Source organism: Neoarius graeffei, chromosome 26 (genome assembly GCF_027579695.1).
Source record: "Neoarius graeffei isolate fNeoGra1 chromosome 26, fNeoGra1.pri, whole genome shotgun sequence".
NCBI classification, from domain to species: domain Eukaryota; kingdom Metazoa; phylum Chordata; class Actinopteri; order Siluriformes; family Ariidae; genus Neoarius; species Neoarius graeffei.
In genome coordinates, this window is record NC_083594.1 from 14,044,755 (window position 1) to 14,188,933 (window position 144,179).

The following is a 144,179-nucleotide window of genomic DNA, read 5'->3' on the forward strand; positions in this document are numbered from 1 at the left end:
GATGAGATGAGATGAGATGAGATGTTATAATTAGGCCGGCACGGTGGTGTAGTGGTTAGCGCTGTCACCTCACAGCAAGAAGGTCTGGGTTTGAGCCCCATGGCCGGCGAGGGCCTTTCTGTGCGGAGTTTGCATGTTCTCCCCGTGTCCGTGTGGGTTTCCTCCGGGTGCTCCGGTTTCCCCCACAGTCCAAAGACATGCAGGTTAGGTTAACTGGTGACTCTAAATTGACCGTAGGTGTGAATGTGAGTGTGAATGGTTGTCTGTGTCTATGTGTCAGCCCTGTGATGATCTGGCGACTTGTCCAGGGTGTACCCCGCCTTTCGCCCGTAGTCAGCTGGGATAGGCTCCAGCTTGCCTGCGACCCTGTAGAACAGGATAAAGTGGCTAGAGATAATGAGATGAGAAAACAAGTAAAAATTAGATAAAAGTCAGTGAATAGATCTTTGTGGAATCCCATTTCCGATTTCCAAATCGAAAATAGGAAAATGTACACCATATATGTCCAAACGTTTGTTTTTTTTCAGAGATATCGTTTGAGCCATTTCCATTTTTACTGACAAAAGAAAATACAGTGTAGTCTTTCTTGTAGGCCAGTCTTTCTTGTGAGGAGGTTCTGCTTGACTGTGTCAAATGTTTTGGACAGGTCGATGAAAAGAGCAGCAAAATATTGATTTCTCTTATAAGAGTGAACAATATCATTTACTACAAGAGATTCTGCAGTAATGGCACAATGCCCACATCTGATGCCAAACTGAAAAGTGATGCAGGCGTGAAGATCACTGTGTATTTTAGAAATTTTTGAATTACAACAGAGCTAGAGGGCAGTCTATAATGATTCAAATTATTGATACCTCCTATTCTTCTTTTACACACACACACACACACACACACACTTATAAAACACACAGGCACCCTATTTTTTTTCATACAAACTTTTGTTACAGGTTTCTATTTTATGACTTCTACATTATCAAGTCAGTACAAAAACATTTTAGAGACCAAATGTTCGTTTTCCAGCGCAAAATTTAATGTTACAGAAAAAAAAAAAACATGCTTGTATCTGAGCAGCATATTACATAAGAGAGCACTTTTCAGATAAAAAAAAAACATAATGAAGGCTACTGGGTTTTGGTGCAAAATTAAGAAGCAAGTGAGACGGTCAAAGTGTTCAGAAGAACTGTGGCTGGTTCTGCAAAATGCTCAGTAAAACCTACAGCTCATTTCCTTATAAAACTGCACTCATTGTACCTGAGACTACTATATACAGTATGTATATATACACAGTATATATATATATATATATATATATATATATATATATATATATATATATATATATATATATATAAATAACCCCGATTCCAAAAAAGTTGGGACAAAGTACAAATTGTAAATAAAAACGGAATACAATGATGTGGAAGTTTCAAAATTCCATATTTTATTCAGAATAGAACATAGATGACATATCAAATGTTTAAACTGAGAAAATGTATCATTTAAAGAGAAAAATTAGGTGATTTTAAATTTCATGACAACAACACATCTCAAAAAAGTTGGGACAAGGCCATATTTACCACTGTGAGACATCCCCTTTTCTCTTTACAACAGTCTGTAAACGTCTGGGGACTGAGGAGACAAGTTGCTCAAGTTTAGGGATAGGAATGTTAACCCATTCTTGTCTAATGTAGGATTCTAGTTGCTCAACTGTCTTAGGTCTTTTTTGTTGTATCTTCCGTTTTATGATGCGCCAAATGTTTTCTGGGTGAAAGATCTGGACTGCAGGCTGGCCAGTTCAGTACCCGGACCCTTCTTCTACGCAGCCATGATGCTGTAATTGATGCAGTATGTGGTTTGGCATTGTCATGTTGGAAAATGCAAGGTCTTCCCTGAAAGAGACGTCGTCTGGATGGGAGCATATGTTGCTCTAGAACCTGGATATACCTTTCAGCATTGATGGTGTCTTTCCAGATGTGTAAGCTGCCCATGCCACACGCACTAATGCAACCCCATACCATCAGAGATGCAGGCTTCTGAACTGAGCGCTGATAACAACTTGGGTCGTCCTTCTCCTCTTTAGTCCGAATGACACGGCGTCCCTGATTTCCATAAAGAACTTCAAATTTTGATCCGTCTGACCACAGAACAGTTTTCCACTTTGCCACAGTCCATTTTAAATGAGCCTTGGCCCAGAGAAGACATCTGCGCTTCTGGATCATGTTTAGATACGGCTTTTTTCCGGCCTTGACCCTTACGCACAGAGATTCTTCCAGATTCTCTGAATCTTTTGATGATATTATGCACTGTAGATGATGATATGTTCAAACTCTTTGCAATTTTACACTGTCAAACTCCTTTCTGATATTGCTCCACTATTTGTCGGCGCAGAATTAGGGGGATTGGTGATCCTCTTCCCATCTTTACTTCTGAGAGCCGCTGCCACTCCAAGATGCTCTTGTATACCCAGTCATGTTAATGACCTATTGCCAATTGACCTAATGAGTTGCAATTTGGTCCTCCAGCTGTTCCTTTTTTGTACCTTTTAACTTTTCCAGCCTCTTATTGCCCCTGTCCCAACTTTTTTTGAGATGTGTTGCTGTCATGAAATTTCAAATGAGCCAATATTTGGCATGAAATTTCAAAATGTCTCACTTTCAACATTCGATATATTGTCTATGTTCTATTGTGAATACAATATCAGTTTTTGAGATTTGTAAATTATTGCATTCCGTTTTTATTAACAATTTGTACTTTGTCCCAACTTTTTTGGAACCGGGGTTGTGTGTATATATATATATATATATTAGAGCAAAGGGTGTCTCACACCAAATATTGACTTTGTTTCATTTATTGTGGCTCACTGCTGTTTATAGTATTTTTTTTAATGCTCAAACATTTAATTTCATTATTTTTAAGCCATTTTTGGTCTACAGAATTTCTTTACATATGCCTAATACTTTTGCACAGTACTGTGTCGATAAAATGCAGAAATACACCGCTCGTATTTTCCATATGAACTACATCCAGGACATTAAGAACACTTTGCTCACTCTTGATGAACTTAATATCTTCACACAACTGTGTAATATCCTCTCTCTCTCACTCATTTTATAGAAAGCAAAAAATATATATGTTTTCATAAGCATAAACAACATACTATATGTCTGAAGACCAAAAAGTGATTGGGAAAAGCATTCGAACATCACAAATGACCAATATTTATACTTTGTTTCAAAGCCATTGTTGGCGATTACAGCTTTGAGAGGTCTATGGTAAAATGTAAGTAGCTTTTTACAGCATTGTGGTTCACTGTTTAAATTTACAGCATTTGGCTGATGCCCTTATCCAAAGAAATTTACAGCAGTTACAGGGTTTTGGCCCATGCCTCCTGGTAAATCATTTTTAAGTCTTCAAGGGTACCAGGATTCACAATTTCAATTTCAAAATCCTCAATAAATTTTCAATGGGATTCAAGTCAGGAGATTAACGAGACCTTGCAAGGCCACTTTGTGTTATTTTGGCTGCATTATTGTGATCTGTGTCTTACTGAAATTGTTTCGAGGCCAACAAGATTAAATTCTCCTATAATATGTCCCGGGACTATATCTGCGGATTTGTGCATCTTGAAAGTGTATTCTTTTTTTTTTTTCTTTGCTGTGGATATACTCAATATTGCATTTACAGTTTTATATTTTGTTTAGCAGATGTTGTGTTAGCAAGAAGGTCCTGGGTTCGAGCCCAGTGGCCGGCGAGGGCCTTTCTGTGCGGAGTTTGCATGTTCTCCCTGTGTCCGCGTGGGTTTCCTCTGGGTGCTCTGGTTTCCCCCACAGTCCAAAGACATGCAGGTTAGGTTAACTGGTGACTCTAAATTGAGCATAGGTGTGAATGTGAGTGTGAATGGTTGTCTGTGTCTATGTGTCAGCCCTGTGATGACCTGGCGACTTGTCCAGGGTGTACCCCGCCTTTCACCCGTAGTCAGCTGGGATAGGCTCCAGCTTGCCTGCGACCCTGTAGAAGGATAAAGCGGCTAGAGATAATGAGATGAATGAGATGTTGTGTTAAAATATGTCCAGTATTTGTTTGTAAATCTACCTTAAGAATTTCATTGTGTAGTTTTCCATATGTGACTGTGAAAATGACACATAAAAGATTTTGACTTTTCTTCACTGACATGTAATGCCCCTGTAAAGTAGCCCCATATTGTGGTGCTGCCACCCCCATGTTTCACTGTGTGTATGGTGTTCTTGAGATCAAATAAGCAACCATTCTTTCTCCAAACAGAACAAGCTAAATTCTTGTAAAAAAAATCTGTTTTGTTTGGTCTGACTCATTTATATTGTTCCAAAAGAGTTAATATTTGCCTACATGCTTTCAGACCTGCATCCCTGTGCTTCTTTTTTGCATGGGGTGTAGGAATGGAGATGCTTGTGGTACACTTTATTGCTTATTATTCTCTGTACAAGTACTGCTTTCAGGTCGTCCTGCAACTCCTTTTGAGTGACTGCTTCCTTATCGTTATTCTGAGTGTGTGTGTGTGTTTTTTTTTAAACGTATTCTAACAGTTCCCTGACGGGATGGACGCTGAACAGACAGGCAGGTGGGTTCAGATTCACCTTTGGGTTTTATTTACAACAGAAACCAAACAAAAAGACGCTTTCCAGTGGTCTATACTTGGCAGATTTGCCCAACAAACACCCAATGAAGAGGCGAAACTGCAGCCAGGGGAAAAAAACCCACTCTCTCTCCTCCTCTCATCCTTTTATCTGTTCGGTGTCACTGCACACAAACGCAGCACATTAATTAACAACAGGTGCTTCACACTTTGCCACTCACCTTCCTCGGCTTCGCTCTCCATTCACAAATCGGCACTTGACCACGCCCCCGCTGCCACACATCTTCATTTATGCTTATGAATACATACACTACCGTTCAAAAGTTTGGGGTCACTTTGAAATGTCCTTATTTTTGAAAGAAAAGCACTGTTCTTTTCAATGAAGATCACTTTAAACTAATCAGAAATCCACTCTATACATTGCTAATGTGGTAAATGACTATTCTAGCTGCAAATGTCTGGTTTTTGGTGCAATATCTCCATAGGTGTATAGAGGCCCATTTCCAGCAACTATCACTCCAGTGTTCTAATGGTACAATGTGTTTGCTCATTGCCTCAGAAGGCTAATGGATGATTAGAAAACCCTTGTACAATCATGTTAGCACAGCTGAAAACAGTTGAGCTCTTTAGAGAAGCTATAAAACTGACCTTCCTTTGAGCAGATTGAGTTTCTGGAGCATCACATTTGTGGGGTCGATTAAATGCTCAAAATGGCCAGAAAAATGTCTTGCCTATATTTTCTATTCATTTTACAACTTATGGTGGTAAATAAAAGTGTGACTTTTCATGGAAAACACAAAATTGTCTGGGTGACCCCAAACTTTTGAACGGTAGTGTACATATTTGTTCATTTAAGTAAAATAAATAAATAAATAAAATCACAAGATGCTATGTGTAAACCTACACTGTAATTAAAAGCAGGCTAATAATAACACATAGCCATATGTTTCAGTATATGAAACTACTTTTAGCAAACAATTTCTCAAGAAAGGTGAAGATAAAAATACAATGCTGATTAAAAGCAACAAACAAACAAAACCCACATTACGTAAAACTGAGAAAACTGCACTAGGACAAAACTAATTTCAAATCAAATTTCGCCCAGATTTGATCAGATAATACATATAATATTTCTTGCCCTAGGTCAGGACACAAGATTCATGTTTCTACCTTCATTTAAGAAATCATATCATAATCAAAATTAAATAATAAACTCAAGATATCCATAGCCATTGTCGTCTAGAAACAGATTTGGCATGGAATTTTTATTTTTTTGCCATGGAAAGTTATGTTTTTGGCTCTGTTTGCTTGTTTGTTTTTTACTAGAGATGTGTCTGTTTGAGGGCGGCACGGTGGTGTAGTGGTTAGCGCTGTCGCCTCACAGCAAGAAGGTCCTGGGTTCGAGCCCCGGGGCCGGCGAGGGCTTTTCTGTGTGGAGTTTGCATGTTCTCCCCGTGTCCGCGTGGGTTTCCTCCGGGTGCTCCGGTTTCCCCCACAGTCCAAAGACATGCAGGTTAGGTTAACTGGTGACTCTAAATTGACCGTAGGTGTGAATGTGAGTGTGAATGGTTGTCTGTGTCTATGTGTCAGCCCTGTGATGACCTGGCGACTTGTCCAGGGTGTACCCCGCCTTTCGCCCGTAGTCAGCTGGGATAGGCTCCAGCTTGCCTGCGACCCTGTAGAAGGATAAAGCGGCTAGAGATAATGAGATGAGATGTGTCTGTTTGTTTGTTTGTTTGTTTGTTTGTTGGTGCTCTAGCGTCGTCATTGCTTGACTAATCTTCACCAAAATGCACAGGACAACTCACTAGTGTCACACAAAGGCATCATTATTTTTTGGTGGGTCAAGGTCAAAGGTCAAGGTCACCAAGGTCAAATCTTGTAAAAACACCTAATCGGCCATAACTTCCATTTCTTTGTGATTTTCGCAAGTATCGTGTTCTGCACAACTTTTCATTTGCTTGTTTGTTCATTTGTTTGACTGTTCCCAATATAACTCAAAACACATTGAACACATTTTGATGACATTTTGAGGAAAGGTGAGCCATGGGCCAAGGAACAATTGACTAGATTTTAATGCAAATCCAGATATGTATGTGGATCCAGGATTTTTTTTTTTTTTTGTCTGTTCCCAACATAACTCAAAAAGTAATGAACCTATTTGGATGAAATTTGGTGTACAACTTTAGTATTATCCTAGGTTCAAGTGATTTGATTTTGATGTTGATAATATGTGGCTTGGTGGAGGTATGCACTCTATCTATCTATCTATCTATCTATCTATCTATCTATCTATCTATCTATCTATCTATCTATCAAATCCAATTAGACTTCTTAGACTGTCTTGTTGAAATGTTGTTTTGGTTTCCATAAAAAAAAAAGTCTCTGAGGCATTTTGGGATGGCATGTGCAGTTTGTGGCAGCCATTCAAGCCAAGAAAAGCTATACTTAGTATTGAAACAACAATAATATTAAGATCATAAACTGCTCATAAAAGCACAAAAGCACAGACTTAAGATATCCATAATGTCCAGGTGCCAAATGCAGAAACCCAGTAATAATGTTGTAATGTGAAGAATAAAACACAACCGGGAGATGTGATATGTGAAGTGGAGTTACAGTCACCATCCTGAAACTGATCATTTCCTAAAATGGTATTAGTCCATCCTGAAGTGTTTTATTAAATAATAACACCATACATTTTATCCATATTATTTATTTCATGTTGTCTCCAAAAAACAAGTTTGTTCTTGTTACCACTTCACTCAATAGCATGGACAATTCAGACTGTGATGAGGCACCATATCTGCTTTCAGGTGAATGTGATTATCTACAGTCCTATTTATAGCCATCTAACCGTATTGCTATGAAGGCACTGTTAGGCTTTAGTGCCAATTCAGGTTGTTATATCCTCTCTGTGTCCAGCTAAACAACAGATAAAATAAAGAAATATAGTGTAAAGGTGTAGAAGTGTGGGAACATCAACCACCGAGTTGTTAACCGAGTTGTTATTCCTGGAACAACATTTATTTTAACCAATCACCATCTGATATGATCTGTGTTTGGCTACGGATTTTAGCACACTTACAAAAAATTACCATATTTATGTACATTTACTCCTAAATGAGCATTCTTCCTTCATCAATTTTTCTTACAGAAAAATCACATACCAAACACGTGATTATGTGAGTAATATTGTACGTGTGTAAAACTGCTTTTGTAGACACAAGTAAATACACGTGCCATCATTTGAATAACACATAAAACATGCCCTACATGTGAAAAAGTATTATGTGAAAATAAACTGACAAAGTCATATGTAAAAAAAAAAGTGGAAATAAATTACTTGTATAAATATTGCATGAAAAAAAATCATGTAGGGAGAAACTCATATGGATTATGAATTGTGTATGGACATGAATCAAAATATATAGAATTATCTTTTTAAAAAAGATCATGTGCCAGTTAAAAAAAACATAGGGAACTAACTCTAAATTTATTAAAAATCACATTTAAAAAAAGAAATGAATTGTAAAAAAAACCATGTAAAAATAAATGAATTATGAAATATCACTTGAAAATAACTTCATTTTGTAAAAAAAAAGTTACAATAAAAATAGTGTAAAAATCACACGGGAAAAAATAATTAATGTGAAAATAAAGGAATTGTGAGAAATCGTGAAAATAAATTGTGTGAAAAATCACTTGAAAAACTGCAATTAAAAAAGGAAAAGCAGTAAAATAAAGGTATTATGTAAAAAATGCAAAAAAATGAATTTTGCAAATACTACATGAAAATAAATGAATCATGTGAAAAAAAAGAATTTTATACAAATTCACATAAATGATTTTTTTTTACAAATCACATTTGCAGCTAAATGAAAATAAGTGTAAGTAATGTCAGACATTTGAAAATAATATTTTGTAACAAATCACATGAAAAATGAATGTGGTGGGAAAAATCATGTCAAAATAAATAAACCAATTAAAAAAATAATTTGAAAATAAAATAAATGAATTGTGTGGAAATAAATCACATTTGAATACAAAAACTCACACTATGTAAAATAATAATAATACACTGATTCTTGAAACTTTGGCAAAAACGTGTCCCACTAAGAAAAGTGCTAAGTCTGTTGGAAATTAATAACATTTTCATAAATTAAAAAAAGTAAAGTTATAATCAGGGGGTTCTTTGCACATATGTAAGGTTCTTTTATAGGATTATTTTTATTTTTTTATTAATTTAATCATTATATGCTGGCCACTGCCTACAAAATCAGTTGTCCTCGGATAGGAGCTAATCATTTCAACTTGATTAAAAAAACAAAAAGTAATAATTTAATTGAATAATACCTTTACTACATGAAAGAATACATTGTTTTATGTATTTAAAACTGCAAACAGTGAGTTTTGAATGATGTTTACTATTATTTTGTGGTTGCTCAAAATGTGTCCCACATATTCGTCACCACCGTCAGATGTTTACAAAAAGCAATAAAATCAGGCAACTACAAGGTCAACTATATTCCTGAGGACCCTCTTTTCAAATCTTCAGCTCTACTGCATGCTTCCAGATTACTCAAGCTCCTGTAAGTTTGGTATTTTCTCTTAAACTTGTTCATATTTTTGGACACTGCTACAGTCACAACCATAGCATGTCAACACCGTCACTTTTGTATAAAAAATATTAGATTAGATTATGACATAAATGTATACTTTTTAAGAAGAGGTCTGAAGTAGCTCGCAACAGAGGGAAAACAAGATGGCTAATGTGAACAACTCCTGCATATCATGTGAAAGAGTAGGTTTTTGTCACCACCGTCAGATTTTCTGTCTGACGGTGGTGACAAAAACCTCCAAATGGCCTTCAACAGAGGCTAGAACAGTAATTGTGCATGTGGACTTTTCTGAGGCATGGAAATGCAAGTATAGTTCTGAGGTACAGTCATGCCACTTTGGTCAGAACCTCCCACAGCTCAACCTGCACACTGGCATGTACTGTACTACACAAAAGAACAAAAGACAGGCTTTTGCACAGTATCAGAATCCAAGCGACAAGATGCGTCTGCCATTTGGACTCACATGGAAGCCCTAACAGATATTCATTTTGAAGTTTCCAAAAGTTGATACTATTCACTTTTGGTCAGATGGCCCCAGCAAGCAGTACAAGAACAAGAAGAACTTTTCTCTCCTTTGCAGTGTCCCTCCAAGTCTTGGTTTCAAGAGAACAACCTGGAACTTCTTCCCCACCTCACATGGGAAGGGAGCCCCAGACAGCATTGGAGGAACTGTGAAAAGGACTGCAGACAGCCTTATACTGCAGGGAAATGACATTGTAAATGGGAATATCTTCCATGAGATGGTTGGCAGAAGCCTCAGCAGCACTAAGCTCTACATCATTATGGAAGCTGACATGCAGCCATATGATGCACTCCTTTCTCAACCACTAAAACCTGTTCCTGCAACAAGGAAACTCCATCAGGTCATACCGACACACCGAAACGATTCTGAGATCTATTGCAGATCACTGTCCTGTTTCTGCAGTGAGCCACAGATGTGCAAGTGTTTCAGCCCAACGATATTCCAGTTGACTGCCAACACCATCCAAGGTACAGGTTGAGAATGACTGTCCTATACCAATGCAAAAGAGGAAGAGTCCTTTGGCAATGTTGATGGAGGAAATGGAATGGGAGGAAAGTGAGCAGGAGGAAATGGAATGGGAGGAAAGTGAGCATGAGCCAATGGAACAAGAACCACTGACCAAGAGTGGTCCTGACGGGACTGTGACAGATCTATCTGCTGATGTAGTTCATCGTGGAGATTGGCTTGCAGTCATTTATGACCAGAACTGGTGGTTAGCAAAGGCTGTCACTGTGGATGCTGATCATCAGGATGTGGAAGTGGAATTTTTCCACCCTCATGGGCCCAACACACAATTTTATCCAAAGGATATGTGCTTCATACCATTTGACCATATTCTGCTCAAACTTGTGGAACCATCATCACCAGGTCGTGCAAGCAGGACGAGGGAGATGTACAACCTGTCAGCTGAAGTCATGGACTTCATAGAGGAGAGACATATACACCATATGCTTCTTAATAAAGGCAAATGAGTGGTGGAGTGATGTAAAACAGTCAGGGAATACTCAAAGGAGTTCACATATGAATTATTATTTTTATTATTGTGCCAGATGTGTTTTGTGGTATTTACACAGAATTTCTTATTGAATGTTTGCTCACAATAATTTAGTTGTTTTTAGTTAATAACAGATATAGTTTGTTTTGTTCTTGTTTTTGTTGTTTTGTTATCTGTTCACATCCAATACAGTTTACAGTCCAGTTTACAGAAGAATCTAATGTATTATTTTATGAGTAGGCACTAGATGACAGTTTAAGATGTTAATGATGCATTGTACATTATTCCCACTGGTAATAACATTATTTCTTACTATGATGATTTGATATTTGATGATATGGGGATGGAGTACTTTTAAAAATTATATTGCTTAATTGTACCTTAGGCCTATATTCCTTGAAAAAAAATTTATTACATTGCTCAGGATTGTTATTTTTTTGGACCAAATAGTTAAATAAAGCTGTTAAGCAAAAAGCCATTGACTTTGGAATTGAAATTTGGAATTATATGTTGTAATGAGGCCACTGTCACCACCGTCAGTTCTAAAGTAACCACCGTCAGAGGGAGTTTTATTTGTTTTAAATGAATATGCTTACAACATGCTTTTTCAGTGCTGTTGAGTTATGAAAGTAATAGTCTCTTTTAATGCAAAAATAAGTTTGTTAAATAAAAAAAAATACTTTGTCTCATTAGGCTGAAAGTAAATATTGTATAATATTAGATCTTTAAAGGAGTACACGTGAAACTGTATAAAAATTGAATAAAAGTGAATATTCAACTTTTAACAGTGTATATGTGTGCTAAGAATGCCAGATAATGATTTAAAAACTCTAAATACATATTAGACCAAATATATACAAAATAATTTGCTTTTTATTGTGTCTGATGGTGTTGACAAAAACAAAGTAATAGCTGAAAAAATGCCTATTTTATGAAAAAAATACAAAATGAGGAGCTTGCACCGGTACATTGCTGAACAGCCAAGGCCTTGTCCTATAATGATATACCTTTTAGATTTTGTAATTTAAGTAACTTTTTATTTTCAAAATTAAAACCTGTTTTATCCAAAATCCCAAGAATCAGTGTAATAATAATAATAATAATAATAATAATAATAATATGAGGTGTCTAATATCACATAAATCCCACATATATATCAGATGTGCTAACAGCTTTCTGTAAGCGATTTCTTATTTGGAAGAATAGCTCGAGGGCAGAGGCTAAGAGGTTTTGGACATGCTGATGCACACACTGATGTAATATAACTTTACAGTCAGCAGCTTCCTAACTGCATCTTGTAGGGACATTTGTTCTGTGTATATATGAAAGACAGCAAGAGCATTAACTGTTTATGAGTTATACAACTTATAGTGTACATACAGTACGTACATCTTAAAAGCTCCAGGATTATGCATTACCTCCTCAATGCTGAACCGTTTTTGTGCTTGTTGCATGTCAGATATTAATAAGATCGCTATGACAGGGACATGGTATTGCAATCTGTCCTGAAGTGAAAAGGAAGTGAAATTATGATGACCCACTTTTCTTCAAAAATGGTTCCAAAATTTGGCATTTTTTAATGGAAAAGTTTTGATCCTTGTAGCACAGAAAATTCACATGGGGTTAGTTATTGTAGAAAGGGTTCATCTGATACTTCGTATATGATGTTGGAAAACGGTTGTCTTGACTATTTTCTCCATTGTAGAACAATACTGAAGACATCAAAAGTATGAAATAACATCTGGAACATATAAGGAGTTATGTGATTAAAAAAAAACAAAACAAGTTTTATATTTTAAATTCTTCAAAGTATCCAGAATTTACCTTGATGACACTCTACACACTATTGGCATCATCTTAACCAGCTTCATGAGGCATTCACCTGGAATGCTTTTCAATTAACAGATCTGCCTCGTCAGAAGTTAATTAGTGCAATTTCTCGCCTTCTTAATGCATTTGAGACCAAAGAGTAAATAGTAAATAATAAAAATACAGTAGGTAGCCCTATTCAACAACTGTAGTAATCCATATTATATCAAGAACTGCTCAACTATGTAAAGAGAAACAACATCCATCATGACTTTAAGACATGACGTGTCTTTTAATGAATAAAAATGAAGAAAAACTGTTGAATTAGAAGCTGTGTCCAAACCTTTTGACTGTCTCTCTCTTTCTTGCACTCTCTCTCTCTCACCATCAAATAATGTGTTGGCATGGAGACGGCGTCTGATGGTGGTTTTGGAGACTTGGAAACCCTAAGATTTTACTTTTTCTTTTAATTCAACAACAGTGATCCTTTAGGATTTTTCCCCTCTCATCCTCCTCCTCACTGTATATGGAGGCAAAATAAACTTGGTCCTTTTCCAGGCAAGTTTCTAACGGTTTCAGTTGTTTTCTACTTTTTTATTATTGTGCTAACAGTAGAAAGATGTTTTCAGGCAAAAATAATCATTTCTTGATGAGAGATTTGTTTTTCTCTGAAAAATTTATTTCAATTAAAGGTTGGATTTTTCTCATTTTTTCAGTGTGAGATGAAGCAACTTCACCAAAAGCTGGAAATTTTTTTTCTAACCCTTTTTACTATTTTTACTATCTTTACAACACACACACACACACACACACACACACACCAACCACTTTAAAGGAAACTTGTTCTTGATTCTAAGATTCCTGTTCTTGGCTGCAGGAGCGGAACACAATGTGTTCTTCTGCTGTTGGATGCTGAGATGCTTTTCTGCTCACCATGGTTGTAAAGAGTTGCTATGAGTTACTATAGTCTTCCTGGCAGCTCAAACCAATCTGGCCATTTTCCTCCGACCTCTTTTATCAATAAGACATTTTCACCCACAGAACTTAACTGGTGACTCTAAATTGACCGTAGGTGTGAATGTGAGTGTGAATGGTTGTCTGTGTCTATGGCCAAGTTTACATTAGACCGTATCTGTCTCATTTTCTTCGCGGATGCATTGTCCATTTACATTAAAACGCCTGGAAACGCCAGGAAACGGGAATCCGCCAGGGTCCACGTATTCAATCTAGATCTTGTCTGGTCCGGTGCTGTGTAAACATTGAGGATACGGGGATACGCTGTGCTGAGCTCTAGCTGGCGTCGTCATTGGACAACGTCACTGTGACATCCACCTTCCTGATTCGCTGGCGTTGGTCATGTGACGCGACTGCTGAAAAACGGCGCAGACTTCCGCCTTGTATCACCTTTCATTAAAGAGGATAAAAGTATGAAAATACTGCAAATACTGATGCAAATACTGCCCATTGTGTAGTTATGATTGTCTTTAGGCTTGCCATCCTTCCACTTGCAAGTGGTAAGTGATATGCGCTGGGATCACACACACACAGCGGCTCAGTCCCGAATCATTGCTCGTGTGCTTCACTCGTGCGCTCTGTGAGCTGCGCAGGGCCAGAGTGCGCACCCTCCAGAGGGCACTCGCTGTTCAGGGCAGAGTGATTTGGAGCGCAGGATGCCTGCGGAGCCGAGCGTATCCGTGTATTGGTGTTGCTGTGTGCACGCGAATTGTGTATTGGTGTTGCTGTGTGCACACTAATCGTTTTAAAAACGTTAATCTGATGATCCACTGATACGGTCTAATGTAAACCCCACCTATGTGTCAGCCCTGCGATGACCTGGCGATTTGTCCAGGGTGTACCCTGCCTTTCGCCTGCAGTCAGCTGGGATAGGCTCTAGCTTGCCTGCGACCCTGTAGAACAGGATAAAGCGGCTAGAGATAATGAGATGAGATAATGAGAACTGTTGCTCACTCAGTGTTTTTTGTTTTTCGCACCATTCTGTTTCAACTCTAGAAACTGTTGTTTGTATGTGAAAACCCCAGGAGAGCAGTAATTTCTGAGAAACTCAAACCAGTCCATCTGGCTCAAACCAACGCCCACAGTGCCACAGTGAAAGTCACACTTTGAGATCACAATTTTTCCCATTCTGATGTTTGAATGAAGTGAACATTAACTGAAGCTCTTGATTTGTACCTGCATGATTGTATGCACTGTGCTGCTGTCAAGGCATTGGCTGATTAGATAAATGCATAAAACAGCAGGTGGATGGGTATACCTAATACAGTGGCCAGTGTGTGTATATCTCATCTCATCTCATCATCTCTAGCCACTTTATCCTGTTCTACAGGGTCACAGGCAAGCTGGAGCCTATCCCAGCTGACTACGGGCGAAAGGCGGGGTACACCCTGGACAAGTCGCCAGGTCATCACAGGGCTGACACATAGACACAGACAACCATTCACACTCACACCTACGGTCAATTTAGGCCCTGTCCACACAGCAATGGATTCAGGTGAATCTGATAAAATTGTTTATCGTTTCGGCCTGGCGTCCACACAGCACCGGCGTTTTGGGTGCCCCAAAACGAAATCTTTTGAGAACGGGTCCCAGAGTGGAAAAATCTGGCAACGGCGCCGTTGCGAAGTCGTCTGGATGAGTAGAACGGATTTGTTTACGATGACATCACAACCACATGACTGTGAGTGCTTCACGCCAGGTAGAAGTGTAACGAACTCGATGCGAGTTGTCAACAAATCCTATAACTTGGTTCATGAAACGCGCTTACAAAATATTTTCACTGTGAATATTTATTGTGTAATGGTGCAAAGTGAGAGAGAGAGAGAGAGAGAGAGAGAGAGAGTGAAAGAATAGCCCTTAGGGCAGAGTCTTTAGTCCAAACACTCCGGAAGCAGTACCAAACCGCACACCGCCCGTGCGCTTTCCAAAAACAAAAACAATCCCACCAGCAAAAATAGGGAAAAAAAAGGAGCGATCTCACCTCTTCAGATGTTGGTTTAAGTCCGACAATACATTCCTCAAAAAGAGCGTAGAAGAACAAAGTAATCCATCAACGTGTAGCATTCAATTTATTCCGGACCAGAATTCTGGAATTCTGGTCCGGAATAAATTGAATGCTACAAAGAATACAAATGCTACTCCAAAGAATTCTGGAGGATATCCAGGGGCGCAGATAGGATTTTTGAACTGGGGGGGACTGAGCTGTCAGCAAATGATTCCATTTTGTGTAAATGCATATATGTACTGAAGCTTCAATATACATTAGAATTGTGAGTTTTCTAACTGAATGAACATTGGTAGACAAAGGCCTACCTGGTCAACACTAGCCATACATGATCAAATTGTTATTTGTCTGGTATGTTAATCACGCTCCAAAACTTCATGTCTTCGGCATGTTTTATTTAAACATTTGCTGATGTCAGCAGGATGAAGAATCTCATCACAGAAACTTTAACTGTAACTTCTAACAAAAAGGGAAATGTCCAAAAATTAATAACAAAATAAAATTGAAATGATTCACACTCGTGCCTTCATGTAAATGATTAGAAACATAAAATGTGTATGAAAACAGAAGTATAAACACTTGAACAACAGATTCACACAAATAAAAATAAAAAGTATTTTTTCCAATAAACAAAATTGATAGAAAAAATAATTCCCTCTGCAGCCAAACAAATTTACCATCTCGAAGCAGACTCAATAAGTCCCAAAAACATCTCTCTGCTGCTTCCCAGTTTAAAAACTGGGACATCATGGAACATGGAATTCGAAAAAAAATGGACAGTTAATGAAATGAAACGAAAACCCCAACGTTTATGCTGGTAGATGCTAGATTTCAATGCTTTTCCGACTTCAAACTTCCAACTTAGGAGTACAACTAAACGCACCATTAGTCATAGCAGAAACGCCAAATGGATCAGCTGTGCAGTGTTATTAACCGAGAATTACGTGGAAAATTGAACACCTTGCTTTCCCAACTCTGCAAGGATCTGCTGCAGCCTTTCCCCTTCTTGAATCAATGTAATGTGGATTGATCACAGACAAGGCTACTGCTGCTGCCATTTCAACATTGTGCTGCAATGTAAGTTAGTCTAACTAACAGAACATTAATCCTCACTCTTTCTACCTATGTTTGGCGCCTTACGTAGGGATGGTGGGGGGGACAGATAGGGGTCACTATAAATCTGGGGGGGACATGTCCCCCCCCGTCCCCAGTGCCATCTGCGCCCTTGAGGATATCAGAATGTTGGCGTACTGGCTTCCATCTACCCCCATTCATTCCTCTCTCTCTCTCCATCTACCCCCATTCATTCCTCTCTCTCTATCTACCCCCATTCATTCCTCTTTCCGCGTCTTTCGTTTTACGCTACTGATTAATAATCAAAACTTTATGTGGCTGATGCTACAGAAGAAGGGGTTTATGCGCATGCGTCCTACTTCTTCTATTGTTCTGGTGTCTCCGATGGGACCGTCTTACAGCACACGTAGAGGTGTGGCATGTGTATTGCATCGTTTTCAGCAAGCGTTGCGTTGCCATATGAACCTGAAATTTTACTGATCCGTTGCCCATGTGGACGCGATATTTAAAAAAAAAAATCTCGTTGCCGTGTGGATGTAGCCTTAGGCCAAGTTTACATTAGACCGTATCTGTCTCGTTTTCTTCACGGATGCACTGTCCATTTACATTAAAACGCCTGGAAACTCCGGGAAACGGGAATCCGCCAGGGTCCACGTTTTCAATCTAGATCGTGTCTGGTCCAGTGCTGTGTAAACATTGAGAATATGCGGATACACGGATACGCTGTGCTGAGCTCTAGCTGGCGTCGTCATTGGACAACGTCACTGTGACATCCACCTTCCTGATTCGCTGGCGTTGGTCATGTGACGCGACTGCTGAAAAACGGTGCGGACTTCCGCCTTGTATCACCTTTCATTAAAGAGTATAAAAGTATGAAAATACTGCAAATACTGATGCAAATACTGCCCATTGTGTAGTTATGATTGTCTTTAGGCTTGCCATCCTTCCACTTGCAAGTGGTAAGTGATGTGCGCTGGGATCACACACACAGCGGATCAGTCCCGAATCACTGCTCATGTGCTTCACTCGCGCGCTCTGTGAGCTGCGCAGGGCCGGAGTGCGCACCCTCCAGAGGGCACTCGCTGTTCAGGGCGGAGTGATTTGGAGCGCAGGATGCCTGCGGAGCCGAGTGTATCCGTGTATTGGTGTTGCTGTGTGCACACTAAAAACGTTAATCTGATGATCCGCTGATACGGTCTAATGTAAACCCCACCTTAGAGTCACCAGTTAACCTAACCTGCATGTCTTTGGACTGTGGGGGAAACCGGAGCACCCAGAGGAAACCCATGCGGACACGGGGAGAACATGCAAACTCCACACAGAAAGGCCCTCGCCGGCCACGGGGCTCGAACCCAGGACCTTCTTGCTGTGAGGCGACAGTGTTAACCACTACACCATCGTATATATATATGTATGAGAGAGAGAGCAGATTATTTTTAGTCTGAAAATATTTCAGCTTAGATGAAACCAGTTCTACAGCCAACTAAACATTGTGTAAGACTACACTGGACATTTTAACGAAATGTTATTAATATAAATTAAACAGAGCATTGGGGTTTCGTTAAGGTGCAGACATGTTAATGTCTGCTGGATTTTACCTGTTTCTGGTTAATTATAATTCACTGCATTTTTGCCTTTTTCCATTAATGTACCTTTGAAACTATTTCCAAGCATTTCAGTTTAACTGTACTATACTTCATTTATAATTTAGCTTATTCTCTGACAATGTCTCCAATACTGATCTCTGCCATTTCCCATCTACTTTTCCAATCAGCATGCTTTGCCAGTTCATTTGAAATCAATTTTTTGGAGTAGAAAACAATGCAGCACATAACTACATCGCCCTCACTGCATTTTGTAAGATTCATACCCATGATTGATGACTTCTATTCATCTGAAATTCCGTAGCCACTACTCATTTCGAACTCCCAGCCCAAATCCTCTGCTTCGGATCCATAATTGCTATGTTGTCATTCAAGCTAAACACGCGGTGAGAGGATGTTACTGCATACCATATCTGCATGAGAGTTGAAGTACCTAATTAGCAGTTTGTTTTCTAAACACTAAAAGCTGACGTGTTCTCCAAGTACTACATCAAGCATTTCAAGCACTTACTAAAATTGCAAAGCACTTGCTGTTTTTTGGGGTTTGATTTAACTGCCTGAAAACTATGAGAGCAATCAGTGCAAATCCAATAATGTTGTACAAGTATAATCTGTTTTGTACCAACTTTGATATATATATATATATATATATATATATATATATATATATATATATATATATATATATATATATATACCAATATTTTACTTGCCTGATATATTACTTGCCCTAACAGTAGAAATGGGCATTTTCAGGTGAGTAGCTCATTTTTATCACCATTCCCTGACTTATGAAGGACAACACACTCCTCCCTCATTTGGTTTGCGTGGTCTAACATTAATGCATTGTATTTAACCAAGAGTGTTTTCTTTGCTGATCCCAAGTTAGACTAACATTACTTCCAGCTAACATACACTCACTAAACACTTTTCGAGAACCACCTGTACACCTACACATTTGTGCAGTTATCTACTCAGCCAAGTACATGTGGCACCAGTGCAATGCATCATGCAGATAAAGAATAAAGAAAAGCATCCAGTGAGCAGCAGAAGGTCTGCTTGAAATGCTTTGTTGATGGCGAGGTCAATGGAGAATGGTCAGACTGGTTTGAGCTGACAGAATAAGGTGACAGTAACTTAGATAACCACTCTGTACAATAGTGGTGAGCAGAAAAGCATCTCAGAAAGCACACATATTGAACCTTAAGGTTGATGGGTTACAGCAGCAGAAGACTACATCAGGTTCGACTTCTGTTGAGAGTTGAGGATACAATTGGCACAGAATCACCAAAACTGGACAGTTGAAGACTGGAAAAACATATTCTGGTCTGATAAATCTCAATGTCTACTGAGGCACACAGATGGAAGGGTCAGCATTTGGTGCTAATGGCTTGAATCCATGGCCCCAACCTGCCTCGTGTCAACAGTCCCAGCTGGTGGAGGTGGTGTAATGGTGTGGGGAATATTTTCTTGGAAAAAACAACAACAACAACACATTAATACCAATAAATTGTCTCTTGAATGCCACAGCTTCTTTGAGTATTATTGCTGATGATGTTTTCAGGAAAAGTACTACAACTGTTACCAGTTAGCAGTTTTAAATAAGTAATCAAAGTTCCTCTTCACATAAAAAACATGACATTTATTTCACTTGAGTACATTTTTCGCTGTCTACCGCCACTCTGTATTTGAGAGAGACTTTGACAAATTATTTATCCTTTCACTTAAGTATCTTTTTTCCCCTCTCCTGACTACAGAACCAAGACGTTTAATATAAAGTGGGACTATCATGAGACCATGCTGTGTGTCATATCTCAGACACATACAGTGTCTTGCAAAAGTATTCATCCCCCTTGGTGTTTGTCCTGTTTTGTTGCATTACAAGCTGGAATTAAAATGGATTTTTTGGGGGGTTAGCAGCATTTGAATATCGCATGGAGCACCATTAAATCCATTACAGCAAAATGGAAAGAATATGGCACCACTATAAACCTGACAAGAGAAGGCCGCCCACCAAAACTCACAGACTGGGCAAGGAGGACATTAATCAGAGATGCAACAAAGACACCAAAGATAACACTGAAGGAGCTGCAAAGATCCACAGTGGAGATGGGAGTATCTGTCCATAGGACCACTTTAAGCTGCACACTCCACAGAGTGGGGCTTTATGGAAGAGTGGCCAGAAAAAAGTCATTGCTTAAAGAAAAAAAAAAACAAGAAAACATGTTTGGAGTTTGCCCAACAGCATGTGGCAGATTCCCCAAACACATGGAAGAAGATTCTCTGGTCAGATGAGACTAAAATTAAACTTTTTGGTCATCATGGGAAACACCATGTGTGGTGCAAACCCAACACCCTGAGAACACTTTTCCTACAGTGAAGCATGGTGGCGGCAGCATCATGCTGTGGGGATATTTTTCATCTGCAGGGACAGGAAAACTGGTCAGGACTGAATGAAAGATGGATGGCATTAAATACTGTACAGGGCAATTCTGGAGGAAAACCTGTTCAAGTTAGCCAGAGGTTTGAGACTGGGACGAAGGTTTACGTTCCAGCAGGATAATGACCCTAAACATACTGCTAAAGCTACACTGGAGTGGTTTAAAGGGAAACATTTAAATGGCTTGAAATGGCCTAGTCAAAGCCCAGACCTCAATCCAGTTGAGAATCTGTGGCATAACTTTTAAGATTGCTGTACACCAACGCAACCCATCTAACTTGAAGGAGTTGGAGCAGTTCTGCCTTGAGGAATGGGCAAAAATCCCAGTGGCTAGATGTGCTAAGCTAATAGAGACATAACCCAAGAGACTTGCAGCTGTAATTGCAGCAAAAGGTGGCTCTACAAAGTATTGCCTTTGGAGGGTGAACACCTATGCACACTCCAGATTTATGTTTTATTTTCATCTTAATTATTGTTTGTCATTAAAAAAATGCACCCTTAACATGGTAGGCATGTTGTGTAAATCAAATACTGATAACCCCCCATAAATCAATTTTAATTCCATCTTGTAATGAGACAAAACAGGACAAACACCAAGGGGGATGAATATTTTTGCAAGACACTGTATGTTACAGTGCATAACTCCTGCTGTCAGACAGTCAGAGGAAAAACAAAAAAAGACTTTAAGAGCTTTTTCATGCTATTCAACTAAAGTTTCCCAACTCCCAGGTGGCTCTCTCTTTGTCTGATTAAGATGCATATTGTACACAGGTCAATGTGCATCTTGTAGTGGTACATCTTGGGTACATCATAATATCTGCAGCTGTAGTGGGAAGTTTTGTATGCATAAATATGTCAGGATAAGAAAAGTTTAATTAAAAAAAAAAAAAAACTCAAGGAGGGATGGCACGGTGGTGTAGTGGTTAGCGCTGTCGCCTCACAGCAAGAAGGTCCAGGTTCAAGCCCCGGGGCCGGCGAGGGCCTTTCTGTGCGGAGTTTGCATGTTCTCCCCGTGTCCGCGTGGGTTTCCTCCGGGTGCTCCGGTTTCCCCCACAGTCCAAAGACATGCAGGTTAGGTTAACTGGTGACTCTAAAGTGAGTGTGAATGGTTGTCTGTGTCTATGTGTCAGCCCTGTGATGACCTGGCGACTTGTCCAGGGTGTACCCCGCCTTTCGCCTGTAGTCAGCTGGGATAGGCTCCAGCTTGCCTGCGACCCTGTAGAACAGGATTGTGGCAGCGGGGGCGTGGTCAAGCGCCGGTCTGTGACAGGAGGGCGGAGTCAGGGAAGGTAAGTGGCAGAATCACGTCACCTGAGAGCAATTAACCTGTTTGTGTGTTTTCCCAGTGACTGCGCCCTATATCAGGAGGGAGAGCGAGAGCAGAAGGAGCTCAGCCCTGAACCAGACGCCGGTTGTGTGTCTGTGAACGTTATTGTTATACTGAAAAGTGTGGCAATAAAGCCATTTATAAAACCTGATCTCTGTCCTGCCGTCCTCTGTGCTCCACCCACACGTAGGGTCTCTTACAGTGGTGCCGAAACCCGGGACAGTGGAGCACCAAACCAGCAGCCCCATGGAATCCTCCCCGTTCGCCGATCTGGTCCACGCCCTCGCCACGGCTCAGCAAAGCCAGCACCAGGCACTCGTCACACTCCGAAAGGAGCAGGAGCAGCGCTTCGAAGCCCTGGTGCTGGCCCAGCAGGAAGGTCGCGAGGCGTTCCGGCATCTCCTCGCGTCGGCGGGGTCCACCAGCGCTCCGGCCGCGGGCCCGTCTCCCCTCATTGTCACCAAGATGGGCCCGCAGGACGACCCCGAGGCGTTCATCACGTTGTTTGAACAGGTCGCCGAAGCCTCGGGGTGGCCGATGGAGCAGCGCGCGGCGCGCCTCCTCCCCCTGCTCACGGGAGAGGCACAGCTGGCCGCGCTACAGCTCCCCGCCGACCGCCGGCTGGCCTTCGCGGACCTCCGCCGGGCCGTCCTCCAGCGCGTGGGGCACACACCGGAGCAACAGCGCCAGCGCTTCCGCGCGCTGCGACTGGAGGAAGTCGGCCGGCCGTTCGCGTTCGGCCAGCAGCTCCGGGACGCCTGCTGGCGGTGGCTGAGGGCCAACGATCGCGACGCCGAGGGAATCGTCGACCAGGTGGTACTGGAACAGTTCATCGCCCGCTTACCAGCCGGAACCGCGGAGTGGGTCCAGTGCCACCGCCCGGCGTCGCTGGATCAGGCAGTCGAGCTGGCGGAGGATCATCTGGCGGCTGTCCCGGCGGCAGGACAGCAGATGGCATCTCTTCTCTCCTCTTCTCTCTCTCTCTCTCCCCCTCCTCCTGTGTCCTGTCCTCGCCCCATTCCCCCTCCGCGGAGGCGGGGGCCGGCACCCCCCCAGCCGGCCCGCCGCACCCGCGGTGCCCTCCCGTTTCTCCCTTCTGTGTCTGTCTCTCCCCCACCTCAGGTGAGTGAGCCCCAGATCACCGGTGCAGAGGGAAAGCCCGGGCCGGTTTGCTGGCGCTGCGGGGAACCGGGCCACCTTCAACAGCAGTGCACGGCAATGGAAGTGGGCGCAGTGGTTCGGATCCCCGACGCGCCAGAGGCCGCCCTCGATCGGGCCGGAGCGTATCGCATACCGGTGAGTATCCAAGGGGCTACATATCAGGCGTTGGTGGATTCTGGTTGTAATCAGACCTCAATTCGCCAAAGCCTGGTTCAAAACGAGGCATTGGGGGGAGCACAAGGGGTGAAGGTGTTGTGTGCACGGGGATGTTCACAGCTACCCTTTGGTGTCGGTCCACATTATTTTCAGAGGGGAAAAATTCATAGTAAAGGCGGCGGTTAATCCTCGCCTTACCCACTCTCTAATTTTGGGGACTGATTGGCCGGGATTTCGGGGTTTAATGACACGCCTAGTCGAGAGTGGGTCCTGCCATTTGACAGGGGGAGGTCCCGGTGTCGCTTTGGCGGGAGCAGCTGTCACAGAGCCGTCTACGTCATCTCCGCGTCAGAGTGAGGAGCCGCCGGCTCCTCCTCTCTCTATTGGGGAATCCCTCGCGGATTTCCCATTAGAGCAGTCGCGAGACGAGACTCTGCGGCATGCGTTTGACCAAGTGAGAGTAATCGATGGTCAAACGCTCCAGCCGAACGCCACCGCGTCCTTCCCCTACTTCGCGATTATGAAGGATAGATTATACCGAGTGACGCAGGACACTCAAACGAAAGAGCGAGTCACGCAGCTTTTAATTCCGAAGAGCCGCCGGGAATTGGTATTCCAGGCGGCTCACTTTAATCCCATGGCTGGACACTTAGGGCAGGATAAAACACTAGCCCGAATAATGGCCCGTTTCTATTGGCCGGGGATTCGCGGCGATGTCCGTAGGTGGTGTACGGCATGCCGCGAATGCCAGTTAGTAAACCCAGCGGCCATTCCAAAAGCGCCTTTGCGCCCTCTACCGTTAATCGAGACCCCGTTTGAGAGAATTGGGATGGATCTCGTCGGGCCATTAGATCGGTCAGCACGAGGGTACCGCTTTATATTAGTTCTGGTGGACTATGCAACGCGATACCCGGAAGCAGTGCCTCTGCGCAATATCTCAGCACGCAGTATTGCAGAGGCACTCTTCCGCGTCATCTCCCGAGTTGGAATCCCGAAAGAGATTCTGACTGATCAAGGCACTACGTTTATGTCACGAACACTGCGCGAACTGTATGGGTTATTGGGGATTAAGCCGATCCGCACCAGCGTGTATCACCCACAAACGGACGGTTTAGTGGAACGATTCAACCGCACCCTCAAAAATATTATTAAAAAATTCGTAAGTGAGGACGCACGTAACTGGGATAAGTGGCTCGAACCCTTGCTGTTCTCAGTGCGAGAGGTCCCCCAAGCCTCCACGGGGTTCTCCCCGTTTGAATTATTATATGGGCGTAAGCCGCGCGGCATCCTGGACGTGCTGCGGGAAAATTGGGAGGAGGGACCTTCACAAAGTAAGAACGAAATTCAGTACGTTATGGACCTGCGCGCAAAACTCCACACGCTCACCCACCTAACTCAGGAGAATTTGCGGCAGGCCCAGGAACGGCAAGCCCGCCTGTACAACAAGGGTACGCGCCTTAGAGAGTTCACTCCGGGAGATAAGGTACTCGTACTGTTGCCCACGTCGAGCTCCAAATTGATCGCCAAGTGGCAAGGACCCTTTGAGGTCACACGGCGAGTCGGGGACGTCGACTATGAGGTGAGGCGAACGGACAGGGGTGGGGCGCTACAGATTTACCACCTCAACCTGCTTAAACTCTGGAACGAGGAGGTCCCCGTGGCGTTGGTGTCGGTAGTTCCAGAGAAGGCGGAGCTGGGGCCGGAGGTTCAAAAAGGGACATTGGCATCACGTACCTCTCCGGTCCCCTGTGGAGACCACCTCTCCCCGACCCAACTCACGGAGGTCGCCCAGTTGCAGACCGAGTTTTCGGATGTGTTCTCGCCCCTGCCCGGTCGCACTAACCTCATAGAGCACCACATAGAGACGCCCCCGGGGGTGGTAGTGCGTAGCCGCCCTTACAGGCTACCTGAACACAAAAAAAAGGTGGTTCGGGAAGAACTTCAGACCATGCTCGAAATGGGCATCGTCGAGGAGTCCTACAGTGACTGGAGCAGCCCGGTGGTCTTGGTACCCAAGGCCGACGGGTCGGTCCGGTTCTGTGTGGACTATAGAAAAGTCAACGCGGTGTCTAAATTCGACGCGTACCCAATGCCTCGTATTGATGAGTTGCTCGATCGACTCGGCACTGCTCGCTTTTATTCGACACTGGATTTAACGAAGGGATATTGGCAGATCCCCTTGACTCCACTATCCCGAGAAAAAACGGCCTTTTCCACACCGTTTGGTTTACACCAATTCGTCACCCTTCCGTTTGGGCTGTTTGGGGCCCCCGCAACGTTTCAGCGGCTGATGGACAGAGTCCTCCGCCCTCACGCCACATATGCGGCAGCATATTTAGATGACATAATCATCTATAGCAATGACTGGCAGCGGCACCTCGAACATCTGAGGGCCGTCCTTAGGTCGCTGAGGCGAGCGGGGCTCACAGCCAACCCAAAGAAGTGTGCGATTAGGCGGGTGGAAGTACGGTATCTGGGCTTCCACTTGGGCAACGGGCAGGTGCGTCCCCAAATTAATAAGACGGCAGCAATTGCGGCCTGCCCGAGGCCCAAGACCAAAAAGGGGGTGAGACAGTTCCTGGGGCTGGCTGGCTATTATCGCAGGTTTATACCTAATTATTCGGACGTCACCAGCCCGCTGACTGATCTCACTAAAAAGGGGGCACCAGATCCGGTCCAGTGGACGGAGCAGTGCCAGCGGGCTTTCTCAGAGGTAAAGGCTGCACTGTGTGGGGGGCCACTTCTACACTCCCCTGACTTTTCTCTCCCTTTTATGTTGCAGACCGATGCGTCGGACAGAGGGCTGGGGGCGGTTTTGTCCCAGGAGGTGGAGGGGGAGGACCGCCCTGTCCTGTATATCAGCAGGAAGCTGTCGGTGCGTGAGGGGCGCTACAGCACCATAGAGAAAGTGTCTGGCCATCAAGTGGGCGGTTCTTGCCCTCCGGTACTACCTGCTGGGGCGCCCTTTCACCCTCTGTTCGGACCACGCGCCCCTCCAGTGGCTCCACCGCATGAAAGATGCCAACGCGCGGATCACCCGTTGGTATCTGGTGCTCCAACCCTTTAATTTCAAGGTGGTCCACAGGCCGGGGGCGCAGATGGTCGTGGCGGACTTCCTCTCCCGTCAAGGGGGGGGGGAGTCGGCTGCAGGCCGGACGGCCGCCCGGCCTGAGTCGGGCGGTGGGGGTATGTGGCAGCGGGGGCGTGGTCAAGCGCCGGTCTGTGACAGGAGGGCGGAGTCAGGGAAGGTAAGTGGCAGAATCACGTCACCTGAGAGCAATTAACCTGTTTGTGTGTTTTCCCAGTGACTGCGCCCTATATCAGGAGGGAGAGCGAGAGCAGAAGGAGCTCAGCCCTGAACCAGACGCCGGTTGTGTGTCTGTGAACGTTATTGTTATACTGAAAAGTGTGGCAATAAAGCCATTTATAAAACCTGATCTCTGTCCTGCCGTCCTCTGTGCTCCACCCACACGTAGGGTCTCTTACAAGGATAAAGCAGCTAGAGATGATGAGATGAGACAAAACTCAAGGCAAGTGTGGTGAAATTGAGAAGGGATGTCAAAGAGGATAAAGGATATAAACTATGGGCAATCATTTATACAGGAAGTTAGTAAGTACTTAGAAATACATCTGGAAAATAACAGAACTTGGAAATTGCCAATTTTAATCTTTTTTGGTGAGGAATTTGAGCCTGAGTTAAATAATTAAGAGGAAATATTCGAGACTATAAGAGCATAAAGGCTTCCATTTAGAAAAGTGACTCATGGCTTTAATAAAAGTTTCCTTTGATTAAAAAAAAAAGTATTATTAATAATGAATTTCACTTTGATTTTTTCAATTACACTCACAGAGTGATGAGATGTCAGATAATTAATATGTGTGCTGTTTGACTTCTGGACCTCATAATTTTGTCATATTAGTCACAGACTGTAGTTAAGAACTGTGTGGGCATCTGTTCGATTTCTTAAATCTATTCCATCTGAACTGACTTTATCAAGATAATAAGGGACACATGACAAAGAAAAGGTAAATGCAACATCTCCTTGAGCAAAATAATAAAAAAATTAATATGTTCTAAAATTTTATTACCCATTACATACATCTTAATATTCTGTGTATATTATCTAAAAAATCTCATTTACTTCCACTAAGATTGCTCAATATATTTTCCTATAAAAGTGCTTGTAGTGGAAAGACATTTCTAGGCAAATGTTTTTACCTCTGTCAACTTTGTTGGAGGAGGTTATGTTTTTGTCTCCATTTGTTTTTGTTCGTTCGTTCCCAACGTAACTCAAAAAGTAGTGAACGGATTTTGCTGAAAGTCTGAAGGAAGGTGGGTCATAGGCCACAGAACAATTGATTAGATTTTGATGCAAATCCGAATATGTGGCTGGCCGGAGGTATTCATTCTACCAAGTGCCGTTCCAGTCTGGTTCTGCAATCACACGAACCCATGTGACTTCTGTCCAGTATAAGGACTAAAAGACTTGGTGGCATGCTGTTATTGGAAACTACTTCAGCAAGTGCAAGTCAAAGTCCCCCTCACGCCAGAATCTGGTCTGCTCAGGCAGTCTCCTGTCCCAGTATTAACTAACTCTTTAAGGCGTATGGGTGCAGCGCCAATCTCCATTTCGATAGCCCTCAGCCTCTCGCCTATACAGCTAGGGTTACAGTGGGGGGCTAGTCCTCTGGTAACCATGGGAGTTTGACTTCCCCACTCACATCTGTATTGCAGCATGCCTTGCCAGATGGTAGTGGGTACCATTTTTATGATGTCTTTGGTATGACCTGACCGTGAGTAGAATTCACGATCTCCCGGTTGAGATGCAGACACGCTAACCACTAGGCCAACTCGCAGTCCCAAGTGCAAGCATTGGACTCAATTTTCCAGAAAGTTCTGTGGCAAAGACTCAGCTCAGCTAGCTAGTAGATGATCCCATTAGGGGTTGCCACAGCAGATCTGGCCTGAGTTTCCCAAAAGCATCACAGCATAAAGATCATTGTTAAATGGTAGCGTGAGCAACACAATGAATGCTCCTTCTCCTAGAGAAGATAGTCTTAGCATTAATAGGCTTTTGTGAAACCCACCACTGTTCTGCATATTTGATTTGGCATACATTGTACACTGGGTGCCCTTTCTGATGCAACCCTCCCCAGTCTATCTGGGCTGGGGACCAGTGCTAAATATGCACTGTCTTGTACAACCCCAGTGGCTAGGTATTTTACCTAATCTGCATGTCTTTTGAACTGTGGGGAGGAAACCCACGCAGACAAAATGCAAACTTCACACAGAAAGGACCCCATCAGCCATGGGATTCAAACTTGGAGCCTTCTTGCTGTGCGGCAATAGGGCTACCCACTACACCACCATGCCATCCTAGCTAGATGACAAGCACCATGGCATTAACGGTGGTATTAGCATGTAAGCTGATGCTTTGGAAGCTGCTCTGTTTGAGATGACGAGGTGACAGAGCTGGATAGACAAAAGCATTAAAGCACTGCTGCATCACTCGCATCAAAGAGAGGGTTAAATTACACTGGTTAATGCAGCCAACTGTTCACCAAATTTAAAATATAGCAGTGTTGAAAAACTAAAAGTCAATTCAAAACTTTATTTTCATTACCAAATCAATCTTGGACACCATCATAGACCACAAGTTAATTATGGAGATGAATATGTAAGTCCTTCAGGTTGGAACTTCCCTTACATTGTCTTAAAGACTTATGCCTGCAGATCATTTGTGATGTGTAAATGAGATGAAAGCGGCTTATTTCTATTATAGAACATCTTTTTTTATATACAGAGGTGTTTTTTTTTTAAATAAACCTCACTTGTCTTCTAAGCACTTGCTTTCTTCAGTGGACTGTGTGAATAAACATCTGATGAAGTCACTTGGAAAAAGAATGATGTTGGAGTAGCTTAGTTCATTTCTGTGCATGCTTCTCCATTTGTGAAGGATTCGATCAACCGTGGCAATAAAGCTTGTGTTTGTATGTATGAGAGTGTGGGTAAATGGGTAAATGTGGATGTGAGATTAATAGAGAGAAAGACAAAGTGAGAAACAGAGAGAGAGAAAGACAGTGCCACCTGCCTGTCCTAGGGGTGAGGCTCAGTGCCAGACTAGCTCTAATCAATCACAATGTGTGCAGCTGGCCTGGGTTTGAGTCAAGATGACTGTGGATATTGGATCTTGTCCATATCGGCTGGGAATTGATGGCCGCCGTTGAGTTCACAGCTGACTCCTTTTTATCAGGTCACAGGTGTTTAAGACTGGGACGGTGAGTGGTCTCAGCCTATGCTCTGTGGATTTCAGTGGGAAAAGTAATTAAAAAGGCTTTATATTGTTCTAAAGAACCTGTGGAATTTGGATTTGGATACTGATCTGGGGTTGGGATTCCCAAAAGCATCGTAGCACAAAGATCATCGTTAAATGGTAGAGCAAGCATCACAATGAACACTCTCTCTCCTAGTTAAGATACTCTTAGCATTAAGAGGCTTTTGGGAAACCCACCCCGTGCAACTATGTTGTGATTTGGGTGTTTCTGGTTGAATGAGGTGAGGTCATACCTCGTATCAAGTAGACAGCTGTCAAACTACCATACTATGAGTGAAAGACTGCATTAATTTCAAATTTTGACCAAAATAGCAGCATTTCTTTAATGCTCCAAGTCTCAGAATCTGTATTTTTATTTAAATCTAAAGTAGTCGAAACCAGAGTGGGACTTTGGCCCCCAAAAACAAAAACTGGGGGTATAAAGGTCAGCATGGTGTGTGAATTCTGACTCTGACCATTCCTCAAATTCAGCTGAGGTTCACCTAGAGATTATTTTTGTTTTTTAATATCTGATGGATTCCATTGGCCTATTTCCCAAAATATAAACAAACTACGTAGTTTCCTAACAGGGGCGCAACAACCCACTTTTTGGGGGGTATACAGCAACAATTTTGGCACCCCCCCCCCCCCCCCCCCCGCACGCGCGTGCACGCGTGCACACACACACACACACACAAAAAAAAAAATTATATATATATATATATATATGCACATTTTACAGTTCACTGAAGTTTATTTAAACATATCTCACTATAACAACTGAGGTACTCATAGCACAAAACATTTACATTTACACAATGTCCAGAACACCAGTCAGGGTGTTAGAAGGAAAAAGTAAGAAAATGGAGTAAAACAAAAAGTAAGGTATTTCATCTTTGACCCAAATGTAGTAGAGTTCAAGTACCAAAATGCAACTACTTCAGTAAAGTACAAATACTTCAAAAAGGTAAGTTAGTACAGCAACTGATTTTACTTTGTACTAAACTAAACAGCAACTAATTGTGCTTTGTACTAAAAGTACTTTGTTACTATCCAGTCCATCACTGGCCAAAGTATAGGAAGGAACTAAATTGTAACATGCTGTGCCTTGGCACTTGCCCATTTGTCAAGTATAGAATCAAAGGAAATAGACCGCGCCAGAGTATTTTCAATCAAGATCACTGACAGTTGTATTAATCTGTTATTACTCATGGTTGACCAAAGGTAGGTCTTAATAAGCTTCAGCTTGCTGAAGGATTTCTCTGCTGAGGCAACGGTCATTGGCATGGTAAGGAAAACTCTGAGGGCTACAGTCAAATTGGGGAAAACCAGGTCGAGATTTTCCTGCAGAAGATAGTTCAATTTGTCTATAGCCATTTTGTATCCCTTGAACAGGCTAGCAGGATATACAGTGGGGCAAAAAAGTATTTAGTCAGCCACCAATTGTGCAAGTTTTCCCACTTAAAAAGATGAGAGAGGCCTGTAATTTTCATCATAGGTACACTTCAACTATAAGAAACAGAATGGGGGGGAAAGAATCCAGGAAATCACATTGTAGGATTTTTAATGAATTAATTGGTAAATTCCTCAGTAAAATAAATATTTGGTCACCTACAAACAAGCAAGATTTCTGGCTCTCACAGGCCTGTAACAACTTCTTTAAGAGGCTCCTCTGTCCTCCACTCATTACGTGTATTAATGACACCTGTTTGAACTCGTTATCAGTATAAAAGACACCTGTCCACAACCTCAAACAGTCACACTCCAACCTCCACTATGGCCAAGACCAAAGAGCTGTCAAAGGACACCAGAAACAAAATTGTAGACCTGCACCAGGCTGGGAAGACTGAATCTGCAATAGGTAAGCAGCTTGGTGTGAAGAAATCAACTGTAGGAGCAATTATTAGAAAATGGAAGACATACAGTACAAGACCATTGATAATCTCCCTCAATCTGGGGCTCCACGCAAGATCTCACCCCGTGGGGTCAAAATGATCACAAGAACGGTGAGCAAAAATCCCAGAACCACGCGGGGGGACCTAGTGAATGACCTGCAGAGAGCTGGGACCAAAGTAACAAAGGCTACCATCAGTAACACACTACGCCGCCAGGGACTCAAATCCTGCAGTGCCAGACGTGTCCCCCAGCTTAAGCCAGTACATGTCCAGGCCCGTCTGAAGTTTGCTAGAGAGCATTTGGATGATCCAGAAGAGGATTGGGAGAATGTCATATGTTCAGATGAAACCAAAATAGAACTTTTTGGTAAAAACTCAACTTGTCATGTTTGGAGGAGAAAGAATGCCGAGTTGTATCCAAAGAACACCATACCTACTGTGAAGCATGGGGGTGGAAACATCATGCTTTGGGGCTGCTTTCTGCAAAGGGACCAGGACGACTGATCTGTGTAAAGGAAAAAATGAATGGGGCCATGTATCATGAGATTTTGAGTGAAAACCTCCTTCCATCAGCAAGGGCATTGAAGATGAAACGTGGCTGGGTCTTTCAGCATGACAATGATCCCAAACACACTGCCCGGGCAATGAAGGAGTGGCTTCGTAAGAAGCATTTCAAAGTCCTGGAGTGGCCTAGCCAGTCTCCAGATCTCAACCCCATAGAAAATCTTTGGAGGGAGTTGAAAGTCCGTGTTGCCCAGTGACAGCCCCAAAACATCACTGCTCTAGAGGAGATCTGCATGGAGGAATGGGCCAAAATACCAGCAACAGTGTGTGAAAACCTTGTGAAGACTTATAGAAAACGTTTGACCTCTGTCATTGCCAACAAAGGGTATATAACAAAGTATTGAGATTAACTTTTGTTCTTGACCAAATACTTATTTCCCACCATAATTTGCAAATAAATTATTTAAAAATCAGACAATGTGATTTTCTGGATTTTTTTCTCATTTTGTCTCTCATAGTTGAGGTATACCTATGATGAAAATTACAGGCCTCTCTCATCTTTTTAAGTGGGAGAACTTGCACAATTGGTGACTGACTAAATAATTTTTTGCCCCACTGTATCTCTTGAATTATGTCTCTAGAGACATCATTGGTTGAGAGAGCATAATGGTTACAGATTCCTCTAATTCCTCTTGTGTCATCTGCTCCATCCTGGCTATGAACTTGAATCTTTCTGACACAAGGAACAGATTTTGGAATCTGTCTGACAGCTCCTGGATGACAGTATCAACAATTACATTGAAAACCATGCATCTGAAGTTCTCCTCTGGTTCCTGGTGCAGATGTTCACTGTTGCTGGTATCATCATGAAACCTTTTTGATTTTCTGATATGCCTCTGTTTGAATACTGGACATCCATCCATTTGAACAGCTAACTTGTGTGCAGTGTCAACTGATTTCTGGAACCCCTCCTCTCTATACTTAAGAATGAATTCCTTTAAGGAATTAATCATTCTGATGGCCATGTCCATTGAGACATCAGCTGCTTGCAGGGCTTTGCTAACAAAGCTGATTTCTGACAATAGGTCACACCAAATAATGAGGCACACAAGAAACTCCATGCTGGTAATTTCCTCAGAGAGGGATTTTGCCTTATTTAGCGTGGACCTAAACTAATAAGCAACACTAAAACGTTTATTAGGCCTACCTGATGTCATCATGGCTCTCCTCCTCTCTACCAGTTGGTATCTCCATGTTCATCTCAGTCTCCTCTGTATCCTCTCTCTCTTCCTCCGCTACTCTGTCTTGTCTCTGTTCTTGTCCCCTAGCCCATGTCAAACAACCAGCCTTAGTTTCCTTGCAGACATATGAATTATACATTTCTGATGCAGTCTTACCATTAGTAGCCTAATCATAAGAAATCTGTTATTTACAAAGAGCCATCTTTTTTAATACAGGCTATATTTGAAAACATATTTGCAATGCAAGCTTCAAGGTTTCTAATGGTGTCAGTTATATGTCTCTAAGATAAAAACTCGCAGAGATTCAGATGTGTGTTTAGAACAGTCCTCAATATCCCTGCAGAGGGAGCACTGACTTCTACAGAAGCCAGGCTATGACCTTACGTGGATACAGAAACGTCCACCGAATTCACAAATGCGTGAAAATAGTATGACTTTGCAACTGTGTCGGACTCGTGAATCCAAGATAGAAATGCTATTTATCATATCTGAATTTATTATGGAAATGAACTAATCTGACTTTCTGTTACACAAGCCAGAGTTCGCTAGCTATCCATGAATGGTGATTGCATAATCAGGTGCTTGTTCGACCGACATTAACGATCGTTGCATTCACGCAGGCACCACATTTCAATCAATTTGACAAATGGGTACTAAATCCTTGCCCATAGCCTGTGTATGCATCAGGCTCAGCTATTCAATATGCTAAATCGCTATACAATTTCAGCTAGCCAGGCCAGCGCAGCACTATCTAGTCTTCTGTGAACTTCATAGCCTAATCCCTGACCCTGAACACAAGATCTGTTTCCATCATAGTCCATACCCGCTACTATCTTTCATCCACGTCAACATTTTTTTTTGCTGCATCCCCTCACATGCCTTCTCCTTTTCTTTCTTTCTCTTCCTAACTTGGGCACCTGATAACTTTTTCGCTTTCTCCACCCTGCCTTAAACAATCATCCGGTCTATGGGTGACAGCTACTGTATGGAGCGCTCAGCAGCACCCCCCCTCCCCCCCCCCTTCTTCCACGGTGAGTAGCCTAAGCTGTGGAAAGTAAAGGAACGTTGGATGTTTCTTTACTATTTTAAGCAGAATATTTTGAGCATAGCCAAGAGTTAAAAGCACAAGAGTAGTTTTAAAACATGCATGATAATTTTTTGTCCCTCCATTGTTTTGGTGCCCCCCCAGCGGAGCGCCCATATGCACCGCATATAGAGCATACCCCGTTTTTGCGCTACTGTTTCCTAATTTGTGAACAGACCAAGAAAATGACTGAGGACATGTATATGTTAATAAATGTGGTCTTTGTTTGTCCTGCAACTTCTATCTCTGAACTCTCACCTACATGAAAATACCCACCAAAATGGAGATCCATCCATCCATCTAATATCCAGTGTAGTAGTCGAGCCACTAAACCTCGAGTCCGAGTCCAGTCTCAAGTCCCCAGTGTCCAAGTCAAGTCCAAGTCATTAGAGAAAATTTTGAGTCCACTATTGATCTGAGTTGAGTCCGAGAACAAGACTCCATCTGCACCATTTGACGGTGGCTGTTGCTACCTTTATGTGAAAGTGTCTCTGCTACTGTGTTGGACTAATGTTACTGCTCAACTGCCCCATTTTAGTTAACAGGCTACAGATAAAAAGCTTGTTCATCACTCAGCAAGCCCCACCCACTATCAACAGGGCAAATAACATGAGAGAGGGTTAACACTAGCTAGTTCATCAGTCAGCAAGCAAGCTCCGCCATCAACAGAGCAATGAACATGTCACTTACAGTACTTCTCTACGTGGAGTCTTGCCAAATGACGATTGAAGTTTGAGGTTGTCTCCTTTATAGTTCTTCTACATATTGAACACGTAGCAGTGCGTTTTTTCCCCACTGCATGAGAAGTCTGTATAACCAAAGCGGACAATCCTAGGGGCGTTCTCTCCAGGCATTTTAGCACCATTAACGTTAGTTTGTTCCTGAGCGTGACGTACAAACAGGTGAATGTGCATTCTCTTACACAAAATTAGTATAAAAATTAATGTAGATATAAATATCTTATGCCAAATTATTATGGCATGTTACAAAAAAATAAAGAAAAAATCCAGGTACTCGTCTCCAATTTGAGTCTGAATGCAGTTAATACACGAGTCCAAGTCTGAGTCATCAGTGCTCAAGTCCAAGTCAAGTCACGAATCCTTAAAATTAAGGCACAAGTTGGACTCGAGTCCTAAAAGCCTGCTAATATCTACCGTATACCACTTATCTATCAAGGTTGGGAGGCTGGAGGCTGTCCCAGTTGACTTCAGGTGAAAGGTGGGGTTCACTCTGGGCAGGTTGCCAATCTATCACAGGACTAACACAGAGATGAACAATCATTCACACTCTCGTTCACACCAGCCAGTTGACCCAATCTGCATGTTTTTGGACTGTGGGAGGAAACCAGAGCACCCAAAGGAAACCCAGATTGGCATGGAGAGAACATGGAAACTCCAAACAGAAAGGCCCCAGTCAACCACAAGGTTCAAAACTTCTTGCTGTGAGATGAGGGTGCTAACCAATGCACCACTGTGCCACCAAAATACCCACATAAAAAGTTCCTGCTTTGTGCCACTTTTTTGGTGTCTGCCACAGGATTCCAGTCCCAGTACACACCTTTACTCTTAACCACATGCCCTGTGAACCTTTCTCATAAGCTTTCTGAAAAAAAAGAAAAAAATACATACATATTTTGTATTCACATATGTTTAAAATACATCTGCTCAGTCTGAATAATGTATTCATAATTGCTTACATCTACAGTATATACTCAAAGTAAGTGCTACTCGTTTATGAGGCTCTTTGAGCACAGTGTTTTTTGGGACATGCCCAAATCCATTTTTACTCTGCATTTAATTCATGTTGTGGATCATGTTTGGAATATTCCCAAAAGCATACTTGCCCTAGATATGCATTTTTATTCCAGTGTGAGATTATTCAAGCAGCTGAACATCTTGCTATCTATAACTGGAAGGCAGAGAATCACAAACAGCATGCACCACTCTGAAGAAAACAAGTCAAGACCTTTTTCGACCAACACACACAGCACTTGATTTGATCAAGTCAAATCAAGTTGGTTTTTATTCATATTCCTGGATGTAGCTGATATACGGTACATTGGAATGAAATGTCATTTTGTTAGGACCATGATGCAACATGTAATACAGTAGCACAATACACTGTGTATACTTGAAGTGCAGATACACACACCTAGTCCAAAGGGGAAGCCATGGCCTAATGGTTACAGGAAGCAGCTTTGGGACCAAAAGGTTACTGGTTCAATTCCCTGGACTGGCAGGAATAGCTGAAGTGTCCTTGAGCAATGTACCTATCCCCAACTGCTCTCCAGGTTGCTCTGGATAAGAGTGTCTGCTAAATGTCATTAATATAATAAATGCACATAATAACTTTTCCCTTCCCTGAGGCCCACGTTTCAGCTTTTTTTTTTTGAGAACTCAAACACATCTGTGCTGGATAAAATGGTCATTAGCACTGACCATGAACATAAACAATCGTGAATTACCATAAGAATTAATTGTAAAGTGTTAGGTTTGACATTTCATTTTCAAATGCCACAGCTTGGGCAGCACGGTGGTGTAGTGGTTAGCGCTGTCGCCTCACAGCAAGAAGGTCCGGGTTCGAGCCCCGTGGCCGGCGAGGGCCTTTCTGTGTGGAGTTTGCATGTTCTCCCCGTGTCCGTGTGGGTTTCCTCCGGGTGCTCCGGTTTCCCCCACAGTCCAAAGACTTGCAGGTTAGGTTAACTGGTGACTCTAAATTGACCGTAGGTGTGAATGTGAGTGTGAATGGCTGTCTGTGTCTATGTGTCAGCCCTGTGATGACCTGGCGACTTGTCCAGGGTGTACCCCGCCTTTCGCCCATAGTCAGCTGGGATGGGCTCCAGCTTGCATTGAGCTCACTATATAGTCCTCAATATACCATAGTAATTATCTCTATAAGGAGTAGGGGGTAGTGAATGAGTGAGCAATTTCAGACACAGGGTAAGGGAATTTGGCCTCTGTGTAACCTTGTATTTGTTCCCTGGTTAATGAGGAAGTCAAGGATTACAGCTTGAAAGTTCCTATACACTCCAATCAACTCAAAAATACTGTACAATTTAAATGGAAAACACGCTTCAGTTACATTGTGTTCACTATCATTTCCAGGGGTGCCAATAATCGTGGCACATGTGTTTTTAATGAAAATAATTATTTCTTGACGAGGGATTTGTTTTTCTCTGAATAAATTTATTTAAATTAAAGGTTGAATTTTTTCTCATTTTATCAGTGTGAGAAGAAGCGACTTCTTCAGCAAAAACTGGAGACTTTTCTCTCACCCTTTTTACTAATCTGGTGGGGGGGGGGGGGGGGGGGGCAATAATTGTTGAAGGCACTGTATGTATGCATTTGTATTTCATGAGTTAAACATAAACCTGCCATTTTTACCAAATACATATTTTATGTAAGTACAAATTCTGCCTTTAATTTAAATACATATGTAAATATAATAAATGTAAAATGACGAGGGCCTTTCTGTGCGGAGTTTGCATGTTCTCCCCGTGTCCGCGTGGGTTTCCTCCGGGTGCTCCGGTTTCCCCCACAGTCCAAAGACATGCAGGTTAGGTTAACTGGTGACTCTAAATTGACCGTAGGTGTGAATGTGAGTGTGAATGGTTGTCTGTGTCTATGTGTCAGCCCTGTGATGACCTGGCGACTTGTCCAGGGTGTACCCCGCCTTTCGCCCGTAGTCAGCTGGGATAGGCTCCAGCTTGCCTGCGACCCTGTAGAACAGGATAAAACGGCTAGAGATCATGAGATGAGAGTAAACACCCCTTATCTATTTAAAAATTGATTGTGTATTTTGTCAGTGTAATGACTGTGACCGTTAAAAATTCACTATCTAATGATTTTAGATCGAAATTGTTCAGAAAAAGTGTCAATATTTAACACATAAAGACCATTATACACATAGTGAGGTTGACGTCTTTAATTTTAGAGAAAAAAAGTGTGTTAAAAACAAATAAAAACATATACTGTAATACTGATAATTTGTAACAGCCAGTAAGGTTTTTTTTTTTTTTTCCAAGGGAAGTATGGATACAAAGGACAGAGAAGTTTGTGCCTTCTGTTTATTTTATTTAAAAAATATATATATTATTCTGTCTTTTTTGTCTTAGTAACATTATCAGAGAGGAAAAAATAGAGTTTAATGAGGGAATCACTGTTTATGATTTCAATATAGTAAGGGAGAACATGAGCTAACTTGCCTCATGTAAGGTTTGTAAAATTAAATGCAACTATAAACTGTTAAATGTGTTGTTTATTGTGGTATAAAAGAAATAGCACACTTTTATAGATGTATTGGAAAATAATTCACCTGGTGTGGATTATTATTGTATAACAGCACGGACTGTCATTTGTTATTCCTTATTTATGCATAGCAACTCTGATACATCAAGCTAAAACATCAGATGTTGTGATATTGTAGTGTAATTCAGCCTAAAATGTGTCATGGAATAAACTGTTATGTATTTTTCTGTAGTTTTATGCAAGTTTTCATAATGGGCTTATGTACGGTACTCTGTGTGTTATTCAGCCCTATGAATGATGCTCTTAAGTAAATTAATGCTGGCAATTCCTTCCACAGTATAAGATTTACTCCGATTTTGTGAGACATGCTTGTAAAAAAAAAAACCTCTGTGTCGTAGTGATAGATGTAGGGCAGATGTGGTGAGAGATTGTATGCTTGCAGTGGCTTGATGAAAATAATGATCACAAGGGTTATGGAAACATAACACATCATGGTCTAGGGACTTGTGAGAAATAAACAAAGGCGAGTAAGCTCTACTCAGCTTTATAAAGGCTCCATTCAGAGGTGAACGTGCAGTACAGGAAAAACAAATCAGAGAACAGGAGTACATAGTGCACTGAGTTGACAAGGAAAATGGAGTGAAACAAGAAAATGAGAAATATAAGACAATTCTCATCTCACCTGGGAGCCCTATTCATGGAGCATGTCCATGCATGAATATGTTCAGCTCCACAGTTGGGGGTTGGAGAGGGTGGGAGTGCAGGCGTTCATTCCCCAGAATTTAGTGGTTTTACAAAAGGAAAACAAAACACGATTCAATCCAAACAGCATGATTCCATTTCCATTTTAATGATGCAAATTAGAAAGCACCATATCATTTCAAAACCTGCAGCTAAGAAATAAATGAACATGTTTTATGTTCATAAGAGCAGTTTAAACACCTCTTTTTCTTTTCTTTTACTGCTTTTACTTCCAAAAGAATTAATTAATTCAGTGAGCAACACTTCTGGGAGCAGAAACACCTTGTTGATGAGAGAGGTCAGTGTAGAATGGCCAGGAGCTGACAGGAAGGCTACAGTAAAGCAAATAAGACTGTCAATGACGGCGTAGCTCATTCCAGCCCCGTCTGGTCCAGCAGGAATTATCGAAAGTGTACAGTTTTACTCTCAACCAGTCCAGCTCAAATATTTGCTGGAAAGAATCCAAAACGGCGAGGAATTGACCAAGAAGAAGCATTTTTCGTTGAACTGTTCATTAAGGTTTAATTAGTCCATAATTTGATTAATAATTGTAATTAAGCAAATCTGGTTAGAAGTTACATGCACCCTAGGTACCCCTACTTTCATACCAGAAAGAATCAAAATCAGTGAAGAACTGAGAGAGAAGAAGCGGTTTGTGTGGAAACTGCTCGTTAGGGATTAATTACTCCATATCTTCATTATTAATTGCAATTATGCAAATTTGGGTAGAAGCCATATGCACCCCAGGCAGACCTACCTTCCTGCCAAAAAGAATAAAGATTGGTGAAGAATTGAGAGAGAAGAAGCAATTTTCATGAAATGTGGATGATGCCGGACAGACGCTGGACAACACATGATGGCATAAACTCATCGCCTGTTAGCCGGCTGAGCTAATAACTACTCTTTAAAACCAAGGTGAGCAGAAAAGCATCTCAGAATGCCAAGAAACAGTCAGGAACAGCTATCTGAGACGACACTAAACACAGCTCTCCTGGAGTGTGTGACACTTGGAAAACATGATAGGGTTTCCAGATTTCCATTATATTTTGCTAATTTTGGAATAAGGTTGCTAATGGAAAGAGAAAGACTGCAGGTAGTGTTGGTGTTGGTTTGTTTGCATTTAGGACTCATTTGGGAAAACAATGCCATCAGTCACTTCCTAAATGAATGTTTGCAATATACAGTGGTGCTTGAAAGTTTGTGAACCCTTTAGAATTTTCTATATTTCTGCATAAATATGACCTAAAGCATCATCAGATATTCACACAAGTCCTAAAAGTAGATAAAGAGAACCCAGTTAAACAAATGAGACAAAAATATTATACTTGGTCATTTATTTATTGAGGAAAATGATCCAATATTACATATCTGTGAGTGGAAAAAGTATGTGAACCTCTAGGATTAGCAGTTAATTTGAAGGTGAAATTAGAGTCAGGTGTTTTCAATCAATGGGATGGCAATCAGGTGTGAGTGGGCACCCTGTTTTATTTAAAGAACAGGGATCTATCAAAGTCTGATCTTCACAACACATGTTTGTGGAAGTGTATCATGGCTCGAACAAAGAAGATTTCTGAGGACCTCAGAAAAAGCGTTGTTGATGCTCATCAGGCTGGAAAAGGTTATAAAACCATCTCTAAAGAGTTTGGACTCCATCAATCCACAGTCAGACAGATTGTGTACAAATGGAGGAAATTCAAGACCATTGTTACCCTCCCCAGGAGTGGTCGACCAACAAAGATCACTCCAAAAACAAGGCATGTAATAGTCGGCGAGGTCACAAAGGACCCTGGGGTAACTTCTAAGCAACTGAAGGCCTCTCTCACATTGGCTAATGTTCATGTTCATGAGTCCACCATCAGGAGAACACTGAACAACAGTGGTATGCATGGCAGGGTTGCAAGGAGAAAGCCACTGCTCTCCAAAACGACATTGCTGCTCATCTTCAGTTTGCTAAAGATCACATGGAGAAGTCAGAAGGCTACTGGAAAATGTTTTGTGGATGGATGAGACCAAAATAGAACTTTTTGGTTTAAATGAGAAGCGTTATGTTTGGAGAAAGGAAAACACTGCATTCCAGCATAAGAACCTTATCCCATCAGTGAAACATGGTGGTGGTAGTATCATGGTTTGGGCCTATTTTGCTGCATCTGGGCCAGGACGGCTTGCCATCATTGATGGAACAATGAATTCTGAATTATACCAATGAATTCTAAAGGAAACGGTCAGGACATCTGTCCATGAAATGAATCTCAAGAGAAGGTGGGTCATGCAGCAAGACAACGACCCTAAGAACACAAGTCATTCTACCAAAGAATGGTTAAAGAAGAATAAAGTTAATGTTTTGGAATGGCCAAGTCAAAGTCCTGACCTTAATCCAGTCGAAATGTTGTGGAAGGACCTGAAGCGAGCAGTTCATGTGAGGAAACCCACCAACATCCCAGAGTTGAAGCTGTTCTGTACGGAGTAATGGGCTAAAATTCCTCCAAGCCGGTGTGCAGGACTGATCAACAGTTACCGGAAACGTTTAGTTGCAGTTATTGCTGCACAAGGGGGTCACACCAGATACTGAAAGCAAAGGTTCACATACTTTTGCCACTCACAGATATGTAATATTGGATCATTTTCCTCAATAAATAAATGACCAAGTAATATTTTTGTCTCATTTGTTTAACTGGGTTCTCTTTATCTACTTTTAGGACTTGTGTGAAAATCTGATGATGTTTTAGGTCATATTTATGCAGAAATATAGAAAATTCTAAGGGGTTCACAAACTTTCAAGCACCGTATCTGAAAACAGAAATGGTTCTGTATATTGTAGATATGCTTGCACTGTCTGCATTTACATTTTCCCTTTGCTATAACACAGCATATATTTGTAGAAGCTGGTTTGATTTCCTTCATATTATTTGATTTAAACCAAGATTATAATTTTTAAATAAGCCCCAAAATGACATCAGTGCACTTGGCTTTTTCAACCTTATTCCAAAACTAGTGCAGTATGGTGTAAAACTAGCATCCCTACTGGCACTATGCTTGCACACTCTGATAAGGCGGGTGTAGTTAAATTAAACATTATACTTTGACATTTAACATATACGGTCAACATTTACAGCCCCATATCAGAAAAAAGTTGGGATAGTATGGAAAGTGCAAATTAAAATAAAAAGAAAGCAATGGTTTCTAAATTTAAATTTACCTTGACTTGTATTTCATTGCAGACAGTATGAACCCAAGATATTTTATGTTTTGTCTGTCTGGTCAACTTCATTTAATTTGTTAATATACAACCATTTCTGCATTTCAGGCCTGCAACACAATTCAAATAAAATGTTGGGATAGGGCCAATTTAGGGCTAGTAATGAAGTAAAACAATTAAATAATGCTGTGGTTTAAAATAGATGATGTCAACAGGTGATTGTAATCATAATTTGGTACACAATCAATATCCAGGAAAGGCCTAGTCTTTGAGGAGCAAAGATGGGCTGAGGATCTCCAGTTTGTCAACAAATGCATGAGAAAATTAGTGAAATGTTTAAAAACAATCTTCCTCAAAGAAAGCTAGGAAAGGATTTGGATATTTCACCCTCTATGGTACATAATATCATTAAACAATTCAAGGAATATGGATGAATTCTGGTGTGTAAAGCAGGCTTTCGTCTAAACGGGGGAACAGGGGCGCTGCGCCCTCTTACTCTCGGCGTGCGCCCCCTTACCGACTCCGTTAAAACATCCCAGCAACACCACGTGACAATGTGTCTGATCATCAAATACGTTATAATTGCTCCAAAAATATTCCAATCATAGTAGATACACCGCCAGACGGTGCAAAAACAATCCGAATTGGCGTTTTCCAGACTGAGGCGCCATGTTGTTTAGTTGTTTACTTGTCACGGCTGCTCTCGTGAGATTTGACATGGGTTACATACAAGGTCAGCTGACTTGTAGAGCGAGATTTCTCGAGACTGAATGACCTTTCACCCACCGGCGCGGGAGCTTTTGACAGAAGTAGTTCGCGAGTTGTGTTTGTTGACACTTGGGCATTTAAAGATGTCATCCCGCGGCACGAAGCGGAAGAAAGCCAAAGACTGTCCGGGGCAGAAGAAGATTACTTCTTTCTTTCTCAATGTTGACAGACAACTTGTTACAATTTCCCTCTCAGATAGCCTCAGAATGTCCCATTGGAGCATTTTTCAAAGGCTTTGCACGGCGGGGGGGGACAACCGGCACCATCTCCCCCCCCCGCTTCGCTCCCTTGCCATGGTGAGCGCCCTCATACTAAATTTTTCTAGAAAAAACCCTGTAAAGGGCAAGGGCCCAAGCCTAAGCTGAACACCCATGGTCGCCGATCCCTCAGACGGCACTGCATCAAAAACCATCATTCATCTACAGCTGATATAAACACAAGGGCTCAGGATTATTTTGGCAAACTTTTGTCAAGCTTTACAATACAGAGTTACATCCACAAATGCCAGTTAAAACTTTACTGTGCAAAAAAGGAAGCCTTATCTTAACTGTGTCCAGAAGCACCATCAGCTTCTCTGGGCTTGGAGGCATCTGCGATGGACCATCACACAGTGGAAATGTGTATTGTTGTCAGATGAATCAATATTCTAGGACTTTTTTTGGAAGAAATGGATGCTGTATGCTCCGGACCAAAGACAAAAAGGAACATCCACACTGTTACCAGGAACAAGTCCAAAAACCAGGGTCTGTCATGGAATGGGGTTGCGTTGGTGGCTTTGGTAAGGATAACTTACACTTCTGTGATGGAGCATTAATGCAGAAAAGTACACTGAGATTTTGGAGCAACATATGCTGCCTTTAAGACGACATCTTTCCCAGAGAGATTTCAACAAGACAGTGCAAAACCACATTCTGCACACATTACAGAAGCGTGACTGTGGAAGAACAGGCTGTGTCGCCTCTGTCCCCCATAGAGAATGCGTGGCGAATTTTGTATTAATTGCAATTTGCAATACTGTTGCACACCGTAAGACCTGTTTGCAGGAAGAATGGGACAAAATAACACCTGAAACACTTCATCACTTGGTGTCTTCAGTCCCTAAACATCTTTTAAGGGTTGTGAGAAGGAATAGAAACATTATAAAGTGGTAAATACTTTACTGTCTCAACTTTTCTCAAATGTGTTGCAAGAATCAAAATTGAAATGTGTTTATTAAAAAAAAAAACCTGAGGTAAAACATCAAATAATGTGCTGTTGTATTGTTTTGAGTGCAATAAAGGTCAAATATTGATTTATAAATAATGTTTTCAGTTTTAATTTCAACATACCATCTCAACTTTTTCTGATTTGGGGTATACTGTATGTTTGAGATTTGCATTTAACACTTACGTTTAACATCAATATTTCACGTTTGCATTTACTGTATATCCCGCAACCCTGCACAGGATAAGCGGTTACAGATAATGGATGGATGGATTGACTGTATATGGTAGAAAGATCAATGAAACTATTTCAAGTCAGGTCCATGCTAACTGAAAAGGAATCAGGTTGTTGGTCAAGGAAGAAAATACTATTGCTTAAATTTATTAAGCAGGACCAGCTGCGAGAAAATATGAACTAATAACAATTACAGTTTATTTATTTATTTATTTATTTATTTTCAACTGACCTGTTATTATGCTAACACTGACATTTTGGCAGCTGGAGTTGTTCATATTTTACTTGGCAGCTATCTGGGTGCATTTTTTTTTCGTAGTTGCTCTTCGCCACCCCACCCACTCTCACGATCAGCACCAACGCAACTTCTACAGATTCCAGCTAACTTTGCTCTTGCAGCAAATCTGAGAACCAACTGGTACTCCCTGGTTTTATGCTCCCAGTGTTGTTTATGCTACTGCTCACCTAACCCTAACCCTACTTAACCCTAAGGGCCTCTGCATGCTCTTGCGACAAGGCTTTCGCAGATAGCTTTTTGCAGACAGTTGTAATTTATCGTTGAGCGGGGAGTAATAGGCGTGCGCGATGTTACTCACCGCCACAACGCAAGGGGGCGCGAAGTCGCGAAATCGCTAGGAGTAGTTGGTGGGTGTGGTTAGTGGAGTGTTTATCCTCCGGTTACTTATAATGACTAGAACTGGAGTCGTATAGATGTACGTACTTCCTCACTTCCTCGATCAACCACTCTTCGTGCTGCTCCATCTTCGCTCGTGTTTTTAAAAATGGCGGTAGTGAAAACAAACCAAACCGGGAAAGTAGGGAAGCGGAAGTGCGTGTACAGCGGATGTAGAGTGGACCAATCGGAGCCCTCTTGTCTGCGACGCTGTCTGCGAGGCTTCTGCAGTGGTCACAATTTTTGGGAGGTGCGCACAGAGCGTCTGCGAAGGGGGGGCTACGCAGACACCATCTGCGACGCCATCTGTGAGGACTGCGTTGTCAGCATAAATTGGCCTTAACCCTACACTGCCTTAAGAAGTTTCTTTCAGAAACCACTGTATTTAACTTAAGCCACTCTAGTTAAGTAAGCTGTAGCTCGACAAACCCTTTATTTATTGGATTTAACCTAAAAATATTAAGGATTTTGCCTAACGTGTACACTTAGTAGATGGTGAATACATTCTTTCATTGGTGAATTATTTCAAATTTGCAAGAGAAAGACCATCTTGTTTGTAGGTGCCTTAGCACTAGCAATATAACATCTAAACTATGGTAATTTCTTAAGTCAACAAGGAATGTTATATCATCAGATTAACATATGTTGGTGCTTAACACGTTTTTAAAAGGAATTAATCCATGAAGGTGTTTATAGAAAGAATCTCATAATTTTGGCTCATTTTAACATTTGACACAATTTGGATAACTAGCTAAATAACTTATCTATTTTAAAAAACCTGATCAATGGTTTTAGCATTTAAATGATTAGCTAGTTTTCTACTTTTGAGTTGAATGTATTGAATATGCTAACCAGCAAATTAGCCAGGCTGGTATTGCTGGCGTGTCAGCAGAAGGCACTGAAATTTTTTTTATAAATGGTTCTCTATTACAAGTCTTAAAACACATCAGCATACTACTATTCTGACTAATGCACACTATACAGCCAAAAGTAAGTGGGCACCTGACTATCATACTCATATGTGCTTGTTAAACATCCCATTCCAGATCTGTTCCCCCTTTTGCTGTTATAATACCCTCCATTCTTCTGGGAAGCCTTTCCACAAGATTTTGGAGCAGAGCTGTAGGGATTTGTTCTCATTCAGCTGCAAGAGCATGAGTGAAGTCAGGCACTGACCTTAGGCGGGGAGGCCTGAGGTGCATTCAGTGTTCTTGTTCATTCCAAAAGTGCTCAGTGGAGTTGAGGTCAAGGCTCTGTGTTGGACACTCGAGTTCTTCCATTCAAACCTTGGTAAACCATGTCTTCATGGACTTATCTTTGTGCACAGGGGCATTGTCATGCTGGAACAGGTTTGGGTCTCTTGGTTCCAGTAAAGAGAATTTGTAATGCTACAGTATATAAAGACATTCTAGACCATTCTGTGCCTCTACCCTTGTTGCAACAGTTAGGGTAGAACCATACCTGTATAGGGATGTCCTGGTCAGATGTCCACATACCTTTTGGCCATATAGTGTACCTCACCCTCATTCATTCATATTCTCCACCTGAGGAACCTGTGTAGAGATCTGTAGAACATTGGAGAATAAATGGTATGCCATTATTAGTTCATCCGGCCGGCCGGCGATGAGCTTATGCCATCATGTGTTGTCTGTCATCCATCCAGCGTCGTCCACATTTCATGAAAATTGCTTCTTCTTTCTCAATTCTTCACTGATTTTTATTATTTTTGGCAGGAAGGTAGGTCTGCCTGGGGTGCATATAGCCTCTACCCAAATTTGCATAATTGCAATTAATAATGAAGATATAGAGTAATTAAGCCCTAACAAGCAGTTTCCACACAAATTGCTTCTTCTCCCTCAATTCTTCACCGATTTTGATTCTTTCTGGTATGAAGGTAGGGGTACCTAGGGTGCATATACCATACCGTAACTTCTACCCAGATTTGCTTAATTACAATTATTAATGAAGTTATGGACTAATTAAGCCTTAATGAGCAGTTCAACAAAAATCACTTCTTCTCGGTCAATTCCTCACCGTTTTGGGTTCTTTCTGGCAAATAAGTAGGTATTCCTAGGGTGGATATAGCTTCTATATATAGCTTGTACGGTATATAGCTTGCAGCATTTATTGTCCAAAGTAGCCCACTTTAGATCGTTCCTTCTGGACTAGACAGAGCTGGAGTGAGCTACGCTGTCAGTGATGATCTTGTTTCACTTGAAATCACAGATTCAAGTTTTTAAATATCTATATTTATCCAGAACACAATATTTATGCATTTTGCATCTGTTTTGAGTTCAGTAAACTGTTCAGTTGATGTCTTCATGCTTTGGCAGGTCTGACATATGGAACTAGCTTTATTTAGTTTGAAGCTAATTTAAATATTATGAACATTCATTAAAGGAAAGTTGACATATACAGTACATCATTGTGCATCAGAAGATGCATGCTTCAACATAATAAAGCCTCTAAGGAATGGCTTAGACAAAAATCAAAACTTTGGCCTCTTTTGTTTTACATACTTTGTCAAATTATTTAAAAATGTACACATCTGACACAGCCCAGTCATTCCACACTGAACATTATTCCTGCACACTGCTATTTCTAAAGAGATCTTGGTTGAGGATCTCGGCCAGAATGCCACAGAGAAGACCAACTTGGGGATCTTTGTGCTCAAAGACACAGCTATCATTGCAGCACATGATGTAGGGATTGTCATCAAGGGAGTGGGGATGGTACAGGATCTTGAGAATATGGCTTTGTTTCATGCTATGTTGTTTGGGCTCATTGATCTTGGATGTGAGTGAACTGTCTTATAAGGCTCAAAGCATAAAAACTAGGCGTCACTAGTGAGAAGTATCCAGGGATGTATGAGATGTGCGCATGATGTACAAGCTGATTCTGTATGTTCCAAAAGCCTTCATTATCAGACAAATAGCAAATACTATGTAGGTAGTATTAATAACCTACATATTAACCTATAAATACATATTAACCTATAAATAGGTTCACAATTAACCTTTGTTGCATAAATCAGGAATCATGGCAATCTGTGGTCATAAACAAAAGCAACACTTCTTCTCTAAAGCAAAATTAAACCAAATGTCAGAAGACAGAAAAAAACAAACAAACACGTAGCCTTTTCCAAAACCTGTGGGGGTTCAATAAACGGTGAAAAAACAAGGCATAACACACACACACACACACATATATATATATATCTCATCTCATTATCTCTAGCCGCTTTATCCTTCTACAGGGTCGCAGGCAAGCTGGAGCCTATCCCAGCTGACTACGGGTGAAAGGCGGGGTACACCCTGGACAAGTCGCCAGGTCATCACAGGGCTGACACATAGACACAGACAACCATTCACACCTACGGTCAATTTAGAGTCACCAGTTAACCTAACCTGCATGTCTTTGGGGGAAACCGGAGCACCCGGAGGAAACCCACGGGGAGAACATGCAAACTCCGCATAGAAAGGCCCTCGCCGGCAACGGGGCTCGAACCCAGACCTTCTTGCTGTGAGGCGACAGCGCTAACCACTACACCACCGTGCCGCTCTCTCTCTCTCTCTCTATATATATATATATATATATATATATATAAAATAAATAATTGGCTGTAATGTCTTTAAAAGATGTATTTTAGAAAGTTAGAATGACACAACTTCTGCAGTCTTGCCCAAAAGAATAAAGTGGCATAACTCAAGAAAGAAAGGTCTAAGATTAGTGAAGGGATTTCCTTCCAGAGGATCAAAGCGTACTGGGATACAGCAACTTCTGGAAATTTTGGAGGAGTAGATATGAGTGCCCATCTTCGCCATCACAAACTTTATCCCCTGTACATCCTTCATGCTTAATTATTAAATTGAATACACTTCTTTCTAATCTGACCGAATAAGCAAGCTAACTATTTCAAAGCAACAATGTCTTCCCAAAGTCAAAAAACTTATCAGTTCCAACAATAGCAACTTATTAATTTTTGATTACCTCCGCCAACTTTGTTAGAGGAGGTTATGTTTTCACCTCCAGTTGTTTGTTTGTTTTTTTCCTAGTGTAACTCAAAAAGTACTGAACAAATTTTGATGAAATTTTGAGGAAAGGTGAGCCATGGGCCAAGAAACGATTAGATTTTGATGCAAGTCCAGATATGTACAGTATGCAGCTCCATGATGACTTGCGAAAATCAGAGTTTTGCAAATAATGTTGATCTATCTGTCTTGTTTGTTTGTTGGTGTTCTAGCATCGTCATTTCTTGACCAATCTTCACCAAAATGCACAGGACAACTCACTAGGGTCACATAAAGGCATCATTAGTTTTTGGTGGGTCAAGGTCAAATCTTGTAAAAAACACCTAATCGTCCATAACTTCTGAACCAGCGTTCGTATTGAGATGGGACTGGCGGCGTTGGAAAACATTTCTGAATCCCTTTCAAGTACACCATCGATGTTTTACCTCTGACATCATCTTGCGGTTGAAAAATGAGTTCAAATTTCATGAGATTTTTGACAAATTTGACCTTGACCTCAAAAATGTGTTTATCAATTTGATATCGAAACTCTGAACCATGGATTAGCATTCTGTGCCTAATTCTAAGGTCATATGCAAAATTTGGGGTCAAAGTACTGGTTTTTAGTGCCAACATTTCAAGTACCTATAACTCAGAAAGTTCATCTCATCTCATTATCTCTAGCCGCTTTATCCTTCTACAGGGTCGCAGGCAAGCTGGAGCCTATCCCAGCTGACTACGGGCGAAAGGCGGGGTACACCCTGGACAAGTCGCCAGGTCATCACAGGGCTGACACATAGACACAGACAACCATTCACACTCACATTCACACCTACGGTCAATTTAGAGTCACCAGTTAACCTAACCTGCATGTCTTTGGACTGTGGGGGAAACCGGAGCACCCGGAGGAAACCCACGCGGACACGGGGAGAACATGCAAACTCCACACAGAAAGGCCCTCGCCGGCCACGGGGCTCGAACCCAGGACCTTCTTGCTGTGAGGCGACAGCGCTAACCACTACACCACCGTGCCGCCACTCAGAAAGTTGAACTCAGAAAGTTGAACTCAGAATTTGATTTTTTGTTTTGCTTTTGTAGGTTCTCCATTAAAACCTGTTTTGATCGATAAAATAAAATCTTGAGCGAATTTGATAGTGACGTCTTAAAAAGAAATCAGACATTTTTGCAAGTATGTTGCTCTGTCCATTTGTGTTCGTTTGTTGGTGCTCTAGCGTCGTCATTTCTTGACCAATCTTCATCAAAATGCACAGGACAACTCACTAGGGTCACACAAAGACATCATTTAGTTTTTGGTGGGTCAATGTCAAAGTCACCAAGGTCAAATCTTGTAAAAACAACTAATTGGCTATAACTTCGATTTCTTTGCGATTTTCGCAAGTATCGTGCTCTGGACGACTTTTTTTGTTTGTCCGTTTGTTCCTAACTCATAACTCAAAAAGTAGTGAACAGATTTTTATGAAATTTTGAGGAAAGGTGGGCCATGGGCTAAGGAACAATTGATTGATTTTGGAAATGATGCTAAATACAGGACATTATTCATCATCTCATCTTGTCTCATTATCTCTAGCTGCTTTATCCTTCTACAGGGTCGCAGGCAAGCTGGAGCCTATCCCAGCTGACTACGGGTGAGAGGCAGGGTACACCCTGGACAAGTTGCCAGGTCATCACAGGGTTGACACAAACAACCATTCACACTCAATTTAGAGCCACCAATTAGCCTAACCTACATGTCTTTAGACTGTGGAGTAAACCCACACAGACAGAGAGAACATGCAAACTCCACACAGAAAGGCCCTCGATAGCCACTGGGCTCGAACCCAGGACCTTCTTGCTGTGAAGCGACAGTGCTAACCACTGCACCACCGTGCCACCCCCAGAATGAGCATACATTTACAAAAAAAAAACAGTAAAGTTGATCAGTTTGAACATTAAATTTCTTGTCCTTGTTTTGTATTCTACCGAATACAAGCTGAAAAGGATTTGCAAACCATTGCATTCTGTTTTTATGTCTTCCCCAGCGTCCCAACTTTTTTGGCTTTGGGGTTGAAAAATATAGCAGCATATTTGCAAACGCGTGGCACAGTGGTGCAGTTGTTTATACTATCACCTCACAGCAAGAAGGTTCTGGGTTCAAACCTCATGGCTGATTGAAATGTTGTGGAAAGGAAATGGAAACTGGTGATCTAAGCCATCCTGAATTCAGTTACTTCCTTGTGGTGCATGCATTTGTAAGTTTCACCTGTAAACAAATAAACTAGCCAACTTGCTGCACTCACTTGTGAAAATGAACTCTAAACTGCACCTTGAGATACACCTGTTATTTATCTATTTTATTTATTTGGTGCTACAATACCAACAGATGATACAGATTTAACAGGTTCAGACTGTTGGCTGGAGTGTATTTGCTTGTGATGAGAAATCAGTGGAATTACTTCTGAACACAATGTTTCAGCTGAAGGAGAATTTCTGCTCCAATGTAATTACTGTGAAACCAGAGAGAAATACTGATAATGTGTGATGAAAAAAGGACACTTGAGACATGAATGTTGAGCAAAAAGATATTTTATTACTTGTAAATAAACTATCATAAAAGATATATTTATTACATATGAATCCATTTTATTTTACAGCAAATTCACAAATCTGATTGGATACATTTTGCATTATTTTAGTAAAATTTATTTTTATTATTATTTTAATTAATTTTGCATTGTTTTAGTATATTTTATTATTTTAATTGATTTTGCATTATTTTAATATGATAAATATATTTATTATAATTTTATTTTAGTGTAATTTGTCATTCCGTCTACAACAAAAGCTTAATATTATCACACTCGCTCTAATGTATTATTATTATTATTATTATTATTATCTCATCTCATTATCTCTAGCTGCTTTATCCTTCTACAGGGTCGCAGGCAAGCTGGAGCCTATCCCAGCTGACTACGGGCGAAAGGCGGGGTACACCCTGGACAAGTCGCCAGGTCATCACAGGGCTGACACATAGACACAGACAACCATTCACACTCACATTCACACCTACGGTCAATTTAGAGTCACCAGTTAACCTAACCTGCATGTCTTTGGACTGTGGGGGAAACCGGAGCACCCGGAGGAAACCCACGCGGACACGGGGAGAACATGCAAACTCCACACAGAAAGGCCCTCGCCGGCCACGGGGCTCGAACCCGGACCTTCTTGCTGTGAGGCGACAGCGCTAACCACTACACCACCGTGCCGCCCGCTATTATTATTATTAACAGCTCCTGCACAGAGCATACATAAACGGTGGACATAATCTGAAATGGATATTTGTTTAATAAGTCATTCTAAGAATCATTGATGTGACTTCTGTTTGAAGATATTTACTTCACATTTACAGACAGAGTTTGTGATCATCTAAGTTTCTCTTACGCTTTCAGAAATCCAAGGATAAATAAAGATCTGGACTGCAGGCTGGCCAGTTCAGTACCCAGACCCCTCTTCTATGCAGCCATGATGCTGTAATTGATGCAGTATGTGGTTTGGCATTGTCATGTTGGAAAATGCAAGGTCTTCCCTGAAAGAGACATCGTCTGGATGGGAGCATATGTTGCTCTAGAACCTGGATATACCTTTCAGCATTGATGGTGTCTTTCCAGATGTGTAAGCTGCCCATGCCACACGCACTAATGCAACCCCATACCATCAGCGATGCAGGTTTCTGAACCGAGCTCTGATAACAACTTGGGTCGTCCTTCGCCTCTTTAGTCCGAATGACATGGCGTCCCTCATCTCGTCTCGTCTTCTTCCGCTTATCCGGGGCTGGGTCGCGGAGGCAGCAGTCTGAGCATGGAAGCCCAAACTTCCCTCTCCCCAGACACCTCGGCCAGCTCCTCAGGAAGAACACCGAGGCGTTCCCAGGCCAGCCGAGAGACATAGTCCCTCCAGCGTGTCCTGGGTATTCCCTGGGGCCTCCTCCTGGGGGGACATGCCTGGAACACCTCCCCAGGGAGGCGTCCAGGAGGCATCCGAAAGAGATGCCCAAGCCACAGCTGATTCCTCTCGATCACGACACGGCATCCCTGATTTCCATAAAGAACTTCAAATTTTGGGCGGCACGGTTGTGTAGTGGTTAGCGCTGTCGCCTCACAGCAAGAAGGTCCGTGTTCGAGCCCCGTGGCCAGCGAGGGCTTTTCTGTGTGGAGTTTGCATGTTCTCCCCGTGTCTGCATGGGTTTCCTCCAGGTGCTCCGGTTTCCCCCACAGTCCAAGGACATGCAGGTTAGGTTAACTGGTGACTCTAAATTGACCGTAGGTGTGAATGTGAGTGTGAATGGTTGTCTGTGTCTATGTGTCAGCCCTGTGATGACCTGGCGACTTGTCCAGGGTGTACCCCGCCTTTCACCCATAGTCAGCTGGGATAGGCTCCAGCTTGCCTGCGACCCTGTAGAACAGGATAAAGCGGCTAGAGATGATGAGATGAGATGAACTTCAAATTTTGATTCGTCTGACCACAGAACAGTTTTCCACTTTGCCACAGTCCATTTTAAATGACCCTTGGCCCAGAGAAGATGTCTGCGCTTCTGGATCATGCTTCTTCTTTGAACTATAGAGTTTTAGCTGGCAACAGCGGATGGCACAGTGAATTGTGTTCACAGATAATGTTCTCTGGAAATATTCCTGAGCCCATTTTGTGATTTCCAATACAGAAGCATGCCTGTATGTGATGCAGTGCCATCTAAGGGCCCAAAGATCACAGGCACCCAGTATGGTTTTCCTGCCTTGACCCTTACGCACATAGATTCTTCCAGATTCTCTGAATCTTTTGATGATATTATGCACTGTAGATGATGATATGTTCAAACTCTTTGCAATTTTACACTGTCGAACTCCTTTCTCATATTGCTCCACTATTTGTCAGTGGAGAATTAGGGGGATTGGTGATCCTCTTCCCATCTTTATTTCCGAGAGCCGCTGCCACTCCAAGATGCTCTTTTTTATACCCAGTCATGTTAATGACCTATTGACAATTGACCTAATGAGTTGCAATTTGGTCCTCCAGCTGTTCCTTTTTTGTACCTTTAACTTTTTCAGCCTCTTATTGCCCCTGTCCCAACTTTTTTGAGATGTGTTGCTGTCATGAAATTTCAAATGAGCCAATATTTGGCATGAAATTTCAAAATGTCTCACTTTCGACATTTGATATGTTGTCTATGCTCTATTCTGAATACAATATCAGTTTTTGAGATTTGTAAATTATTGCATTCCATTTTATTTACAATTTATGCTTTGTCCCAACTTTTTTGGAATTGGGGTTGTAGACTAATTTTTAAAAATCATTTCTATAACTGCTTTATTCTATTATTAAATTCTTTATCAGAATTAAAAACACTGCCTTCTACAAGGAAGGGCTTCTTCATTGTCCACTTCATCCCTCCTCCTCTTCTGCCACTGGTGAGGGACAGGAATATACTCTACGGGGACCATACGGGGTACTCTGAAGGGAACGGGATCCATACAGGGGTTGGGTTCCAGAATGGTGTCGGGATCCTCAAAGGGCTTGGGGTTTAGCAGGGGATCATGGTACAGTAGGGGATCGGGTTCCAGAAGGGTGCCAGGGTACTGCAGGGGGGCTGGATCCTAACAGGTGGGGGTATAGCAAGATGGTGGGTTCTTCAAAGGGGTGGGGATCCTAACAGGGGTGGGGGTATAGCAAGGTGGTGGGTTCCTCGAAGGGGTGGGGATCCAGCAGGGTGGTGAATTCCTCGAAGAGGTGGGGATCCAGCAGGGTGGTGAATTCCTCAAAGGGATCAGGTTCCCAACAAGGGTCGAGATATTGCAGGGGGGCGATATTTTCTGAGATTTTCTTTAAGTAACAGTTAAGAACATCCATCCATTATCTGTAGCCACAGGCAAGCTGGATCCTATCCCAGCTGACTATGGACGAAAGGCAGGGTACACCCTGGACAAGTTGCCAGGTCAATGCAGGGCTAACACAGACACAGACAACCATTCACGCTCACATTCACACCTATGGTCAATTTAGAGCCACCAATCACACCTATGGTCAATTTAGAGCCACCAATTAGCCTAACCTGCATGCCTTTGGACTGTGGGGGAAACCAGAGCGCCCGGAGGAAACCCACGCGGACACAGGGACAGCATGCAAACTCCACACAGAAAGGCCCTTGCTGGCCACTGGGCTCGAACCCAGGACCTTGCTGTGAGGCGGCAGTGTTAACCACTACATCACCGTGCTGCCCCAGTTAAGAACAATAATTTAAAATTTTTGAAAAACACACAACATACAAGTTAAACTTAAAAAAAAAGAATCAAATGATGTGCTGCTTCATGCACAATGGAGCATTTAGATCAGGTTACTAGGGGCAATCACTGACAAAACAATAACAACAACGAGAAGGGCATTCAGTAGAGTACATACCTCCACCAAGCCACATATTATCAACATCAAAATCAAATCACTTGAACCTAGGATAATACTAAAGCTGTCCACCAAATTTCATCCAAATCTGTTCACTACTTTTTGAGTTATGTTGGGAACACACAAACAAACAAATGGAGGTGAAAACATAACCTCCCCAAACAAATTTGGTGGACGTACCACCACCACCACCACCCACAACAGTGCATTTCCAATTAGTAGCATGTAAATGAACTTTTTAAAAAAAAATATTTGTCAAGTTCTGTGTATAATGGCCACATGTTGTAGCTAAGTACTGCAAATCAGAAATGCATGCCACTTGCTGGCTACAAAAAAAAAAAAAAAAAACTATCTAATTTCTTAAATACCTGGGGATATTGTGGCATTTTGTGTCAGTTCTAAGTCTTTTTGTTCATTTTTTGAAACCTGGCAGCCCTTTTAACAAGCTTCCAAGAGCTGTGCTTTAAAGCTTACGGTAACAATAAAGTAAAACCCTGTGCTCACATAACCTTTTTTTTTTTTACTTTAATGATATCTACACTTTCTGGAGGAAAAAAATTAAGAATACCACCTATTGTTCGCATCCGTCTTCATATTTGTTTAGGACAAATAATCTGTTCAACCTGAATAATGTATTCATATTCGGTTGCATCCCTAATAGCCACCAAAAACTGAATTTTCCAGCTCACTCGACAACAATCCATGTCCCATTATGTTCCATGCTGTATCTCTCTTCAGCCCAATTTTGGGGATTTAAGACTGAAATGAGCAAATATGTCTAGAGGGGATACATATGATCACTGTAATTATCCATCATCCTTGTAGTTATGTGTAATCTCAGGCCACTTAGCTACAGTGTCAATAAAGAGCCCTTGCTGGATTTACAATTCGAATGTTCAATGCTGAGAAACAGAAGAACAGGCTTCCACAAGGGAGTGTCCTTGCTCCTCTGTTTAATATCTATATAGATAATATTAATGACCAACCCATCCACCCAAGAACCTGGAGCTTCCTCTATGCTGATGACTTGTGCATTGCAACTCAGAAGCATACCTTTGAAGAAGCAGAAGATTCTCTCAGCAATTCTCTGGGCGGTCTCATCCCTTACTATGCCACAAACCATCTCAGAGCTAACCCAGACAAAACACAAATATGTGCTTTTCATCTGAAGAACAGGAAAGCCAACCGCCAACGTTTCATGTTGAAGGGGCTGTTGTTCAGTGGCTCAACAGAATGTATGAAGCTGTGCCTCGATTTCAGCCTCTTTCTCATTGGCACATGGTTGAAAAGAGGGTGGCAAGGGTCACTTTCCTGTTTCAATTTCTCCAGAAAATGATCCAATATTACATATCTGTGAGTGGCAAAAGTATGTGAACCTTTGCTTTCAGTATCTGGTGTGACCCCCTTGTGCAGTAATAACTGCAACTAAATGTTTCCGGTAAGTGTTGATCAGTCCTGCACACCAGCTTGGAGGAATTTTAGCCCATTCTTCTGTACTTAACAGCTTTGACTCTGGGATGTTGGTGGGTTTCCGCACATGAACTGCTTGCTTCAGGTCCTTCCACAACATTTCGACTGGATTAAGGTCAGGACTTTGACTTGGCCATTCCAAAACATTAACTTTATTCTTCTTTAACCATTCTTTGGTAGAACGACTTGTGTTCTTAGGGTCGTTGTCTTGCTGCATGGCCCACCTTCTCTTGAGATTCAGTTCATGGACAGATGTCCTGACATTTTCCTTTAGAATTCGCTGGTATAATTCAGAATTCATTGTTCCATCAATGATGGCAAGCCGTCCTGGCCCAGATGCAGCAAAACAGGCTCAAACCATGATACTACCACCACCATGTTTCACAGATGGGATAAGGTTCTTATGCTGGAATGCAGTGTTTTCCTTTCTCCAAACATAATGCTTCTCATTTAAACCAAAAAGTTCTATTTTGGTCTCATCTGGCCACAAAAAGTTTTTCCAATAGCCTTCTGGCTTGTTCACATGATTTTTAGCAAGCTGCAGACAAGCAGCAATGTTCTTTTTGGAGAGCAGTGGCTTTCTCCTTGCAACCCTGCCATGCACACCATTTGTTGTTCAGTGTTCTCCTGATGGTGGACTCATGAACATGAACATTAGCCAATGTGAGAGAGGCCTTCAGTTGCTTAGAAGTTACCCCGGGGTCCTTTGTGACCTCGCCGACTATTACATGCCTTGCTTTTGGAGTGATCTTTGTTGGTCGACCACTCCTGGGGAGGGGAACAATGGTCTTGAATTTCCTCCATTTGTACACAATCTGTCTGACTGGATTGGTGGAGTCCAAACTCTTTAGAGATGGTTTTGTAACCTTTTCCAGCGTTGTCCTCAGAAATCTCCTTTGTTCGTGCCATGATACACTTCCACAAACTTGTGTTGTGAAGATCAGACTTTGATAGATCCCTGTTCTTTAAATAAAACAGGGTGCCCACTCACACCTGATTGTCATCCCAATGATTGAAAACACCTGACTCTAATTTCACCTTCAAATTAACTGCTAATCCTAGAGGTTCACATACTTTTGCCACTCACAGATATGTAATATTTGATCATTTTCCTTAATAAGTGACCAAGTATAATATTTTTGTCTCATTTGTTTAACTGGGTTCTCTTTATCTACTTTTAGGACTTGTGTGAGAATCTGATTATGTTTTAGATTATATTTATGCAGAAACACAGAAAATTCTAAAAGGTTCACAAATTTTCAAGCACCACTGTATGTCGTAAACACTTGACCACCGGACAACGAAATTTGTATTTATTTACACAAGATAGATGGGTTTTTAATCCAGTGCTTCTTTTTAATTTCCTTTTGAAAAAAAAACGTGGAATTATTTACTAACATGTTTTATGGAAAATATTGATTAATTTTTTTTTTTCCATTGCAGGCAATGCGAGCTGCTGTACTAAATAATTTACAGCTCTGTGTTGTAATCCTGCCTCTCGTTGGCTGGGTGTGATGATGTGACAGTGTAACTCGGAAAGTTTTAAGAGTATCATTTCTGAATTTCATGGCGGAGCTCCTGTGCGGGCCTTTGGTCCATGCGAGTGGAGCCCCATAGGCATAGAGTGTGGACACATAAAGAAACCCATTGAGTTTTTTTCTGATGGTTTCGGTCCTGTGCATGTCTGCCACCATACCAGTGTTAATAATTACCAGTCATACACACCGCCTAGTGTAGTAGTTAGCGCTGTCGCATCACAGCAAGAAGGTCCGGGTTTGAGCCCCGTGGCTGGCAAGGGCCTTTCTGTGCGGAGTTTGCATGTTCTCCCCGTGTCCGCGTGGGTTTCCTCCGGGTGCTCCGGTTTTCCCCACAGTCCAAAGACATGCAGGTTAGGTTAACTGGTGACTCTAAATTGACCGTAGGTGTGAATGTGAGTGTGAATGGTTGTCTGTGTCTATGTGTCAGCCCTGTGATGACCTGGCAACTTGTCCAGGGTGTACCCCGCCTTTTACCTGTAGTCAGCTAGGATAGGCTCCAGCTTGCCTGCGACCCTGTAGAACAGGATAAAGCAGCTAGAGATAATGAGATGAGATGAGATGAGATGAGATGAGATGAGATGAGACACACTGCCTAGTGGCCAGTGTTAGTAATTACCAGTCCTAAACACTGCCTAGTGGCCAGTGTTAGTAATTACCAGTCCTAAACACTGCCTAGTGGCCAGTGTTAGTAATTACCAGTCATACAGACCGCCTAGTGGCCAGTGTTAGCCGGTAAAGAAATAAAACAAAAGAGGCTGGCGATAAGAAAATTCTACAACTCAGAAACAGATGGGAGCTCTGCTTTTAGGCAGTGCCTAAATCTATATATTAAATTAAATTTGCATTCAAGCCAGTTGAATCTCAAGTCAGTTAATCTCGCAGTGAGGGAGTGTCATTTTATCTGTGACTTTATCTATAGGGAAGAGAGAGAGAGAGAGAGAGAGAGAGAGAGAGAGAGAGACTGCGTGGGCACTGTTTCCTCACAATGACGCATGACTGCCTCCACTTTTATGCCCCCTACCAGACCTATAAAACACACACAATCATTGTCATGGAGGCTGCTGCAGCTCCAATAATCTTTGTTCAGCATTCTGTTTGTCCTATACATTTGTGGTCACTTGTCTGAATTAAAACAACACTGTAGATTTCATTATGGATAACCAAACAGAGAAATAAAACTGTTTCTTTGTGCAAGGTCAGTTTCTTCCATATCCAGTGTAAAACCCTTGAATTTCACTTTAACAATAGCAAGTCTGAATGTGGCTGAAGCACAATTACATACAGTGTTTTTATTAAAAAAAAGCAAACTTTTGTGTCTTTTGAGGCCAAATGCAAACTTTTGAGCCATGTACACCATTTACAATCAATCTAAGGTTTGTTTCTTTCCCGAAGGAGGAACATCTCTCCAGCCTGCCTCCAGCCATCCCGATCGCAGGCCAACCTAGTCCACAGTGGTCCCGGGAGATTGTCCCTCTATCTCGTTTTTGGTCTCCCTCTTGGTCTTATCCACCTCCTTGGTGTCCATTCTGTCACCTGTTTTTCTCTGAAGGTTCTCAGTCACCCAGGTCATAGTAAACCTAAAACCATAGTGCTAAAGAAAGCAACTGGACTTGCTTGAAGTCCTTGAAGGCATGTCACCTCTCATCCGAAAGGCTTCTTTAGTTCTGTCTGACTAGTGGGGAGTTCCAGGTATTTATCCTCTAGTGGATCAAAAGCAACCCTAAGGAGAGTCGTTGAGGTCACCTGGGTCATTGAGTCATCCTGTAGGTGTAGGTCACTGGGGGCCAGGTGTGAACAGTGTTAGCGGCCTAGAGAGTCATTAGGGTGATCTGTGGGCCATTTGACTCTCTCTGCCATCATGTGAGTCATTGAAGTCAGCTGAGTTTTGGTGTGGATGTGTATTCACCTGTTATTTGGCAGTCTGGTTGCGTGTCCTGCCCAGCAATGTAATGATTTTGCGATGACATCGATAATGTCCACCACTTCTGTTTTGTGTCTTATTCATGTGTTGCTTTTTTTGTCTCTTAGCGATATCCCTAGCATAATGCATTCCAATACCATTTACATGCTTATCACAAAAACAGGACTGAATACAAGGAAACACCTCTGACCCTATATTTGAACCCAAAACCTGATTGTCTCTGCCATAGGCACTGTTGTTCAAGTTCACACTTACCAAGAGCCAACTCAAAGTTCAGTTCACACAAATTAAAATGAACTCAGTCACATTCACAGTTCCCATTTTTAAAATTTCCAGCGACCTTCACAATCCTGAAAATGTACTAGCTCACATTATTTTTAAAATTTTCTTTCTGGGGCGGCACGGTGGTGTAGTGGTTAGCGCTGTCGCCTCACAGCAAGAAGGTCTGGGTTCGAGCCCCGTGGCCGACGAGGGCCTTTCTGTGTGGAGTTTGCATGTTCTCCCCGTGTCCGTGTGGGTTTCCTCCGGGTGCTCCGGTTTCCCCCACAGTCCAAAGACACGCAGGTTAGGTTAACTGGTGACTCTAAATTGACTGTAGGTGTGAGTGTGAATGGTTGTCTGTGTCTATGTGTCAGCCCTGCGATGACCTGGCGACTTGTCCAGGGTGTAACCCCGCCTTTCGCCTGCAGTCAGCTGAGATAGGCTCCAGCTTGCCTGCGACCCTGTAGAACAGGATAAAGTGGCTACAGATAATGAGATGAGATTTTCTTTCTGAATTTTTCCAAATTTTTGATCAGCAGTTAAAGTATCACATTTCTGTAGGCCTCATCAGTGTCACCTACCATTAGAAAGCACTTAGAGTCTATTGAGATAAACAAATCAGTAGTATCACAAGCAGTACATAATTATAAGAAAATGCTGGAGGAATGCATGAGAAAATCGAGATGAATATGTAATAATTTTCCAAGGCGCAATCCAGAAACACCGTATTACATTGTATTTCATATCATAATACAAAAGTTTTAATTTTGCCAATTATTCCTACTTCTGGTACATGAGCATTGTTCACTCTTGCCAGAGTGAACTACACTCATGTAGTTTCAAACTGATTCATCCACTTCACCGTTCACTAAAAATATGAGCATGTTTGATTAATGGTGCTCATTTAGTGCATTCATGCACAACACTGGCTATAAAGTTACCATTTGGCTGTAGATTGAATCTTCAACAACAATGACAAACGAACAAGAAGAGTTTGGAATGGTAATGTTTGTAGGAAACATCTTTGGCTGTGGCCAAGGCAGTCCATGGATTTGAACCTGTGGCCTGAATTGAAGATGGCAGTCCACTTGCACAAAAATAAGAATATAACGTAGATAAAATGTTTTGCATAAAGGAGTGGTCTAGTATCCTTTGAAAACTTTTTAGCCATAACAGGAAGAGATCCAGTCCTATTAGTCCTTCCATGGGAGGTGTAGGGGCTGTTTCACAATCATGGTTGTCTTTTTGAATAACACCAACAAACTCCTGCAACTAGGTCCAGTATTTGTATGCTGGAGTTTCTTATACCTTATTTTACAGGAACACACCAGCCCTATCTACAGCAGTAATGCCGCTTATAAGTTCTTGTAAATATGTTTAAGAGTCAAATGCAGGCTCAGTTTTGACCTTGTGGTCATTTCATTTAATTCTACTTTAACTAACACATTTAGATTTGACTGGTTAAATTCAGAATTGCATTTTTTTTAGCACTGGCAAGGTTTTACTTTGAGATGTATACAGTACTTTCTTTCCCAATAGAAAGATATTTAAGTGGAAGTTACATTTTCTGTAAACTAAGTGCCGCCGACAGAATCCTTTGTCTGTCAAAAATGTCCTCCCCGGAAAACACTCACCATATGATGAGGTTGTAAGTGATTTTTTAAGAAAATATTTGTCTCTTTTGAAGCAGAATACTCTGTTGTTGCACAGTTAAAAACAACAACAACAAACAAAACAAAAACAGGACTTGAAACAGATGCGAGACACATTTGCAGCAGAGCTTCACATGTGGTTGAAATGTGAGTGTCAAAGTGTCCTCTCTGGAAAACCACAAGGATTGTGGTCACCACTTCAGTTGTTATTACAGTTACCGTCATGTATAAACACCGCTGCACAGTCTTTGAAAATTTATACTTAAAATCAGATACATTTCAACAGTTTTTCACTTTGTATACTAAGAAAGTGGATCAATTTTAGAAATACACTACATACTGTTTTCTCATAACAAGTAACATGTTGGGCGGCACGGTGGTGTAGTGGTTAGCACTGTCGCCTCACAGCAAGAAGGTCCTGGGTTCGAGCCCCGGGGCCGGCGAGGGCCTTTCTGTGTGGAGTTTGCATGTTCTCCCCGTGTCCGCATGGGTTTCCTCCGGGTGCTCCGGTTTCCCCCAGTCTAAAGACATGCAGGTTAGGTTAACTGGTGACTCTAAATTGACCGTAGGTGTGAGTGTGAATGGTTGTCTGTGTCTATGTGTCAGCCCTGTGATGACCTGGCGACTTGTCCAGGGTGTACCCCGCCTTTCGCCCGTAGTCAGCTGGGATAGGCTCCAGCTTGCCTGCGACCCTGTAGAAGGATAAAGCGGCTAGAGATAATGAGATGAGATGAGAAGTAACATGTCTGGACCTATAGCTCTGAAATTCTGTGCAGTTCACTTCCATCTCAAAAGGTCATTTTTTGCAGAGAAAAACACAAATCTGACGTTTGATTTTTGCACTATTGTGGACCACAAAAGTATACCCTGATTGTGAAACAGCACCTTAATTGTAAGGGTGCCAATAATTTTGAAATCATCCTCAAATGGTTATGCATATAATATACTATTAATTTCATGGGTCATTCTTTTTAGATAAATCACTTTCATGAATAGTGCCAGTAATTTTGGAAGGCCCTCCACAGTCTAACAGAAGCTTGCTCTTTGAAGGCTGCAGATAGCATGAACAGAATGTAAATCTCTGAAATATTAAACCCTTAATTACTAAAATTACTTGAATTATCTCTATAACTGAAATGAACGCAATCTCTCTTCCCCTCTTCCCCTCATGCCCACATGCAGAAACACCCTCCAGTCTCGGCTCAAAGTGTTCTTACAGCACCCTCCACTTTAGCCAACATGCAGGCAGAAAAAAAGGCTTTTGATTATCAGCTAATCAGCTCATTTCAAACTGTCTGCTCTTTCTCATTCCCACGACTCAAAGCAGGGATTCATTAGAATTAAGAGTTTATTGGTGCTTATATAGAATCTTGGGTAAAAAAGTTTACAGCGTGAACAGATTAAGCAAAATGTTTTCCATCCATCCATTATCTGTAACCGCTTATCCTGTGCAGGGTCACGGGCAAGCTGGAGCCTATCCCAGCTGACTATGGGCGAAAGGCGGGGTACACCCTGGACAAGTCACCAGATCATCGCAGGGCTGACACAGAGACAAACAACCATTCACACTCACATTTACACCTACGGTCAATTTAGAGCCACCAATTAGCCTAACCTGCATGTCTTTGGACTGTGGGGGAAACCGGAGCACCTGGAGGAAACTCACACAGACACTGGGAGAACATGCAAACTCCGCACAGAAAGGTCCCCGTTGACCACTGGGCTCGAACCCAGAACCTTCTTGCTGTGAGGCAACAGTGCTAATCACTACACCACCGTGCTGCCCCGCATATACCGGTACATATGCATATCCATCCATCCATTATCTGTAGCCGCTTATCCTGTCCTACAGGGTTGCGGGCAAGCTGGAGCCTATCCCAGCTGACTACGGGCGAGAGGTGGGGTACACCCTGGACACGTCACCGAGTTATTGCAGGGCTTACATATGCATATGTAATTCCATAACATACTGAAATATATTCATAATATTTTGTGTATATTCATTTTATAATTAACTCAATGTACTTGCAATGTACAAGAAAAATATTTCAACACCAGCAGCAGATTTAACACGAGTTTCCACCCACTGGTTGTGAGAGTCCCTCAGAGGCACATGTGCATTCTGGGTATTTGGTTGCAAGGTGACGGTCTTTGTTGTGAAATCCAGGTCCATCGTAAGTTAAGAGTGAACTAAAGTACTACTTCAGCCATGATGTTGTTTGGGAAAACCACATTAGTTTAGTGATGGATCTTAAGAGGTGGTTAAAGACACTCTTAGCCTTAAGAGGCTTTCGGAAAATCCACCCCAGATTGGAAATGCAGCATTTCCAAGAGTTTTTGTTTTTAATCTTTCCTATAACTGTACTGTGATATTTCACTGTGTGTACTATCTAGGGTGGCCAGACGTCCGGCTTTAGGCCGGACCGTCCATCTTTTCAATGTCTTGTCCGGCGTCCGGCGCAGCATCAAGCCAGACGGACATTTGTCCTCCTTTTAGAGACGATGAGCGGAATTATATAATATCGACTTGCCAGACTGGAAGAGCAGAGTTCTAGAATAACGTTTTGTAGGGAAACTGCAGATCTGTGCTGCACACTAGTAATCTACAATAAAGAGTCTATTGCTCAATGTTTTTTGGCATGCAATGCGAACTCCGCACCGCGAGGCGTTGCGTTCTAGAATGTATTGTGCTCTATCCTTTGATGATCTTCCTGGCGCGTGCCTAGTGCCCTGCCCCCCTGGCCCTGGCTGGGACTTGGAAACACGAGTCTGTCCGGTAGACCAGCTGCTCACAACTTAACTTGTTAGGATATGGATGACAGTGAAAATGCACATCTACTATATCTACCTTAAGTTTAATTTCAGTGGTTTGTTACTCCACAATGTTTTGAATAAATACAAATATGGTGTTCTAGCCAATTAAGAGCTAATACATGAATTATAATAAATACTATGAATGCTTTGACCTTACTCTTTTTTCCCCACAATCATAATCTTTAACCCTACAAAATTGCGATGTTGATTTCACCAAACTTGAGTGACTTGCATAAAAATAATCCATTCTCAATCTTGCCACTGTGGTTTACATAAAAATTTGAGGGCTATGAATCAGATGGGATTTGCCATTATTCACCCTAAAATTGATTAGAATGCAGGAAATTGCATCTAAGAAATACAAAATTTTCTGGGGGAGGGCCCCCAGACCCCCCGTCCAAATAATGTCCTCCTTTTTGGTGTTATGGAAATGGTCACCCTAGTACTATCACTCCACTTGTTCATGTTCACCATGTAAAATTCTAGTTGTGGCAACAGAATCTGAGTTAGCAACATCATCAACAGACGTGGCAAATGATAACTTTTTCATCAATATAATTTTTGACTTAAAATCTGAAAGTTTGTCAGATGAAGATAAAAAGGAAGTCACATAGCCGGATGCATTTAACAGGAATGTACATGTTAATGTGGGCTCAATGAGCAACAAGCTAACCAGTTAGCTGACAGGCTATCGGTGAACGTAAGTTCTTAGGGATTGAAGTTAGAGAAGCAAAAATAAACAAAACATTTGTTCATATTGTGTCTGAAATGTGTCTTACATTACAATATTTGTTTCTGGTTAATATAACTGTTGTATTAAAACAATACCACACACACAATTGTGCAGTTATTCTGAATATTAGCATGGCTATGCAGTACTTGTTTGGGCTACGCCCAAATATGTAGTAAAACTGCGTTCTTGCTCATACAATAGTGAACAAAAAAAAAAGAATCATTATTGAATTATGAATCAAAATAAATGAATCATGTGAAAAGAATCACGTGAAAATAAATAAATCATGTTTAAAAATTACACGTGGAAAAAAAAAATTCAACTGAAAAAATTACATGAAATTTGTGGGGAAAAATCTCATGTGAATGTGAGAAACCAGGAGAAAAAATGCTCATGAAAAGAGACGTTAATTGTGTGTTGAAAATTACATCAAAATAAATGAATCAGGTGAAAAAAATATGTATGTGTGAAAGTGAATGAATCATGTGCTAAAAAATTTGCTTTTGGAAAAAAAAATCATGTAAAATTTGTGAGAAATTGTTTGTGGGGAAAAAGCTCATGTGAACATAAACAAATCAGGAGAAAAATCCTCATAAAAAGAAACAAATTGTGTTAAAAATCCTATGGGAAAAAACAAATTTGAAGGAAAAAATCATGTGAAAGATAAAACGGTGTATTAGGGCCATTGTAGGTTAACAAATACCTATTAATTTCTAAGAAAAAAAAAGTTCTAAATCTACAAGACAAATCTTGAAGACAAGTCTTGGATATTCTCCTGAATTAAAAAGTCACAAATTCCTCAACAAAACAAAACAAAACAAAAAAACCTCGGCTATTCACTTACACAACAATCACATGTTTCCCGGCTGTAGTGCATTCTGGGAAATGTAGTTGAAAATCCTTTAGTGCTTTATTTAAATTATATTGGCTGGCTTTTTTTCATGGTATATCAGATATATTCCATTCAGCTAGCATGATATTGAATGAGTCGATGATGAGTAGCTGAATGGAATATATCCGATATACCATGAAAAAGCCAGCCAATATTATTATTATTATTATTATTATTATTATTATTATTATTATTATACATACACATTCGATAGAACAATTATAGATTTTATAAAAAGTTAAGAACAGGGGGGTAACTTACCAATATTGAATGCTGATTCTGATCGAATGCAATTCAATGTTCTGTCAATCCAATGTACTGCACAAAGTCAAAGTTCTAATAATAAAAATGGTACACGTCCAAAAAGCCTGAACAACAACCCAACTTATATACAAGCTATATCCAGGTAGACAGTTCAAGTTCAGAGTTACTTTTGGTCATCGTTAATTGTTCCATTGCAGTTGTTCAAAACAAAAGGGCTTTGCTGAGTGAAGTCCACGAGTGAAGCCCTCTTGTAAAAGTCTCCGTCGCTTTTCCTCACCTCCAAGTAGAACTTTGACAGTATTTCCGCTATTGCTCTCTTTTCCAGTTTTTCGATGTCCATTGGTATGTTTTTCTCTTGTAAATATGCATGAAGAATATCCGGTGAAGTTTCGGCAGCCTTTTGGGTGTTCAGCGTGTCTCTCTTTCAAAATATATCTTCTGCTTTAAATCTGCTGCATTTAATGAAGCAAACCTCGCGGCCTTGTGTGTGTACAAACTGTTACAGTCACTCGCTAGTGTGGAAGTTTTACATCTCCAATGTGTCTCTTTTCCAGCTTTTCCATATATTTTATGTAGAAGATTAAATGTGTGAAGAATATCCAATGAAGTTTTGGTAGCCTTTTGGGTGTTCAGCATATCTTTCTCTTTCAAAATTCTCTCTAAATCTTCTGCTTTTAATGAAGCAAATCTCGTGGCCATGTTTGTGTACAAACTGTCAGTCACTCATTAGTGTGGAATCTTTTTTATATAATTTTACATCTCCAACGTGTTTCTTTTCCAGTTTTTTTATGTCTGTTAGTCTGTTTTTCTCTTGTAAATATGTATGAAGAATATATAATGAAGTTTTGGTAGCCTTTCAGGTGTTTAGCGTGTCTTTAATTTCAGTTTTCAGTTATTTATTTAGTGCTTAAACCTAGCATTGGATCTTCTCTTTCCCAGCCAACAAAGAGATGAATGTGCAAATGCGCAGCAGAAAAGTTTTGTCATCGGATCCTCATATGAGCTCCGATGTGTGATGTCAAGTTGTCTTGACAACGTGCAATATTATAATAATATTGCATGCTCATTCTCCTTTGGGGAGAGCGGCATAATACATGGAGGTTAAGTGATATGATAACAATATTGCATGCCATAAATAAACCCGCAGGAAGGGAACAGAATACATGTTTTTATTCCCTGTAAAAAGTGGCCCATATGTATAATAATCTCTTATATTGTGCAATCGAGGAGGAAATACTATTTTTCTCTGAATATTAACCCCTCCTTCAGCGCCATTTTTAAAATTTTTTTATTTATTAATTTTTTTAAACTTGCAGTGAGTCTAATAAGACATTCTCATCTCATTATCTCTAGCCACTTTATCCTGTTCTACAGGGTCGCAGGCAAGCTGGAGCCTATCCCAGCTGACTACGGGCGAAAGGCGGGGTACACCCTGGACAAGTCGCCAGGTCATCACAGGGCTGACACATAGACACAGACAACCATTCACACTCACATTCACACCTACGGTCAATTTAGAGTCAACAGTTAACCTAACCTGCATGTCTTTGGACTGTGGGGGAAACCGGAGCACCCGGAGGAAACCCATGCGGACACGGGGAGAAAATGCAAACTCCGCACAGAAAGGCCCTCACCGGCCACAGGGCTCGAACCCAGACCTTCTTGCTGTGAGGCGACAGTGCTAACCACTACACCACCGTGCCGCCCTCTAATAAGACATTGTAGAAACTAAATGAACCATGTGTAAAAAAAAAAATCATGGTAAAACTGATGTCATAAATTGTGAAAATAAAATTAATCAGGTAAAAATAAATCACATATGAAAAATAATTACATGTAAAAAGGTGGAAATAATTGAATTGTAAAAAAAATCATATGTTAAAAATGTTACAAAATTGCATATCAGAAAAAATAATGAATAAAAATCAATAAGCATGTGGGGGAAAAAAATCACATGAAAATAAAGAGTCACATATTATCTACCACATGTCAACAAATGAATCTGGTGAGGAACTCGTGAAAAACAAAATAATAAGCATGTGTAAAATGAAATTACATGAAAGAGGTGAGAAAAATCACATTAATGGATTAATAATAAGTGATTATTCATTGATGTGAATGATGTGATCATGTGATGGGATGTAGTTACGTGTGGGGAAAAACACATGTAAAGAGAATTGAATCATCTGGAAAACCACAAAAAAAAAAAATTACCCTAAATGTATCATATGGGGGGAAAAATCAGATTTGAAAATAAATTCATCATTTGCATGGCATAGAAACATAGAAAATTCATTTAAAAAACAACAACAAAACAGAATTAAACCACTCATCTCACTGTGCATTATACAATCATCCATGATGTGATTCTATTGCTTGTCTGGGACCAATGTTACTTCATTAAAATCTTTATGAAATGGTAGGGTTTCTACTTTTAAAGCTTTTCAATCCAAATGCTTTCCTACGGCGAGTTTATGTAAAAGCCAACTCGAGTGAATCGTCTATGATTTAACAAATCAAAGCCTTTTTATGGGAGCATCAACTACTCATGTAAAGCATTTTGTCATCTATTTCCTGTGGCAAAGTTAGTCATTTCTTCCACAAAGGATAGTAGATTTGAAATACAAGTGACTCTGAACCAAGCAGGGAATAAACTCATCTTCTGGCTTAGACAATAAAAAAAAAAAAAAGTGAGCTTGGGTTATTGCTCTGGATAGAATTTAAATTAGGGGCCTGTGGAAAAAAAATTATAAAACACACAGGCAAACTGCAATGCATTCCCGTCACCTTGGCATTAATAATTTAACCTGTTGGACATAAAGACAAGCTTTGAGTCAAGACGGCATCTCTGTGTCAAATATGAATTTGCTACAATATTCAACTGAAATATAACAACATATCAGTGAGCTATAAAGTCACAAAGCACATTTATGATGCATTATAGGAATAAACTTTTTCTCGATTTTGGATCCTGGCTTTCTGCTGTAGGCTACTCAATGCAATTATCCCATAATCATGATTCACCTTATCTCAGTAAATGTTTACCACCCACACTTTTGAAAGCCATAATGCAATGCGCAGCCTTTTATTATATTTGATTGTCCTGTAGTGGATGGGAACACATACTGCAAGCGCAATTGAGTTCAATTATTTTAACAGTGCAGCCACTGTGACAAACAAATTAACTGAACCCATGTTTAGAACATTACCGACAATGACCATGAGAAATGTAAGGTTTTGCTTGTTGAACACATTTATAGCGAAGCTCCATACTTAAGAGAATATGGTAATGCAGCAACCTGATTTTTGATGGCTTTTGCGACCGTACAACGGCTGTAAATATGAACAACGTACGACTACCACCACAGGGAACCTGATCGTAAGTATAAGGCAACGTATCTTATAAACACTTGACCACTGGACAACAAAAATTGTATTATTATTTACATAAGATAAGTGGGTTTTTTATCCAGCACTTATTTTTTAATTAGCTTTTTATTAAAAAAATAGCTACAGTATATAGTAGCTACAGTATATAGTAATGATGTAAAGTGAAAGTGCTGGTTCACTACTGTCCACCAGGCACCCAGCAGAGTCACACGATAATAAATGTCGTGGTATTGTTTCTGGCACATGGCATGTGATGTCAAAGAAAGGAATAACTATGTATTCATAACTGTGATGTGTATCTCATTATTGGTCTCACTGTCACAAGACAATGCAGAAATTTACTGACGTGAAATACATGACACGACACAATCCGATGGTTTATATGCGATAATATTATTCTATTCAGGTTGATTTTGTGCCCTTGCAAATATTTTGCTCATAAACTCATCAGGAGCTCCGCTTTTAAGCAGTGCCTGAATATATATATATATATATATATATATATATATATATATATATATATATATATATATATATACATACACACATTAGTGATAGTGATGCGATGATCTGCATGCATTTTAGATTGCTGACTTTCTGTACAGAGTTTCAGTACGAGAGATGTAACCGAAAATGAATATATTACTTTGAATGAAAAGATACAAATAGGATGCAGAATAGTTATGTTTGTTTGTTTATTTGTTCATTGTCAGAAAAGTTCACAGGGCATCTTGTTCAGACTAGAGGTGTGCTTGAGTACTGGGAAACTATGGATTGCAACAAAATCACATAAAAATTATGCCAGCAGAAGTTGTTTTATTTTCAGAACAATAATGATGTTTGTTAACAAGCATTTCTCGGATTCATCCATTCATCCTTAGAAACCATCTGGTCAGGGTCACATTAGTTTAAATAAGTTTGCTTATCTTTTGGAAAATCCATCCATCCATTATCCGTAACCGCTTATCCTGTGCAGGGTCATGGGCAAGCTGGAGCCTATCCCAGCTGACTACGGGTGAAAGGCGGGGTACACCCTGGACAAGTCGCCAGGTCATTGCAGGGCTAACACATAGACACAGACAACCATTCACACTCACATTCACACCTACGGTCAATTTAGAGTCACCAGTTAACCTAACCTGCATGTCTTTGGACTGTGCATACATGTCAACCTATACGGAATGTCCGTATTTTATACGGATTTGATTCAATAAACGTAGTATACGGGTGTACAAATAAAGTTATATGGATTCTTTTAAAAAAACCTTCAATATTTATTTAGAGCTATAATCAATTCCCACGATGATAAAAGAGCGCATAACATTTACAAATGTACTGTACACTACAGAAAGCACAGACAGCCAGTAAAGAGTCTTATGAAATCGCGCGTTATCTCGTGGTAGCGAGACTTGATTCCACTTTTGATCATGCGCACACCACATTGCGAGAATCCTGCCAACCGTGAAGTAACATTTTGTTTGAAAAGCGTACCGGTATTTCCACCTGAGCCACGACTGAAAAGATTCTGAATGCGCACTCCGGCAAAGAAATTCAAAACACAATACAGCGGTAAGTTTCTCCCTGAATGGAAGGACCTTTTCAATGGCATAATCCAACCGGCAGCCTCCAAAAACGAAGAATACACACACTGCACACTGTGTGTGTGACATCAAAGTTGCAGCATTGGGAGTGTATGATGTGAAAGAACATTTCAAATCGAAACTACATCAGTGGAATGCAAGCCAAAGGCAAAATCAGCCACTGATGACAGTATTTGCGTGCTCAAAAACTGATATGCCAACAACTGGAAAAGACAGAAAACACAAGGAAGTGGGCGTTTTAGTTCAAGTTAGGCAGTGCTCTGTTTACCCCACAGTAATGCTGACTGCAGGGGCGCAGATAGGATTTTTGAACTGGGGGGGACTGAGCTGTCAGCAAATGATTCCATTTTGTGTAAATGCATATATGTACTGAAGCTTCAATATACATTAGAATTGTGAGTTTTCTAACTGAATGAACATTGGTAGACAAAGGCCTACCTGGTCAACACTAGCCATACATGATCAAATTGTTATTTGTCTGGTATGTTAATCACGCTTCAAAACTTCATGTCTTCGGCATGTTTTATTTAAACATTTGCTGATGTCAGCAGGATGAAGAATCTCATCACAGAAACTTTAACTGTAACTTCTAACAAAAAGGGAAATGTCCAAAAATTAATAACAAAATAAAATTAAAATGATTCACACTCGTGCCTTCATGTAAATGATTAGAAACATAAAATGTGTATGAAAACAGAAGTATAAACACTTGAACAACAGATTCACACAAATAAAAATAAAAAGTATTTTTTTCCAATAAACAAAATTGATAGAAAAAATAATTCCCTCTGCAGCCAAACAAATTTACCATCTCGAAGCAGACTCAATAGGTCCCAAAAACATCTCTCCGCCGCTTCCCAGTTTAAAAACTGGGACATCATGGAACATGGAATTCGAAAAAAATGGACAGTTAATGAAATGAAACGAAAACCCCAACGTTTATGCTGGTAGATGCTAGATTTCAATGCTTTTCCGACTTCCAACTTCCAACTTAGGAGTACAACTAAATGCACCATTAGTCATAGCAGAAATGCCAAATGGATCAGCTGTGCAGTGTTATTAACTGAGAATTATGTGGACAATTGAACACCTTGCTTTCCCAACTCTGCAAGGATCTGCTGCAGCCTTTCCCCTTCTTGAATCGGTGTAATGTGGATTGATCACAGACAAGGCTACTGCTGCTGCCATTTCAACTTTGTGCTGCAATGTAAGTTAGTCTAACTAACGGAACATTAATCCTCACTTTTTCTACCTATGTTTGGTGCCTTACGTAGGGACGGTGGGGGGGCAGATAGGGGTCACTATAAATCTGGGGGGGGACATGTCCCCCCTGTCCCCAGTGCCATCTGCGCCCTTGGCTGACTGTGAGAGAGTTTTCTCTCAAGTCAGGAAGATACACACAGAGAGCAGAAAGAACCTGAATGCAGACACACTGACCTGGCCTACTGCAGTGTAAGATCAACACGGACACTTGCTGTGACATGCAGCCTCGTGAGGTATTGGTGCAGAGTGCTAAAAAAGCTGTCATGGAGTACAATTCAGAACATTAAAGTGACACTTTGTGTTTTTGTCAAACATTGGAGCTTTGTATTCATTCTGAAGGTTTATTGTTATTAATATTGAATAAAAAGTAACTGGGATATATTATCATTCAAATTTTAGGTAAATTGTGACTGCTCACCGAATCCAGGGACACATGTCGGCCGAAACGAATCCGAGAAAATCGCAAAAAAAGCATTTTTTTTTTCGAAATTTGTGATTTTTGTTTTTTTCCATCATGTGCAAGTTGAGATCTTGAAGAATGCAATCAGTATTTCAGATAATAGATTGTTTTGTTGGAAAAGCATACATTTTTTGTTGCAAATTGTCTCGTTTTTGTCAGGACTGTAGCCTGCTGGGGGGTGTGGGTAAATTACCATATGGGCCATTCACATGATGATTTTAAGTCATTTGTTTGTTTTTTCTGCGAATCAGCTGTATGATGCGGGCTGAGCGCATGGCTACTTAACCTGCATACAGGTGTGTGATTTCACTATGGAATGAGTTACTAAACAGAGTGCAGAGGAGCTGAAACACCGCGAAGCAAACAGACACTCGGTATTTACATCGGAGATCACCATTTCTAGCAAAAAAAAAACCGCAACCTCGTTTTCCAGATTGAATGGAATACTTGAATGATCGGATGATACACGGACCGTTCTAGGATTATATTCCATCGGAGGCATTGGTGTGTGCAAGGAGCCGTTTCTCTTTCTGATGGGGTAAGTTTATTAATCTAAGGCTGTGTGGTTATTTTTGCATGTAACGGAGAGTGTTGTGGTTTGGTTAAGCCTAGGTCACAGCCGGACGTATGATTTTTTGGCCGTGCGATTTTTGGCGTTTCCCAAATCACTGCGGGTTTTTTTTGTTCACGGAGAAAGACGCGCGTTGGCCGTAAGTTTGTCTTGCAACCTGAAAAAAACGTAAGCGCCCGTAGAGTTTGTTTGACATGACAAAGAACCTCTGCGGCCGGTCTGCGGCTCGAAAATCAGCACATCACACGCGCGCTCTCGTGCATTTCATGCGTGCTCTCCGTGTGTTTCTTGCGGTTTTTGCGTGTAGACCGGCCGTAGGAGCACATACGGCCGGTTGTGACCGAGGCTTTACATGAAACTAGCATTGTATTAGTTGTGTCATCATCGTGCTATCTTTCTTTCTTACGGTGTGAGTAATTTTTCAACCACAAAGCGTTAAAGTATACTTTAGGACTTATTTTTGTACTTCATAATTGTTTTGGGCATACTTTGCATGGAAGGAAAATTGACGTGGTGATCTTTGTTTACATGAAAGTAGTATCGTGCTAGCTCGTAGGGGGTGGGGCTTTCCTTAATGTCATGCAAATGAGCACCATTATGTGCCCGCCCTGCACCCAGAGTAGCTGAGATGGAAAACTTTGAGGGCGATTTTCTCCCTTTTCTGTTTTAAGAAGTATACACTTTCAAAAGGCCACACATTCTTCAAATATTGTCAGATCTCCACATGGAAGGCATCATTGGAAAGCTTAGAAACTGTACTTTCTGAATCTGTCAATAACTCAAAATGCCCCCGGGCCGACATGTGTCCCTGGATTCTGTGATCTGCCACAATTATTTTAATTTGCATCTTATAAGGATTTTATAAGGGAAATAAGAATTTTGGAGGTTGGTTATACAGGTTTGATTGACCAAAGGTTGACGTATGACTGTGGGGGAAACCGGAGCACCCGGAGGAAACCCACACAGACACGGGGAGAACATGCAAACTCCACACAGAAAGGCCCCCGTTGGTCACTGGGCTCAAACCCAGGACCTTCTTGCTGTGAGGTGACAGTACTAACCACTACACCACCGTGCTGCCCATTTTTGGAAAATAGTATCAATTAAATTTGTGAGAAAATAATGCAGGCAGGTGCAAACAAAAACAATATTTATGTGAGTGGGTGAAAACAACAACAACAACGAGTCCAGCGCACATTTCTAGTTGAGATATGAACCAGAGTGATGTAGCTGAGGTGGAGGAACTGTAGGAGGTAGAATTTGCACACCATGCTGGCAGTGCTGAAAGAAAGAAAGAAAAAGAAATAAAGAAAAGTGCTTTAGACTACACCAAGTTCTAGTTTAATGCTGATCAGACTTGGGAACTTGGAATTTTCAATCTCTATGTGTTTGAACTATAAAGTGGGAAAAGTGACTGATTTGTATTTGCCCCTTAAAAACAGTCAACTGTATTGGCATAATTATAGGTTTAACAAGCAAATAGATCTGTATGTTGATTGATCTAAAGTAATTGCAAGTATATACACTCACCGGCCACTTTATTAGGAACAGCCATCCACCTGCTGTTTGATACAGTTCTCATCAGCCAATCCCTGGACAGCAGCACAGTGTAAAACATCATGCAGATACAAATCAAGAGCTTCAGTTAATGGTCACTTCAAACATCAGAATGGGAAAATTTGCGATCTCAAAGTGTGACTTTCACTGTGGCACTGTGGGTGTTGGTTTGAGCCAGGTGGACTGGTTTGAATATTTCAGAAACTGCTGATCTCCTGGGGTTTTCACACACAACAGTCTCTAGAGTTCACACAGAATGGTGAGGAAAAAAAAAAAACATTGAGTGAGTGACACTTCTGTGGGTGGAAACAAATGCCTTGTTGATAAGAGAGGTCAGAGGAAAATGGCCAGATAGGTTTGAGCTGCTAGGAAGGATATAGTAACTCATGTAATCACTCTTTACAACCTTTGTGAACAGAAAAGCATCTCAGCATGCAATAGCAGAAGACCATTTTGGGTTCCACTCTTGCAGCCAAGAACAGGAATTTTAGAATCACGAACAAGTTCCTATTAAAGTGGCCGGTGAGTGTCTCATCTCATCTCATTATCTCTAGCCGCTTTATCCTGTTCTACAGGGTCACAGGCAAGCTGGAGCCTATCCCAGCTGACTACGGGCGAAAGGCGGGGTACACCCTGGACAAGTCGCCAGGTCATCACAGGGCTGACACATAGACACAGACAACCATTCACACTCACATTCACACCTACGCTCAATTTAGAGCCACCAGTTAACCTAACCTGCATGTCTTTGGACTGTGGGGGAAACCGGAGCACCCGGAGGAAACCCACGCGGACACGGGGAGAACATGCAAACTCCGCACAGAAAGGCCCTCGCCCGCCACGGGGCTTGAACCCGGACCTTCTCGCTGTGAGGCGACAGCATGAACCACTACATCACTGTGCCGCCCCACCGGTGAGTGTATGGTGTATTTTATTAAAAACTTAAAAAAATAAATGCTACTTTATGTACTGTTGATATTGTGGGCAGCCATTCTGATTTGACCTCACTTGCTGAACTTTCTTTGGATTTTTCTAGTTAAGGAACATTTGAAAAAGGAAACAAAAATCCTAGAGTTTTAAGTTAAATTCAGCTTGAATGTAAACTCAGATACAGATATTTGGTAGATACCTGTAGTGCAGAACCCAAGGATGACTGCAGAAAACTGAATGATGCTTGATTCTGGGAGAAAATAGCTGAGTAGAGGAGCGTGCACTTTGGAAATAATTTGCTTTGTTGTACCCGTTATGATGTTTCTTCTTGCCAAAGGAAAAAAAAAAAAAGAATGAGAAAGAGGATCTCCAGCAAGGACAGAAGCAGAAACGAGCTTCAGGCAGAGCTGTGCTAGCCATCAAATGAGCTCTTAATGGTCCACAATTCCCCCCCCTCTAATCCCTTTCACACAATTATCTTCCTCCAAATCTTATGGGTAGGAGATCTGGACAGCAGGTGAGATGGTTTCCTCTGCACCTTTTGTGCTGTGATTTCATTATAAATCCCTCTGAAAGAGGACCAATTACACAGTCTCCTGGGTAAGCAAGGGGACTCAAACAGGGATCTCTCAGACCACAGAGTTCGGGAGTGAATACAGGGCTCTAATGGTGAGATGAAGCAAATTTGTATGGTATGATGTATTCACATTGCCAGCTTTATTGTACTTAGACTCAGAAGAGAGCATTTTCTATTACCTACTCCATTTTTTTAAAGAATAAAGAAACAGCTCACTTTTTTTTCTCCTTGTTTTGAGAACTGAATGCAACACAATCCCCAAGATTGAATTGTAAACTCAATTTACACCTGATTATATATCATACGCCTTCCATAATTTGTAGTCAAATGCATCTCTGAAAAAAAAAAAAAAAAAAAAACCCAAACCAAAAAAAAAAAAAAAACAGAAAACACAACAAAACCCTAAGCTCATAAAAGGTCTGTATAAATTTGTATTGACATTGTCCTACGATTTTTTTTTTCATGAATTCAGTCATAAAAAGGTGCAAATGGTAACCTCACCCATGGCCCTAGCCTTCTGGAAAAAAAAAATCACTTACATATAATGCATGATCCTCAAGTTTTAACACATGATTATATGCATTTCATGTTGTGGAAATCCTAATAAGGTGCATTTAAATATGCTGTGCAAGTGAAGTAAACACATACCAGAATGTCAAGGACGTAGTCGCTCATGTGGCCGGCCATCAAATCAACCACAATGACCAAAACATCAAACAGAACTGAAATGTGACAATGTGAGAGAGAGAGAGAGGACCAACCTCCATGACAAATAGTTCACAACGGGAAAATCAACAAAGGATTAAATTTTGTTTCCCGAGGGAAGATCAACCCAAAACATTGATCAGAACTGAATTTGCATGATAAATAAGAGATGAGATACAATTATTGTCAGAAGAAAATGTATAAAGTTGACCTGATTACTAATTTGTTCACAAAAAATTGACAATACAATGACCAAGTTTTATACAGAAGGTCGAGTTCTTTGAAATAGTCAAGTCAAGTTTATTTGTATAGTGCTTTTAACAATAAACATTGTCGCAAAGCAGCTTTACAGGATTTGAACGACTTAAAACATGAGTTAATTTTATCCCTAATCTATCCCCAATAAGCAAGCCTGTGGCAACGGTGGCAAGGAAAAACTCCCTCAGACGACATGAGGAAGAAACCTCAAGAGGAACCAGACTCAAAAGGGAACCCATCCTCATTTGGGCAACAACAGACAACATGACTAGAACATTAACAGTTTTAACATGAAGACAGTTTCGTTGATGTTATAACTCTTCATTGATGGAAACTGGAGTGGAAAACTAAAAAAAAAAAAACAATCAGAACTGAAGTTCTCCATTGGGAACTGAGGGAGGGAGGAGACACAATTTAACGGGAAATAAACAAAGTTGGGCGGCACGGTGGTGTAGTGGTTAGCGCTGTCGCCTCACAGCAAGAAGGTCCAGGTTCAAGCCCCGTGGCCAGCGAGGGTTTTTCTGTGCGGAGTTTGCATGTTCTCCCCGTGTCCGTGTGGGTTTCCTCCGGGTGCTCCGGTTTCCCCCACAGTCCAAAGACATGCAGGTTAGGTTAACTGGTGACTCTAAATTGACCGTAGGTGTGAATGTGAGTGTGAATGGTTGTCTGTGTCTATGTGTCAGCCCTGTGATGACCTGGCAACTTGTCCAGGGTGTACCCTGCCTTTCGCCCGTAGTCAGCTGGGATAGGCTCCAGCTCGCCTGCGACCCTGTAGAACAGGATAAAGCAGCTAGAGATAATGAGATGAGGTAAACAAATTGTTTACAGCAAGAAAATCAACAAACAAACGACCAAGTTTTGTTCCCCTTGGGAAGATCTATCCAAAACATCGATCAGAACTGGAATCGGGTGAGAACTGTGAGGGGAGATACAATTCTAGTGAGAAGTCCCAAAATTCATGACTTTGATCTAATTAGCAGTTTGTTAGCAAAAAATGACAATACAATGACCAAGTGTTGTACAGAATGACTAGTTCTTTCAAACAAAAACAATCAGCGGCACGGTGGTGTAGTGGTTAGCATGGTCACCTCACAGCAAGAAGGTTCTGGGTTCGAACCCAGCGGCCGGAGAGGGCCTTTCTGTGTGGAGTTTGCATGTTCTCCCCGTGTCTGTGTGGGTTTGCTCCGGTTTCCTCCAAAGACATGCGGTTAGGTTAATATGGGATGGCCTTGGGCTGAGGTGCCCTTGAGCGAGGCACCTAACTCCCAACTGCTCCCCGGGCGCTGTTAGCATGGCTGCCCACTGCTCTGGGTATGTGTGTGTGTGCTCATTGCTCATGTGTGTGCATGTGTGTGTTCACTGCTTCAGATGGGTTAAATGCAGAGAGGAAATTTCACAAGTGTGTGATGAATAAAGTTGTGCTTTCTTTCTTTTCTTTCTTTCAGAACTGAAATCCATTGAGAACTGAGGGAGGAGATAGTATTTAACTGAAAATAAACAAAGTTGTAAACAAATTGTTTACAGCAGGAAAATCAACCAACAAACAAGCAACCAAGTTTTGTTCCCCGAGGGAAGATCTACCCAAAACATCAATCAGAACTGAAATCTGACGAGAAATGAGAGAGGAGATACAATTCTAGTGAGAGGCCTGACAAATTCATTAATTGTCCTAATTAGTAACTCGTTAGCAACAAATTTGACAAAAACAATGACCAAGTTTTGTGTGAAGTGATGAGTTCTTTCAAACAAAACAATCGGAACAGAAATCCATGAAGAATTGACGGAGGAGATACGATTTAACTGAATTGTGGACGACAGATGGACGATGGACGCCACGTCAAGGCAATAACTCATCAGCCTTATGGTCAGATAAGCTAATGACGTTATTTACATATATGTGAAAAAAAACCCACAGGAAAATGGATGATTCACATGAAAAATCACAAGGGAATAAATTGATCAGATGGGAAATGAATCAACTGGTAATAAATACAATATATGAAAAAAAAACCCCATTTGATTCACATGAATCATTTGATACCAGACATGTGAGAATAAAGACATGTGGATTGTGAAAATCATTATGAGAAATCATTCATGTGGAAAAAAAAGAAAAGTAATGATGAGGAAAAATGAAAATTATGAATCATGTGGGGGGGAAATTACATGTGGAAATGAATCATCTCATCATCTCTAGCCACTTTATCCTGTTCTACAGGGTCGCAGGCAAGCTGGAGCCTATCCCAGCTGACTACGGGCGAAAGGCGGGGTACACCCTGGACAAGTCGCCAGGTCATCACAGGGCTGACACATAGACACAGACAACCATTCACACTCACATTCACACCTACGGTCAATTTAGAGTCACCAGTTAACCTAACCTGCATGTCTTTGGACTGTGGGGGAAAACGGAGCACCCGGAGGAAACCCACAGGGAGAACATGCAAACTCCGCACAGAAAGGCCCTCGTCGGCCACGGGGCTCGAACCCGGACCTTCTTGGTGTGAGGTGACAGTGCTAACCACTACACCACTGTGCTGCCCGGAAATGAATTATGAATCAAAAATATTATATATGCCAATGAATAAATAATATGAAAATAAAATGAAGTGAAAATAAATGAACTGTGTGTGGGAAAATCATGTGAAAATGTGACTCGTGTAAAAAAAATAAAATCACATGCGAAAATCAACACATTGTGTGTCATAATCTGGAACAGAAAATTAATAAAAGAAATCACACGGAAATTCGTTATGAGAAAGAAATCACGTGAAAATAAATGAATCGCAGAAAAATATTCCAAGTGAACAGACTTAAGTAATAGACTGGTACCAAAATCCAGAACTGTGACACCCAAAGGCATTTTTGAGACAAAGTTGGCAAACAGTCTTATTTTGTCAATTTGGGTGTGCCGAATTCAAATCTGCAATATGCCGAGCTCTATCTGACCTCTGTTGACCTCTAGAGGTCATTGAACTTTGGGCCTCTAAACGTCTCAGCTGAACCCAGTTTCTCAGCTTTCTAAGGAATGAAATGTACTAAAATGATTAATGAAGTTAGCAAATGGCCTTGTTTGTTAAATGTTTGGGTGCTGAATTCATTTTTCATTTGTAAAACGACATATGACCTCTGATAACCTCAAGGTCATTAAACTTGGCCTATAGGCCTATGCATTTTACGGCATTTTTAAACTGACTTTACTCCCCCAAAAAGAATATGAACAGACAAAAAAAACAAATAGAAAGGAACAAATACAACATTAAATGCCAGTCCATGTACATGTGACTTACTTTTCACAATGAGAATGCCTAGGCGATCACCTTACATAACATTGCATTACATTTAGCGGTTATTGTTTATACAAAGCTACTGAAAAAAGGACAGATTCAGCAGCATACAACATGTGGGGGCATACAGGGTATACAGCTTAATCAGGGTTAGTATATATGAGAGTTTTTTTCTTTGTTGTTTGTTTTTTGTAAAGGCTTTACCCCGTTTAAAACAAAACAAAAAACAAACAAAGAAAAAAACTCTCATATATACTAACCCTGATTAACCTGTATACCCTGTATGCCCCCACATGTTGTATGCTGCTGAATCTGTCCTTTTTTCAGTAGCTTTGTATAAACAATAACCGCTAAATGTAATGCAATGTTATGTAAGGTGATCGCCTAGGCATTCTCATTGTGAAAAGTAAGTCACATGTACATGGACTGGCATTTAATGTTGTATTTGTTCCTTTCTATTTGTTTTTTGTCTGTTCATATTCTTTTTGGGGGAGTAAAGTCAGTTTAAAAATGCCGTTAAATGCATAGGCCTATAGGCCAAGTTTAATGACCTTGAGGTTATCAGAGGTCATATGTCGTTTTACAAATGAAAAACGAATTCAGCACCCAAACATTTAACAAACAAGGCCATTTGCTAACTTCATTAATCATTTTAGTACATTTCATTCCTTAGAAAGCTGAGAAACTGGGTTCAGCTGAGACGTTTACAGGCCCAAAGTTCAATGACCTCTAGAGGTCAACAGAGGTCAGATAGAGCTCGGCATATTGCAGATTTGAATTCGGCACACCCAAATTGACAAAATAAGACTGTTTGCCGACTTTGTCTCAAAAATGCCTTTAACTCCTTAAATAAGCACTTTTTTGAATTTTGGTACCAGTCTATAAATGTATTTTGTTACTTTCCACCTCTGTAACAATTCAGAAAAGGGTTTTGCTTGTCTTGTGTGATTTGGAGAGACAGCTGCATCTATATCAATACGTACAATCTGTTCAAGATGAGTCTTGGGTGCAGTTAACTCTGCATTTTATTCCCTACATGGATATAACCCTGATACTCAAGATGCATGAATGTGTAAGCAGGTTCTAAAACTTCATTTACCACCAGGTTGTTTCAGGCAGCTTGGAACGCGGTTTAATCCTGTTGGGACCGCATGCAATCGCACTTAAATTCAAATCTGTCTCTGATCAGACAAATTGAAAGTAACATGTAGTATGCAAATCAGCTCTTTTGCACTTGACCGCCAAGCTGCTATCTTTTTCCTCATTTCCAGTTGTTTCATGCAGCAGTTATGGACAATATGCTTATGATGTACTGTAGTGGGAGACATTTTTGTTGTCTAGTGTAGTACAGACACATTTACACTTACCATTTGGCTACAATGCATCTCAGATCCCTTCCTGAATAGGATTTAACTTCTAATTAAGTGTGTCTCTCTTAAACTCAACGCCTGTCGGCTGAATGAAGTTGCCCGTCATCATGTGTTGTCCGTTGTCCATCCAGCGTCATCCACATTTCACGAAAATCGTTTCTTCTCTCTCAATACTTCACCGATTTTTATTCTTTTTGGCAGGAAGGTAGGTCTGCCTGGGGTGCATATAGCTTCTACCCAAATTTGCATAATTGCAATTAATAATGAAGATATAGAGCAATTAAGCCCTAATGAGCACACGAATTACTACTTCTCCCTCAATTCTTCACTGATTTTGATTCTTTCTGGCATGAAGGTAAGGGTACCTAGGGTGCATATAACTTCTACCCAGATTTGCTTAATTACAATTATTAATCAAGTTATGGACTAATTAAGCCTTAATGAGGACATCAACAAAAATAGCTTCTTCTCGGTGAATTCCTTGCTGTTTTGGATTCTTTCTGGCAAGTAGGTTGGTATTCCTAGGGTGTGTATAACTTCTATATATAGCTTGTATATAGTGTATTTAGTTTTTATTGTGCAAGGTGACCCACTTTAGATTGTTCCTTCTGGAATAGACAGGGCTGGAGTGAGCTACGCCATCATTGACGGTCTCGTATGGTAAACCCTAACCAGAGGTAATCCAAATACTACAGTGCCTTGAAAAAGTATTCATACCCCTTGAACTTTTTCATATTTTTCCACCTTACAACCACGAACTTAAAAGTTTTTATTGAGATTTTATGTGATAGACCAACACAGAGTAGCACATAATTGTGAAGTGAAACGAAAATGATAAATGGTCTTCAAAATTTTAAACAAATAAAAATCTGAAAAATGTGATGTGCATTAGTATTCAGCCCCCCTGCGTCAATACTTTGTAGAGCCACCTTTAGCTGCAATTACAGCTGCAAGTCTTTTGTGGTATGTCTCTACCAGCTTTGCACATCTAGACACTGAAATTTTTACCCATTCTTCTTTGCAAAATAGCTCAAGCTCTGCCAGATTGGATGGAGAGCGTCTGTGAACAGCAATTTTCAAGTCTTGCCACAGATGCTCAATGGGATTTAGGTCTGGGCTTTGACTGGGCCATTCTAACACATGAATATTCTTTTATCTAAACCATTCCATTGTAGCTCTGGCTGTATGTTTAGGGTCATTGTCTTGCTGGAAGGTGAATCTCCTTCCCAGTCTCAAATCTTTTGCAGCCTCCAACAGGTTTTCTTCCAGGATTGCCCTGTATTTAGCTCCATTCATCTTCCCATCAACTCTGACCAGCTTCCCTGTCCCTGCTGAAGAAAAGCATCCCCATAGCATGATGCTGCCACCACCATGTTTCACAGTGGGGATGGTGTGTGCAGGGTGATGAGCAGTGTTAGTTTTCCGCCACACATAGTGCTTTGCATTTAGGCCAAAAAGTTCAACTTTGGTCTCATCTGACCAAAGCACCTTCTTCTACATGTTTGCTGTGTCCCCTACATGGCTTCTGGCAAACTGCAAACGGGACTTCTTATGCCTGTCTTTCAACAATGGCTTAAAAGTCTTGCCACTCTTCCAAAAAGGCCAGATTTGTGGAGTGTACGACTTATAGTTGTCCTGTGCACAGATTCTCCCACCTGAGCTGTGGATTTCTGCAGCTCCTCCAGAGTGATCGTGGGCCTCTTGGCTGCTTCTCTGACCAGTGCTCTCCTTGCTCCAATGGAATTCCTTAATTCCATTACTCGCTCTGTCAGTTTAGGTGGACGGCCATGTCTTGGTAGGTTTGCAGTTGTGCCATACTTTTTCCATTTTTGAATGATGGATTGAACAGTGCTTCTTGAGATGTTCAGAGCTTGGGATATTTTTTTATAACCTAACCCTGCTTTAAACTTCTCCAGAACTTTATCCCTGACCTGTCTGGTGAGTTCTTTGGTCTTCATGATGCTGTTTGTTCTTCAGTGTTCTCTAACAAACCACTGAGGCCTTCACAGAACAAGTGTATTTATGCTGAGAGTAAATTACACACAGTAGGACTCTATTAACTAATTAGATGACTTCTGAAGGCAATTGATTGCACTGGATTGTATTTAGAGGTATCAGAGTACAGGGGGCTGAATACTAATGCACACCACATTTTTCTGATTTTTATTTGTTTAAAATTTTGAAGACGATTTATCATTTTCGTTTCACTTCACAATTATGTGCTACTCTGTTTTGGTCTATCACATAAAATCTCAATAAAAAACTTTTAAGTTCGTGGTTGTAAGGTGGAAAAATGTGAAAAAGTTCAAGGGGTATGAATACTTTTTCAAGGCACTGTAGTTGTTAAAGGACTCTTACAGTGCTGGATTAATGTTTCACAGTTGTTTGTTGGAAGGATTTAGCTATTTTGACTTTCTAAAGCTCGCTGTATAACAATCGTTATCAGTTTTGCTTGAATGCTTAATTCTGATTGCTCAGAAAGTTCTGAATGATTGTCAATAACAGGAGCTTGGATGGCAGTTAATATTAATGCTCTCATGCTGACATGTGTAACCCCAGCCAGTAGCGAAGGATCAGTTTTACTTAACCTACTATACCGTAGACTATGCCACCTTGGGCCTTTCACCCAAAGATCTACTTTAACATAGTAAGATTCTACACAGTGGTGTGACAGTGAAGAAGGGCTCTGCTTTGGTCCTTTCAATGATTGAATGCACAGGCAGGATTGTCAGAGTCAGGAATGTAGCTTTTATTGATTTTCAATAAAACACTGCAAAAGAAAATTATAGCTAAGTCACAATTTATTAAAAACACCATAAAGTATTATCAAAGGAGTTAAAAAGAATCAAAACAGACAGGACATAAAAATGGAAAATATAAGGACTATAATTATTGTTTTCACCTACAGGAGGCACTGCGAGGAGGGAGTGGGGACTTACCAAAGGGGTCATTACCTACCACACGAGTGCTCATGCAGCTTGCTCACACTGCAAAATAAAGTGTTCAGGGAAAGTTAACACAGCAGACAAGCAAATGTGGACAAAAGTGTGGGTGCAGGGAACCTTATGTGACCAAAACCCCCTCTGCCAACACAACCAACAACCATTAGGATTTGGCAAGGCCCTGAAACAAATAAGAAGAGTAGTTGGTTTATACAAACAATTAGTTTCTATTAGTAGTAGTCATTTCTAGAAATTTCTGTTTCTACATAGCATACAAGTAGAAACAAAACAAACGAGGGGAAATAGTAATAAAACAATCTAGCCTAGGTGTAACAACAAACGAGGCATAGCAATAAGCTATGGACAAAACAGCAGCCAATAGTGTGAAATTTAAAAGAAAATAAAACATCCATCCATAACCGCTTATCCTGTGCAGGGTTGTAGGCAAGCTGGATCCTATCCCAGCTGACTATGGGTGAGAGGCAGGGTCCACCCTGGACAAGTTGCCAGATCATCACAGGGCTAAAACATAGAGACAAACAACCATTCACACCTATGGTCAATTTAGAACCACCAATTAACCTAACCTGCATGTCGTTGGACTGTAGGGGAAACCAGAGCACCCAGAGCAAACCCATGCAGACATGGGGAAAACATGCAAACCCCACACAGAAAGGCCCCCGTCAGCCACTGGGCTCGAACCCAGGACCTTCTTGCTGTGAGGCAACAGTGCTAACAACTACACCACCATGCTGCCCAATGCAGAAACAGTGTAATGAAACAAAACTAAAGTTATCTCGGAGATCATAAATGTGCATCCTACATGACCGTTCCTAATCACATTGTTTACATTACCCACTTGATAAGTAAGTCTCACTCTGTCAACATACCAGCCTACAATTACCTGTAAGATGGTTTAGCTTGTTAGGAGCTATATCTGTGTATCATCAGATTTGGGGAATCAGTTTGATTCCCCTCCCTTCTTGAACATGTGTCTCACAATTATCTCAGCTGGTTTGGCACTCAGGCATGAAAGGACTTGTGCCTGGGGCGGTACGGTGGTGTAATGGTTAGCACTGTCGCCTCACAGCAAGAAGGCGGCTGACAGGGGCCTTTCTGTGTGGTATTTGCATGTTCTCCCCATGTCTGCGTGGGTTTCCTCTGGGTTCTCTGGTTTCCCCCAGAGTTCAAAGACATGCAATTATGTTAACATGGGGCAGCTATGGCCTGAAGGTTGGGCTGAAGTGCCCTTGAGCAAGGCACCTAACTCCCAACTGCTCCCCGGGTGCTGTAGCATAGCTGCCCACTGCTCTGGGTATGTACGGTATGTGTGCACGCATGTGTTCACTGCTTCAGATGGGTTAAATGCAGAGAGGAACTTCACTGTGCTTAAGTCTGTGCGTGATAAATCTTCTTGTTCTTATTGTTGTTAAAAGACTTGTGCATTTGTGCATGAACAATTGCCTCACAATTATCTCACATAACATCTAAAAGTAGCTTTCGAATTTTGACGAGATACAATCTATACTAGGAACACCACTTGCACTGCACATACAGTACCTGAATCACAAAAGAGCAACTCGCAGAAGTGTGAGGGAGGGAGTGAAGCAGAGAGAAAGAACTGCACAGGTAGCTGCTCCTTTTATTAAACCTGGTACAGTAATTGGTTGATGAGCTATGTGAGGGTGAAACCACACCCCTCTGAATTAAGTTTGTGTGAGAGAACAAAAGAGGGAGTTGGAAAGTAGGTGGAAATACAGCAGCCTACCCGTCACACATGCTTAATGCTTAGACACGGACAAAAAAAACCCACAAAACTTTGATATGGTGCAGGCCAATCAAGTTTTTCCACTGTAACCTTGGCAAACCGTGTCTTTATAGACCAGGGGTGGCCAACCAGTTGGAGACCAAGAGCCACATTTTTTACTGTATTACCGCAAAGAGCCACATCATACACATGGGCACACGAACATCACCCATCCCTTCCTCTCTCTCTCTCACACACACACACACACACACACACACACACCTCTGCTCAGCCAGATTAATAGTAAATGTCACACACCAACATATTTACTCCTACAGTACTAAGACCACAGGCTGAGGCCAGTCATTTTTAACAATGAACATTGTGTGCACTTGCTGTACATGCTGCTTAGTGGGACTCATGGCATTACCAAAAAAAAGCCACACCATACACATGACCGCACATGAACATCGCCCCCCCCCCTCGCTCTCTCTCTCACACACACGCTCACGCACCTCTGCTCAGCCAGATTAATAGTAAATGTCACACACCAACATGAGAGAAATTTACTCCTTCAGTCAGTACTAATACCACAGGCCAGTCATTTACAGCAATCAATATTGTGTGCACTTACTATGCATGTTGCTTAGTGGGACTTCTGACATTCCTTGCCTTGAACAATCCTCTTCAAATCTGGCTTGTATTCCGTCGTTGCCACTCGAAGCAGTTCTTTCACATGGGTGTCAGTCAGAACAGAACGATGCTTTGACTTCACGTGTTTCATGGTAGAGAACACAGACTCGCAGACGTATGTTGACCCAAACATTGACAGTATCTTAAGCGCAGCCCGTTTCACATTCGGGTATTTTTCCAATGGCACACTTTTCCAAAACTCAATGGTGCCTTCCCTCAAAACAGGTTTCAGTTGGTCTTCCTCACGAAGATCGATCATCTTCAACTCAGCCGCAGCCTCATCTGTGACAAGCGGGGCTTTCAAACAGTCCATCTCCGCATTGAATGGGTCGATGAGGAACGTAACCTGTGGCCTTTTCAGTTGTATATCACGGAACCGGGTTACAAAGCTTTCATGCAGGTTTTCAATTAGTGTTGCATATCTGGCTCCTTGCTTATTCAGGGAGGCGGGAAGCTTTGAAATGAGCTAATGACGACTGACATATAAGGCAGAATGGCTTGCCATTACGTTCAACAAAAAAGTATAAAAACTCTCCCACTCTGTTAAAAATGTCCTATGTTCGTCTTCATATTTTCGTTTTGCTGTGCATTTTTTCATTGCCATTTTGAGAGGCTACTTGACACAAGATACACCTTGCCCAAAAACTTAGCGATTATCTCACGCACATGCGCATTTGACATGACCTGAAAATACCGTAATATACCCAAGCAAAGCGAAGATGCATTTGACGAAAATACCATACTGAACTCAAGCAAAGCGCACACGCACATAAAAAAAAAACACAAACACAAACTTTGATATGAACGTAAGAGCCGCATAACACCGGGCAAAGAGCCACATGCGGCTCGCGAGCCGCGGGTTGGCCACCCAAGTTATAGACTTTGCTTTGTACACAAGGGCATTGTCATGTTGGAACAAATTTGGAGCTTTTAGTTCCAGTGAAGGGAAATTGTAAAACTACAACATACACGGGCATTCTATACAATTGTGTGCTTCCAACTTTGTGGCAACAGTTTAAGAGAAGACCTATATATGGATCAGTGGCGGCTGGTAGTCTTTCAAACAGGGGAGGCTGGTCGGTTACGATATTTCCAGATTTTAAAAGAAAAAAGAAAAAACACATCAATTTTGCCCATACTCTTGCCTCTGATCTGGCTGATTGTTGGCAGGGTCACAAACTGTGAAATAACAGGTTCTTTTGGCCCATTAGCCTACTGTCCAATATACATGATGTTGGGGGGGGGGATATTTTAACATTTTATATTTTAAAATTGTGGCATGTTGTTTAAAAATTGATCATTATTGAAAGCAGCTCTTTGTCAGGAACCTCAGCAGTAACAGCAGAGTGTTCTGGAATAGGCACAAGCACTGACCTTGGGGAGCCAAACATAGAGCTGGGTGCCACACATTTCATTCAGTGACACTTTCCCTATATTTTACTTATTTTGACTGAGAAATGTTTTATTGACAATTTTGATAACCCTTCACTTTTAATCCAGGTCTGTAGTGTGAAATGTTCTCGGCTGTGTTTTTGTTTAAAAATGTTTTCCAAATTGTAGCTGTGTTTAATTCATATCCAGAAAAATATATATTCCAATATAATATACTCAGCATAAACATTTTAAATAGATTCTATATTTTTGGTCCATCCATGACATATTACTAAAGTAGCCTATTTACTGTTGTTGATGTGGGTCACTTGCTGTTAGCCAATTCACTTTCTCGTACCAGGAGAGCTGAAAGGAACAAGTATTATTCCCTACCTTTTTCACCAAGTCAATTTGAGGCGTTGGTCTACCCTGCTCTTTAATTTTAATTTTTTCCTCGAAAGGAAGACTGGCAAATGGCTTCGCCAAAATTAAATCAGCAATGCTTGGCATCCGTGCGCAGCTTTCTAGCTAGCTGACTAGCCCCCTCAAGTTCAAGTTCAGTCACTCAAATAAATGAAATTTCTGGAACTAAGATAGCAAACTTGACAACACTATATTTACAATGAAAATATATACAAACTAAAAAAGCTGGTAGAAACCGTATGTAATGAATGAAATCGAAATGTAAGCTGATCTCTTACAATACACCACAGCACTTGCGAATCCGCATGGGGCTGAACTGAGATTCACCGCTGCCTGTCTATATTTGAAACAAGCTGTCAATCAAAGAAAATATCTGGCCGTTTTCACCAATCACCAGTCTCCTCGCGGAAACTGCCATGTCCCTCCCACTGTGAGGCTGGGAGTCCGTGGAGCGGGCGTTTTTGCAGTATTTGTCCAATAATCGTCTTGCATTTTGAGATTGAAAAGCGCATCACTCCCAAATGCCACTGAAGTCCACTGAGGCTGGGCTGCATCACGCTGTCACGAGGGGGAAAAACTCACACACACATTAGGCGAACTGGGGAAAGTGATAACGGAATGATTTCGCACTGTAGTTGGGTTGAGCACATATATTTCTATGATTCTGGATCTGAAATAGCAATGTTATAAGGTTGGCTATAACATAAGCCTAGCGCAATTCATCCTACACGATGTTCGTCATTTTTAGAGGAGGCTGAGCCTCCCTCGTTGTCTTAGAGCAATTGCCCATGATGTGGATGTGATGGTCAAGTATCCACACATTTTTGTCCATATTATGTATCTGGACCATGTTCCAAAAAAGAATTTTGTATTAATCCATGGTTAATGGAAATGATATGAAAAAGCACTTACTTAAAAATGAGATATGTGTTGAATAATTTGATTAACAGACTGGTTTGCTATTCTTGACACAGATGGGTGGAAAGTTTATTAGATTCTTGGTCATTAAATAGTCTCTATTTTTCTCTCAGGCTTTGTCAGTTCTTGCACATTTGGTGATTCTTCCCAAAGTACACACTGACTCAGCAGTAAATAGCCTTGGCACCTTGGCCAGTTGGCACTATTGAGCTATTCTCTTCTTGAAGTTCTGGGATTTTGAGCGCAAACATGTTCTCTGGGTTCATGATTTTGACAATAGATTTTCCATTCATTGTCCTGTTGAAATTGAGAGGTCGATCTTGGCAATAGCAAGGGGTTAATGGAACATTTATACTGATGGCCAGAGATTTTCCAAGCTTGCTCTTTCCATCCAGCCAAGATTAAATGGACAAGGGAAATGGGCATGCACAGAGGCATCAAACAATGAGTCACTTGAAAAGAAAGCAATCTTCCAATACTAATGGATTGCACATGACTTCTGGGAGTTTCAAATGTACACTACCGTATAACATTTCACAGCCATTAAGGTCCAGTCCCTGGTTTTGAAATCCCAAACTCCAGGCTGGGATCAATGCCTTGGTGACCAATGAGCTAATAGAGATCTTGCAGTCACGTGACCGGAAAGTACACAACCGCCATCTTGTCGGTCAAAAACACCGCTGAATACTGCTGCACTCGTGTACAGAATGGATCAATTTCAACCGACGGACTACACGGCTCATTTTTCTAATGAACAGATAACTAGATATATGTCTAAAATAAACGATCTACAGATTTGTGACCCTTATGGCTTACCAGACGGAGTTTTCACGACCGGATTTTGAACTGCCAGCGGAATACTCGGACGTGTATAATTACCTCATTAACTTTCCCTCGCTGTTCAGTGGTGAAGCACTGCGTGCTTATAAATCTCTGGACAGTTATCTCTACAGAAATTCAGGATTTGTCAGTGACTCAGATGTGGCATCTTGTAAACAAGAATACTCATTGGATGGGTAAGTCACTTAAGTATTGAGTATAGCACTGACCAGCCGATTATAGAATAGAATAAGGTAATTCCAAATCGTCCGTCTTGTTTACCTGGCGTTGGAGAGGTAGAGGCTTGGCAGTGGAGATTTGAGTGGCTGTTTTCTGAGCTTAGTCAACAGGCCGGCTCTGCAGCCTCGCTTTTGCTTCGGCTCCCGGCACCGCCTCCTTCGCTTTGCTTCTGATAACAATCCACGGAGACCCTGCTGGTCTCGCTATCTCGTCCGGAATGTTTTTTTTTTTTTCTCGTCCGGAATGTTGTGCATGCGATGGAAATCGCTACAAACCGTCATTTTCTGCTGGAAACCCATGTCCAGTAAGTCCATACGGTTGTAGTGGATATTGAAGTCCGGTACAGACGAACAACACGCAAAAATACACACAAAAAACCATAAAAAACGTGCACAGGTAGGGAGAGCTTGTAGCCGCAGCCGTTGTAGTAGAATTGTATATAGTAGGGTTTTCCAGAAGAAAAGGTAGAAGTAAAAGCAGAAGTAGAACCAGAAGTAGAAGTAGAAGGCGGAATATGGCGTTTGACCGACACGATGGCGTCTGTCACAATCTGGATCGGCTGTGACGTCACATGCAAGTGCTCCATTGGGAAGCCTAATGTTAAAGGGCACATGGCTGTTCATTTGTTTGGATCAAACCTTGGCCTGGGCAATAACATGATAGTGATATGTATCTTTGATAGACAGTTCATCTATAATCAGCAATAAGAAAATTATTTGAAAGAATGTTTGATAGTTTCGCTTAAATGTATTAAATGCAAACCACCAGAAAAGCACATAATGAATATGCAAAGTTTGGTTGCATGAACAAACCCAAAGCATGCTCTCTCCCTTATTCATAAACACCCTAAAGTGAGTGTACTGTGAGTGACACGCAAACAGGTAGCCATTTAACAGGTGTCTTGTTCAGTTGCAGCATTGACGTGCGACAACAACAGAAACAATGGGTAGTGAGAACGTGAGCAGGGTTTTCCACAGGTCTTAAACATACTTGTGATGGTAGCCAGTGGAAAGGGCCACCATTACCTGCCCACACACACACACACACACACACACACACACACACACACACACAATGCTCTACCTCGTGATTTTGAATCGCATTGGAATTTGCTCTGTTTTCGCTGCTCAGAAAATCATGCATGTCATCTATCATTGACAACCACAGGTTACTTTTAAATTTTGTATCTGTGATTTGTAATAAAAAAAACAAAAAACAAAGACTGACTGTTAATTTCTGGTAGTGACTTGAAAATAGAATGAAAATAGAACATGTTAATGTTAACATGTAATGAAAATACGTATCGTCACGTAATGACTTGAAAATAGAATGATCAAATGTACACGTTACCATGTAATGACCATTTATATCCTTTAATAATTAGTTAAATAGACCAGAAAAAAATGTGATATTACAAAGCTGACTGGACTCAAGTGCTCTATGTTGTCATGGTAACATTGACTACAGCGTAAAAGCTCTCCGTTCGTGTGTCCAGCTATTTGGCCAGTCATTCCAGCACAGCACAGTCCCTTTTAGCAGTACAGTAGGCTACATTATGTGCATTATTATTATTTATCTTTCACTCACAGATCATTATTGTTCTTCTCACTTATTTGCTAAAATGGGTGTTAAAATATACATTGCGGTGGCCATTAATATTCCTGGGCAGCCTGCCCAAGTAAAGGCAATGTGTGGGAAACAATGCGCAGATGATGAGGAAATTGTTGATAGAAGTCTCATCTCATCTCATTATCTCTAGCCGCTTTATCCTGTTCTACAGGCTCGCAGGCAAGCTGGAGCCTATCCCAGCTGACTACGGGCGAAAGGCGGGGTACACCCTGGACAAGTCACCAGGTCATCACAGGGCTGACACATAGACACAGACAACCATTCACACTCACGGTCAATTTAGAGTCACCAGTTAACCTAATCTGCATGTCTTTGGACTGTGGGGGAAACCGGAGCACCCAGAGGAAACCCACGCGGACACGGGGAGAACATGCAAACTCCACACAGAAAGGCCTTCGCTGGCCATGGGGCTCGAACCCGGACCTTCTTGCTATGAGGCAACAGCGCTAACCACTACACCACCGTGCCGCCCAGGTTGATAGAAGTAAGGCATTTAAATTCAAAATAAAGTGGTTCAGTTTAAACCTTTTTCTCCTGGTAATTATTTAAAAAATATCTAATTTAAAATGATCAATAATAATCAGTAACGACTGACATGAAACATTTTATGATAAATTTTTCAAGAATATTGCCCAGCTCTAATCAAACCTCTCAGTTTCATTTTACCAAACTTATATAAACCAAAGAAATTTGATCATTTGAAATAAATAGGTATTGTTGTTTCCTCTGTACAAGTAGCTGCACATGTAGTTTTGGTGTATTGAGCTGCTTTTTCTTCGAAGCTTATAGTATAGTATATTCGAAGCTTATACTATTTTCTCAACAGAGTAGTTTGCCTGTAGCTTAGCTATTTAAAATAGCTGAGTATTGAGTAGTTTGATAGTCAGCATAGTTTAGCTATCTAAATCATGTGGAAAGCATTCCTGATTAACCTACATGATGTGCGAATAATCTACTGGTTGGGATGATTATTGAGTAAAGCAGCTAGTGTGGTTTCTAAGTAATCCATCCATCCATTATCCATAACCGCTTATCCTGTACAGGGTCAAAGGCAAGCTGGAGCCTATCCCAGCTGACTATGGGCGAGAGGCGGGGTACACCCTGGACAAGTTGCCAAATCATCGCAGAGCCGACATATAGAGACAACCATTCACACTCACATTCACACCTACGGTCAATTTAGAGCCACCAATTAGCCTAATCTGCATGCCTTTGGACTGTGGGGGAAAACCAGCGCACCCAGAGGAAACCCACGCAGACATGGTGAGAACATGCAAACTCCACACAGAAAGGCCACTGTCGGCCACTGGGCTTGAACCCAGAACCTTCTTGCTGTGAAGTGACAGTGCTAACCACTACACCACCATGCCACCCCGAAGTAATCTAGCATTGTTAAAACATAGATCGGGGATCAAAATATTATAACTGCAAAGAGCCAGAAGTGGTTTAGGATAGACCCAGTAGGTAGGCACTCAAGTTTTTAGAGAATATTAATATCGCATACAAATTGGAAAATCAACAATGCATTAAGACGCACTCAAGTGTGCATCTTAACCTCTTAAACATTTATGTAACATAATTAGGGGTCCATGTACCAAAGTTTCTTTTTCTTATTCTTATTTTTCTCACTTAAAACAAACTAACGGGGCAGAACAGCGGTTCAGTAGTTACACTGCAAAAAACTGAAACCTGAATTTGAGGAGAAAATTACTTCATATTAGTAAAATTGTCTTGCTGCATGGACAGATAATTTTACTTGACAAGACATCTTGGAATAAGTTGGTTACAATCTAGAACTAGTTTTAATAATCTCAGAGTTGGTGTCTTGTATTATTCTAATAGGAAATGCTAGATCATTTCAACAATATTCAAACTTGCTAAGATATAATTTTTTGCAGTGTAGCACTCAGTGCATTTACATGCACATAGAGAAAATTGAATTTCTGCCGTTGCTCGACTGAAATCGAAGTTCTAAATGCCATGGAAACACCTTAGCTAGGCTGAAATTGAACCGAACTTGATTTCTCGTAATCGAGCTACACGACCTAGATTATGCGATTTTTGCCAAGCTACTTAGTGCATGTATACCCTATCGAGCTACGTAGTCGAGCTGCTTACTTCAGCACTGCCCCTTCCGGAAGTGACGAGACCACAAGCGGGAAACACGACAGCCTCGGTCGGCATGACAACAGTAGTAGCGAGCAGCAGAAGAGGTCAGGAGGAACAAACGAAGAAGAGAAAATGGCGAGCAGAAATGTGCACTTCTGGAGCAATGAGGAGACAGAGTTCATGCTCATTCAGCTTAAGGAGTTGAATATATTAAAATTCATGGACGGGAGAAAAATGCACAATGGAGAACACGGAACTGATAACTTTGTTTACACTCTTGAATAGCTCTTCTTCATGATGACAACCGGAAGTGTACCAACACGATGGGGCATGTAGCGCCACCTGTGGCTCGGTTGCACAATGTACCTCACACAATAGCTCGATTTCCTTGTGTGCATGTAGGATTGGATTTCTCTGGCACCCCTGCTGGGACCCTTTGCTCAATTACCGACAGCAGCTCGATTTGGATGTGCATGTAAACGTACTGACTGTCGCGTCACGATGAGAAGGATCTGGGTTCGAACCCCATGGCCGATGTGGGCCTTTCTTTGTCTGTGTTGATTTCCTCTGGGTGCTCCACAGTTTCCCCCACCATCCAAAGACGTGCAGTTAAGTTAACTGGTTACTCTAAATTGCCTGTGTGTGTGAATGGTTGAGAGGAGAAAACCTGTATAATAATCCAGTAGAAGGCAATGGGAAAGCACTACTGTAATTCTTCCCAAGAAGCTTTGATGGCTGGAGCTGTCAGAGTGGATATCAGATACGCCAAATAGATAGAAAACAAATTGTGCAGACACGCCTGTAAGTTGTAGAAGTATGAAATTATGTCAGTAGCTTGAACTCCTTTCTGCCACTCAAGCAAGCAAGATAAGCCAAATCAGCCTAATTGGTGATACTACAGTGCAACACTGTACTTTTGAGTCCATGTCTTGAGAACCCTCTGGGCTGAGTCAACATCCTTTTTCTGTCTAATTCTATGGCTAATTCCAAACCAATTTGCAGTTTGGATCATTAACCTCTGCCAAAAGAAGGTCCAACAGATTATGGTAATTTGCATAATATGCAAAACCTATTTTTGCAAGCTAGTCGTCTGACTTTTTTCTGTATCTTTAACTGTTTCTTTCAAATCATAAATTAACCTAAAATTTAATATACTGCATATTTGTGCTAATCTATAAGAGGATTCATGATGATGATGATTTTATTACTTAAAGAACATAATCACCAGTGGCTGATCAGCTTTCAGCAGGCAATTCACATGATTACCATAATGCTATTGCCACAAAACCTGATTGATTAATATGTTAGTCTATGGTCTCTTTATTTTTATATGTAACTTGGCAAGATCTGGCCAGAGGCGATATTGTGAAAGTGATAGATTTGCACCTATATTTCTACTTGCATTTAGAATCTTATCACATTTTTTTGCTCCAGAATTTGACTTGGTTTATTTTTCTATTACGTAAATACACATGAGAAAGTACCCATCTGCTAAATGCCCTAGTTGCTGCTGTGCCGAGCTATCGTCTTTCCAAGAGCTTGCGTGGGTGGATAGAAAAGAGTCCCTGGAAGATGCCTTGTTAAACAGATTGCTGTATGACTAAGGAGATGGTGATGCTGGTTAGTAAGTCATTGCTTTTCATTGAGCCCTGAAATTAAATTGAGGAACAAAAAGAGGGATGTCATTGGACTGGAGAAAAGTACAAGAGAAACAAACTGAAGCACAGTAACAGTTCAGTTCAATCTCCAGGAATGATATGTATGTCTGGATTTTGAAAGTACAAGTGCTAAACAGTGAGATTGCCTTTCCTCAACCCTTAACAGCCATGTGCTTTTGGCATTCTTCAAAACCTTATAATTCACAACTTTTATATATATATATACACACACACACACGGTGGCACAGTGGTGTAGTGGTTAGCGCTGTCGCCTCACAGCAAGAAGGTCCGGGTTCGAGCCCCGTGGCCGGCGAGGGCCTTTCCGTGTGGAGTTTGCATGTTCTCCCCGTATCCACATGGGTTTCCTCCGGGTGCTCCGGTTTCCCCCACAGTCCAAAGACATGCAGGTTAGGTTAACTGGTGACTCTAAATTGACTGTAGGTGTGAGTGTGAATGGTTGTCTGTGTCTATGTGTCAGCCCTGTGATAACCTGGCGACTTGTCCAGGGTGTACCCTGCCTTTCGCCTGTAGTCAGCTGGGATAGGCTCCAGCTTGCCTGCGACCCTGTAGAACAGGATAAAGTGGCTAGAGATAATGAGATGAGGAGTATTAGTAGTAGTAGTAGTCATAATAGGTTTTCATTTGGAGTTTAAAGTATCAAATCCCTTTACATATTAAAGTGCATATCACGGGTAAACTCAGGAGCAAGATCAATGTACAGTAATTCTCCTATTTTATATTAAACTTTGGTAAAATATCTGTAACATTCTGCATTGTCTGCAATTTTTTTACCTTGCACAATACCAAAAAAAAAATTCAGTTGAAATCAAGCCATTTGAGGCGAATTGGTCCACCTCTGAAAAAACTTGGCATTTTAATTTCCTGGGAAACATTGATTTTCGTGACATCGTGTGCGGGACGCCTCAATCTGAATCCTATTCTGGTTTGTTTATGAGAAAACGACCTGGTGGTTTTCTGCAAATGTCTTCAATGTTATCACATAATTATTAAAATGGTTAACAGATGTATCGTAGGAGGGTGTAGCAACACCAATCTTGATGGGATTAGTTACTCATCGTTTTCCAAAAGACCGGACAATGAGAGAGAAATGGGAGCGCTTGGTCTACACAGGCTGTGCACTGAAACTGTGCGAGCTCTCTCAGTCTGCTGGCGCTTCCGCAGGTAACGTCACGAATCTGGCTCCAGACTCCCTTGGAATTTTTCCAGATGCATTTTGTTATTTTATTTTTTTCTGCTGTAGACAGATGGCCTTGTGCAAAATTACCCTTGGATTAGTGTGTTAAGGGACATACTTTCATATAAACAAAAAAGAAATTGGTCCAGAATATGCACTTTAAAGTGTAAAAGGTGAAGCAACACGTTAGATAAACCTAACTAGATAAAAGACTGAAAAATTATTAATTTGTCAGTTGAAACATATAAATGTCAGCCATGTTTGTATGTAAAGCATATCTACAGTATTACAACTAAGCAGTACAAGTATGACCTTCTGTAAAAAAGCTAGCAAATTTCAGAGTAGAATAGGTGCCATCAAATATCCTGAGAGTAGTGCTGAGGTGAAGGTATTATCGAGAGACTTCCCAGAAATAAGGAGGGTGTTCAGAACATCCTGACCCCTCATATAAATAGTGAGCTGTGTAACGTGTTTCTGTTAAAATTGGAGAAGGAGGTCCTTATTTGATCTTTGAACACCAGCCCTGATGTGCCACTGTAGCCTTGGAGGGCTAATATATAGAGGTTAAGCTTTTAATCTGCTTCAGCATTTGAGAGACCTCTACAGCAAAATATGAGGGGTGGGCGAATCCCTCCCGTGTTGTCTGGGAGTTTATATAATATAGGCTTACATTCTCACCTATGAAGCAAAAGAAGTAAAATTCCTTGAACTTTACTTTGTACTTTCAGCTTAAAAAGAATATGAATACCTCCAAGTCTTCACTTCTGTTATTATTCATATTCATTTCATTAACATATGAAAAGACCATTCTCCAGCTTGTGCTGTACTTTTCTCCAGCATTTTCTACCTTTCATGCAATTTTATTCCTTGAGCTTTTTTTTTTTTTAAGACTTGAAAGCATGATATCGAACCAAGTCTGAAATACGTCATAATACAGATTTGGACATAATACATGTATATCCATGGTAACTAAACAAACACTAATCAAGACCTTTTGTACCACAACATGCAATGTAATGCATGAAGCAATTGACAAATGATGAAGGGTACTCGTGTACAATTTTCACAGTCAGCTTGAGCAGAGAAACCCATGGCATGTTGAGATCTTGTTATGTAAGCTGCCGATGAAGCAATTACAGTGTTGCTGGGAAAAGAAAGACTGCTGTGGGATTTGATTGGATTTGGATGCATAAAAAACTCACACTGGAAAAAAAAAGCAAGTGAAAACATTTGGAAATGGTCTTAATCCACTGACAGATGATTATACTTCTTGAAATGCTTGAAACTGTCTAGAAATCATCTTATAATTATTTTTGAATGATCTCAAATGAGCAAGATTGGAGCAACAACTTATGCCACACTCACAACTCGCTGTAAGTGTTTTGGACACGCATGGGTTGCAGGGTTTGGTAGCTCGCAGCCGTGCCACAGGGTCGTGGTGAACCCGGGGTAAAGTTTGGTTGGAGGAGTATGGGCAAAGTACTTGTCAAGTACAGGTTGTACGCCTGACTTCCTCGAGGTGTGGGAAAAACTGTAAGAAAAAAAAAGTTCAGATGTACAAAAGGAGTACGGGTCCCATACATAGTGTATGCATTCTTGATTTTTTGCAAGACCCGTAGAATTTGCATGTGCAGGACCAAAAGTCTCCACAGCCAGTTGGCGACCTTCTACGACTCTGAACACGCAAGTGTCGCACAAGTCTCAAGCACGGTTTTGCCAGATTTTTTACCGTAGACCGCCTGTAGTAGCACATATATCGGGTTGTGAGTGTGGTCTTAAGCAAAGTGCCATGTATAAGCATTCATTAGCTGTCATTAACTGTAATGTTGTAGAAGATCTGAAAAAATATAGTTATGTATAATACATAAAAACATACAAATATACATTATACCAGCTATAAACAATCATTCCCACACCAGCCTCTGTTTTGCTCTCTCATGTTAATGAGATAAAAATGCACCCTTTCATGTTACCAAGTAATCATAAAGTGCTCTGCCCTGAAGACTTTGCCATATGTTTTACTTCTGACTGCACTGATGCTGAAGCCTCCTTCCAAAATGCAAAATATACTGCTCAGCCATAACATTAATACCACTGACAGGTGAAGTGAATTGCATTGATTATGTGGTTACAATGGTATCTGTCAAGTGGTCAGGTAGATGAGGCCGCAAGAGAACAGTTAGTTCTCAAAGTTGATGTGTTGGAAGTGGAGAAAAATGTTCCAGCATAAGGATCTGAGTGACAAGGGCCAAATTGTGATGGCAAGACAACTGGGTCAGAACATCTCCCAAACAGCAGGTCTTGTGGGGTGTTCCTGGTATGCAGTGGTTAGTACTTACCAAAAGTGGTCTAATGGCACCTAATCCAAGGGTACATGGGCATCCAGTGCTCTGCAGGATCAAAATGTAGCCATGCCTCAATATCAATATAATTTTAACCTGCAAATTCAAGTGTCCCTCAGACATGTCATAAACACAGGAAATCCATCCATTCTCTGTAGCCACTTATCCTGTTCTACAGGGTCAAAGGCAAGCTGGAGCCAATCCCAGCTGACTATGGGTGAGAGGCGGGGTACACCCTGGACAAGTCACCAGGTCAGCACAGGGCTGACATAGAGAGACACACAGCCATTCACACTCTCACACCTACGGTCAATTTAGAGCCACCAATTAGCCTAACTTGCATGCCTTTGGACTGTGGGGGAAATCGGAGCACCCGGAGGAAACCCACGCAGAGACAGGGAGAACATGCAAACTCCATACAGAAAGGCCCTCGTCGGCCGCTAGGCTAGAACCCAGGACGTTCTTGCTGTGAGGTGACAGCGCTAACCACTACACCACCATGCCGCCCAACACAGGAAATCATCACACGGAAAAGTGGGTCCAAATTGCTCACTCAGAAGGAAAAACACATCCTCCTTTGTTTCAAATAGCATGCAGATTCCTGCTGTCTTGTTATCTTGTAAAGCAATTTACAACCCTGGAGGATGCTGATATGCACAAGATGTTTATGTTAAACCCAGTCTGAATGGCATAAAGAGTTGATGGTTTATAACCCCTACTGACCTCAAGCTGACCTCCACTCGAGCCTAATGAAAACCTAAAAACAAGAAAAATGTTATTCTTATGTGTGAAATCACTACTTAATCCATTCAACAAACTATTTTCAACTACCTTAGCATTTTATGCTGAAATAATCTTTATCGCAACAAGCAACTCTTTGAACTGCAACAATGAAACCTTCTGCAAATGCAAACTTATACATACATACCCACACACCCCAACCACGAGCTCAACATATGCCCGGACAAAGGACGATTTTCTTCAGACAGAGAAAAGTTTTCAGAATGGACAAAGAATGGACCAGTTATTTGTATTATTCATCTGGGTGTTCATCTAAAGGTTATAACAATCAGTATTTGAATTTATGTGAATCTATTTTTGGTGGCACGGTGGTGTAGTGGTTTGCACTGTCACCTCACAGCAAGAAGGTTCTGGGTTTGAGCCCAGCGGCCAATGGGGCCTTTCTGTGTGGAATTTGCATGTTCTCCCCATGTCTGTGTGGATTTCCTCTGGGTGCTCCGGTTTCCCCCACAGTTCAAAGACATGCGGTTAGGTTATACGTGGAACGGCCTTGGGCTGAAGTGCCCTTGAGCGAGGCACCAAACCCCCAACTGCTCCCTGGGCACTGTAGCATAGCTGCCCACTGCTCTGGGTATGTGTATGTGCTCATTGCTCACATGTGTGTGCATGTGTGTGTTCACTGTTTCAGATGGGTTAAATGCAGATAGGAATTTCACTGTGCTTAAGTATACATGTGATAAAGTTGTTGTTGTTGTTCTTCTTCTTCTTCTTCTAGTTCTAATCTAATAAGCATGTTTATATCAGGTAGCTAGTAATTTGTGAGTGGACAGAAAGTCTTGAAATGTGATGTTGTGACGCTCTGACTCTTCCCAGTTTCAATCTGATATGTAATTTGCATTAAAATGTGTTTATCCATGAGTTTTGTAACCAAGTATAACACTAGTTTAAAAAAAAATGCACCTCTGGAATGTCTTGGACCACATTCCCCCAGACCATCTCCCAAAGGGTGAGGTCAAAACCCCATTAGCCAGATCACTAAAAACTGTCATGCATGCTCAAAACTCTGCGCTCTTCATGGTTTTCTATCTTTCTACAAATCTCCAATACTACAAATGCACCACTTCTAGCTGCAACACAAAGATTCACCATTCAAGAAACTTTGAGCTCTTCATTTACTGGAATCCTTGCTAACCCATTCTATGAATCTCCACTCTACAACTTCACTGCTTCAATGTACAACCATTAGGATTCACCCTTCAAGAAACCTTAGCCACAAGACCGACAAAACTCCTAAAACCTCAAGCTGCCAAATACTTTTGAACACTTCCACTGTGAGCTCACCACATGAGAGCTTCAGAGTTTGCAGTAGAAAATGGGTGGATGGATGAAGGGAACTTCAGAGCAAATGTGCAAATAAACTTCTGTGCAAACATTTTGATAACCTAGGTGCTTTTTGCTGTTTTCTCTATACATTCCTCTGCATAAGTTGTTACTCTGTTTAAATCTACCTTCACTGCACTGTGTTGGGTCTCAGGTATCTAACAGGTTAAGACAGTAACTCAGTCTTATGGTAATATCACACTTTAAATAATTTCATTTTCACAATCCATCCATTTCTATCACGTTTGTGCTTGCATTTGTTATTGGTTCTGTCTTTTCTCATGATTTCAGTCCTCGGATTGCTTCCTTTCCATCACCTAAGCTTTTGACGAAATTAATCTTTCCCCTAAGTTACAATGGAACACTTTGAGACAACACAGTAAGAGGAGCTTTACGATGGTCCTATTACAAACATCTATTTATGACTCATTTCGGTGGATGGAATAGTTCTCTTGTATGTTATGAAATAATTCTGTATTACTATTTAATTTCCCATTTAATTTGAGCTAAAACAAAATCCCTACAGCTCATTGATGTGCATGGGGAGTGAAGGCTAGCCCATCTGGTCCAATCCCACAGAATAGGTCACACAAGTTACGGAAAAAAGGTAATGCTGGCTATGAAAGAAAGGTACCAGAATACACAGTGCATCATAGATTGTTGTGTATGAAGCACTGAAAGCACCTACACTGGGGCTGTGGACATCAGAAATGAACCATGGAACAATGGAAAAAGGTGGCCTGGTCTGTTTTCTTTTACATCATGATTATGGCCAGGTGTGTGTGCACATCACTTACCTGGGGAGGAGATGGCATAGGATGCACTATGGGAAGAAGGCAAGCTGGTGGAGTCAATGTGATGTTCTGGGTGATGTTCTGTTGGGAAACTTTGGATCCTGACATTTGTGTGGATGTTAGTTTGACATGTACCACCTACCTAAACATGATTTGCAACAAAGTACACCCCTTAATGGCAACAATATTTCCTAATGGCAGTGCCCTCTTTCAGCAGGATAATGCACCCTGCCACACTGCAAAAATGGTTCAGGAATAGTTTGAGAACATGACAAAGAGTTCAAGGTGTTGACTTTCCCTCCAAATTCCCCAGATCTCAATCCTATCGGGCATCTGTGGGATGTGTTGGACGAACAATTCCGATCCATGGAGACCCCACCTCATAACATACAGGACTTAAAGGATCTGCAGCTAACATCTTGGTGCCAGATACCACAGCACACCTTCAGAGGTCTTGTGGAGGACATGGCTCAGTGCATCAGAGCTGTTTTGGCAGCACAAGAGGGACCGACACAATATTAGGCTGGTGGTTTTAATGTTATGACTGATTAGTGTGAATGTCTCCTCATAGAAAACCTTACATACAACAGATTTAATTCTTGATTTGGTGGAGAGTTTGCCATTCAAGTCCTTGTGCATTTTGACACAATAGAATCAATGCCTTATTCAAACTAGCATATTAATACAAACCTGAGATTTGTCTTGGAGTCAGGATCCTGTCAGAGGTGCGGTTATAGAAAATGAATCCACACTTTCCGATCAGTCAAAAGTTCAGACAGCACTGACTTACTTTAGATGTGTACACTAGCCTTTCAGCAGTCTCAGTGATGAAGCTGAAAGACATTTTTTCTTGATTGCACACATGAAAAGTTCCTCTTTGGAGAGAAGGGAGAGTTGCTGCAGAGGAATCTTAAGTGTGGCAGGGAAATGATTAGGCGTCTTCCTTCTTCTGTGATATTTTAAGGATCAGCACTTTTCAGCAAAAAAATCTTCATCTTTCACATCTATTTGACTTCATTAACAATCCTTGAACATGCCTTCAATGCAAAGTTTAGTTCATTTTTTAACTACAGGATTCACATTGGGCCGCACGGTGGTGTAGTGGTTAGCACTGTCGCCTCGCAAGAAGGTCCTGGGTTCAAGCCCAGTGGCTGACGAGGGCCTTTCTGTGTGGAGTTTGCATGTTCTCCCCGTGTCTGCGTGGGTTTCCTCCGAGTGCGCCGGTTTCCCCAACAGTCCAAAGACATGCAGGTTAGGCTAATTGGTGGCTCTAAATTGACTGTAGGTGTGAATGTGTGTGAATGGTTGTGTGTCTCTCTATGTATCAGCCCTGTGATGACCTGGCGACTTGTCCAGGGTGTACCCTGCCTGTCGACCATAGTCAGCTGGGATAGTATGGAGTCAATTTTGTGCCAAAATGTTCATACAATACTTTTGAAATATCAAACAAAAACGACAAATCAAAATACAAAAAAAGAAAAAAAAGTTAATTTTTTTTAGACTGGCAAACAAATTATTCGTGTAATCGTGCAAAATATCAGTCTATTACTCTTCAGAAACCTTTTATTTTTGTCCCGCGGCTTTCTCAGTTTTGTTTGACGTAATTTATTTTGGTTGCAATTCCAGCTTTCTCGTTTGCGCTCCCTGACTTTTTGCTTGCAGTTTTGGCACAAACTTCACGTGTGGGTGGGCTGTCCAGGAATGCATTCCCATTGGCTAACTTGTGTTTGACTGACAGCTACGCTCAGCCATTCCCTACTTGGATTCTGGCGGACTGTTTGACGAGTGACCGATCCATTGACGGTAAACAAGGATCGAGTGGACTTCAGTGGCGACTATGATATTGAATTAATTCAACAAAGTGTAAATTCAATATCATAGTTGCCACTGAAGTCCACTCGATCCTTGTTTACCGTCAATGGATCGGTCACTCGTCAAACAGTCCGCCAGAATCCGAGTAGGAAATGGCCGCAACAGCCTCCGGGGAATGGCTGAGCGTAGCTGTCAGTCAAACACAAGTTAGCCAATGGGAATGCATTCCTGGACAGCCCACCCACACATGAAGTTTGTGCCAAAACTGCAAGCAAAAAGTCAGGGAGCGCAAACGAGAAAGCTGGAATTGCAACCAAAATAAATTACGTCAAACAAAACTGAGAAAGCCGCGGGACAAAAATAAAAGGTTTCTGAAGAGTAATAGACTGATATTTTGCACGATTACACGAATAATTTGTTTGCCAGTCTAAAAAAAAATTACTTTTTTTTTTCTTTTTTTGTATTTTGATTTGTCGTTTTTGTTTGATATTTCAAAAGTATTGTATGAACATTTTGGCACAAAATTGACTCCATAGGATAGGCTCCAGCTTGCCTGCAACCCTGTACAGGATAAGTGGCTACAGATGGATGGATTCACATCGGTATTAAAAAAAAAAATGCAGAACTTCTGTTTAAATTACAGAACTGCTTTCTAGAATAGTCTTGAATACCATGGGCACTTGGCTAAATAAGCATCTTGTAATTATTGGCATGATGAAGATTATTATGTGTGACAAAACTCACAAATGATTAATTCCATCCACCTTTAAGTTCTTGTATTTGACTTCCTTTCCCTGCTGCTTTATGCCATGTTTGTTTTTCCACCATCTTCACACTAATGAGCTAGGCCTTTGTGAGACATTACACCCCATCTTCCTTGAATTCTTAATTAAGATTGCACATCTAAGCTTGCACGCAGGAACAGTCCTCTTTGGTCACATGCTGAAAGGACCCCGCTAGCGGTAAAAGAAAAACAGGAAGGGAAATTGCAGGAGAACATTTAAAGGAACCACTTTAATGAGCCATGTTTGCAGTGAAGTGTGTATGGTTGTAGGTGTATTAGGGCAAACATTAGGATCATTAAAACTGCTAAGAGTCATAGAGCTACTATAATTCATTTAGTACTGAATGCGAGTAATTTTAAGAATACTATCACATTAAAGCATCCCTCAAGTCCTTTACCTATCATTAACACAGTGCTACTATTATAAAACAATTATAGTTGAGCCTTATATCACATGATTGGCATGAAACGATTATAATGTACATATGATCACACTGACTGAAAGACAGCAACACCATGTGTTGATTGCTTTTTTTTTTAAAGTCAAGTGTTTCAAGTCTGCAATCATGCCATGTCTGTTCTGAATAGCAGGCATGATAAACAGAAAAGCTGTGCTTGTTCTTCGCCAACTCTTTCCTTCAGACCACACTGTTGTTTGTACCTTGAATGAACAAACCTTCAAACTTTTCTAAAGCTCATCTCATCTCATTATCTCTAGCCGCTTTATCCTTCTACAGGGTCGCAGGCAAGCTGGAGCCTATCCCATCTGACTACGGGCGAAAGGCGGGGTACACCCTGGACAAGTCGCCAGGTCATCACAGGGCTGACACATAGACACAGACAACCATTCACACCTACGGTCAATTTAGAGTCACCAGTTAACCTAACCTGCATGTCTTTGGACTGTGGGGGAAACCGGAGCACCCGGAGGAAACCCACGCGGACACGGGGAGAACATGCAAACTCCACACAGAAAGGCCCTCGCCGGCCACGGGGCTCGAACCCGGACCTTCTTGCTGTGAGGCGACAGCGCTAACCACTACACCACCGTGCCGCCCATTTCTAAAGCTATTTTGAAAAATCAGTGATCGAGAAAGTAATGGACATCTTTCATGTCTATTATACCCACTCTATTACTCACTCTGTGTAATCACCATACATGACTGTCATTGAGAGGCTGTATAAATATACAGTCTACACTAGAAGAAAATCAGCCCCAGCCACTGCTTCATACCATTCTGTGTATTTTTTTATTCACAAACTTTGGTGATGCTGTTGTTTTTGGCGCTATAACAATCTAATCTCATTATCTCTAGCCGCTTTATCCTTCTACAGGGTTGCAGGCAAGCTGGAGCCTATCCCAGCTGACTATGGGCGAAAGGCCGGGGTATACCTTGGACAAGTTGCCAGGTCATCACAGGGCTGACACATAGACAACCATTCACACCTACGGTCAATTTAGAGTCACCAGTTAACCTAACCTGCATGTCTTTGGACTGTGGGGGAAACCAGAGCACCCGGAGGAAACCCATATGGACACAGGGAGAACATGCAAACTCCGCACAGAAAGGCCCCTGCCAGCCATGGGGCTCGAACCCAGACCTTCTTGCTGTGAGGCAACAGCGCTAACCACTACACCACCATGCCGCCCCTGCTACAACAATCAAATTAAAGTAATTTTTGTCCTCCGCTGGCCAAAAGGCCCAAAGGGGGATTATGTCGTGGTGATGTCCATCCGTCTGTCTGTCCGTCCCGGGAAGCTTCCGAAATCAACTCCTCTCACAATTTTTGGAGGAATTTCATGAAACTTGACAGGATTCTTCGTTGTATGTTGGTACTATGGCAGCACGGTGGTGTAGCAGTTAGCACTGTTGCCTCACAGCAAGAAGGTCCTTGGTTTGATCCCAGTGGCCGACGGGGAACTTTCTGTGTAGAGTTTGCATGTTCTCCCCATATCTGCGTGGGTTTCCTCCAGGTGCTCCAGTTTCCCCCAAAGACATGTAGGTTAGGTTAATTGGTGGCTCTAAATTGACCGTGAGCATGAATGGTTGTCTCTGTGTCAGCCCTGTGATAACCTGGCCAGGGTGTACCCCGCCTCTTGCCCATAGTCAGCTGGGATAGGCTCCAGCTTGCCTGCGACCCTGTAGAACAGGATAAGCGGCTACAAGATAATGGATGGATGGTTGGATGTCAGTAATACGCATATTGCAATTTCGTTCCATTCAGTTGCATTTTACCAGAGTTATGGCATAGTTGCCAGTGGGGGATATTGTCCTCTCAGAGCGCTCTTGTTAACAGTAAATAAGAAAGTGTGGACATAGAAAATCTATCCACTATATATTCTTTCTAATGCTTTTTTTTCTCCTTCAAAATGAGGGAGGACTTACATGTAGATCAGCTGACCCTGACTGTGTCGCATTCTCAACCTCCAGGTACCATCATAAGCTTCATATATACAGATACTTCATTTTCATTATGGACATTCTTAGTGCACAGTGACTAATTCATTTTCAATAATTCATTTCTAAAAATGGATGGCTTCTTTGTAACTGCACCCACTGGGCAGCTAAAGGACAGAACACACACTGAGTTTATCTAACCCAGCAGGACAGATTGTTCATGTTGTGTTGATTGTTGCTTAATTAATCCACCATGTTACATTGACATGTTGAAAAATGCAGTATACACAAATTGTTACAAAAGGGCTGGTTGAGGCAGGATGCATGTGCTTGGAAGAGTTTATTAATACAGGCAAACAGATGCAAAATGGCAGGCAAAAATGTGGTTAAACAAGCAAGGTTAAGGTGATCAAGAAAGCGTGTGTAGCACTTGAAGTGGGAGGGACAATCCTTGACACAAACACTTTGGAAATAAACAACAACCCTCATCTCATCTCATTATCTCTAGCCGCTTTATCCTTCTACAGGGTCTCAGGCAAGCTGGAGCCTATCCCAGCTGACTACAGGTGAAAGGTGGGGTACACCCTGGACAAGTCGCCAGGTCATCACAGACAACCATTCACACCTACAGTCAATTTAGAGTCACCAGTTAACCTAACCTGTATGTCTTTGGACTGTGGGGGAAACCGGAGCACCCGGAGGAAACCCACGCAGAAAACACGCAAACTCCGCACAGAAAGGCCCTTGCCGGCCACAGGGCTCAAACCCAGACCTTCTTGCTGTGAGGCAACAGCGCTAACCACTACACCACCGTGCCATCACAACAGCCCTATAACCAATTATTAATTTAAACATTAATATGTAACAACATGGGTTTTACGTAAAGAAATAAATGTCGTTTTTTTGTTCTTATAGGAAAATAATCAATGATGGGGTGGGGTGATGCAACCCAACACAAAACGGTATTACTGTTACTACCATGAAGTTGATTATTTTCCTCAAAACAGCACATCCTGAAGTGTTTTATTCCTCTTATACCACAGCTTTTTGCCAGCTGTTTGATTCCACTGTTGGAATGTCCACTTACATTATGTAAAGTACACGGGCATTAGTTTGCACATGCCTGTGTTTGTCTGCTTGCTGCTTTGCACTCTCTCTCTCTCTCTCTCTCTCTCTCTCTATATATATATATATATATATATATATATATATATATATATATATATATATATGAGTGATTCCACGCTTATGGGTACTGAAATGGGGACATGAACTTATTCACCTAAAACCATTTCTTTTTTTACCATCAGGTCACAAAACATGTAATCTTTAATGAATGATATGTTAAAAGATAACTTTAATTTTCTGAGATGTAATAAAAACATATTTATATGCCAAAGTCAAGCCTATGAGTTCCAAAATGATGTCTGTTACATTACTTCTGTTACGATTGTCCATCTTGCGTCTGTTACAAATTAATTACAATCTAGCTATATACCATGTTAATCTTATTGAAAGAATGTGTATGTTTATTCTACTACACATGTTTATTAATTATATTTGCTAAAACATCACCTTCCTATGTTTCAAAAAGTAATTCTACATTGGGCGGCACGGTGGTGTAGTGGTTAGCGCTGTCGCCTCACAGCAAGAAGGTCCTGGGTTCAAGCCCCGGGGCCGGCGAGGGCCTTTCTGTGTGGAGTTTGCATGTTCTCCCCGTGTCCGTGTGGGTTTCCTCCGGGTGCTCCGGTTCTCCCCACAGTCCAAAGACATGCAGGTTAGGTTAACTGGTGACTCTAAATTGACCGTAGGTGTGAATGTGAGTGTGAATGGTTGTCTGTGTCTATGTGTCAGCCCTGTGATGACCTGGCGACTTGTCCAGGGTGTACCCCGCCTTTCGCCCGTAGTCAGCTGGGATAGGCTCCAGCTTGCCTGCGACCCTGTAGAAGGATAAAGCGGCTAGAGATAATGAGATGAGATTAGATGAATTCTACATTGTTAAAATTGAGAATAGATATGTCCACAACGCCCCTGTTATGTTCTGACTTTGGCATATAAATATGTTTTTATTACATCTCAGAAAATTAAAGTTATCTTTTAACATATCATTCATTAAAGATTACATGTTTTGTGACCTGATGGTAAAAAAAGAAATGGTTTTAGGTGAATTTTTAAAAATAAGTTCATGTCCCCATTTCAGTACCCATAAGCGTGGAATCACTCATATATTTTCTTCACAGCTCTCCATCTGATTGGTGGACCATGTGTCAGTCATCATTACCACTGGGCCAATCACTATTTGTTCTGTTGCCTATATTATGTTAATGTTTACTACATGTTCTATTGTCTATCAGATCACACAGTGCAACCCTAGGGAGGCTGAAAGATCAGCAGGTGCGTGCACATACATTCCCTCCTGTAGGAATTCCTCTGTCTGGACACACCAGGTAAATGGGTTGGTACCACCCCTTGAATTTTTGTACAGGCTTAAGATAAAAAGGATGGAGATAGGCAGGGTACATTTGATTCGCTTTATTTCTCTCTTCGCTTTTCAGCTATTTTTATTACTTGAATGTCTCAGTGAGACTCATGAACACACAAACAGCTCTGTGCTGGATCTAATTTCCCTCCTCCTCTCAGCTCTTTCCTCCTTTAAGCCCTTGGTCATCACTGAATCAGAAGACACACACACAGACACACTCATCACCATTAATCAATCTCAGATGTGATCGGTTTGCCACTCATCTTCCACGGCCTTGCTCTCCATTTACAAACCAACACCATTTACAGACCACACCCTTGCCTCCACAGATACAGAAGCTTTTCTTATGTTCTTTCCTTTGGTGCTGTCTAGTTCTCTCCCTTGGGGGCCACCTACAGTACGACAATGGTTGTCCTTCCACCTGCCACTTGTCAAAGCTGCTCCCCAAAGAATCTTTTGTGTGAATTGTGTTTATTGTAATAAATGTTGTACGTGTACCCAGTGTTGATGCATCTTCATTTCCCACCAACCCAGCTTTTCATCATCTATCTCCAGCTTATGTTACTAACCCTGCACTATTCCCTTAGGCCAGAGCCCAAACTTAGCAGGGCTGTAACAGATTATAATGGTTATAAACCATCATTCCCTGATAAGCCTCTCTTTGCGTTATTCAAGATTTTCTCTCTTGAAGTTAATAAAAATGCAACTTTTTATTAACTTCAAACTCAGACGTCCGTCATCCTGAAGACATTCCCAGGTCAAAAAAGTTCTGACAGACTGTTACACAGCACTGACACTGGATACTCCTTCAGATAAAAGTACCTCAGTCACATTGTTTCGCTTTCTTTGTGTTTGAAAGCGGTTACCATTATTACTACACCATAATAATGCAAATTAGGAAGATTAAAGGCGAGCAGTTCCCTCCATGTCTTCAGTCAGCAAACGTTCAACCTAGGACCTTCTGGATCAATGAGAGCCCTCCTGGGAAGGACTTTTGCAACCTAGCAGATCTGCATTAAACTGACTTGAAGTTGTACTCCACGCTTTTCAGAAGAATACACAGAAACAGAGGATCACTGGCAAACCCCTTCATGCTACCACATGAGAGTGGGCCCAAGTAAGGCTGGCATTTGGGCAACGTTAGTCTTCATTTGATTAGTTTATGTGAAAAGTGTTTCAAGTGTGCCCACAATAATCACATAGCTTTGGTATGATAATCTGTTATTGTATTTCTCAGTTTTACTCTGGTAGATAGATTTTGCATGCCCTATCTCTCATTACTTTTCTCTATCTAACACTTTCTTACCACGCACCATTATACACACCTCAGCATTCAGATTTCACTAAACTAAGGGCTGGTTAGCGTGTGGTGCTGATAATGCCAAGATCATGGGTTTGATCCCTGTATGGGCCAACAATCATTTATGCACCTTTTGATAAAATCATTTGTCTAATCAGTCACACAGAGTGCCTACGGTCCCCTCCTGCACCTTTTTCATGCACTTAACTCAAACACTCCTGTCACCTCCCTCTCTCACTTAGCATACAACACTTTGTTAACTATTAGCCTGCAAACACACACACACAATATTACTACCTCATATCACCATTTTGTGCCTTGATTGTTAAACTGTTGCTAGTATTATTGAATGTACCTGATCAGTATTATCCTCACTTGATTGTCTCTCATCTCATCTCATTATCTCTAGCCGCTTTATCCTTCTGCAGGGTCGCAGGCAAGCTGGAGCCTATCCCAGCTGACTACGGGCGAAAGGCGGGGTACACCCTGGACAAGTCGCCAGGTCATCACAGGGCTGACACATAGACACAGACAACCATTCACACTCACATTCACACCTACGGTCAATTTAGAGTCACCAGTTAACCTAACCTGCATGTCTTTGGACTGTGGGGGAAACCGGAGCACCCGGAGGAAACCCACGCGGACACGGGGAGAACATGCAAACTCCACACAGAAAGGCCCTCGCCGGCCCCGGGGCTCGAACCCAGGACCTTCTTGCTGTGAGGCGACAGCGCTAACCACTACACCACCGTGCCGCCCCCACTTGATTGTCATTTTAATAAATTAAATATTTATAAGAAACTATGTGGGTGGCACAGTGGTGTAGTGGTGTCGCCTCACAGCAAGAAGGTCCGGGTTCGAGCCCCATGGCTGGCGAGGGCCTTTCTGTGCGGAGTTTGCATGTTGTCCGCGTGGGTTTGCTCCGGTTTCCCCCACAGTCCAAAGACTTGCAGGTTAGGTTAACTGGTAACTCCAAATTGACCATGAGTGTGAATGGTTGTCTATGTGTCAGCCCTGTGATGACCAGGCGACTTGTCCAGGGTGTACCCCGCCTTTTGCCCGTAGTCAGCTGGGATAGGCTCCAGCTTGCCTGCGACCCTGTAGAACAGGATAAAGCGGCTAGAGATAATGAGATGAAGAAACTATGTCTTGTCTGTTTTGCTGCAATATTACTTGAAGCCATCCTCTGCCATTGAAGAATTCACATTGCCTTCACTGATCTAGTGTATCACTAGAGTAATTAATGCATTAATTTAATAATTAATAGAAATATTGATTAGTAAAATTAATGAACTGATATTTTATGAGACTGATTGTATGAGACTGATTTAATAATTTTATGAGACTGCTTTAATAACGCAATTGCACCTACAATAGTAATAGACATTGACTTTTGAAAAATTCAAGTGCAACCTTTTTATTTTTCTTGCAGGAGAGGGATGCATTATGGGTAGCAGCTATAGCCAGTGTTCCCCTTTGGCATTTGTCAGATGAACCTCTCATATGTTATCAAATTCATAACTGTTATTTGGCTTTTTAGTAACCAATAATTCTGATGCTGCAAAAAGGGGAAATTTTACCTTTTGTCATTTCAGTTACATAGCAAAATGGTTGTTTGTGACACTGTATAGAACAATTAACAATGCTTTCATCTGGTACCCTTAAGGACTGTACACATGTTCCCCTTTATAAAAAGGTTCGAATTAAAACCATTTTAAAAGATAGAACTGTAAAGCATCCAAAGTACCTGTGGGGAACGATTCTTTTCCAAAAGTATAGCTTCCTAATGGACCTCTCAAATGGGCATAATTGTCTTTAAAATCATCATTCCCTAAACGACCAGGATCCACTCAATTTACTCAGTTTTGGCAGCTGTATAGCGCAGACTCAATCATACAGTGGAAAGTCGGCAGCCAACACATGTAATTATACACTTGCTCCAGGACTTTGTCATTGTAATGAGTACTTAGTGAGAAAAGTAGTGAAATTAGGCCATGTTCCCATGATATGTGTCCATTTCGCCAATTTTCTGCAAAGGATCCAAGAACATTTGTCTGTGAGGCATTAACTGATTCAAGAGCATTGAGAGCTATAGTGCAGGTTACAGTGGTGGGAGGAGCTTGGCATAAAGGAAGCAAAGGTTTTGATGGCCACTCAGAATATGTTGATGTCTAAAAAGGATGAGAAGGAGTATCACTTTGGTTTTTTTCATGATGCAGATTAATTTAATCACCTCCAAAAAAAAAATGCTAATGAATGTTTCTCCTGCATCTATTATGTAAGCGTCACCTTTTTGGTGCACTCTGGCTGGACTTTGTGAGGAATTAGATAACTTTCAGAAGGGTGTCAAGGCTGCAGGAATCAATGGGTTTCTATCTATCTATCTATCTATCTATCTATCTATCTATCTATCTATCTATCTATCTATCTATCTATCTATCTATCTATCTATCTATCTATCTATCTATCTATCATCTATTTACATGGAATAAATTGACAGGCTGAAGCTTTTCATCAGGATACTTCTTTTTAAGTCTCCAACATCAGCACTTTTGTGTGTGTGTGTGTGTGTGTGTGTGTGTGTGTGTGTGTGTGTGTTCAGGAAAGATGACGTTGCACTTTCCAGTTTCTCAGTAAAACAAAAAGCTGAGAAAAAAACAAGAGTCTTGTGAACACATCTATTTATAGCTGCTACAATGCAAATGATAACCAACTTGGTGTATGTTCCACAACATTAAAGGCAACTCTAAATGGATACAAAGCATCACATATCATTCATTAATAAATAAAAGAGTGCAATAATTGGAAACTTGATGTGGCATAAGCAATATAAAACATTTGACAATGTGTTGTTATTGAGGAATCTACTTTGCGGTGCTAACAGTAATTCCACTTCATCACACCACCCAACTGTTGATTAATTTCCTACAACTGTTGTGTTTTATTCTTTGCACACAGTATCTGCTAAGTTTGAGGATATCTAAAGTCTAAATCCTTCCCGCGCCATGCAATCGGGCTCATTGGGCGGTGCCGAGCTCTGTTTCCATAGCCCTTGGCCAAGTTTGAGGATATACTGCTTTAATAATTTGTGCATCCTGCAAACTCTTTGCACTTTGCTGTGACTTTGGCTAAGTTGGAACACACGCTTTTTTTTTTTTCATCCACTGTGAAGCTCTTGCACAGTCACGACCATGTGCCACACAAGGAAAGGTGAGTATAATATGCCACAGAAACTGGCTTACTACAGAGAAATTCCTCCCACGGCTGTGTAGGATTCTCTCTTGCGTCAGCCCTCGTGCAGGTTCTTCCTCCTCCGCAGCCTTCCTACACACCAGGCAAGTCATGCTTCTCATGACTCACTTTCCTTATATTCCTCCTTCGCTTTGGGATTTCTCGTGTCTCGTGCAGTCCAAGGATGCATGTTTAAGGTCCGTGTACTGAATCTTCTTAGGAGGCTGTTGGTCAGGATTCACCTCACAGTCTCACTTTCATCTTACAGTCCTGATTTTTACCTTTACTCAGTTGTCCTTGTTGTCTAATGATGGAATTCTCTGAATCTGAGCTTTCTGAGAATCTTCTTGAAAGACAATGTGATCTCATGAGTGCCAATTTTTGCACATTCCTAAAAGGCAGTCTGCATGAAAAGTAACAGAGGAGCTGTACGTGTAATAGTTGTAGGGTTTTTTTTGTTATGTGGGGGAATAACAGAACAAAAATTTAATCTTTTTTTCTGTTGTGTTCATTTAAATTTACATAACTCTACATGGAATTAAAGAACTGAATAATGCTAGTATCTAAAATATTAAAAAATAAACCTAATAAATCAAAGAGAAATGTAATAAACGAAATATTACATTGTTAAATCTCATGACAAATACTGTATGTACTGATGTGGACAAATGAGAACAACTTCTTTAGATTTCATTGGATTTAAAAGACTTCTTCTAACCTTAACCTTCATACAGTTTGGGTTGAATTGAAGCATAGGAGTTGGTTTCATTTGCAAACATTAAACCACCAGGAACTCTTCAAAAGAATGGCGGAATGTGCATGAAATTAAACACAATGGCAGTTTTCCAAATGCATTTTCCATTTCTCTGACACTAGGGGAAAATATCATTAAAAATTATTCTCATAAGAATGCAAAATTAGTGAGACTCCTAAAATATTCATTTGTTCATCTTCAATAACTGTTTTATCCTATTCATGGTAGATCCAGAGCCTATCCCAGGAAATCAGGCACAAAATGGGATGGGAATACACCCTGGATGGGATACCAAAAACAATTTTATAAATTGCTTTCAGCCTTCAAAGTCTCTGTTGGCTTTGAGTTTGTACACATGTACACTACCGTTCAAAAGTTTGGGGTCACTTTGAAATTTCCTCATTTTTGAAAGAAAAGCACTGTTCTTTTCAATGAAGATCACTTTAAACTAATCAGAAATCCACTCTATACATTGCTAATGTGGTAAATGACTATTCTAGCTGCAAATGTCTGGTTTTTGGTGCAATATCTCCATAGGTGTATAGAGGCCCATTTCCAGCAACTCTCACTCCAGTGTTCTAATGGTACAATGTGTTTGCTCATTGCCTCAGAAGGCTAATGGATGATTAGAAAACCCTTGTACAATCATGTTAGCACAGCTGAAAACAGTTTAGCTCTTTAGAGAAGCTATAAAACTGGCCTTCCTTTGAGCAGATTGAGTTTCTGGAGCATCACATTTGTGGGGTCGATTAAATGCTCAAAATGGCCAGAAAAATGTCTTGACTATATTTTCTATTCATTTTACAACTTATGGTGGTAAATAAAAGTGTGACTTTTCATGGAAAACACAAAATTGTCTGGGTGACCCCAAACTTTTGAACGGTAGTGTAAAATCTCTTCATCATTGATCACTTTAGAGATGTCCAGAGAGATTTAAACACAAAAGACATGGTTGTTAGTCTGCACAGGTCAGATTAGGGATTTAAAAAAATACAGTGTTTATACTGTCATTAATCCAATCAAGGCCAATATTAAACATTTTCAAAAGTCAGGAATAGTCCAAAAACCTGGTTAACCTCACTTGATGGATTAAGGTTAAGGTTCAATAAGTTAATGAGGCCTGCGTAGTTCACTCCAACCCCGTCTAGTCCAGAAGGAACGATCTAAAGTGGGCCACCTTGTGCAAGCTCCTGTATATACACTATATACAAACAAGCTATATACAGAAGCTATATACACCCTAAGAATACCAACCTATTTACCAGAAAGAATTGAAAATGGTGAGGAATTGACCAAGAAGAAGCGATTTTTGTTGAACTGCTCATTAAGGCTTAATTAGTCCACAACTTCATTAATAATTGTAATTAAGCAAATCTGGGTAGAAGTTATATGCACCCTAGGTACCCCTACCTTCCTGCCAGAAAGAATCAAAGCTGGTGAAGAACTGAGGGAGAAGAAGCAATTTGTGTGGAAACTGCTCATTAGGGTTTAATTACTCCATATCCTCATTATTAACTGTAATTTTGCAATTAATAAATATATTTATAATTTACATTTATGTAAAAATATAAAAATATGCAAATTTGGGTAGAAGCTACTGTATATGCACCCCAGGCAGCCCACCTTCCTACCAAAAAGAATAACAATCGGTGAAGAATTGAGAGAGAAGAAGCAATTTTTGTGAAATGTGGATGATGCATGGGCAGCACGGTGGTGTAGTGGTTAGCACTGTCGCCTCACAGCAAGAAGGTTCTGGGTTTGAGCCCAGTGGCCGATGGGGGCCTTTCCGTATGGAGTTTGTATGTTCTCCCCGTATCTGTGTGGGTTTCCTCCGGGTGCTCCGGTTTCCCCCACAGTCCAAAGACATGCAGGTTAGGCTAACTGGTGGCTCTAAATTGACCGTAGGTGTGAATGTGAGTGTGAATGGTTGTTTGTCTCTGTGTGTCAGCCCTGCGATGACCTGGTGACTTGTCCAGGGTGTACCCCGCCTCTCGCCCGTAGTCAGCTGGGATAGGCTCCAGCTTGCCTGCGACCCTGTAGAACAGGATAAAGCGGCTAGAGATAATGAGATGAGACCAGTGTTGGGCACGTTACTTTCAAATAGTAATTAGTTATAGTTACTAGTTACTTTTCCCAAAAAGTAACTGAGTTAGTAACGGAGTTACTTTGTCATGAAAGTAACTAATTACCAGGGAAAGTAATTATTCCGTTACATTTTGTTCCCCCTCAAAAAAAATCAAATTCAATTAGTGTAATCATAATAAAAGTGAATGTTAAATGTGTTTAATGACTGAAATGGACACTTAACAGTACCAATTAGTAACGTTATCTACACTATATTAATATTTTTGTGGGACAATGTGAGATAAGACATCTATCAAATGTAATATATTTTTGTAGTTATTAAAATTATGTTACTAATTACTGGCCACTGACGAGGACAAACGCTTTGTTCCTCGACATAATGTGCATTGCACGTAAACACTCTTGCCTTTTATTTCAAGTAATGAAAAGTACTGGCTGTATTTCCAGTGTGAAAGCGCAGTGCTGGGCTGACCGCTCGCCATCGCTGTGTCTTCCGATTGAAAGAGCGCGCAGTAGTGCAGTAGGCGTGGCCTACCTACGTATGTTGTCCAAATCTACTCTGATTGGCTTACTGTGCCGTTGTCTCGCGTCTCCCCGCCCCACACTAAAGCAGAGTAAAGAAAGGCTGAACGAGCAGCGTGCCAGATGAGAACAGCTTTAATAAAGTAACGCATAGTATTTTATTGTAAGTAACGGGAACGGCATTATAACGATGTAAAAAGTAATTAGTTAGATTACTCGTTACTAAAAAAAGTAACGCCGTTAGTAACGCCGTTATTTCTAACGCCGTTATTTCCATCACTGGATGAGACATATTGTTTTGGCTATCTTTGTTAGATTTATGTAATCCTTAATTAGGTCCAAGATGCATTTATGTAAATTTGACTAAAGGTCGTAATTTCTGACCTGGTGCTAGGGGAAAAATAAATTTAAAAATAAATAAAAAGGCCTCCTCAACTCAGAATTCCAACTTGTCCATGTCCCCCCCCATAGTTGGAATGCGCAGAGGTTGAAAATGACATGACACTGAAAATAAGTTTTGACTTCCCACATTCAAGGTAAGTTCAATGTAGCCTTAAATCCAAAGGAAGCATTCAGACTTAATTTGAGTTGCTGAACTCCCAGCATTTAGGAGGAAAAAAAAAAAACAGCTAATAACCAAAAGGTACAGCCATTCTTGACAGGGGGAAAAAAAACAGTGTATAGACAAAAGGGTGAAAGAATTAGTGATCAAAGAGAAGAGTCATAAGAAGGTGGTTTGAAAAAGCTCTTGCTGTTGCTTTTTCTCCCGTGAGTAATACCACTGATAAATATGAAGCTTGCTGGACAGGTGGTAAACACTGCAGTGAAACTGAGATGGAGTCAGTCTGTGCCGAGTTATGGCTTTGTCTACTCATGTACAAGGAGAGATAAGACATACTGCCACAGGGAGAAGGCCTAATCGCTAGAATGGCCTGCCCCGATTCTGCCAGTGTGAGAACACTTTTTTTTTTCCCTGAAGGGCCAGAACCAGAGAAGCAGATGGACCGACAGCTTTTTGACGCCAAAAGCGCCACTGTGTAGTAGTCGGTTGCACTAATCGCTTAATTGGAAATGAAGTCTCCATCTGCACCATCATATTCAACACCATTGTGATGAGTTTAAATTTAGGTTGTGCTTACAATAGTATTGAGAGCATATCCATGCACCACATCAAGAACTTAAAACTGTCAATCAAAATGTTTAGACATACCTGTTCATATTGGGAAAGCACAAAATGCAAGAACAAATTCATAAACACAACAGCAAGTTCATAAACAACGACAACAACTTCATAAACCCCGCAACCCTGATGGATAATTGGTACAGATAATGGACAGATGGATGGAAATTCATAAACAAAAACACGTTCATAAACACAACAGCAAATTCATAAACACTCAAAAAAAAAGAAAGGTGAGGCCCATATGACCAGTATTGTACATGAACATGTTAAATGATCCCCACCCCGTTCATTGAACATGCTCATATTTTTGATGAACAGTGAACTAAACGAATCAGTTTGCAACTAATGAACGTGAAAATGAGCGTTGTTTACTCTGGCGAGAGCGAATGATGCACACGCACCAGAAGGTCCCTACCAGAAGGTAGCGGTAATTCACCAAAAAGCTGTTTGCCAAATGCCAAAAAACATCAGAAAAAGAACAACTATGTCACATTTATAAACTGATCTGTTTTTAGTTGTTTTAATTTAAGTGGTGAAACATATACTCACATTGTTGGTTTTTTTTTCTTGGCTTTTAAAAGTATCCTCTCTCTTTAATTCTATATTCATATACATACAGTACTGTGCAAAAGACACCCTTTTTTCATACAAACTTTGTGATAGATTTCTATTTTATGACTTCGACATTATCGAGTCAGTACAAAAATATTTTCGAGTTCCAAACGTTCGATCATTTTCCAGCACAAAATGAAATGCTACAGAAAAAAACGTTTGTATCTGAGCAGGATATTACACAAGAGAGCACTTTTCAGATTAAAAAAGAAAGCATAATGAAGGCTGCTGGGTTTTGGTGCAAAATGAAGACGCAAGTGTGACAGTCAAAGTGTCCAGAAGAACTGTGGCTGGTTCTGTAAAATGCTCAATAAAACCTACAGCTCATTTCCTTATTATTATTAATATTATCTCATCTCATTATCTGTAGCTGCTTTATCCTGTTCTACAGGGTCGCAGGCAAGCTGGAGCCTATCCCAGCTGACTGCGGGCGAGAGGCGGGGTACACCCTGGACAAGTCGCCAGGTCATCACAGGGCTGACACACAGACAACCATTCACACTCACATTCACACCTACGGTCAATTTAGAGTCACCAGTTAACTTAACCTGCATGTCTTTGGACTGTGGGGGAAACCGGAGCACCCGGAGGAAACCCACGCGGACATGGGGAGAACATGCAAACTCCGCACAGAAAGGCCCTCGCCGGCCACGGGGCTCGAACCCGGACCTTCTTGCTGTGAGGCAACAGCGCTAACCACTACACCACCGTGCCGCCCTATTATTATTATTATTATTATGTCATTTTATTTGTAGGGGACCATGTGCAGTTTTTAACATAAATGTTTCCATCTGATGCACTGTACCAGAGTTAGCCTTTGGCTAATTTACATCTGCAGTCCCCCTGGCAGGGCACAATTACAAATAAACACAGGACAACATTCAAACATAATAGACAATATAGACAATACAATATAGACAATACAAAATACAACAAGACACACATAACTCCACTATACACATAGTCAACACCATTGTGAGTAGATAAAAATACAGAAAGTATATGATGTGTATGAAAGTGTTTCGTCAGTCATCAATGAGTGCAGCGTTGGGTGGTTTTCAATAGATGTCTCATCTCATCTCATTATCTCTAGCCGCTTTATCCTTCTACAGGGTCGCAGGCAAGCTGGAGCCTATCCCAGCTGACTACGGGCGAAAGGCGGGGTACACCCTGGACAAGTCGCCAGGTCATCACAGGGCTGACACATAGACACAGACAACCATTCACACTCACACCTACGGTCAATTTAGAGCCACCAATTAGCCTAACCTGCATGTCTTTGGACTGTGGGGGAAACCGGAGCACCCGGAGGAAACCCACGCGGACAGGGGGAGAACATGCAAACTCCACACAGAAAGGCCCTCGCCGACCCCGGGGCTTGAACCCAGGACCTTCTTGCTGTGAGGCGACAGCGCTAACCACTACACCACCGTGCCACCCTTCAATAGATGTTTTAATTGCAATTTAAAACTGCTAATAGAGCCAGAGCTCTTTATGTTGTCGGGTATGTCATTCCACTTTGTGGTGGCATTCACTGCAAATGCTGACTGACCAAAGGTAGAATAGCGAAAGGGTACTATGCAATTGTGTATGGATGCTATTCTGGTGGATCTTACAGAGTTTACAGGGCGACATTGGACAAATTCAAGTAGACAAGTAGGAGCCAGACCATTTAAAATTCTATACACTATGCAGAGGTTTGAAAAGAAATGAAAATTCTCAAAGCTCAAGAGATTATGTTTGTCTAAAATTTCACAGTGATGGTGCAGAAATGGCTTTTTATCAAACACCTTTAGTGCTTGTTTATAGAATGATTCAATTTGTTTAATTGTGGTTTTTCCAGCCTGTCCCCAACAGGTAATACAGTATGAAATATGTGAGAAAATCAATGCATGCATGCTGCTTCCATAGAAAGAGAATGTCTAATCTGTCTAAAATTTGCTAGATTGTATTAAATAGTTTTGGTCATGTTTTTTATGTGTTTCTTAAAGTTTAGATTTACATCTAGTGTCACACCAAGATATTTGAATTGAGTTACTATGTCAATCTGTTCACCCCTAGTAAATATACCTGTGTTAGGAGTGTGAGTGTTGGTCTTAGAGAAAAACATACCTTTTGTCTTGCTGACATTTAGACTAAGACAAGATTGGTCAAGCCAATTAACCACACCCTCAATTGCTTTAGTTAATATATACAGTAAATATATAAAACTGCACTCGGGCGGCACGGTGGTGTAGTGGTTAGCGCTGTCGCCTCACAGTAAGAAGGTCAGGATTTGAGCCCCGTGGCTGGCGAGAGCCTTTCTGTGCGGAGTTTGCATGTTCTCCCCGTGTCCGCGTGGGTTTCCTCCGGGTGCTCCGGTTTCCCCCACAGTCCAAAGACTTGCAGGTTAGGTTAACTGGTGACTCTAAATTGACCGTAGGTGTGAATGTAAGTGTGAATGGTTGTCTGTGTCTATGTGTCAGCCCTGTGATGACCTGGCGACTTGTCCAGGGTGTACCCCGCCTTTCGCCCGTAGTCAGCTGGGATAGGCTCCAGCTTGCCTGCGACCCTGTAGAAGGATAAAGCGGCTACAGATAATGAGATGAGATAAAACTGCACTCACTGTACCTGAGACTACCATTTTTTTTCTAAAGCAAAGGGTCGTCTCACATCAAATATTGACTTTGTTTCATTTATTATGGCTTACTGATTATTGTTTATAGTATTTTGTAATGTTGAAACATCTCATTTCATTATTTTTAAGCCATTTTTCAGACTTTCATTATTTTTAAGCCATTTTTAAAGACTTTTGCAAAACGCTGTATAGAAAACAAAAATTTAGAAGAAATGAATGTGAACTAGTTAATGTTTTTATTTATATATATATATATATATATATATATATATATAGTTTTTTTTTTTTTTTGCTGTTGTGGTTTTAGCTTTGCTGATGCAGTTTTATCTCTGCCAACTGTTTTCATCTCCGTTTGTTTGACTGTTCCCAATGTAACTCAAAAAGTAGTGAATGGATTTTGATGAAATGTGAGCCATGGGCCAAGGAACAATTAAGAAGAAGAAACCTTTATTTGTCACATGCACACTTCAAGCACAGTGAAATTCATCCTCTGCATTTAACCCATCTGAAGCAGTGAACACACGCACAGGAGTGGGCAGCCACACCAGAGCACCCAGTCAGGGGTCAGGTACCTTGCTCAAGGGCACCTCAGCCCAAGGCTGCCCCACGTCAACTTAACTGCATGTCTTTGGATTGTGGGGGAAACCAGAGCACCCAGAGGAAACCCACACAGAGAACATGCAAACTCCACACAGAAAGGCCCTTGCTGGCCGCTGGGTTCAAACCCGGAACCTTCTTGCTGTGAGGCGACAGTGCTAACCACTACACCACTGTGCTGCCCAATTACTTAAGTTTTGATGTAAATCCAGATATGTATGTGCATCCAGGATTTCTTTGTCTGTTCCCAACATGACTCAAAAAGCAGTGAACGGATTTCAATGAAATTTGGTGGACAGCTTTAGTATTATCCTAAGTTCAAGTGATTTGATTTTGATGTTGATGATATGTGGCTTATGGGAGATATGCACTCTACCATCATGTGCCCGTCTAGTCTGATTTGATGTTGTGTTTTTTATTCTTTTTTGCATTTTTTTTGGTTTGTTCATACATTTTGCACTTCCATGATTTCCAGCTATTTTAGAATAACAATAATGATAATATTAATACTATGAAATTGAATTATGGTGACCAAAAAGTCTCACTGTTTTGTATTTTGATCAGTTTTCTTGATGAAGCTTTGCACACTTGACATCTTATATATATATATATATATATATATATATATATATATATATATATATATAAACACTTATTCCATGAAATCGAGTCGTACATGAGCTGATAGCCGACGGGGTGTGTAGCAGAGTTGGAAAGTAACGAATTACATTACTCGCGTTACTGTGCTTGAGTAGCTTTTTTGTGTACTTATACTTTTTCAAGTAATTTTTAAAGAGTGTACTTTTACTTTTACTTAAGTATGTTTTCTTTTAAGTAGTGTACTTCGGTACATTTTACATCACAACCGTTACTGAGTAAAAAATAAATAAATAAATAAATTAATTAAAAAAGGCTATAACGGAGAAAGGGAAATGCGTTCTGGAAATGAATCACGGGAAAGACAGTTGTCGCGCGCGAGTCTCACACAGACGATGGCGGACATGCACCGTCGCTTTAAGGGGGGGGGCTTCGGGGGGCTCACGCCCCTGGGCCACAGCCAATCAGGGGCCTTGTAATATTAATAAAATAATAAACTGTCGGAATCGTGGGCCTACATTAATGTACGGATAGAAATAAGGTTAGAAATAAATGAGCGCACAGTAGCCTGCTGTAAGAGACATGGTGGATGTGGTTCACGAAACGAACACCCACAACTGGACCAGAATAAAATGTAACAAAATGTAACGTCACGCACGAAAGCGCGCCAAAGACTGCAGACTACAGAGACACAAATTTAGAGGCTTTGAAAGATGAAGCGTTCACATGTTAGCGGGGCGCATAAAAGGAAAAAAAGAGAGAGATGCAGGTAATGATAGAATCGTTGCCTAAAGTCACAGACTTTAAGGTAAGGATCACCAATCTGTTCAGAATATCAGCTACTTATCAGTTATCAGCCTACCAGCAGCTAGGCTATGTGTAGCTAGGCTAGATATGCTATGATCTGTCCAACAGTAAAATAAATCAGTTGTGATTTGAATACGTGTCGTGTGATTTGAGTTATAATCCTGTTAGTATAATAGCATATTTCGATGGGGATAATAAAATGTCTAAAACGGCATCTACTGAAGAAATTGATGAAAAGATTGTAGGCTATAATGTTCACAGTTCGGGCAGCAGACAGTAAGCATACTGAGGGGAATAGCAATACAAAGCTAGCGCAGATCCACATTTCTCGCTAGCTGTGTTGGGTGTGTTGTTAACCCGTGTCGATTTAAGTGAAATACTTGAGAAGTTCTGTGGTCAAGACAGCGTTTTAAGGTAAGGATGCTTGATTATTAATGTTTGCCCGCCGTGGCTTGTTGTTGACGAAAGGCCCACATGATTTTGCCTTATGCAGCTACTGCTAGCGTCATGCTTTGAACTAGGTTAAGCTCATTTGCACTAAAGGATGGGTTTATTGAAGGACTTTGATGTAGCTAGTTTCTTTTTAAAAAATCGTATGCTCAAAACAGTATGCCCGTGTTCATCATGTTTAACTTTTTTCTTGATGGAGTGCGTGAAATATTGTTGCAAGTGGCATTTTGATGCAGTAATGTCAAAAAGGCAGTTGAATGCACGGTCTCATTCAAGGAGAAGGAAGACTTGCATGATGCTTGAACATAGATCGGTAAAATAGACCCTAGTAGGACTTGGTTTCGTGTATTTCGGTCTGTAGAGTTATGAGTTTGGCCGCTGTCCGTGGTGTTTACGTTTCATGTGGCCGCCGAGCCAAGTACCTTGACTTGCAGTGAATGTTTGTTTTCATGCCGCCGAGCTATTTTTATGTATTTTATTTTTTAAAAGGACTTGTCTGTAGGTGTGTGTGTTTTATGTTTACAACACATAGGTCTACATTATAGCGCACGCAGGCTTGTGTGGTTATCTCTGGCCATGCCCCTGCATGAAAGTTATGCAGTATCACTGTCCTGTCCATGGTAATAATCAGAACCGGCTCTGTAATGATAATGCATGCGTTCTTCTCTCCCTCTGTGGTCAGATGTGTTGAGCGATGTGAGCGTGGGCCTTGCGCAGCTACGCTGAGCCAAACGTAACCTATTGTAGGCTTCTAGGCTAATTACGTGCTTACACTGTAAATGCTTGACACGTATTGCAAATAAAATGAGTGTTTTCCTGGCCAACAGTAAGGGTAGGGTTGACAGGTAGCCTATGAGGGGCCTAGCCCCTGGGCCACGGGTGTTGATAAAGCGCCCCTGCGGACATGGAGGAGACCGAGGAACCTGTGGTGGACGACCCTGCAGAAAACGCAATTTCTTCCAGTAATGAAGTGCACCCCTGGCCCTACATACGTGATCACTTCAGCTTCGTAGAGAAAAGGGGTGACAGTTTCATTATGCAATGCAGATTATGTGTGCCCAAGAAGACAACCATTGCGGCATACAAAAATTCGACGTCTAATCTGCGCAAGCATGTTGAGGTAAGTATTGTCATTGGCATCATAATCACGGGCACAGATAGAAGGTGGGACGGGTGGGATTCGTCCCACCCAGATTTAAATTCACCTCGTTCGGTCCCCCCCCCACTTATAGGGAGGAAAAAACGTCTATGCTGTCTTTCTTTGCATAAGGCAAACCTCACGGAAAAATCAAAAGACTAATTACCATTCGGTTTATTGAGGTGCACAGCAGTGTATACATAGTTGCAACAACTCACATAAAACAAAACAAAGACTGATATTCGGTTGGTTGAGCTGCGCAGACTGCACAGGTTGCGAGCTTGAGCTTGGCTGCTATGGTTACCCACAAGAAGTTTGACAGGCATATCGGGGTTGGGGTTGGTTTGCTGGCAGCTTTGTCCCCCCCAGTTTTTTGTCCCCCCCAGTTTTTTGTCCCTCCCAGTTCAAAAAATGTATCTGCGCCCCGATCATAATGTTTCCTTTCCATAGTAAAACCAACAATAGGCTGGTTATATTCCAAAAATAGTGGATGGCATTGCTAATGTTGAAGTAGCAACCTCTTGGTACTGTAACATAGCGGTAACTAGTCTGTTATTTGGTTGGCTAATCATGCAAGCAAGTTAGCTCGCCAACCTGACGTGATCAGTCCTCCTACCATTCTACATCCGACAGGCCAGAAAGGAATACTAAGCAAAACAAATAATGTTTGAATTGAATTGTTCAATAACACACAGTGCACAGAGGCAAGCTACGAGATTTCGGTGCAACATTTCACTTTCATATTTCGTGTACAATGCTTTGTGTGTGGTCAGGGCGATGTAAACGACATGACTGTGTGTATTGACCTTTTTTGTTTGTCTCAGTTTTAATGCAGCATTATCCTAAGCATTCAATTTGATACACTTCCTTTAAATAAAACATCTGGGTTGAGATGTACATATATCCTTGTTTCCTCTTCTTTTTCATTTTTGCACAACACAATGGAGGCAGAAAACACCCATTGTTAAAAGTAACGTTTTACTTTTACTCAAAGTACATTTTAAATGATCTACTTTTTACTTTTACTTGAGTAGATTTTTTGTCTGGTAACTTTACTTGTACTTAAGTAAAATTTCATCAGAGTAACAGTACTTGTACTTGAGTATAATATTTTAGTACTCTTTCCACCTCTGGTGTGTAGCACCAAGTTGGCTATAAGCTATGTACAACAAGATTGAGTAGAATAACTGTTTTATTTTATCCACATTCCTTGGATTTTGAGAAACAGAGCATTTTTATTTTTTGCAAATTCAAGAAAAAAAAACACTTCATACAAAACGTCTGACAAAATCATTTCTGCTTGGAATGTAAACAAACCGGTGAAATGACGGTAGAAATTTATGAAAAATATGATAATAATAATTCTTGAAAAATAAAAAGATATGTTCTTACCATCAAATACTTTTATTCCATATTTTGTTTTTTTTAATTTTTTTTTTTATTTTGGGGGGGGGTATTTTCGAGTAGAGTTTTTAATTTTGTCTTCGTTTGGTTCAGCAACATGCGCCGCTGTTTTGTTTTTCTCTACTCACAGTATATGAGCTGCTAAAACTTCATCTACTACCCTAGTATTAGAGTAGCCAATCAGAGCACACGATTGTTCATATCCAGTGAATGTGGACAGAATAAACAAATAAATAAATAAATAAATAAATAGGCTAAATATATATTTTAACTTAGTAGAAATACATTTCAAAATAAAGTCAAAGGAGCAAAGTTTAACCACGTGCCTTAAATGTCTTAACTGGTAGTGAAAGTTTTATGTATAATGCAGCTCTTCTTTGCTAATGTCTGTGTCATCACTTTAGAGAACATTCCATGCTGTGCACTTGGCCCATTTTCTTGTCTGTGATGTCAAAAATTATATTGGCTTTGGAACAATTATACTGGTGGTCTTATTTGGCTGCCATGCCAATCCTTTTATCTTTCTCATTCTTTTGATTTCTATAGCTCTAACAACTATGTCTCTTCTCTTCCATCTCTTCTTGAAGTGCCTTTTTCCAGAGGTGGCACATAATAAGGCCTCGTGTTTTATCAATTTGGTGACATTTACACAAAACGTGACTTGGGTTTAAACCCTAACATTTCTAGTTTCATTTAAATCAGTTCTGTAGACGTCTCACTCCTTGACTGCTGTGTTTCTGTTCAGCCTGCTTAAAATCTTTCTAGCACCTTGATTACAAAGCTTTTCACACATGACACAGTATGATGTAATCGGCTCATCTTTGTTCTCCATCACTCCAGAGTCACAAGGATGCTAAGGAAGCCTTGTCATATGAGCGAGAGTTTCTGCAAGACCATTAGGCATTCTCGGATGTGCAATGCTGCCATCAGGAAAGCAAACAAAGAATTAGCAGTAATGAGATCCACAGACAAAGAAAACACTGATCTATCTTTTAAAAATCAAGTCTGACTTATTTGTTCATCTCAGCTGAACTGCAGTTATTTTCTTTGTTTCACACTGAATTGTTAAGTGCTGTTTATAAATGAATATAGTAGTTATTGATGAATATAATACCTTCAGTGCAAGTTTGATGCTATTCTTAAAGTGGCAGAATGATGGAGAGCAGGGATTGGGTTCAGACCGAGCAAAATATTTCAGCAGATAGAACAAAATGCTTGAAAAATACTGTAGCAGAATGAGTGATGTATGAAAAAAAGATAGATAGATAGATAGATAGATAGATAGACAGATGACTTTATTCATCCCCAAAGGGAAATTAAATTGTCATAGCAGTACGGATATATATATATATATATATATATATATATATATATATATATATATATATATATATATATATATATACACACACAACCCAGATTCCAAAAAAGTTGGGACAATGTACAAATTGTAAATAAAAATGGAATGCAATAATTTACAAATCTCAAAAACTGATATTGTATTCACAATAGAACATAGACAACATATCAAATGTCGAAAGTGAGACATTTTGAAATTTCATGCCAAATATTGGCTCATTTGAAATTTCATGACAGCAACACATCTCAAAAAAGTTGGGACAGGGGCAATAAGAGGCTGGAAAAGTTAAAGGTACAAAAAAGGAACAGCTGGAGGACCAAATTGCAACTCATTAGGTCAATTGGCAATAGGTCATTAACATGACTGGGTATAAACAGAGCATCTTGGAGTGGCAGCGGCTCTCAGAAGTAAAGATGGGAAGAGGATCACCAATCCCCCTAATTCTGAGCCAACAAATAGTGGAGCAATATCAGAAAGGAGTTCGACAGTGTAAAATTGCAAAGAGTTTGAGCATATCATCATCTACAGTGCATAATATCATCAAAAGATTCAGAGAATCTGGAAGAATCTCTGTGCGTAAGGCTGCTGGGCCATAGAAGATTCACGCTGCACGCTGCATGCTGCACGCTACACGCTACACGTTCACGTGAAGAACCGGACCCTGGGCCATTAAACTTCATGCTTGGATGTTCACGTGTTGCGTCTGTTCTACTTTGACCGAGTAATACAACAATAACCAACAATATGGACTCTTCGGATGACGACGATTGCCTCATTCTGCTTTTACTGAGACAGAGGAAGAGAAAAAGGAACAGAATTTGGAGCCGAGAACACTTCCTTCTGAGAGAAACCCGTGGTGAATTTCACCGAACATTCTATAATCTGCTTGACAATCCCGATGAAGAACTATTTTTCAATTATACCATTCAATTATATTTTTTCTGAAGTTTTCCCCTGAAAGCATAGAGTTATCTCCCTAGACCCGTTCTGATTGGCTGGCGCGGCGGTGACCGCATGCATTGACTGGAATTTCCATCTTCACGCCTAGAAAAAAGTGTGCATGTTCATTTCATGCTTCACGCGTGAAGTGTGCAGCGTGCAGCGTGCAACGTGAACGCCGTTCTATGGCCCAGAGCAAGTCATGCTACGTTTGTCCACTTTTCTTTACACGCGTGTAGCGTGTAGTGTGCAGCATGCAGCGTGCAGCGTGAACCTTCTATGGCCCAGCAGCCTAAGGGTCAAGGCCGGAAAACCATACTGGGTGTCCGTGATCTTCGGGCCCTTAGACGGCACTGCATCACATACAGGCATGCTTCTGTATTGGAAATCACAAAATGGGCTCAGGAATATTTCCAGAGAACATTATCTGTGAACACAATTCACCGTGCCATCCGCCGTTGCCAGCTAAAACTCTGTAGTTCAAAGAAGAAGCCATATCTAAACATGATCCAGAAGCGCAGACGTCTTCTCTGGGCCAAGGCTCATTTAAAATGGACTGTGGCAAAGTGGAAAACTGTTCTGTGGTCAGACGAATCAAAATTTGAAGTTCTTTATGGAAATCAGGGACGCCGTGTCATTCGGACTAAAGAGGAGAAGGACGACCCAAGTTGTTATCAGCGCTCAGTTCAGAAGCCTGCATCTCTGATGGTATGGGGTTGCATTAGTGCGTGTGGCATGGGCAGCTTATACATCTGGAAAGACACCATCAATGCTGAAAGGTATATCCAGGTTCTAGAGCAACATATGCTTCCATCCAGACGACGTCTCTTTCAGGAAAGACCTTGCATTTTCCAACATGATAATGCCAAACCACATACTGCATCAATTACAGCATCATGGCTGCATAGAAGAAGGGTCCGGGTACTGAACTGGCCAGCCTGCAGTCCAGATCTTTCACCCATAGAAAACATTTGGCACATCATAAAACAAAAGATACGACAAAAAAGACCTAAGACAGTTGAGCAACTAGAATCCTACATTAGACAAGAATGGGTTAAACATTCCTATCCCTAAACTTGAGCAACTTGTCTCCTCAGTCCCCAGACGTTTACAGACTGTTGTAAAGAGAAAAGGGGATGTCTCACAGTGGTAAACATGGCCTTGTCCCAACTTTTTTGAGATGTGTTGTTGTCATGAAATTTAAAATCACCTAATTTTTCTCTTTACACATTTTCTCAGTTTAAACATTTGATATGTCATCTATGTTCTATTCTGAATAAAATATGGAATTTTGAAACTTCTACATCATTGCATTCCATTTTTATTTACAATTTGTACTTTGTCCCAACTTTTTTGGAATCGGGGTTGTATACATTCGAAGTTAAAGTATCAACTACAGCCATATATATATATATATATATATATATATATATATATATATATATATATATATATATATATATATATACACAGCAAAAGCCCCAGTGTTGAATTAACACCCTACTGTGTTTATATAGGTCGAATTAGACACAAATTAACTCTGAAACTGTTAATTCAACACTGAGGAATTTGCTGTGTGTGTGTGTGTGTGTGTGTGTATGTATGTATATAAATGGCTGTAGTTGATACTTTAACTTCGTTTTTCTGAACATGAACCATTGCTGCTTTTGTAGCAAACCCTGTAACCCTATGCAAATTATGGCTTTGCTTATTAAAAAATAAACAAAGGATGATGAAAACAGAATATGATTTTAAAAGTCTGTGCTGCTAGTCAATACAGGTGAAATATGAAACGTAAAGCATAACCACTTTATAGTAAATTATGTTACATTACATGAACGGCATTTAGCAGACACTGTTATCCAAAGCAACATACCCAGAGCAGCCTGGGGAGCAGTTGGGGGTTAGGTGTCTTGCTCAAGGGCACTTCAGCCATTTCTACTGGTTCAGGGAATCGAATAGGCAACCTTTTTGTCCCAAAGCTGCTTCTTTAACCATTAGGCCATGGCTTCCTTCAATAAATGTGTCTTATTTATATCAGTGAACTAATCACTTTTTTCTTTTTTTTTCTTTTCTTCCGTTTCCGTTTCCGGTTGAGAGTACGTCGTGCACTTTCTGGCTGCCGCTTCTCATCAGAGCTCTTATTTTATTTCTTTTTCTATTTTTTTTCTGTGTGTTTGTGTAGTTTGATGTTTGTTTGAGTGTTTTGTCCGCCGGTTGTGGTGTAGCTCCGGACCCAGTTTTGGGCGTCGGTTCCCTCCAGGCCTTGGTTCGCCGTGGGCGATGCCTGCACTCCCAGCTATGGACTGCAGTGAGCTTGTTGCTTATTTTACATCGTGGTTGTCCAGCGCTCTGCGCTTTAACGCTTGGCGTGATGTTCCGAGCGATGTTGCTCAGTGGTGTCGCGGCGGCTGTGCAGGCGGTTTGGGACACACCAGCACTTTGCGTGGCGGAGCTTCTCTGCTCGCTGTGTGGATCCATGGCGTGGTGTTCGAGCGATGTTGCTGACGGCATCACGGTGGCGGTGCTGGAGATGTGGGACTTGTTTTCGTGCGCCTTTTGGTGGGACTGTGGCTGCTACACCACGGGAATTACATCCTGACCCCTACTTGGTGGGCTTTTTATTTTTTGCTTAGTACTGGGACAGGAGACTGCCTGGGAAGACCAGATTCTGGCATGAGAGGGACTACACTGTTAGAAATTGATAGAAATAGGGGTACAGTAGGAGTCCATTTCTGTTCCCCAAGGTACAATCTACACTAATGCACCCCCTAGGGCTCATTATTGGAGCTCAAGGGCCAAAAAGGTACATATATGTTCCCAAGCAGTATATAAAGGGAAAATAAGGTATTTCTAAGGGAAATACCTTAGAAGGTACTGCCCCATGACAAGCCAGTGTATCCTTAAAGGTATAATAATATACTTTATTTCCTGAAAGTGTAGTTAGAAACTTGAATACAAACAAAATAAGCAAGTATTCAAACTCCTTTAAATAAGACAGATTTTTGCACCATTGAGAAAAAGCAATTTTTTTTACTAACATTTTTTTTATCTGAACTGTGGTGTGGGGCGGCATGGTGGTGTAGTGGTTAGCGCTGTCGCCTCACAGCAAGAAGGTCCGGGTTCAAGCCCCGTGGCCAGCGAGGGCCTTTCTGTGTGGAGTTCGCATGTTGTCCGCGTGGGTTTCCTCCGGGTGCTCCGGTTTCCCCCACAGTCCAAAGACATGCAGGTTAGGTTAACTGGTGACTCTAAATTGACCGTAGGTGTGAGTGTGAATGGTTGTCTGTGTCTATGTATCACCCCTGACACAAACAAGTGGAGTGATACAAGCAGTGAACTGTCTCAGTACCCAAGGGGCACTTGTGAAAAAAGCCGTTGTAAAGCCCCTACTTAAAAAGAATAATCTGGATGCTTCAGTATTGAACAACTACAGGCCAATATCAAATCTACCATTCATTAGGAAAATCCTTGAAAAAATTGCCTTCAATTAATTAACTGCCTTCTTGATATCAAACAGCTACTTTGATAACTTTCAGTCAGGATTTTGTGCCAATCACAGCACTGAAACAGCGCTGATTAAAGTTATAAATGACATACGTCTTAATATTGATGCAGGCAAAACATCGGTCCTGGTGTTACTGGACCTCAGTGCAGCTTTTGATACTGTTGATCACAACATACTGCTATATCGACTTGAACACTAGGTTGGGTTGACTGATAAAGTTATCAATTGGTTAAAATCATACTTAAAAGATAGAAGCTTCTTTGTTACCATGGGAAATTGTACCTCAACATCAATGTCCTTGACCTGTGGTGTCCCCCAGGGGTCGATCCTTGGACCATTACTATTCAACCTTTATATGCTCCAACTTGGACAAATTATCAAGAACAACTCAATTTTGTATCACTGCTATGCAGATGACACCCAAATTTACTTTGCTCTCTCACCTAATGATTATGCCCCCCTTAAATGTCTCTACCAGTGTATCTACCAAATCAACAACTGGATGTCACAAAATTTTCTTCAGCTGAACACAGATAAAACAGAAGTAATTCTATTTGGGAAAAAGATGAAAGACTCAGGATTACCACTATTCTTGAGACAAAGAGATTAAAACAAAATATATGGTTAAAAATCTTGGTGTTTTCATTGACAGCGAGCTAAACTTTGACAGGCACATGAAAGCAATCACTAAATCGGCATTTTATCACTTAAAAAACATTTCCAAACTAAGAGGACTTATGTCAAAAAATGATCTGAAAAAACTTATACATGCCTTCATCTCTAGTAGGGTTGACAATGGCCTTTTCACAGGCCTGCCAAAAAAGACCATCAAACGACTTCAGCTGGTTCAAAATGCAGCGGCTAGGGTTCTCACACGAACAAAAAGAACAGAGCACATTACTCCAATTCTAAGGTCCCTTCACTGGCTTCCAGTAAGCTACAGAATTGACTTTAAAGCATTGCTGCTGGTGTACAAATCTCTAAATGGTGCAGGGCCCAATTACCTCTCTGATATGTTGCGGCGGCCTAACCCAATCAGATCTACCAGATCGCAGCAGCAAAATTTACTGTTAAAACCTGTTGTTAAAACAAAGTGTGGTGAAGCAGCTTTTAGCTACTATGCAGTACAGCTATGGAACCAACTCCCAGAGGACATCAAAAATGCTCCTGCTGTTGGCAGCTTCAAATCTAGACTAAAGACCAAGCTGTTCTCAGACGCTTTCTGCTAACTAATAAATATCATCATCTTTACATGTTTTAAACTTTACTTAACTTTTACAGTCTTTGCATGTTTTAAACTTTACTTAACTTTTACAGTCTTTGCATGTTTTAAACTTTACTTAACTTTTACAGTCTTTGCATGTTTTAAACTTTACTTAACTTTTATTCCATTTTATTCTGCTGTTTTTTACTGAACTTTTACTTCATTTTATTACTTTATTTCTACTATTGCTTAATTCTCATATTATTTTTATTTTTCTCTCTTCTTCCCCCTTTATTTTATGTAAATTTTATTTTTTATTGTTTACTGTTTTGCCTTTACCTCTGTAAAGCACATTGAACTGCCACTGTGTATGAAATGTGCTATATAAATAAACTTGCCTTGCCTTGCCTTGCCTTATGGCTCAGTAGTTAGGCTCTGAGTTACTGATCAGAGGTCAGGGATTGAAGGCCCACCTCTGCTGAGCTGCCACTGTTGGGACCTTGAGCAAAGACTTTAATCCTCTCTGTTCCAGGGGCACTGTATCATGGCTGACTCTGTGCTCTGACGCCAGCTTCCGAACAAACTGGGATATGTGAAAAAAATTAGTTCACTGTGCTGTAATGTGTATGTGACAAATAAAGGCTTCTTCTTCTGCTGCTATTATACTGAATATCAGCATTTTTTAAACACCGCTTGTCCAATCAAATGAGTGGACTGGAACTAACTGTTCAGACCTGATCTTGAAATGTAATAAAATTCTGAGTTGACTTTTTTTTTTTTTTAACCTTGCCTGTGGGGGGTGGCATGGTGGTGTAGTGGTTAGCACTGTCGCCTCACAGCGAGAAGGTCCGGGTTCGAGCCCCGTGGCCGGCGAGGGCCTTTCTGTGCGGAGTTTGCATGTTCTCCCCGTGTCCGCGTGGGTTTCCTCCGGGTGCTCCGGTTTCCCCCACAGTCCAAAGTCATGCAGGTTAGGTTAATTGGTGACTCTAAATTGACCATAGGTGTGAATGTGAGTGTGAATGGTTGTCTGTGTCTATGTGCAGCCCTGTGATGACCTGGCGACTTGTCCAGGGTGTACCCCACCTTTCGCCCGTAGTCAGCTGGGATAGGCTCCAGCTTGCCTGCGACCCTGTAGAACAGGATAAAGCGGCTAGAGATAATGGATGGATGGACCTTGCCTGCGATGGAGTAAGTGGGGTGAGGTATTTTAATCAGTTTGTTTGTTTGTTTGTGTGTCTGTCTTTTAACAATCTAGCATCTAGACGGTTGCACCGGTTGCCTTCAAATTTTCAAGGTAGGTGGGCAATGGTCCGTAGATTACCTGATTAAATTTTGTGGGTAATCGGGTCAAGGTGAAGGTCAAGGTCATCGGAAAGGTCAACCTTTCATTCAAAATAACATATTTTCCATTATAACTCAAAAACAGTTGCCGATAGACAGATGTTTACTATTATGAGCATATACCGTAGGAACTCCCATATTAGACTGGTACCAAAATCCAGAATTGTGACACCCAAAGGCATTTTTGAGACAAAGTCGGCAAACAGTCTTATTTTGTCAATTTGGGTGTGCCGAATTCAAATCTGCAATATGCCGAGCTCTATCTGACCTCTGTTGACCTCTAGAGGTCATTGAACTTTGGGCCTGTAAACGTCTCAGCTGAACCCAGTTTCTCAGCTTTCTAAGGAATGAAATGTACTAAAATGATTAATGAAGTTAGCAAATGGCCTTGTTTGTTAAATGTTTGGGTGCTGAATTCGTTTTTCATTTGTAAAACGACATATGACATAACGCTTCTCATTTAAACCAAAAAGTTCTATTTTGGTCTCATCCATCCACAAAACTTTTTTCCAATAGCCTTCTGGCTTGTCCACGTGATCTTTAGCAAACTGCAGATGAGCAGCAATGTTCTTTTTGGACAGCAGTGGCTTTCTCCTTGCAACCCTGCCATGCACACCATTGTGGTTCAGTGTTCTCCTGATGGTGGACTCATGAACATTAACATTAGCCAATGTGAGAGAGGCCTTCAGTTACTTAGAAGTTACCCTGGGGTCCTTTGTGACCTCACCAACTATTCCACGCCTTGCTCTTGGAGTGATCTTTGTTGGTCGACCACTCCTGGGAAGGGTAACAACGGTCTTGAATTTCCTCCATTTGTACACAATCTGTCTGACTGTGGATTGGTGGAGTCCAAACTCTTTAGAGATGGTTTTGTCACCTTTTCCAGCCTGATGAGCATCAACAACGCTTTTTCTGAGGTCCTCAGAAATCTCCTTTGTTCGTGCCATGATACACTTCCACAAACATGTTGTGAAGCTCAGACTTTGATAGATCCCTGTTCTTTAAATAAAACAGGGTGCCCACTCACACCTGATTGTCATCCCATTGATTGAAAACACCTGACTTTAATTTCACCTTCAAATTAACTGCTAATCCTAGAGGTTCAGATACTTTTGCCACTCACAGATATGCAATATTGGATCAGTTTCCTCAATAAATAGATGACCAAGTATAATATTTTTGTCTCATTTGTTTAACTGGGTTCTCTTTATCTACTTTTAGGACTTGTGTGAAATTCTGATGATGTTTTAGGACATATTTATGCAGAAATATAGAAAATTCTAAAGGGTTCACAAACTTTCAAGCACCACTGTATATACAGTATATATGTATGCATATATATATAATTTTTTTTACTTTCCCCCAATATCTCTTGTTCCACACTCCAGCCCAGTCAGTGGCAGTAATGCACCTTTAAGTTGGTTTGCCAATTGCCAAAAAACCCTCAAGAAGAAGAACCCCCCCCACCCAAAAAAAAGGATATGGAATAAAAGTATTTGATGGAAAGAATGTATCTTTTTTTATTTTTCAAGAATTATTATTATAGCATTTTTCACAAATTGCTACTGTCATTTCACCAGTTTGTTTACATTCTAAGTGGAAATTATTTTGTTGGACGTTTTGTATAAAAGGTTTTATTTATTGAATTTGCAAAAAATAAAAATGCTCTGTTTCTCAAAATCCAGTGAATGTGGATAGAATGAAACAGTTATTCCACTCAATCTCATTGTACATGGCTTATAGCCGACTCGGTGCTACGCGCCTTGTCAGCTATCAGCTCATGTACGACTTGATTTCATTAAATGTGTTTTTTTAATATATATATATATATATATATATCATCTCATTCATCTCATTATCTCTAGCCGCTTTATCCTTCTACAGGGTCGCAGGCAAGCTGGAGCCTATCCCAGCTGACTATGGGCGAAAGGCGGGGTACACCCTGGACAAGTCGCCAGGTCATCACAGGGCTGACACATAGACACAGACAACCATTCACACCTACGGTCAATTTAGAGTCACCAGTTAACCTAACCTGTATGTCTTTGGACTGTGGGGGAAACCGGAGTACCCGGAGGAAACCCACGCGGACACGGGGAGAACATGCAAACTCCGCACAGAAAGGCCCTCGCCGGCCACGGGGCTCGAACCCAGGACCTTCTTGCTGTGAGGCGACAGCGCTAACCACTACACCACCGTGCCGCCCCATATATATATATATATATATATATATATATATATATATACACACACACAGATCGTTTAATTGGAACTAATGTTTCCTAATTGGATTTAACTACAGGTGGCATCAAGGTCAGCCATGTAAAACCCTGAAAGTCAATATGTACATAAATTGGACATGATATACAGTAAATTATGTTCAGCTTTCATACATTCTAATATAATTTGTGGTATCACCCTGAGGGCTGAAGAGGCTTAACCATTTAAAAGTGATCACTGCCAATTCAAGTAAGGACTTTGTGGTGCGTTAGAGGAAAATAATGAAATGACAGCGTGTGTGATTTTTTTGGCATGAAGAGATGCCGTCATTACCACCCTGAAAATGATTTTCTCATAACAACACGTCCCAAAGTGTTTTATTCCTCTTACATAACAACAATTTGACAACAATTGTTTTTTTAGTCATTAAAGAATGACAAGTTATACATTTCATCCGTTTATAATTACATTTCTTCTGAGATGTCTGTCAAGGAATTTATTTTTTTTTCATCACTCATGTTTTAGCAGATATAAGCAGTCATTGCCTCACCAGCAATGACTTTTTTTTTCTTTTTTCTCTTATTTTATGAAACAAGAAGAAAAAAAAACATCTTGTCATGTTTCTGAAAAGTCACAAAGCCCTCAGTCCTGACACCTTTCCTGTGTGTGAAAAATGTAAGTTACAGTTTCACCGCAGACACTGGATGGATACTCCGTCCATAAATGCTCAAATGAAAACTTTAAATTCACACTTAAACACATTTTTACACCATTTACATGGAACATCCACCATACCCACCAGGTGAGAGTCGTTACCATGTAAAGAATAATGCATTAGAACAATGCTATTTTAAGAGCTGTGCTATTATGGAAAATGAATCATTTCTGGCAAATCAGAATCAAGCATTCAACAGCACTGTGCTAGATGAAAGACTTAATAATTCGATCATTGCTGGGTTTCAGTCATATGACTTTTCTGAGCGGTTTTACCAAAAATGAAATAGCTGGTGGTCTAAACGGCTGCCATAGTGCAAACAACTAGTGATAACTGATCAGAGTACGCTCGTAATCTAGAAGCCACTGCTGGCTTTAGATATATTCAGAAGATTGCTATGTGCAATGGAATCGACCTCTACAGTCTGGGAAAGAAGGATTTGTCATACGATCTCGAAAACTACCCTTCAGTCGAGTTCCCCGACATCTCGAACTATCTGGTGTTGCAGACGTCCTTCTACACTGCAAAACAGATGAAAGCGTGGAAGAGTATGGAGTCTTACAACATTTTTGTATGTGGCTGGGTAAAGGACCTCGCTATCAAGTCGCTGCCGAATGAATCCTGTATTGTTTTTTTTTAAGCTTTTCATTTGTGTCTTTACAACAAAGTACTGCAAGTTGAAGTGTAAACAAACAACAGTTCGCTTGATTCTCACTTGCATTGGCTCTTATCTCTCAGGTAAATCATTCACAAAGATCATCAGAAACCCCTTTAAAGACCTGGATCTTAGTTCAACAAGACGGAGAAGTGATCACGGCGCATTGTAACTGTACGGCTGGGTAAGAATTTTGTCGTGACCTTCATGCAAATGGACTTTGTGAGGAGTGATGAGTAAACAAAGAAACAGCTGGGGACTTTAGCGCTTCATGACTAAAAAAAAAGTACTGTAAAATAACAACACATAGCAAGAAAAGTACTTGGAAAACACTAAGGACATAGCTGAGAGGGAGATCCAAACCTTTCACCAAGTGATCACCGCAAACTCGAGCATGCTTCGAGTTGGCGCCCTTTGATTTCAGTGAGAGGTTCAAAAGCCATCTTTCTTGATGTCTTTTTGTGAAATCCTGTGTTCGTTCACCCTTTTTTATTAGTTCATGGGGAACCCTGAAGAAACTTTGATCAGTGTCATGGTTTGATCAATTCGAGCAACCTAAAACAACACAAGCGTAAGGCGTTTTTCAGGTGAGCAATGCACCTTCTCCGTACAAACGCTTTATCAACTGAGCTTTGGTAGACCACCAGCTAAAGTTTTGAATAACTAATGAGGCGGAAGTGACGTCACATGACACCCAGCAATATGTATGTTGCATTCACCACAAATAATCACAATTGAGAAAGTTTACATGACAGTGATTGTAAAACACCATTATTTTCCAAAAGTGATATGAAATGATACAGTTGTGTTCAAAAACATAGCAGTACAACATGAGTAACCTGTGGAACCACTGTTATTAGTCCTTGTAGTAGTGATAGTTTAGCATGGCAAATAATTTACTTGTAGATGTAGTAGTGTAATAGAAAAACAACAGATCCAACTGTCATGACATGCACACTGCTTGTTCTGAGTAATTGACTTGTTCATTGAAAGGGGCATGTTCAAAATAATATCGGTGTGGAGTTTAATAAGAGAATTAATTTATTTTGTGAAAAAACAGGTGTCATTAATTATCCTTTATCAAGGAAGGAGGGAAGCAAATGTTTCACACATTATGAAATATATTTCTTTCTGAATTGCTAAGTAAAATGGGCTGTTCCAAACATTGTTCAGAGGAACAATGTAATTTGCTTAAAAATTTGATTGGAGAGGCAGAAACGTATAAAAGTGCAACGAATTTTAGGACACTCAGCAAAAATGATCACAAATGCTTTAAAATGGCAACAAAAACCTGAAACATGCAGAAGAAAATGAGCAAAGTATTGAAGAATAGTCAGAATGGCAAAAATTCAGCCAATCATCACCTCCAGAAAGATCAAACATGATCTAAAATGACCTGTAAATAGCCTACTGTTACAGTCAGAAGACATTTGACTGGGGGCATCGTGGATAAGGCGCCATACCATAAATCCAGGGACCTGGGTTCGATTCTGACCCGAGGTCATTTCCCGATCCCTCTCTCTCTCCCACTCATTTCCTGTCTCTACACTGTCCTATCCAATAAAGGTGAAAAAAGCCCAAAAAATATCTTTAAAAAAAAAGAAGACATTTGATTGAAGCTAAGCTATCAGCAAGAAGCCCCCGCAATGCACCATAGTTGAAAAAATAGGTACCCTCTGGGTACATGTGTCTACTGCTTATAAATAAAATAGTTTTCTGATCCCATGTCCATACAGTAAATATCGCATGTTATCAATTATACTCGCCTCATCTCGTGCAAGACTCACCAAGCTGTGAGCAACATCAGGGCTTGTAGTATTTTGGTTACCAATTTTGTTTACTGTGTTTTGTTCAAAATGCAGTGCTGTGAACTAGATCTATTTTCAAAATCATAAGAAATCACGTGTTCATGAATTGTCTTAGAAGCATTATTTAGTACTAATGAGCACATTTTGTTTCACAAGTGTAGTGTAAAGACTCTAAAATAAAAATAAAACTAGATAGAACTCGACGCCAACAGCATCAATGGGGATGCCTCCGCCTGGTAGACTACACGCCTTATTAAGTTGTGATTTGGGGATGGATATTTGACCTCACAGTAATCTTGACCTGTGACCTTTTAACCTCAAAATCTAATCAGTTCATGTTTGTCCCCAAATGCACAAATGGTGAAAGTTTGGTGAAATTCCTTTCATTTGCCTTGGGAGATATTGTGTCCACAAGGTTTTCGGACAGCTATTTGACCTCACAGTGACCTTGACCTTAGACCTTTTGATCTCAAAATCTAATCATTTCATCTTTGTCCCAAAGTGCACAAATGGTGAAAGTTTGGTGAAATTCCTTTCATTAGTCTTTGAGATATGGTGTTCACAATGTTTGGGGATGGACATTTAACCTCACAGTCGTCTTGACCTGTGACCTTTTAACCTCAAAATCTAATCAGTTCATGTTTGTCCCAAAGCACACAAATGGTGAAAGTTTGGTGAAATTCCTTTCATTAGCCTTTGAGATATCGTGTTCAAAAGGTTTCGGGACGGATGGATGCACGCACGCACGGACGGATGGACGGACAACCCGAAAACATAATGCCTCCTGCACCTTAAGGTGGCAGAGGCATAATAAGCAAATAAAATAGCAGAAGTTTGATATTGGCTTCTCAATATATCTGCCAAAAAGCTCAAAAAAACTTACAAAACCTTTCATTTGACCTTTCAGAAGGACCAAACAAAAGCTGTGATAATCAAAAGGTAAATTTTCTTAAAATAAGCACCATTGACTTGGTATCAAATCAGTAGCCTTGGCGAACCACAAGGTGAATTTTGTTTATCTTTTTATCTGCCGATTATCTTCCAATACTGCGAAGTTATAACAAGGTTTCTCTTATTTCGTTTCTGGTTCTGATTGGTTCTGAAGTTTATCAAGAAGTTGAATGGGTAATTGAACTTGATCAGGATAAGTGCTGATTGGTTATGAAGTTTCGCTATTGCTACACTCATTCTTACAACCCCGATTCCAAAAAAGTTGGGACAAAGTACAAATTGTAAATAAAA